The sequence below is a fragment of the Chelon labrosus genome (genome assembly GCF_963514085.1).
Source record: "Chelon labrosus genome assembly, chromosome: 4".
In the NCBI taxonomy this organism is placed as follows: domain Eukaryota; kingdom Metazoa; phylum Chordata; class Actinopteri; order Mugiliformes; family Mugilidae; genus Chelon; species Chelon labrosus.
This window is the reverse complement of record NC_140340.1, coordinates 14,952,573-15,075,906: the sequence shown is the minus strand read 5'-3', so window position 1 is coordinate 15,075,906 and position 123,334 is coordinate 14,952,573. Positions and strand designations below refer to the sequence as shown.

The 123,334-nt window shown below is 41.1% G+C and overlaps 2 protein-coding genes across 2 annotated transcripts; both read right to left on the bottom strand.

Moving 5' to 3' along the window:
• Positions 1 to 6,281: 6,281 nt before the first annotated feature.
• shmt2 (serine hydroxymethyltransferase 2 (mitochondrial)) lies at positions 6,282 to 30,493 on the bottom strand. The gene is made up of 12 exons (XM_084542426.1): positions 30,261 to 30,493; positions 23,140 to 23,331; positions 20,122 to 20,201; positions 17,739 to 17,939; positions 17,389 to 17,470; positions 13,752 to 13,874; positions 10,960 to 11,099; positions 10,684 to 10,846; positions 10,146 to 10,245; positions 8,952 to 9,107; positions 8,141 to 8,248; positions 6,282 to 7,939 (listed from the first exon to the last, which is right to left on the bottom strand). Exons 1-12 carry the CDS (start codon positions 30,291 to 30,293, stop codon positions 7,812 to 7,814), a joined length of 1,506 nt encoding a protein of 501 aa, XP_084398552.1. The 5' UTR covers positions 30,294 to 30,493; the 3' UTR covers positions 6,282 to 7,811.
• Positions 30,494 to 34,687: 4,194 nt separating this feature from the next.
• On the bottom strand, positions 34,688 to 81,141 carry nxph4 (neurexophilin 4). The gene is made up of 2 exons (XM_084543848.1): positions 81,069 to 81,141; positions 34,688 to 35,514 (listed from the first exon to the last, which is right to left on the bottom strand). The coding sequence occupies exons 1-2, from the start codon at positions 81,120 to 81,122 to the stop codon at positions 34,708 to 34,710; spliced, it is 861 nt and encodes a 286-aa protein (XP_084399974.1). The 5' UTR covers positions 81,123 to 81,141; the 3' UTR covers positions 34,688 to 34,707.
• Between the last annotated feature and the right edge of the window lie 42,193 nt (positions 81,142 to 123,334).

Below are 123,334 nucleotides of genomic sequence, written 5' to 3'. Positions count from 1 at the left end.
CGAGGAGAACAGAAGCTTCGTCATCACAACATAAGTGCATGAGTCCACCTCAGTTCTAAGGGACAAACAGTGAACTCAGATTCTTATACTAGTAAGCAAGGCCGAGGCAGCAAAGGGGAGATGTGTACATCCCATTGGCCATTGTACATAAACATGAAGATAAGGACTCACACCAACTAGGAAACACAAATTGTCAGACAGTGACGGAGGAGGATGTTATCATCTAACTCTACAGCTGTGCCTGTAGACAGCCAGACAGTGAGATTGGAGACGCCAAAAGGACCATGGCCTTGGCATGTTCCTCAAAGAGAAAACAGGGCAGATAACTGACCCCAACAGTAGTCTAACATTAACTACACATAGGCAAGAGAAATTATTCTCTAACACTCAGGAGGTTTGCACATTTGTATTTTGTCTTTTAATTAGAACTGACACAGGCTCTTTTTAAAACACCTTTATGAATACAGCACGACCATATTAGTTTTAATTATGTCTTGGACAGCCATAGTAAAATTACACAGGTGGTTTTTAAGTGTGGTTGGGTGCAGACAACTTTGACTTTTATCTCCAACAACACTCAGCAGTATTAAGTTTATTTGCTTATGGAGTTAATGTCAAAACTGAATAGCCAGAAAAATAAAACACTTGGATACGCAGGGTCTTTAATACGGATTATCTGCTTGTTAAACACTGAATTGCATCATGTTTTGTTCTGGCCAATAGCAGGAGTAGCAGGAACAGGTGCAGCGGTATGAAAGGATTAGAAGTGGGATTAGGATTATACTACACACACACACACACAACATCCGCACGCAATGAAGCGACGCCTCTTACACTACGGGGAGCTCTTATTTGTCATTATGTGATAATCACAACACATTAGTGAGGCTTGGGTGTATAAATATGACTTTGAACATGGTTAAAGTCAGAGAGACAGATCCCGGTCGGTGTCTATATTTAGATCTTTTTACCGTCATATGAACTCCTGCCAGGTAGTGAAGTGACATACTGCCTCTAACCACACACACACACACTCACACTGGTATGACAGGCTGAAGATACTTCCCTAATTAATTGCTGACACTGTCATTTATCCCCCCTCCTCATTAAACAGACATGATTTATTGTCAGATCGGCTACCGAGGGAATTGAATTTTATCATCTATTCACTTGTGTGTGTGCGCGTGTTTTTATAACGGCAGAGGGCAGATCCGAGGGAGTTTTAAGGCTTTGATATATGACCAACATTATGAGGAAATGTACCAGATGGGTAATACTGCATGCGATTATGACAATTACAACTGGAGAGTACTTTTTCATTGAACTTTTTCTTGCCCATGGACCTATTCATTTTACAGAGCGATTTTACGATCTGCTCTGCTGTTAAAAGATATCGCTCATCTGTGTCGCTTCTAAGGAATGGAGTAGTTATCCATTGTCTTGTGTTAAGTGTTCTCCGATATAAAACTGATGTTCATGTCGGACGCACAGGGACTGGTGTCAGAATGCGTGGTGGATAACAAACACGTCAGTCTTTGTGGGGCTGTATTTTGTCAGCACAGCAGGTAACTTCTTCTCAATCAGGCGGTTGGTTATAAGAAACTAACTGTGCAGCTAGTTCGGCACTTGCACTCAGCTATGACAACTATTACAAAACGGTGGAGACGACGAACATCAGATTCACAGACTACATAAACCCTGACCATGATCTGACTGTACAGTTAGGTCAAAATACACTAGCTTGCCAAAACATTCGGTACACTAGGGAAAACAAATGCATTCTAGTACAACAGTCCTTCACCAAATCTCTCTTCATGATAGGTATAATGCTCAGTTTATGTTGAAACGGCGCCAGAAAGTTGGTATTGGGCTGTACGATCATTTTGGACGTAGCCTGTGATGCTGTTAAACTAGACTGAATTAAACGCAAAAGTGTTTCTGTTATTTAGCCTGGCCCGCTGACTAAAGAATATTGTGTTGTCGGTACAATGGGGTTTAATAGCACTACAAACCGTGGCCTTCAAAATGAAAGCAGTTCGAACTGTTGCAACAGCTCTCTCAGTTATTTTAAACAAACGCTGAACACCACAAACTTCATGAAGGTAAGATTAGTGCAGGACTGTTATATCAGTGCAAGATAAGAGAGATAATATAAAATAATCCTTTAATTTGTGATTGCAGTTTGATGGACACATGTGTCCTTCATTATTTCTTCATCAACCAAGCATACAATGGATCTCTGAATGCAATTCACAGCACAGATGGAAAAATACTAAGAAAACAAGGGTTTCTGAGGATAAAAAAAAACTTAAATACTATGCAAGATCCAGTCACCTGATCTTAACCCAATCGAGCTGTATTGACAGGGGAACAAACAACAACTGAAGACAGCTACAGGAAAGGCACTGCAAAGCATCAGAGGAGAAAAGACATTTTTGTTGAGGTTCACAGTGAAGTCCAATCACTTCTGAGCAGTCGAAAATAGGGGACCGTGTAGAAAAATGGCTGTAATTCCCACCACCAATTTAGATGTGAATAACCTCAAATTAAAACTGAGAGTCTGCAAATAACGTCAGAAACAGCTAAAATAACCAACCTTCTGTCAGTGACCAAGCAGATATGGACCTAACTGTATTTATTTATACAGACTTTGAGGTTAACCTGTCCCATTATGCCTTGCATCACTATATGGTGAAACCCCTTCCACTCATGTGATGTGAACACACAACACACAGTGGAATTTGTTGGACTTAAAATGACCCCTATTGGACCATTACAGAGTATGGCTAGATTCTGATGAATGATCCAACAGTGTCCTCATTTTCCACAAAACAATAGGTCAATTTTTATAGCCTACCAGACTCTCCACTGATCCTCTTTTCTTTTTAAACTAAACCAAAGTTTGACGGATATATATATATAACCAATCATTCCCCAGGGATGCATTTACCACAGTCAGAAACAGTTACTTGAGTCACTTCAAATAAACTGGTTAAGCACAGACAGCACATATAGGGATGCTCCACCTAGTGCCCAAAGGTGTAAATGCACACAGCTATAAAATACTCCTGCACAGGCATGGCTGGAAACAAAGTATGGAAAGAGTTTATGTCTGGCATCGAGGCACAGATTTTGTGAATCCTGTAATAAAACGCCAAGCTCAGCACACGAGCATGCCAAAATGAACTCCCCAACAAGAAGGCCACTAATTATAGTCTGATGCCAGGTTTAATATACGACTATAAACCCTGCCAATGCCATGTGGCCATTCCCCTGCACAGCCCTTCACATGTGCCACAGTATATAGAGGATTTAGGCAGAAAAATGTACACACAGATAATCATTCATTCATGCATGCTAATTTTAACTATTTTAATTTTGTGCTTCGTGGAAAGTTTGACAATGAATGAGGCTGCATTAGAAAAGGGAGAAAAGTTCAAGTATGAGCAATCACAAGAATGCACTGCATTCAGCTGAACTATCTGTCCTTGAGCAAATACTGAAACCTATATTGCAGTGAAATAATGTATGCATTTAAATGTCTGTTCTGTTCTGAATTTAGACGCTGTGAGCCTGAAAAATAAAATAAAATAAAACCACAAAACAATAGCAGCCAAGAAAGTGTTCCTCTGCTCCAAACGTCCTGTTCACTTATTGTGTAAATGAGCTAACAGCCTCATGTGCAGATGTCAGACAACCAGCAATGGATGCATAACCTCATGAGAAATCAACTTAATTTGGAACAAATTTAACACATAGAGTATGCAGGGCTCACAACTTTAAGACTACAGCAACCAACAGATACCAATTAGGAAAGAAGCACATCAACACAGAATAAACGGCGCTAAGACTTGAGCTTCTGATATGAAGATTAGCACAAGCAAAAAAAAAGAAAAAAAAAAGAAAACTTACTTTTAGAAGTATGCAGTGTCCCTCAGGTATTGGCGGTTACATCCAATGGAAAGGGTGGCTGTGAGTTGTTGCAGCACTGCTCCATCCGGCCTGAAGGCAGTAGAGGTTGCTAATAGCAACAAGAGCTAGCGGAAGTAGCTTGAATTTCTCCCAGTTTAAGTTATCAAACAATTAGCAGGTTAGCTTCCTAATGAAACGATACGTCATAGTCTGTCTTTGTGATACATAAGCAGAATACGTCGTCAGCACTGTGTTCTCCTAGCAGCAGCGAAACAGGAAGCAGGTCTAGAGTATGTCATGTGAGAAAATGAAGAAAAAAAATAAAATTAAAAAAAAAGTCTCTGAAGCTTGTTACACTCATTACTGCGTTTTTACTAATAAATTATAGTAATTTAAAAGGACGATTTAGCTTCTTAGTTTTTCCTACCTGTAGCTAATTCTCCATAGCTACTTGTTTCCGGCAGGCAAACAACTAGCGGCTTCTGACTTTTGACAGCGCCACCTAACGACTGTCACTCAAAGCGACCACGCCCCTAATTATGCATCAATTTATGCCTTCATTAAGTTCAATTGATGAGTTATTAAAAAAATAAAAAATAAAAACACCACTATGCAATTGTCATGAATATCAAATTTAGCCATAGAGCGCATTTGTTTGGCTAATTGTAATTTTATATATTTAAATATATTTATAGTCTACAGTACTATACTGTAAACATGTTTATTTTTGTTATCTTTCCCGTAAAGTTGGACATTTTAAAATGAAGCTTTATGAAAATGTACCAATTTTTGTAGTCATCATCAAGTGGTGATTAGAGGAAATGCATTTTCTTTTTTTTTTTCCACTTCCTCAGTGGCTTCATTTTTCAGACCTGGAGGTCGCTGCTCGGTTTCCTCACATACTGGACAACATTTTAAAACACAAATCACACCAAATTCAGGGTACTTTCACTCCACCCTCCAGTTTGACGGCAAGCTACAGACCTTCCCGTCTCAGAGAGGACAAGCTTGTCCCCATCTGCTCAGTCTGTAAGATGTGGACACATCGCCTCCTGATGCTTTTCGACCCTGGGAGAGATGTGTGTGTTGATGATCAGCTTGTCCCTTTCAAAGGCCATTGCACATTTTGCCAGTACATGCCATCCTGGTGACAAAGTATGAATGTCAGCTCCGGAATCCAACCTCTGGCAACACGAACATAGTGGGTAATCTCTGCTTTAGTAGGAAACCACTTACCCACTTTTTGAAGTCCATTCTGTTGCCAGATACGCTGTGTCCTCTCCACTCACAGTGCAAAGGTCAGGGGAGGAAGCAGAATGATCTGACTCCACCGCAAAGTCCACATCAGACTCTCTGAGGATGTATCACTTTCCTGCTTCTACAGGCCACATGTTTCCATTCTGACAGGACTCCAGCCAGGTGCATAAACTCACTAACCATTGTTTTTGTTTCCTCCACAGTGAAGTGAGAAGGGGGCCCATGTTTTTTCTTGAAAGAGTGAATACAGTATATGTGCACACGCATGCACACACCTTAAAATAGTCTGCCAAGGCCAATAACACATGCACAAAAACTAATGAAATAAACTTTTTATGCATAGGTCCTATAATGGGGAAATCGCTGATTTTGGTGTTGAACACTAAAAATTACAAATTTGACTATTTTTCTCAAAAATTAAATATTGTGTCATGGCTGTGAGACTAATAAATGTAGTTATAATGGGAGTCAATGGGATATTTTTTTCCACTAAGGAAGATAGTAAATTTTAATAAATCTGATGCTACACAAAAACTAACAATGCATTCAAGTCAATATTTTAGATAATCTTGGTCATATCTAAGACTGATTTTTGTAAAAAACAACAGTGACTTTAGGTAATCAAACTGGTATTTAAAGGGTTAAAATCCTGATAATTATTGAATTTTTGGTAGTTTTATAAAGTGCTTTAGTGGAGATTTATGCAGAAAAAAGCAAAAAAATAAAAAAATAATCTGTTGAGTTTTTATAGCAGTTTTTTGGAAATGGACATTTTTGTCTCAAGAGGGTAGTAAATTAAACTGATGCCTGAGGGTTAGGTACAGCTGTCATTACCTGTAATGGTTTGTACTTTTTTTATTACCCTATTATAAGTCTGGGCCAATTTGTTAATCAAACCTTGCCAGATAAAACTAGTCCAATTTAAAACAAACAATCCTAAAATCAAAAGTGAATCTGGCAATACTGTATATTGGTTAAATATTGCTATGAAATATATGTTGGCCTAGTCATATTTTTTCTCTAACAAACTGTGCTTTCAAACAGTAAAAATAAAAACTGCCACAAAGCATGTTATTAGTAATGTATAATAACATAAATTACACACCACAGAATATGTTTGCATTATTGGATTTTATTAGGACTAACAAAAATATTCTGTCAAAGAAAGATCAAAATAGTGTTGGTGTACAATGGCTGGCAACGTATCAGAGATGATCACAAACACATTTATGATCACTGTAATAAAATACTTACTGGTATATTCTGGTAAAGAATTCTTTTTAATTGTAGACAGTTTGTATGCGTTGGTGCACTTTAAGAGATGTGTTTTGTGCAAAGGAAGAAAGTACCATGTAATTTCTAACACCCACTTCTCCACTGTGCTGTAGGACCATTTCACAAACAGATACCGTGCTTCCTCACTGATGCAGTGACAATGACACAGCGCCAATCTGTGAACCAGATTACATCAAAATGCTCTGAAATGGTTTTATCAAGTCAAGCTGCTTCACAGTTTTTATTAATGAGACAGAAAAGAAAAACATTACCTAAGTACTATGTACCTGCAGTATACCAAATGAGCATGGTAAGGTATACCGTGCAGTGTGTAAAATGATGGAAATGACAATGTTAATTATTATTTTTTTAAATATAATATAGAAAAGTATAAACTCTTTGTAAACACACTGAATGGAAATAGTAGAGGTTGGCATTTCTGTTATTATTCCATTTTGTTATTTATAAGGATTTTGTCATAAAATATAGCAATTAAAGTGTGACATCTATGATATGCTGGAAGAAAGACAAAAAAAAGACGCAATCACAAAAGCGTCAAAAGGTAATGATATCCTCTGTTAGATTTCTGACATATTGTAATTCAATCAGAAACAAAAACATATTATGCTGTACTTTTATAGCTTACGATTTTTTGTTCAACACTGTGTGAAAATTGTCTCAGATGATATCAGTCTGTAGTGTTTCCATATTAAACTATTAGATATTAAGTTTATTTAGTCTAATGGTATGATATAATTGGACCCAAGAAGTAGTAGCTCAACCCCCCCCCCCCAAAAAAAGACCAACACATAACTGCCTGACGGTACACGCCTTCACATCATGAAGATGACGACAGTACAAAGCTGTCATGCACACCCTCGTGAATATAATAAAACACATTAGTGACGTTAGTTAAGACTCTTTACAGAATTAAGACTCTCAGTTTTATCTTATTATAATAACCAATTATGTACTTATCAAGTCACAGAGACTGTGACGGCAAGTGTTGTATGTCCTTGATTAGATTTTTTTTTTTGTTCCTACACACTTGCATTAAAGAAATAGTGTGAAGACAGCTGAGCAAACTCTTCACACATCAGAAAATAGGTTCTTCTGCTCTACAAAATCTGTCACATTTTATTGTTCTTTATCACGGAGGCCATGTTTTTACAAGAACAGATTGATAGATGACTGCAAAGAAGTATAAAAAATGGTGTCCCAGTTCATATTGGAAAAGGATGAACTGAAATAATCCCAATTCACAAGCACCAACCACATTTCACCGCTATGACATTTTTCCATTTTCTCCATTTCTCACACTTCTGCTCAGCCAGCTTTCTGCCGCCTGGCCCTTACAGACCTGCAGCTTAATGGTCATGGAACCCGGGCATGGGAAAGGGCCTGGCAAAACCTTCAACACGGTGGCGCAGGGATGCGATGCGAGCCATCGTCTCCGGGTCCTGCAGAAGGAAGTTCTTGAAGTCCTGGAGCTTTGCTGCAGACGACAACAGGAAAAAGGCTTAGCTTTTTATTTTGAACTTCCTTTGTTTTATCACCACTGAACATATCCTCTCCTGTCATCCAGCAATTTAATATAACATACACTATAGACAAAAAACAACAAAAAAACACCAACATGTTTTTGGCAACCATTGAGCTAGGCATTAACCTGCTTCCCTTCTCACAGTAAGGTTACCTGTCTTTTTCTTGACATCTATAGCAATCTTGAAACCCTCATCCAAGAACTCGACAACTTGAACAAAGTCGGCCTCTTTGAACTGTCTGGAGGTCAAGGCTGGAGCACCTGGCACAGAGAACAACACACATCATACACCCATACAGTATCGACTGTAAATTTCCTTTTTTGCTGTTACAGTTTAAGTGTATGTACTTCTTGTTCTTGAGTTTTTTTCTTCCCAACAGCCATATGGTCTTATTAAAAAAAAATCTGGTGCTTCTTGAAATTTCAGTAATTAATCTGCACAGACTCGAGATGTGTCAAACTTCCACAGATGCTGACGAGTCACTAAGGTGTAGTCTAGAAGAGAAGGTGCGGCACATTGTACTACAAATCTTGCCTTAAGATAATGCTAATATGTGGCAGAGTGGTTATGGAGCTCTTGAACTTCCTGGAAGATTATTAAAGAGCCAAACAAGTTTAATTAATCATGAATTGCTCAGTGCTTGTGGCTTAATTGGAGGCTGACTCATTTCCATATGCAGCTACAGGATGAAAAAAGATTAAGTGGAGAAGATTTTAGGTGCAAAGAAAATTTGACAAAAGAAACTTCCCTTTGCATTAAATGTGGAACATCAAATGATGAACATGTGATCAACATATGAGGTGGAGCGACGGTTTCTTTTGTGATTTAAAAGTTTTCTAATAAACAAATCAGCACAATTTTGTAGTTTTTGTCACGTTGTTTCTGACCAAATTTTTACGACATATGACAACCCCTTGTGTGTGAGTCCAGCTGAACACGGTATAATGTGAAGCTGCTCCTTACCTAGCCGGAGGCCACCAGGAGTCAGGGCGCTCTTGTCCCCGGGGCAGGTATTCTTATTGGCAGTGATTGACGCCAGCTCCAGCACCCGTTCAGCCCGGGCACCGTCAATGCCCTTAGGCCTCAGGTCCACCAGGACCAGGTGGTTGTCGGTCCCGCCTGGAACATTCAGGATTGTTAGTAAAAACTTCTGAAGAAGAGAAAAGTCTAAGGCTTTGTAGACACACTTCACTTCTAAGCATATGAACTCTTCTCGTCCTCAATTGGGTGAGACACGATTTTGCAGCTTCGAAACGTAAAACAGCATCCAGCTGAGTCTTGCCAGTAACCCTCCACAATTCTCACCTCTGTCATGCATTTTTGATTTATATTCATCTGTTACAATATATGTTATTTTATTCTGCCATGAAATAAGCAAAAGATGATTTAGCTTTTTGTGCCAGTGAAGTGTGAAGGTGACAAATGGGCAGTTTGTTGGGCAATGGGCATTTTTTGAATCCCTATTAGCTTCCACTTCAGCAGCAGCTAGCCTTCAGTTCTCAAACTCAATCGCATATAATATAAATATCACCATTCTAGACCAAATAAACCAAATAATCTAAGATGTTTTAAGTGCAGTCATATAGTAGATGTATTTTGATGCATTTCTGAAAGGTTAATTCTCTAATTTGTATGAAAACGATTTCTCTCACAGTGCTCTGTAAATAAATGAATAGTATTGTAATTTGTATTCGTTTGGATGTACCTTTTGTACATATTCATTAACTTACACTCTTCAGTTCTTTTGCCACAGCATCTACAATGGGATTAAAAAAGCAGAGTATGTATACTCAGCAGTGTAAGCGCAAGGAAGGTTTGTATTTTTATTTGTTATGTATTAACTTAAGGCTATACATCAAAAAAAAAAAAGAAAAAAAAAAAGCTGAGACCAGCGTATTAAATGCACTACAAGATTCGAGAATTTGCTCACCACCACAAAGTGACCAGTTTCATCTGATTTTATTTCCTTGACTGACAAGGCAGCTACACTGACATTAGCCCTTTTGCACATCATGAATTTAAATCCATTTCATGTTTTTTTACCCGCTGCGCAATTTGCATTTTGCGACAGGACATTTCACATGAGTTTTCAGTGTTTGCTGAGTCAGTGTCTTCCTGGGAAGAAAAAGACAGAATGCTTAAATAAAGACAGATTACCTGATACAAGGGTGTAACCTTTGCTAAGAAGAGAGGAAGCCATAGCCTTGGAGTTCTTTAGTACCTGGGCGACGTACTCCTTGAACATGGGAGACTGTGCCTGGACACGTTTGCAAAAACAATAGACAAAGTGTTTAAAAAAAAAAGGATTGTGAGATATCAAGACAGACAGAAACGCTTTATAATATAAAGGCATCACATTTGAATTAAAGTTTTAAGGTAACTCAAACATCTATTTTGTATTAAATAATTTCCATTGTTAACTGATCAAATACTCTAACGTGGAAAAAACAGCTGTAATAATTTTTTGGTTTGGAATTTTTGGTCTGCAGAAATTTCCCTGTAATTGTGCAGGTGAGAGACATAACATTAAATTCCAAAAGCCGATAAACTCAGCATCAAGATCCATCAAGAGAAGGATCAGATGCCTACAGAAGCTGAATTCTTGAGTCAAGTTGCACCAAAGCATCTCAGCTTTAAGATCCTGTTGAAGTATAAACTTTTTATTAAGAAATAAGACACTGTGTGTTGTGCTGACCTGTCTGAGTGCCACAGCTACACCAGCAATGGCATGATTATGGGGTCCTCCCTGCAGGGAGGGAAAAACTGCAAAGTTGACCTTGTCCTCGAGGTCGTACATAATTTCCTTTCCCTTCTTGTCCACTGAGCGAACACCCTTTCTATAGAAGATGAGGCCAGCCCTGGACAGAACAGAATAATTTACTGACAAAGCATTTTTACTTTTATTTTTCTATAAAACCCAAACAAGATTTCAAGCTTGGTAATTGTGTTTGTGCCCACCGACTGTCCTTACCTGGCTCCTCGAAGGGACTTGTGTGTGGTAGAGGTGACCAGGTCAGCATGTTCGAAGGGGGAGGGGACAGCTTGGGCTGCCACCAGGCCGCTGATGTGAGCCATATCCGCTAGCATGTAGGCCTTAACGTCGGTGCAGAGCTGAGAGGAGAACGGGTTGAAAGACAGAACAATTGCAAAAGTTCAGATAGATGTTTATATACACTGAGCATATTTACAGCCGATCACCGATGGTAGGAAGCGCTACTCAATCAATATCAATCATTAATCACAGGGTCTCTGTCTGGAGCCGCTTCAAAAGAATTACTTATTTTGGCTAATTTATGTGCACAGAGTTTGGTTCCAATAAGGCGAGAAAATTTTAGTTTTTCTGAACCTAGATAGTTGACTGAAAGTAACACATAAAAGCAAAACAAATAGTGAAATAAATATATATATTCTTTATAAATTAAGAAAAAAGTAAAACATGCACAAAACAACATGTTTTAAAATAAATTTAATTATAGTGAAGCCGCAAAAATTCCAGTGGGCTATAGAAGGAACAAAAACTGTTGTATCTATTTACTCCTTTAAATACGAGTCAGCTGAAAAAGAACGAAAAGAGTCTTTATTAAAACGAAAAACAGTCTTTTCGTCTACAATGTGACCTTGCCACACTGAAAGTTGCTCGTGAGTGGAAAAGCGGCTTTTGTTGTCCTGCCCGAAAAATGAGCATCTGACCGCTTTGAGGGGCGGCCGTCTTCAATAGGAAGAGGTTCATCTGTAATAATGCTAAGCTGCTGACACCTGCATACAGAGCATGCAAGGAACCAGTTCGTGGTACTTCCCATAGGGCTGGAGGGCCACTACGTTCAGCTGCTACAATCCAGAGGCCTGGACATCACAAAGCAGACCACGTCTATTTTGGTTGTGCACCAGAAAATTCTCTCTCATTCCTCACTTCAGTATCAGTAAATTACCGTGAGGCAGTGAAAACATTTGTTCAGATGATGGTACGACGTTAAAATACAAAATCTGAACATAAGTTAAAATATTTTCCATACACCCCAGATTAATTTAGTAGAATTTCTAGCTCCACTTTTCAGTCATGAGTGTTGTGGCACTTCAGAAGACAAACGTTAAAAAGAGAGCAGATGTCATGGCGTCTCATCTGGACTCCCCTCTTTATCTCAGTTCACTCTTTCATGAAGTCTTGGGGTTTATCTTCTATATTCTAAGACAAATCAGCATTTAGCACTGCAGCTTTCTCAATGTAGTTTCATCAGATCCATGAAACTCATCCATCGCTTCATTTCCTACTAATCTCTGCTTTATAAAATCAGCACTCAGCAATCAGCACTCAGTCCCATATGTCCTGCTCTGCCCATCTCCTGGAATACATTGTGAAAATGTGCACTGCCCAACTATTTAGAAACTTGACTGTATTTATGTATGCATTACTGCTGATTTAGGCAGGGCTTCCAGAAAGTGTTTTAGTTAATGTAACTTTAAACTACACTCTGAAACTTGCCTCAGCCCATGTCATCAGTGACCCTACTGTGCATTTTATTTGACCATACTCGCTATATGTGGAAACTTTAAATAAGAAGTACAACGTCTTGGCACTGGTACAATTATAAATTCCCCCCCACGGTTAAGATTTGATAACTAACTCTACATCTGTTGGCAGTACCTATCTCCTCAAGGGGAAGATATTTCAAATGAGAGCGGTGTAATTACACTCTTCGGCAGTCTTCGGAGGCCTGAAACATTATAGCGCAATTCAATAAATCCTCGCTGTCTCTTGCCAGCATATATCGAAAAAGGCACAAACAATAAATAGCTCGCTAACATGCAAATGACTCACTGGCGAACGATCAGAGCAGTAAACAATCTTTTTAGTGCTCCAATTAATATGCATTATCATGACAATCTCCCTTCCTCTCATATCTAAGCTGGATCAGCACATGTTTATTAGATTAAAAGGCACAGGAAAGGGGGTAAAGAACACAAGAGGGTGATGTACTGCAGCTGATGAATGCCAATGGTGAAACAAATTTCAGATTAAAAAAAAAAAAAGAAGAAGAGGTTTGCTCCCATCAAGGTAGCAAACCACTGAAAATCTGGAGAGGAGCCTGCCCGGCAGATTCTGCCATAAAACAGTGAAGAGTTCCACAGAGACATGCCGGGGGAAAAATATGGCCCCTCTTCAGACCTAGTGGCAAAGTAGTAATGGTGCTTAATAAAAACACAGCTCTGTAATGGTGGGACACTCCATCTGATGGTTCTAGCTAAAGTGGAGCTCTGCAACAAAGGGGAGCAGTCATGGAGTGAATGAAGTGAATCAGCGGGTGGGTATAACAAAACAGATAAAGGGGCCTCTTGTGCACTGTCAAAGAGAGCAGTGAAGTGTGTGGTTAAAAGTTGCTACTGTGTACATGTGACTGAATACGAGTTGAGTAGGCATCAGAGGAAGAAAGCATCTGTGAGTAAAGTGTGTAATGACCCTAAAATTGGGTTTGTGGTTGGAAATGTTGAAAGCGAATTCTCTGCATTTAAAGCAGATGAGTATCTTATGTGGGGAATGGAAATTAGTAAAGATATTGATTGAAGAAATGTTGGCTAGGCCTGACCTATCAAGTAAAGGAAGCAGGTGTGTTTGGCATTTCAGTGAAAAAGGTGGACGGAGTTTTGAATAACCTTCCTAGAGCAGGATGAAAGGTGGAGAAAATGGGAGGAAAAACACAAAAAACTGAGTGAAAGATGAGGTGAACGTAGGTTAAGTTTTGAATACAAAGAGAGTTCTCCATGCACCTTCTTGATGCGGGCGTAGTCAATGAGGCGGGCGTAGGCGCTGGTGCCAGCTATGATGAGCTTGGGACGGAACAGCTTGGCCGTCAACTCCATCTGGTCATAGTCTATGAGTCCTGTTGCAGTCTGCAGAGAGGGAGACAGATTGAAGAGAGACAGAAGCAGCAGAGAGTGAGAAAAAAAAAGAATAATGAGGACGTGGAGGAGGAATATGAGAATATTAGAGTGAGAGGGTGAGGAGAAAAAAGAAACATAAGAGGATGAAAAAAAATGTCAGATATCTGAAAGATCAAGAGCAAACATTTCAACATGGAAGAGAAGACATTTTTTCCCCATTTGAAGTTCATTTGGAGTACTTTGGCTACCTTAAAAAGAGCAAGGAATTTATCTTAGGGAGACATTTAGATGTATCGCGTCATGGAGGAAGATGGAGCAATTGCAGTAATGCACCCCTACTTATCCTAATTCAACCTAATTCAACCTTTTAGGGATCTTCTCAACTGGTGCAATGAGGCTGAACAGACAGGTTGGTTTCAAGACTTTTCAGGATCTTTCACTGAACACGGTAATTTAAGAAATAAGTAAGACTCTCCGTTTTTCAGTGGATGTGGTGCAGGGTCACATGAGATGGAGTGAGGCTGGACCAGTCAAACGACTAGCGCGTCTGGTGCCTCAATCTACAGTTGTGCCCCTCTAGAATTTGCAGTCCACTTCAGCAGTAAAATACAGAGTATCAGATCAGATCTGCGTCAGTTCCAGCGTATGAATTTTAACTAGCCCAGAACCGTTGTTTCTACGTGAGGAAGCACTAGAGAAGTTTGTCCTGGTTGATGCCAAGATGAAGAAAAGTTATTTCCCAATTAAAACCAGCAACCTGCTTTTTCGATCCCATCACCACATCCTTTTTTAAATCAATTTGTGTTTTCTTTAGATGAAGATGTTTTTTTTGTTATTACTGTATTGATCCCACAAGGGGAAATTATCTCTCTGCATTTTGACCCATCCAGTCGTTCACAGTAGTGTGAACAGTCGGAGCAGTGGGCTGCAGCCTATCAGGACCGCGCCCGGGGAGCAATTTGGGGGTTAGATGCTTGCTCAGGTCGAACCTGGGACCCCCCGGTCCCAAGCTGCACCTCTAACCACTACTCCACAACTCCTTCTTAATATTGTAAACTATTCTTTTCAGACCGGTGTTTTCCTCACCACTTTTAAGACTGCTAGGGTTAAACCTCTTCTGAAGAGAAGCAATTTAGATCCTACACTTCCTAATGACTACAGACCAGTATCCAATCTGCCATTTTTAAGCAAAATTTTAGAGAAACTTCTTTTTAATGAGTTAAATGATTTTATGAATAGCCACAATATGTGTGAACGATATCAAATGGAATTTCGGGCAAACCACATCACTGAGACGGAATTGGTCAAGGTTTTAAATGACCTCAGGTCCAATATGGATATGTGACAACTATCTGTATTGGTCCTGCTTGATCTTACTGCTGCCTTTGATGCAGTGGATCACTCAATTCTTTTAGATAGACTTCACAATCTGATTGGCATATCTGGTAGTGTTTTTAATTTTAATCTTATCTTAGTGACAGAGACTTATGTAACCTTGGAAGAATGTTCTTCAAGAAGCTATAAAATAGACTGTGGTGTCCCTCAAGGTTTTATTTTAGGCCCAACACCTTTTAATCTTTACATGCTACCACTTGGTAACATTATCAGGAGGCATGGCATAAATTTCCATAGTTATGCAGACGATACACAGCTTTATATTGCCGTGTCTCTTGATGACTCTGGGCCAATTGATGCCCTTTTTAACTGTATTTTAGATATCAAGTCATGGATGGCAACAAACTTTTTACAGCTCAACCAGGACAAAACTGAAGTCTTAATTATTGGTTCTGAAAATCTTTATACAAAACTTCAAACACTGGTATTAAGATCCTGCCAGCAAGTGAACAACCTCTGTGTTACTGTATCTTCGATTCAGATCTTAGTTTTGAGCCACACAAACACATAACAAAAACTGAATTTTATCATCTTAAAAACATTGCCAGGATATGGCCATTTCTCTCTCAAGCCAATACAGAGACACTGATGCATGCTTTTATTACCTTCAGGATTGACAACTGCAATGCCCTACTTTCTGGTCTTTCCAAGAAAAATATTTTACACATGGTCTTAGTCCAAGCTATTTATCAGATTTGCTCTTATCATATGAACCTCCTAGAACCCTCAGGTCTTCTGGTAGTGGTCACCCAAAGTCAGAACAAAAACCCACGGTGAGGCAGCCTTTTATCACCACGGTCCCCATCTGTGGAACAGCCTACCTGAAGACCTAAGGGCTGCAGAAAATGTTGATATCTTTAAACGCAAACTCAAGTCCTACCTTTTCAGTCTGGCTTTTTCCAGGTGGGATTGCTGTATAACTACACTTTGTGCTACATTTTGTTTATGTGATAAGTGCTATACAAACAAAGTCTGATTGATTGATTGATAGTCCTCCTCTGAGTAACCGAAAAGAGAGACAGTGAAAGACAGCAGGAAGAGGAGGAAAAACAAAATGAGCGACAGAAAAGATGAGGAATAAGGGAGATGCAGACAAGAAAAAGAAGAGAGAAAAGGAGGAGGGAAAGCTTTATTTGGACAACCTGATAATCTCCCATCTCCAGAGCACATCTATGGATGCCCCCTCACTCCATCAACTTGCTCATTGTGGAGACAGAGCCAGTGGTGCTGGCCAGCCTGTCGATTTCCCATTATCTCTCTCGCGGAGGGGTCTTGCCTGCCCATACATCAGCAGGTCCGGACATGTACACTCTCATGGCCATCCATCAGCCACTACCAACACTACTGCACAGCTATGCCCCCAGAAATAAAATACTTTACACTAAATATATGGTGGACTGATCATATCTATAGGTTAACTTGATATATTACTTGTCAGATCAGAGGGAACCTAAATGTACAGATCTCCATGCAAGTGGAAAACAGCTCTTTGTTTATAGTAGTATACCAGTATGACTGAATACTTGCAGCCCAAGTTTAGTGACCATACATCAACTAAAACGCCTCTTTCAGAAAGCATCTTCCAACAAGACTGCAGGGTTTAAGCTTTCTTCCCTTCTACCTACACTGCATTGTGTTACCCTGTAGGGGCAGGGAAACAATCTGGATGTCCTAAAAGGAAATAAGAGCATTGCCACTACATTTTTCAGTTATTTTCTGTTATTTTATCAACTATCTATGTTTGAAATTAGTTGCTCGTGCTCATTGAATATTTCTTATAATTTCTTCTCTGTCTTACTTTGTCATTATTATTCAAATAATCAATGTGTCGTTATTGCAGGTCTTCACATTTGACAATAGTTTATGGAGTATTGTAAACAGAACTCAGACTTTGTGCCGTTTTCTCTGGCTATTGTTTATTCTAATTCAGTTTGCAGGGACAACTCTTAAAACCTCACGAGGAACATACTGTGACTTAACATGATGGTAAAAATACATGTGTATACATTAGTATTTTAAAATACTATATAACCTGCAACACATTTTTACCTTACACTTTGCCTTTAATGGGCATATTTGCATTGACTTTGAGGAATCTGCGCAAAAAGCTGTAGGTATCTGTACTTACATTTAGTTTGTAGGGCATGGACTCAAAATAGATCGAGGTTGAAGAGATCCTCTTCACATCAGACATGTAGCCATGAGTGAGACTGGGGTGACAAAAAGAAAGATACAAACATCAGTTTGCGCATTTTGCAAACAACTCTATTTATGAAGAAATATGTTTTCTCTGTAAACAAACATGTAGGGAAAGGAAAAAAAAAAAAAACGGAAATATGCATGACATTGATTTGTCAAGTCTTGCAAGCGACACTTGTTTTGACCAACAAAGAAACTGGGGCAGCTTTGAAAAGTGTGAGGATAAGAGGGAAAGGTGACAGGATGGAGAATAATAAGAAAGTAGCAGCGACTACTGACTGTCCTCCATCAGGAAGGTCCAGGCCCATGATACGGTCGTGGGGGTTGAGAACGGCGGTGTAGGCCGCAAAGTTAGCAGGAGAACCAGAGTACGGCTGGACATTGACGCCCCACAGGGCTGGGTCCAGGTCAAAGGCATCCAAGGCTCGCTTCTGACACAGCAGCTCAATTTGGTCAACCACTTCTGCTCCACCATAATACCTGAAGGAAGGGGTGGTATAAAAGGAATAACTGTCTTTATGAAGAAAAACAGATGCGTCATTCTGCATATAAGATAATTATTTAAATTAAGACCCAGAGTGAAGCAGCAATAACCCTGGAAGCAGTGGAATAAAGCTGTGCTATAAATAACAGTGGAATATGCTGGTATGGAGAAGTTATCATGTAACTGAACTTGCACGCCCAGACTTGTTCCGAGTTTCTCACCATAAAGGCCTGGTCGTTTTTTTAGACTGCTAAATGCTCCACTCTGTTTATCAGATAGTTGCTATTTGTATATGGGCGGTTTCTCTATTCAAACTATTGGTGAACACCCAGCAAAAAGGAAAAAGAAAGGGATGAGATCTTAAGGGTGCTTAGCCCCAGTCAAATGTATTCATGCCTTGCCATGAATACATTACTTAAATACAACAAGTAAAATATCTCCAACCCTGTTGCTTGGGCTTCATGATCAGCATGCTGCTGTTTTTAGCATATATGGTATACTAGGAACGTGTTGTTATAAATATGTTCCGTTCAGAATGTCCACTGAAAAAAGTTTTGAGAGTGCTTCTGGAAAGAAAGGACAGCATACATGAAATGCAAGTCATTATTTTGTGATTTTCTCTTTGGCTGCGCAGTTATTGTTTTTCCACTTAACTTCACTCTCTGCCCATTTCCTCACCTGCTTCTTCCTGCTCTTATACAAGTTCTCTATCCTCTTTCTCTCCATGCTCCTCACTCCCTCTTTGCACTGACAATCAGACACTGACATAATGAATTCAACTAGAAAATAACAAATGGTCTGATGACAAATAAGGCAAATAAAATATTCTTACTCATTATCCTCCTGCCTCACACTTTGAGCTGCTATCCACAGGGTAAACAAAACAACCAACCCAATCCAAAAAAAACAAAACACACTAAAACTGAGCTAAAATAAAGACAACTTCTCTTGTTGGTTTAGTTGCCCTAGTTTCAGCTTCTGATTTTTGATGACTGAGAACCTTCACAGAATTTACCACCCAATAAAAGCCATAAATTGATCCATATTAAGTGCAATGGCTGAAATTGAATTCATTGTCATTATCAATTATCATTATCAGTGCTACTGTGCTTTATTGTGGATTTGCGAGGAGTATATTGGAATTTATTTTTCCATCACTTAAGTAACTGCCTTTATATTTGAAGGTGCTGCACTGGTAAGTACTGGCCGTCTAGTAGTAACATGTTCAGTGCCTCGTTAGCTCACTGTAAATTTACCCATTTAATGCGTGACCTTAGACATCACTGCCCCCCTGAGAGACTTGGTAGGAGACACCATTGGTTCTTAAGGTTCTTTTCCTTAGAAAGTCGTACTATGAGAGCAGTGAACTAAAACAGCAACATCTGCATCCAACACTGAGACTTTCTACAGAGCTTTGTAAAGTCAAAAAGGCAATAGATTTAGGGGGAAAAAACGATCAGTACAAGCAATGCCATTAAATGAATGGTTTTAAAAGTACAGATTAGGCTTATGTCAGCAAAGCTTTATAACTTTTGTCACAATCTGCATTGTGGGTGATAAAAACTTGTGACACTCTAGATCAACGCTGACCCAAAAAATCCTCAGCAGATCTGGGTCATCTCAGGTGAAAAATGCTCATCAAACATTTTCAGTGAAATTACAAATGAAGGAGCAACAGATGGCTACTGCACAAACCACTCATTCGATTAGATCATCCTTTTGTTTCATTACATTAAAGTAAAAAAAAAAAAAAAAAAAAAAAAAAAAAAGCAGCAGATGAGTGGGACGTGGGAGGGAGATTTATGGTAGTTTGTATTCCAGGTATCAAAGGCACCAAATAAGGATCATTTCAAAACATGTCAGCTCTCTGTTTGCTCCTGATAAATGTGAATTGTTGAGAGGAAATAACAGACAATCTGAAAACTGAAAATAGAAAAACACACAACCATCAGCCTGGTAGTAAATTCTTCCAATGTATGCCCTCGGGAATCTTCTTTGGCAAGGCAGAGGCTGTGGATTATTTGCTATGCGGCTAGAGTATACTATTACAGGGCCAGCTAGAGAACATTGTATAAATTAATGTGTGTGTGTTTATTTGTGTATGTCTGTCACAAATATCTTAAAGGAAAGAATATCAACGGCGTTAATAAGCTGGGGTGTGGCTGAATAAACACTCACCTTCTCCCTGGGTAGCCTTCAGAGTATTTGTTGTTCAGACAGGAGCCTTGAGCTTCCAGAGCTGCTCGGCTGCAGAAATTCTGTGTAGAGAACACACACAAGCAAACACACAGTCAGATCAATGGCATGAGTGGACAGAAGGGACAAGGACGGCAAATTAAAGTCTGTTAAGTGATAGTGAGAAATCCCCCTCCAGCTAGAGGCAATCATTACAGTATTGAACCTCTGGACTTCCATAGACTAACACTCTGCACTTCACAATGCTTATCGCCTCACTGCTGGAGGATACAAGATAATGTAATAAACTTTTCTGCACATGTTGAGATTCATTGGTGTGGCCTTTTTTAATCATTTTGCAATTTACTTTCCAAGAAATACAATTTTTTTGTGAGTCCAGTATGGTGAAAAAGATGTGTAATTATGCATTGAAAGTGTTTTCCTCATATCTTTTGAGAGCGCAGGAAGATGAACTCATTGGATGAACTCAATCATCATGTGACACGTTTATGCGGATTTCTGTAGATGCCTTCCTTGGACTTCTTATTATGGATTTACTGCATACATTAGATTTACTATTAACAGAGTGTTCTTTTGTTTTTTTAGCTGCAATACAAACCGGTCCATTGTTCTAGCTTTTTGAATGTTGTATTAAAGTGATCATTTGAAGTTGAAGGGGTCATCTTGAGCTATGGGAGACTGTATGCACACTGCTGTGTCACAATTTTCTGTCATTTCAACGACCAAATGATCCAAAAAAATAATAGGCCACTGTAGAAACATGTATTAAAAGGGCATGTTAATACAGAGCCAATAACATTTTAGTGCAGTATCTCCGCCCTGTCCTACTCCATAGGTTACACTGTAAACTGACATGACCCTCCCCAGAAATTTCCGTAAAAGCAATAGTTCATCTTCTACAGAGTAAAACTTAATACAGATGTCTCCGTGTAGGCTAGGGCAAAGGCTCTGTGTAGATGTGTTGCAGAAGTATAAATCAAGCTTTACTCTTACTGCCCACTGTATGATATACAATAGGACAATACAAATAAACTTCTACTTAACTGTAACAGATAACTGGTCAGTAACCAGGTCTGACACAAACCACACACACACAAATACAGCCTCCACTCTCTCCCTCGGTGGGGTGGAGCTGGTGGTGTGTGGATATGCTAATGCTTCACCTGGGAGCCAAGAGGAGATCAAGGGAGATAACGGCTCCAGTAAAAGCTTTCTGCTGCGTCCGTCTGTCATGCCGATGACTGTGCATACATTAGAAAAGGAAATGAATTTGCTTCTCAGTGTCTCAAAGTGTGTGTGCGTGAAGGTGTGTACGTGTGGGCAGGGTGGACACATGCCGGAAAATGTATGTCTTTTCATTCAAGGGAAGTCTGCCTGAGCTGTACTGAGTTGTTCCATGCAGTGACTTGGGGAGGAGGCAGAATGAAGATATCAGCTTTATCTCACACTAGAGCGGTCAGGCTTTGTGTCGAGAGGGGGCTGACATACTCCACTGAGCAACTACTGTGGCGAAGGAGAAATGGGAGGAGAGAGAAAGAACAGCAGCAGATAAAACCTTGTCTTCACTTTAGAACAGCAACAATTTCCTTTACAAGTCAACCTAACCATGGAAGGAAAACAAATAATCACCCAAAAATAACTGAGCTACTCTCGATTACAATGAGTATAATTCACTATGAGCGTTGTAACTACTTAATAAGCCAAGTTTTCAGGATTTGCAATGGAATGTGCACAGTTGTGGGTGAATAATGAATGGACAGCAACGTTGATATGTGTTTGTTCTTCTCAGAGTTCATGACTTCAGTTTTATCATTTGTATGTTTGATACAGAAGGTCACAGTTTTGCAAGTCTAGCAGGCTACTGGATGCATTAAAACCCTTCATATTTACTGCTATGAAACATTAATTCTTTAAATTTGTAAAGATTTTGTAGTGTAGGAATTTTAAATGCAACACCCCTGTCATTAGATTCACTGGATATGCCATATATACTCTATTTATCTACAACAGCCTTAATAAACCACTAATGGAGGACTTTGGTCACTAATTACTACAAAGACACCCACAATGCTAGAAAGTCTGCACATTCATCAATTTTGCCAAAGCATTAATCAGAGGTTTTGACGTGTTCTCAACTACCTGCACTGCCAACATGCAGGGAAGGTGCTGCCAGCTCGTGCACTGAATAAGTGCTTACATTAACAGTCTTTTCTTAAAAATGAGCCAACTCAATCAATAGAAAAAAAATCACACCGGATGGGCTTTTATATTCTACTAAAGGCCGAATGAATGGTTTATTTCCACCTTCTAACTCCATTCCAACATTTTTCATGCACTGGGTAAATGACTGTGTCAGTCCTTAATGGCCAATCAAAATGCTTAAAGGACTGCATGCGTTAGTCTACCCAGGCTATATAGTAATCATTTGGCCTTTAATATTTCTACTTTTACAACAAAAGGCACTGAGTAAGCCGGCACTTTTATACATTTGCAAACGTGAGTGCCAAGTTGTAATGGCATCCAGTGTAGGTTTATAATCATGTATTATCTATAACCGCTAAAGGGTTACGGAGACTACAGTGCAATCCAGCTGGCACAGGGGCGAGAGGCAGGATACACCCTGGACAGTCCATCACAGGGTTATTATAGCTTACAAACACTCACATGTGTATTTACTGCCAGTTTAGAGCACTGGATGTCTTTGGATTGTGTGAGGAAGCCAGAGAAGTGCCTTAAAGCAGGAAGGCACTGGTTTTGAACATATTGGGGTCTTTCTGTGTGGAGTTTGCAAGTTTCTCCTTGTGCCTGTGTGGGTTTACTACAGGTGGTTCAGCTTCCTCCCACAGTCGTGTTAAGTTTGGTTTATTATCAGGCCTGAGAATTATTTATATCGTTCCCCTTCTGTTTAGATTATTCCTCCAATCTCTCTCCACAATAAAGTGCTCAGTGAAGTAAATATGCACAAGAAAGCATCAATTATAATTCTTAAAGGTGTAGTACCTCCGATGCGATGAGCTCCAAACCACGGCACTGCCTGTCCTTCTCCTTCTGCAGCAGATCCCACATCTCTGGGTCATCCTGAGCCAGGCTTTCCTGACCTGTCCATGGACGATCTTCATCCAGTGGACGAGTAGCGGCGTGGGACTGCTGGCCGCGTATGCTGAGACGAACGGGGGCCCGCTGGCACAGTGGCTAAGGGCAGAAACAGGGTTTGGGGTGTACGATGAGATATCGCAGTTATTGTAGACGTACTTTCTAAAAAATGGGTCATTGCAGTAAAATGGGCCATGGATCATGAGGACTGCCACAAGCTGCCAAAGTCTGGGGAGAAGAATCTTGGAGTTATATTATCTATGAGATGAAAGTAGTTGGGGGCATTTCAAGAAACCAGAACATACAGAGCATATTTGATCATGTTAAAGCGACACTCTGATTTGCCCTAAATAAATAAGGAGGTCCTTTCCACCACTCTGTTCCTCTTTCACTCTAATATGTAGCCTGGTATAATTAGAAGTTGGCGTGTTTGCATGATATCAATAATCTGTATGGTTGTTCAATTATGCCTCAATCAGCACTTCTACAAACTGAGGGACCGACTTTTACAGCCCCAGTGTACCAGAAGAAGGCATGTAGAGAACAGATTCAGCACTTCCTGCTTATCTAATCTGGACTGGGGCTGGAGAGTTCTTCTTATTCTGCTGCTGCAGCTGCAAAGCCTGATCATGTGAGTGCAGAGTCCATGCAGTTTCCACTGGCTCTTTTTAAACTTGAATCCTATTTACTATATTTACTAGTTCTGGAGCCACTTTCCCTGCTCGGTATTACATATGGTCGATAAAGTGCTTGGACAATCAGCGACTCTTTGTTGGAGAAGAAAAAAAAAAAAAAAAAAAAAAAAAAAAAAAAGATTGTATTGCATATAAGAAGTGCTCAACTTCCCATTATAATTCTCAATCAAAAGGAAGAACTCGTGCTGTGCTGGAGCAAACTCTGAGGTTAAATAAAATACTCTACACAGGCTGATTGCACTGAGAACAAATTGGCTCCTTCCTGTCATTTAATCAACAAAATGATGATGACTCTGCGCAGAGATCAATCGCCCCACTACTAACCTACAGTTATCATCTGTACAGGTGTGCTGGGGTGTGAGGGACAGCCTCTCTTTAATAGCACCATTAAAAAGCAATTAACACAATGCTCAGGACTGGTAGAGGACTCACATACAAAAAGAATGCAATTACGCTTATTCCATGTGGTGTAAAAAACATTTGTGTACTTCATCTTTTCAAGTGGCTTTATTCCATCTGAAATTTAGCAAAGAACCCGTGTGTCATGTCCACCAGTTTTAAGAAAAAAAATTACAGAATAAAAGCTACACTAAATCTTTTCTGCAGTGTCGAAATGATCGGTAAAGATTAACTATTTATCTCAGAAGAGGCCTGAAGATAGTTAAATACTTCATTGTTCTTCAGTCCATCCTCTTCCTCTGCTCCCGGCGGTGTTAAAGGGAACAACGGTGATACACCAGGGGAAGCCGTCGGCACATTAATGACCGATTTCTAAGAGTACCCCGGCCTTATGTCAGTGGTGGCGGTGGTGATTTTAGAAAAATGAGAGAGCCCCCCCCGCCCCCCTCAGGGTGCTGGAAGAGATGCAGGTCTGGGGAGACAGGCTGAGCTGCCTCTGTCAACACATTCCTGGCTGAGAAATCACACGGGTCATTAAATCTTGACGGGAACTGTCCTTTGCTGTCTGCGTTGGGGCATGCCGAAGCAGAAAAACCCAACACAGGCTTCTGATAACTGCAAAACAAAGCCGCCTCTCCTTCCTCCGTGCTATCCTTTTCCCATCCTTCTGTCCCTATCCTGTCACCCTGCACAGCTAACCACGCTCAGCCCAAGTAACACATGTGTGGCATTTTTTTTATTGGTCCCTCTTGTCACCAGTATCACGTCAATGGCGTCCAAACGGGACAGCTCCAGGCTCAAATAAATAACACTGAGGTCAGCCTCTCTGCTCTCCTGCTTCATTTCTCAGGTCTGATCATTACGAGAAATTAATTAACAAACACAAAACCGATCCAAGAAAAGTGAGAGCCAAGATACAGGGACCAAACGTGTTACAAAAGGACTATTTTTAGGCGACAGATTACGCTGTCGTATGAAGGTGAACTTGATGAAAACTCTGCTGTGAGAAAAGGGGTGGGACAGGGCCATATCAACCCGAGCACGAAATAATGGCACAGATGCACTACATCTGTGTGACAATGATAAGGTAATTGTTGCCATTTTGCCTTTCCTGTCAAACATCTGTGCCCAAAGAACAATGGCAGAAAAGAGGGGAAGAAAGAAAATCATTTCATTAATCCCAGTTCGGTTTTATTTTTGCCCATTTCCTGAAGAAGCTCCCGAGGCGGGTCAATTTTACAGATGACTGCTGTCCATCAGTGGCTATAACAAACAACAATCAACCCCGTAACACAAGGAAAAACAGACAGGACTAGAGTGGAGAAACAGAGAAGGAGAAAAAAAAAACAGATATGTAAGGTAGCAGAGAAGAAGTGTCAACAGGGCAGGAGTATCCGTCTGTCTGACACGTAGTTGCCTCTTTCCCTGTCGCTGACTAATAGCAGGGCTGTCCGTTACAAATTGCCCTGTGATTCACTCTAGATGACACGAGACTGAGAATGCTGGATGGGGTGAAGAGGCGTAAAAGGACGGAGGCACAGTCCAAGGCGACTCCACTCTATTCAGGTCAAGGGATTGTCAGGGTGACAATCAGAGACTTAAGCGATGCCAGCCACAAAGCCAATCTTCAGGAGGTGTAGGCGGCAGGGAGACATATTTATGCTGTAATCCTTCCACAACGCTTCTTATAGTGGAAGAAAAAAAAAAAAAAAAAAAGGTGACGAAAGAGCTCGATACTAGGCCCTGGTGCTTTAGATCCATGCTGTGGACGGTACTGCTGACATTGTTGGGATCAAGCCTGGTTCACAGTCTGTTATTGTTTGGGTTAACTTAAACTAATTTGGAACAGCTAAATAGGTCATAAAACTTATTTATTTCTGAGAATGAACAGGTAAGCGTTTATTGTCTGGAAAAACTCACTAATCTGCTCTACAAACATGCATGTGTTTTAGTTGGATATGAAAGACTGCAGTTAGGACTTGTGCGAGTTACACGCAGCACTAGTGTGAGGTCTTTTGTGATCTGCATTTAAGCAGACACGTCTAAACGTTTCCAGCTACACTGTCGGCGAGTAAGAGCTGACGTTAAGTTACCATTTGTTTTTATTTTTTAAATTAACTCGTCAAACATAGACATTGCTTGTTTGAAAAAAGCGTTATATGTGGCACTGAGGAAGTTGAATCCAGCTCAACTTTGATATGTAGTGCATCAAGCCTGTCCATAGTCAAGTGTTGGTTATCAGTTTGTCACTTGTTGCTTTCCAACACTAGTGTGAATACAGTGTCAGAGAAGCTCCAAGCAAGTTTTAATCACTGGTGTGCAAAATCAAAGTCATGAATCACTGCTGACAAGCTTGCATCTGCTCTCCTTGTTGTAAATAAATGTAACTAAATACAAAAATATAAAGAATGCCTCGGCTTATGTTGGTTTCTGCCAAAAACTATAAAAGTATAAAAGCAATACATTTGGATTTTAGCGTTCTGTGGGGGATGCGTAAAAGCCAGACAGCTACAAAACGAAAAACGTACGTACATGTTGGGTAATACTCAACACAACAATAACACTGTTATGGATGATGTTGGTATAAACGAAGACAAAAATGTTGCCTTTCTTGAGAACAACTTAAAGGGGAACTACTGTTTTTTTACAACCTGCACCTTATTTCTAGCATAAAATACAATCGTTTACTCACCCATAAAAGTTTTGTGTTATTTGAAGTCCTTCAGGAGATAATCAGATCAGCATATATCCATTTAGCGGGAGTGCCTGGGGCATCGATACGCAGCCTCTAAATAACGCATTATCCGCCGCAAAACTCGTTCATTTTGCCAATATTTTGTTATGATATGCTCGTGATATTGAGTCCAGAGTTACCTGTTATCATCATCCGGGGTCTGTAGATTGACCTACAGACCCCGGATGATGTCTTCTGACCTGGACGATGTCATCTCTGAGCGTCACGCGCACCCTTGACGGTCGGCTCGTTTACCTGTAATTTGCTATTTTTTTGCAACATGGCTGAATATTTTTCTGATTCCGAGGTTGTGGACGAACCATAGCAGTAGCAAATTACTAATTATTAATGAGTTATTTAGAGGCTGCGTCTCGATGCCCCAGGCACTCCCGCTAAATGGATGTATATACGCTGATCTAATTATCTCCTGAAGGACTTCAAATAACACAAAACTTTTATGGGTGAGTAAACGATTGTATTTTATGCTAGAAATAAGGTGCAGGTTGTAAAAAACAGTAGTTCCCCTTTAACCTCTGATGAATGTATTTATTTATGAGTGGAAACCGGAAAAGCGGTCTCCAGCGGATGTAGTTAGCGGACCAATCACAGCCAATGCCGCTGCGTTGCTGCTGCGTTGCTGCTGCGTTGCTGTTGCATCGCCTCGACGCGCGTCGAGGATTTTTGGGAGGTGCACGTCTGGCCCTTGCGTAGGACGTACGGGGGTCCGCAAGGACGTAATAGGTCCGTACGCCCCCTCGCGCTGTGTCAACGCGGAAGCATAACTTGGGCTTAAGACAATTATAAATCTAAACTCAAAGGTTCTTTAAAAGGCGATCTTCAACCCTACATAAACCAAATATAATCTGTGTAAGTCAAACATTATCTGAACTACAACCACGATATTAAATTACTAAGAAAACGTCTTACAGAAATTAGAAAAATAAATAAATTCTTCCATTAGTAAAATATAACTTTGGTCTCTCAAACAGGGTGGAAGGTTTTGATACTCAGATTAGAGACTATTTTGTATTCTCTAAGAACCCGAGTTCAACAGCGACAAGACACGAGACCACAGAGAGACTGAAATCTATCTGTCACATATACAGATCCTGTGAGGACACCACATGTCTTGGCTACTAGAAGATCTGTCTTGTGAGTACATTGGAAATGTGATGAAGATGCACGCTTAACCAATTAGCACCAATAGGAAAAGCATGCAAGCATGTGAATCTGTTTAATGGGAAAACTTTAAACACAGTGACAGCAGTGACTTCTAAAACTAGGTCTGAACACATGCCACAAGATTTTGGCTCAAAGTTGGCAAAGCCCAGTTGTCTCTGAGAAACTAAGCAAAATTGAAAGCAACTCAAAAATGGGTCACTCCAGTAAGTTGAAAATTAGGCTATTAATCAGGCAACGTTTTTACCAGCACCCCGACTCTTCAACCAATCAAACAGATAAAGAGACTGACTATAAATTGAAGTCAATGGACGTCAATTCTGACACGTAAAACAAATGCACTAAAGAGGTGCATAACCAGTTAATGAAATGTTTATTGGTTCCTTTGGGAAAAGTGTTGATTCAGCTTTGCTATGTGTTGCAAATATTAGAACAAAACGTTCATGACTGCGCCTGTTTTATTAAGATAATATCTCTCCAGTATGGAAAACTAGGATTAGATATTTATTGTAGTCACCCTATAGCAATAAATACTGGCCAAGATAATAAACAAGAAGCTGCTGACATAACTAAAACAATGGCAACTACTTCCCCAGTTGGACAATAATACACTCTTATCTGTGACATAAGTACAGTATCTCAAAGTCAGATCTTAGGAGGTGGTTAATATTTGCTTGGTGCTACTACAATACATTTCACCTGCACTTTGAACATTGTTGGGGGATAAAACCACTTATTTCTAGTTAATATATCATTGTCTGTTAACCTTCTTAGGGAATATCTGAGTAGAGTTATCAGGACTGAGGCTTTTAACTTGAGTTCACTCCTGTAAGTTCAAAAAAGCATGTACAATACTGATTAACTAAAATATTACAACACAAATGAATCAGCGGCAACATTAACAAAGTGTTTCATCAAGCTTCCACTGCTAAATTGTTAAAAACGGGTAGATACAGATAAAGTAAAACATGATAATTTAAGTTGTTTCGCTTTTTATTTTTCAAGCTTTACTGAAGATAGTGATTTGCAGCTGGGATACAAAGAAACAGGTTAAAAGCTATGTAATAAGTTAATACAGAGCTAAATTAAAAGACAAAATAGTGTTGGTCAGGAGTTCACCTCATACTGGAGACAGTTTTTGTACATGCAGATGTAGTTTTATGTCCTCAAAGTCCTCTCTCAAAAATGAGAGCAAAGACAATTAAACACCTATAATATGTTTAAAACTTTGGTACAACTTCACCTCCCAATTCATTTAACCTTAAGAGCGATTAAAGTTTAATTTGTCCCCATTTTCCTTGCCAGGTAGTAATTTATAATTTCATGAACCTTCTTGTGGAGAAACATGAGGTAGCACAAGGAAAGTAAAAGGAGACACACTTAACTGTACATTTATTATGCTTCTTCTTTGTTGAAAGTTATTTGTCATTTCAAACAGTATGTATGTGAAGATCCTGTCACAAAAGAGAAGATTGAATGTCTCTTCTCATGAGACACAAAAATCTCACAAAATGTATAATTTATATAAAGTACATTTTAACTGGGTAACATCCATGTATTATTTCACCTTGTTGGTTAATAATTACACTTTTGTTTTTGTTTTAAACCATGATCATTTCTACTATTTACTGGTGTAGTTTCTTGCTGTTTTCGTAACATGATGAAACCGAGCAGTCGCTGTTGCGTCAGTAACGTGGACACAGCTGTAGCTACCTATGGCACTGACACCTAGCCTGCTAGCTTATCCGCTAGCTAACAGGCGACTATATTTCAAAAACGCAATGTGAACACGACAGAGAAAACAGCTAGTCGTTTATTTCTGCAAACGTCCCCTCATTTCATGTCAACTGTACACCTTACACAAGCGAAGGTGGGTAACTGAAACCCTCGTGACTGCAAGTTAGTCCAGACCCACACTGACGTTAAGCTAGCTAACAGTTCAACCATGCACAAACGCCAGCCTATTACCCAACAAGAAAGCATGTCCATGACACAGAAGATGTTTTAAATGATAAAATTACCCGTGTGACTTGTCTCAAAGCGAAGGACAGCATGTTTCCAGCTGATGCAGGACAGGAGAAGAAGCAGCGCAGCAGGCGACACACCGCTGACAGACTCGAAAAGGCTGTTTGAAGTTGTTGGCAACTGCTGGTTACGCTGGTCCTGCCGAAGGGGTCGATGGGAATCGGAGTTCCTCTATGAGGAAATTACATAAACGTGTGCTGTGCCTACAAAAGCCATTGTGTCTATATTTGTCCTTCATTTATTTAGCATGTTCATTCACCTTCTTTAGCAATTTATTCCTGTTTTAATTTTTACAGATTCATTATTTTTCTTAAAAAAAACATGAATCACCTTTACATAAAGTATTAATCTAAATGTTAACCTTGCCTCTCGTCTTTTTATAGATGTAAATATTTCAAGAAAGCGTTTTGACGTCCTTGCTTGCTTGAAACATGCTGGAAGAACAAGTTTTAATTTAGGAGTGAAATAAATTGTTCATGGCCATGTATAAGTGGAAAATACTGTAGAGGATAAGGTGCATCTTTTTTGGCATGACCTCAGAGTCCTCTTAAGGCATGGAATTCAAGGAAGGACCAAAACTAAATAAATATTGGCTTTAATTGAGTTACAATACACACATTTCTGTTTTCATTTGCTTCTGTATTTACATTTTTATTAATTCACCTATTAAATTATTCCCAGTTTAATAATAATAATAAGCTGATACAGAGATCAGTATTCTCACAAAATGATCTGAGCTCAAGGTTTTAGTTGAGACTGTTTTGTTACAGTTAACATCTTGTATTAAAAAGATGCCCCACACTTTGTGCTGTTGTAAATTCAAACCTGCTGCTCCATTTCATTTATTCATTCATTCATTTTTAACCAAACCAAGTTATTTTTATTTAGAAAAAGCAACATGCCGAGCTGTCCACCACACAAAGATGATCCTCCATAATATGCTGGCTCTCTAATGGTGTCTATATTTAATAAATACAGAAATAAATGATTCAGTAAACGCCAAAAATTATGCCAAAAATATTTTTAGACATTAATAAATGTAATAAATGTCATGGTAGCCATTACTGTTGGCTTTGATGTTGATCAGTAGTTGACCCCATAACCATATCTGCATAACAGAGCAGAAATTGTAGCAAAAGGTAAAAACAAAAGACAAATATAAATACAGTAAATGCTTATGTTACGTTTTAAATTTAAACTATTACTAAATAAAATAGACCATCAAGGAGCTGTGGGGTAGTGGTTATAGGTGCAGCTTGGGACCAAGGGGTCCCAGGGTCGCCTCCCGCCGTGTCTATGAGCCCTGAGCAAGCATCTGACCTCCAATTTGCTGCCTGGGCAAATTATTCTCTAAATAAAAATAACTTGGTTTGGTTAAAAATGAATGAATGTATGAAATGGACCAGCAGGTTTGAATTTACAACAGCACAAAGTGCGGGACATCTTTTTAATACAAGATATTAACTGGAACAAAACAGTCTCAACTAAAGCCTTGAGCTCAGATCATTTTGTGAGAATACTGATCTCTGTATCAGCTCAAGAATTAACTCTAGAGATTAGTATTTCATCTCTAGGTGGTGCTGCCAAGTGATTATAATCAAGTGACTCCAGGTTTTATCAGCTTATGTATCAACTGATGTGTCAACTATGGTGTGCTGTCACTGTCCCTCAGAGAGATGCCAAATCAATACTTGTTTATTCAAATGTCAGAGTATAAAAGTGTCCGGACATCCAGGAGGAGGATCTGGATGGATCGATGGAAGACAGCATCAGCAGCACCGTTTTTTTAACCTTATCTAATTTTGTTTTTTACTAGTAAGGTCCAGTTTCTCCATAAGTCCTGGATATTATAGTCAACAAATCCTAATTTGTGAGTAGTAAATATGTTTTATATTTCATTTTTCATTCACATTTTACTGAATACCAGGACACACTAGGGGTTGTATCGACTAGTTGACTTCACTGCCATATATGTTCACTGCTGTACCGTGACGCTTTAAGCAGGAAGCCGACTAGTCGCCGATCACGTGACAATAACAACATGGCCACCTCCAAGAAGACAGGTGAGGAGCCCAGTGGATCACTGCAGCAAACTAGTGGCGGTTCATCTAGTGTGTGGAAACATTTAACTAAAGATGAAGCTCATTCTACCGTGACATGCAGAATATGTAAGTCAGTCCTGAAATACAACAAATGTAACACTGCGATGCACACTGATTTGAAAAGGTATCCGGTAACGCTAACAGAGGAACGGTCCAAATCCTCTCAGTGACAGTCAATTAACTTCACTTATGGTAACAGATAGAACGAGGCTGCGAAACAACAATATGTTGGCGAATGTCATTGTCTTAAGTTATTAGACCTTTAGCTGCTGTACAAGGAAAAGGCTTCGGAGATATACCGCATTTTTTATTTATTTTTTTATCCCAGGTACATTATCCTATGTTACAACACGCTGTGAAGTATTATTAAATGCTACTGACGGTTCCGATTTATATAGGCTAAACATATCTGCAGCGCACAGTATTGATAAGCTAAGTGGTGGTTTGTAGTTTTTTTTTGCGTGTTCAAGCTACTTGCAGAAAAGCATCTGTAGCTTCCTTTGTGTGAGATGCTACAACATCTATTCAAGAACATAGATCTCATTGCTGCAAATCATTACTTTCTACTGTGTTTTTATTTTTATGTGTGACGTCATTGACTCTCACCACATATTAATCAACTTTAAAAATTCCGAAGTCGTTCCAACCCCTGGGACACACGGCAGCGGTCACTCACAACCACCTCCACTCGCGCACAAACCAAGACACACAGAGAGGATCCATCCACAGCAACTTGTCTTCACTAAACCTCTGTAGAGATTCTGCGTAGCAAAGAGGGAAAGTCCATCAGTCTCTGTGTCCCATCTGTCCATGGCAGCTTGTGTAAGATACATAGACCTCCATCTCGCTACCATTGATCAAGGCCATAATGGGGTATTGAGTCAGAGTAAGATGAACATTCAATTAGCATCGAGTGTGTGTTTTCTAATGAAATTCAGAGCACCAGTATCGTCAGATCAAAGGTGTGGAGAGCAAAGACCTAATGACTCCGGCCTGAGAGAGAGAGAAAAAGTTCACACGAAGTCTGTGAACGAGGAAGAGATCGTCTTAAATAGTCTGAAAGGTGGCTGGTTTCTTATGAGTGCTTGCTCAATTTAATTAAGGAAGAGGTGGTTGAGTTTATGCTTGCTTTCAGTTTTAACCCTTTACATACAGGCTTTAACACAGTGTTTTTTTTGTTTCCTGCTTCATTTCTTATATTCTGAGCATAAAGAAAGTGAATATTATTAAGTATGTAAGATCATAACACCAGCAGCAGTAGTACAGCACTCAATTAAATGTGAGGAAGCCACCTGGAGCACAACTGAAAAATGTTTACTCAGGTGTGCAGTACTTTCTTTGCTTGCGCGATCAAACAAACAGAAATCTGTCAGTCAATTTACTTCTGCTACAATCGTTTTTTTTTTCTTTTTCAGTTTCAGGGTATATGTAATTAAAAGTCATCAGATACTTCTGCTGGATTCTATTACAGTACATATCAATCCCTCAAATTAAGTCAAACATTATCATCTCAAGAATGTTTCACGGCTATTTTTCTTAAAAAATTCAATCCATAAAATAAAAAAATTAAAAAAAATTAAAATTAAAATGACATATCTTCAATGAAAGCTTCAATTCCTAATCAGAGCAAAATGCAGCTTAATTCATTATAGTGTCCTTGCTCAGTTAGATAACATGAATATGCTGTATAGCTCATGCCCTGAAAGTATGCTGGCAGCTCTGAAATAAAAACATTCACTCAGTAAAAGACGGACGGTTTAAGGGATTTTAATGTGCTTTTTCATACAGTATATTGTATGCATATCCAGCATAGCATTTCTCATACATATAACTCTCTTAATATCCAGGGTTTGACATGTAGAGCTGAGAGTGTGATTAACAGTCAGTCTACCATAACATTATGTCTGCCATACAGGGATGGCAGAGCACAGCTGCCTCGGAGGCTCACTTTGTACTTGAAGGGCATAATACCGATTCCAGCTGTTTTTAACCAAATTCTCCAACAGAAAAAAGTAATAACACTGAGAAACAATAATCTAAAAACAATAGTTCTGCAGAGGATGAGTACATTATTTACAGGAATAAATGAATAAATAAAAACGGAAGTGAACAAATACAAAGTTGGAAAACAAGTCAGAGGAATCAGTCGTATCTTAACCATCCATAAATCTGATTATACATTATTTAAAATCCACAATTCACAGCAGTTTAGAGGCAGAGAAAACTGTCCCCTGCTTTTTCGTCGTAATCAATATGTCTGAGTTCCATCGTTATCATTATACTCATCACTGTTGTCTTTGACATTGTCTCTTTTTCCTCTATTCAGTTCAGTCTAATGTATTTAGCCAAAGTAAGGGTGCTCACTTTGGAAGTTGTAGTCCGGACACACCTTTTGAACGAGCTTGTAATCGATGCTAAAGTAAGAGATGAAGATGCAGATCACCTTGAAGGGTTTAGCACAGAGCCAGGCAGCTTGGGAGTCGGTGTGCTCTGTGAAGCACGTCTGAGACGGATCGTACAGGCAGGGTTTGGATTTCTTGGATCTGTTGGTTTTCTCATACTCGACTCGACAGTTAAAGGTCTTTGTCTCTTTGGGGTCGAAGGTGGACTGCTGCGTCTCATGGATCTGGACGTCCTGCTGGGTGTGGGGGTGCAGCTGTTGCTGCTGAAGGACCTCAAACTCCACTACTTTGGTTGGCGGCACGATACTGACCGACACATTCCCCAGGCTGGATGAGTTGTGGCGAAAGAAAACAGTGAAGGTCCCGTTGATGTGGTCCACGATCTTCCCCGTCACCAGCAGGCTGAACTTCATAGTCTTGACGTTGAAGTAGAAATCTCCCCAGCCGAATATCTTCTTGGTCTTCATGGCTGTCTTTAGTGTGGGCTTGCGCTTGGAGCGGTAGCCTGTCTGGTCCAGTAGCAGGGACTGGTTCCGAGCCGAGTCGTATGGGTTGAAGAAACTTGAGGTGGGTGGCTTGGATTTCATGGGTGTCTGGTCGATGGATGTGGAGAAGATGCGGGTGTGATATGGAGGTTTAACGACTCCTCCGACTGTGCCTCCACCAACTCCATATGGAAGAGTCTTCATCACCGAGCCCACTGGACCCAGATCTGAAAAGTCCACTTGCTTTTCCAACCCTTGGACCTGGAGAACAGACAGAAAGTAGAAGAAAACTTTACTGACCATGTTCCAACTGATATACAATTTGTCAGCGTCAGTCATTTAAACAAAAATGACATGTTGATGACAAAATACTGTAGCAAGGAAGACTCCACGCCGTCAAGAGTAGAAGGACATCAATGTTGATGGATGGGTCAACAAAACACCATAGTTGACCAGTTTTTAACATTCAGTGATTTTTTTTCTTAACTATGGTCATGACTAATCCCTTATTGTTGTAACCATGACAGTGAAGGTCTACACGTCTTATTCCACGTATTACTTTTGGTCTTTTCCTCAACATAACAATGCCAAGCCCGACACTTACTGCACAAACTGATCAGCTGTACATGTTATGTTAACTTGCACTGCCCATTTTGCAAAATAAATGCTTCGTCAAGACTCCTGTAGTAGAAAATAACTCCAACCATTTGCATGCACTCGTGTGCCAGATTGTTGATCGACTGGGAAATTGATCAGATGTCAGGACCGCACTAAACTGAACGTCGAATGACAATTGATCTGACAGGAGTTCGGCCAAGTCACACAAAGTTGCTACAGTACTGGTGCAGTTCAAAGGCATTTAATATTATGACTCACTGCCTAAAACCTGGAATACACAACTCTGAGAGCTGGGATAGAACAAGAAGAGTCTAACAAGTTGATTTTATCGCTTCACTTTCAAAGTAAAGGTCTGCTGAGGAGATCAGAGAAGCTACACTAAATTATGCACTTGTTCAATCTTGGTTCTCTCTGAACAAATCAAGATGTACATAATGCGAAATAATTCACATTATGTCCCATTTTATTTTTCACATATTATTCTAATCTCGAGGGCCGTGCAGGTCACTCCTCTGTAGATTTCCTTTCGCCTCACACAGTGTACTAGCTGTTAAATTTCACAATGTTTCATCTGCTGAGTTCAAGAAAACAAAACCATCTATTTTTGTTAACACACTTTAATTTTGTTGTCAGTGTTGCACAAGAGAGCAAAACAAGTCTGCATGTAAGGTAATGGATGTGAGCCTTTGTTTGTTCAGACAGCTTTCTGCCTTTAATCCACAGTCTAGGTGGTTATTCATGGGGCTGATTGACTGGAAATCTTGCTCTGCTCTCTTTCATGTCTCATCAATCACATCACTGCCATGCTCCTATCCATATGCATGTATGTACGCGCACTTCCAAGCGCACACACTTGAGCGCACAGACACATTTGCACACATGCAGACTCCAAGCATGAAGCTGTCATGAAGTGACAGTGAGAAGTATTACAACTATTCACAGGGGTTGCGAGCGCTTCCCCTGAGGATGCATTTGGATGGATATGAAAACTGTTTTCCTCGTGGATAAACAACCCCACCTCCCCACCCCAAAAATAAAAAAAACACGAAAAATCACAACAAGCACAGGATCACATCTTTGTGTCTACTCATGCAAGGACAGTTTCTGTCTTCCTTCATTCCTATCCAGAGCAGTGGAACCGACAGATTTGTGCCAAAGCTATCCTCATTTTTCATCCATCACTGCACCTAATAACAACTCCATATTGCCGCTAAAAGTGCAGCACTCAATACAGCTTCTAATGTATTCAGCCATTCAATTAATGTATCTATTTCTGCTGGCCATTCATTAACACGCCTGCAGAGCTGATTTCTAAGTAGATTGATTGAGGAGAAAATAACTGAAGGTTTATTGACCACTGGAGGAATTAATTACCAAAAAAGAAAGGTGTTGATGAATGGCCAGTGACTGGGATAATGTCTCACTGCAGATTTTTAACAGACCCCGATTCCCTTTGGTGCCATATCATTAGGCCAGTGGAGAGGTCCTGCAATCTTAAGCCGATGCATAGGTGATGTGAGCTGACGTCGACACTGACAGCTAGGAATAAGCTTGTTGGTGAGCAGTCGATGGCAGAAAAACATCAGAATATGTACAGCAACAAACAGTGTGTACAGCGAATGCAATGTGGGGACTTCCTGTGAATGCGCTGTCAGCAGTGCTGTCAGCTAGCTCCATGTGTTGCCATCTGTCAGGGCTAACGCTCTGCTGGTGCAGTCCTAATCATTTCTCTAGCTTATGGCACAGTGCTCGAAGTAGCACGATCATCATAATCCTTAACCATCTTCAGCAGCAACATCACACCATGAACCTCATCCTAACCTTCAGGGTCAACTGCGTGGAGCTAAAAAATGATTTCATGTTGGGGTCTGAGGTCGGCGTGAGTCTTTCCGAAGGGGGGCGAAAGCAACCGTACACAGTCAGCAACTTTAACAAACATCGATTGAGTGGAAAAAGATGAGTACGGAGAAAGGGCTTCTTCTTCAGTGGCACGAAAGTAATAAAATGCCAACAGAAACCAATAAATAGATGGACTTTCTATTAGCATAAATATGAAATTTTTTGTGCTTGGCAGCAAATCCATTTAAAGGGTGAGGATTTGTTAGAAGAAATATCAGATATTTTCTCTTGACATGAAATCCATAGGCTATGGACTTTTTGAAACAGCGGATGTTTGCTATAAGGTCATATCAGGCTGCCGCGTCAAGCCAAAGATGGACGGTTTGAAAAATAAAGCATCATGCTTTTCTTCATCCTCGAACTCTATTCGGTTACGTTGCAACGTGCGAAAATAGCCGGAGGGGTACTGTTCAGGTGAAGAGGAGGTGATGAAGCACACAGCTTTACACACACATTAAAAATGTGGACTTGATATTAATACACTGAGGTTACACAGTAGGTTACATTTGAAATAAATATACGGTTGTGTGCAAAAGTTTTACTTTGAAGTATAAGAAGTAATTACAACCGTTTTAGAGAACAGAAACTAATAAAAAGCTTTTCTTCAAATCTTATAATATTCTTTTCCATAAATATAAAAAACATGTTGGCCATTAACTGAGTAGGATTTCTAATGCTCAGTAACAGCAATACAACCTACAACAAGACAATGATCCAAATCAGGCCACAAAATCCACAATTAACAACCTTAAAAATACACAAGGTGAAGCTTTCGGAGAGGAAAACATAAAATCGTGGCTGCCAGTGTCACGCTGCGCTATGCAGGGACCACAGGGGTTATTTGTCATTCTGCAACAAAGGAACCACAACACCCCCCAAGGTCTTAGGGCTGAGACACAACGTCTGCGACACTCGTTTTGGCCGTGTGTCCCGCACCGCTTCCAATAGTCAGACTTCTGATGGCGGCTTTTCTGCCGATTCGGCACGTTGAATCACCAGCGGAGAGCATTTATGAGAAAGATCACGCTGACAGGTTGTCCAGCTGAGCGAAGTCGTGCACCAGGTGAGACGCAAGTCGACAAAGTTCAAGTTTTCATCTTCTCATCTGTAGACCAACTGGTCAGGATGTTTCATGAGGGCCCAGGTCTGCACAACAGTTTCCATCTACCTAGATTCCCAGCTAGTCCCACCGCTTCCCCTTTATTCTTTTGAATGAGAAATAAGGAATACTGCCACCTGCTGGTATGGAGGGTTTTATCCTCTCACACTAACGCAGAACGTACGTGCTAGCTAGCTGTTACTTGTTATCTTCGTGGTGTGTTCAAGTGCAACTTTTTCACCAAGACACAGGCGACATGAGGCCATGTCACAGACGGCCTTTGTTGCTGGTGGTTGCTTGACGTCGGTACCTCAACTTTAACACTGTCTCCTACATTAAATCCAACATCATAGGAAGAGTTCATTAATGCCTTTGTTTAGCCTTCGCTATACTTGACTTGAGGAGTCAGCTCTGACTGACTTCAGTATCGGCAAAGTTCCCCACAGAGTGAAGCTGTACACGTCTCAACATGGCATTAGTGTTTCCTCCATTTAAGACTGTGATTCCTATTTCGTTGGATGCTGGAGGAAATTGCAGCAGAAGGTGGAATAAGTATTGTGGTGGACTTATACATATGTATGATCCAGGCAACTCAATAACAGCACAATCATAGAAAGAACAATCAGATTACAGGGCTTGGGAGATAGAGGGAGATAGTGAAGAAAATGTTATTAGTGGAGAAGTGAGATGAGGAGAAGAGAGAGGAAGGAGATCTTGTACATTTTCTAGGAATGGGGAACATTAATCATCTTTAACTTCATTTGGAGGTTCATATGAGCAAAAAGCATTCTTAGTTGCTGCTTAGACGGACGGCCTATCACCCACCTAGAAGTACATGTGAGAATGAAATGTCGGGATTGTTCGATGAGGAGATTATGGGTGCAGCTAAGACAGACAAAAGTGACAGAGAAAATGACTCACCTACAGGCAGAGAAGGGTTCAGTGAGGGGAAGGAAGGCAGTGGAATGAGGGGCTCTGCTCTTATTAAATAAGGTCGGATGAGCTCTACAATTGACTGCTGAAACCTGATATATCACATGTCACCACAATTAAGATCTCTTTTTATCATTAAGGAACCGCTGGATCAATGGCACCGCCTCTGTCTCTCTGCGCTCCCTCTTTATTTCACACTCTCTCTGTCTATCGTCTATCTGATCCTCCGCCCGCCGTTCACTCACTCTCACATTCACTCATAACCTCCACACCTCCTTGATAGCCAGGGCATTCAGAGGAAATGAACCACGATCACCGGCCCAACCAGCCGACTCCCTCCCCTGCCTCCCGCCCTCCCGTTCTCCCCCCCAAGGACCGATGTGAAGATGAGAGCTGCTTGTCTCCGAGCTCTCTCTCCCGGGCTTGTTCCTTTGTTTAATTGGAGTTTTATTGGTGACAATCAATCCATTTCTATCTGAGCTCCAGGCTGCATTGATCTGCTGTCACACAGAAGAGTCAAATGTGCAGTTCCACTCCCACCGCACTAAAAACCACAGGCTCTGATGCCTGCTACTGATTGTTTCCTCTTTTTTTTCAAACTTTCTGTTTCTAGTTTTACTGCTTGTTGTGATTAGAGGCAGGTTTACCTCATATTTCCTCTTGAAGACAAAGAGAAGCTGCGGAACATCTGTAAGCAGTCAGAGGACACAAACTGAGGGATGCAGTTTTACTTTGAAGTTTCCTGCTCTCTTTAAACGCTCCTCCACTATTATAGAAAGAGGCGAGCATCGTAAATCTTCAAATGTGGCGAAAAGCGAACACCTTAAAGTAGAGAGAGTTCTCTTATTGTAGCTCAAAAACTTCAGAGATGAAATTTGCAAAAACCTCCGCCACATCTGCAGCTGCATTATGAAATATGCTGGAAAGCACTGAAAATTTAATGTCTTTCATTTTAACTATACAATTTTGGGTGTTTCGATGACCCTGAGATCGAATTTTACCGGCTTCATTATTTAATGCATGCTATGGCAGTATTTTATTTTTTTTGCAACTGCGTGAAAGTGACAAGGGGTCTGCGTATCAGAATCTGAGGCCATGCATCAATCCCTACAGGTTGGGAGAGGGTTGCTCCCAGCATTTTGGAGACTTGGGGTCCTATTTTGTTCTGTTATTCTATTTATTTTCTGCAGTGTAAAGAGGAAAGCAGCTGGGAGGATAAATTGCACGATGACAACGACGGCACAAAGTTTTTAAAAGTTTTAGAAAATCACATTTTTGTGTGGGCGGTGCCAAGTGGCGGCCGTGAAGATACAGCACAACAAAAAGGAAGATAATCTGTCTGTTTGTGTTTAAAATAAAGTTTGGTGAAGCTATTTCTATGAATGCATCTACAGTGTTATCGGTAATAATCTTTATATCTTGTCTTAACATGTGACACAACAGCATTTCCTTCATAAAACATTTCTAAGACTGATATTTGAAGAGTAACTCCGATAATCTGGTGATTTTTGCATGAACAGGCATAATACAGAGCCAATATATTCCAGTGATATATGATATTTAAGGTTGTGCATTATGGCTCTGCACTCTGATTTATCAACATATAGTATCTGTCCTGCAGGGACTTTACTTCATATGCTGTAGTACAAAGCATTTGTGAAGCACAGATGCAGTCAGACCATAATATAATCACATTAACTCATAGATAAATACAAACCAATTAGCTGCTTTAACCGTACTCAACGTTAGTTTTGATGCCAATTGAAAGGCAGAAATATCCTGTTCTGAGATTTCTATTCTAAAGCAAAGGTCCACCGACAAAGAAAGTGTTTCAGGCACGGTTTTAAATTGTCGAAGTGTCAGATGGAACCGATTCACTCCTGTTTTAATCAGCTGTCTATACAAGTGGCGCAATGGCTCGCACTGAGACATCTTCAAGATGGTGCGCTGAAATTGATTTCTGGATCACAGGCAGGAGGAACGATGGAGGAAAGAGGAGGCGAGGTGGCGCAAAACAGAGAAACGAGAAGAGCTTCTGGTGTGTCCGCATCAAAATATCAACTATTAGCAAATAAACAAAAAACAAAAAAAAAAACATATGGAAGGATAGAACGCATTTCAAGGTCGGGAAAATGTTCAGACCATTGCTTGTGCTCGTCTTTGTGCTGCCATAAAAAAAGGGTCCTTGGTCAAGGTTAAATATGAAATGAAAGGTGACCAAGATCCAAGATGAAACTCCAGCTGATTTCCATTCCTGCCCCAACCTGGTCATGAGTTATAACTGTTAACACGAACAGATGTTGTGGCTCTGGTAACAAGATGCAGTGCAGACATGTTAAAAAGCTCTTTACCGCGAGATCTGCGAGAAACAATCCAATTGACATGGGACAACGGGCTGCAAAGTCAAGGGAACAGGTAGGCAGAGAGACTAAAACAAACATATAAACCTCTGGCCAAAATGAGCAGTGTGTTCTCTCTTTATATGCTGGTACCCTGATTACCTCTTTGCTCCAAAATTAAAAAATCCCACTGCAGTGTATTCACTAGAGTATTTGTGTGTGTGTGTGTGTGTGTGTGTGTGTGTGTAAAGCAACACAAGGCAAGCACTCCACATTTAATGAGGATTAGTTATGTCTGACTCCCAATATACATAAAGATCTGTAAAGGCAGCGATATAGATTTGAAGGATTGGATCAGTGTATTCATATTGATTACTAATAATGAGATGCAGCAGAGCAGATGATGGGACATTCACTGAGGGTGACAGATGGCAGACTTCAGTTAGATGTCTGAAGTTATCAATAGTCGATAGACGATATGTATTTGGTAGGTTTAGCTTTAGTTTCATTGCTTTATTAAGTCATTTTAAGTTTCTACACTTCAGAGCTCCTAACCTTACTTGCCTGAGCTCCTACATTGCCACCCTCCAGCCAGAGCACTGAGGTCAACAGACAAATTGCTATTGGACTTCCCCAGATCAGAGGCGATAGAGCCTTTTCAGTAGTGGCCCCAAACTCAGGAACAGCCTACCCTCTCATGTTAAAGCTGCCCAGACCTTGGATTATTTTAAATCATTGCTGAAGACCCATTTCTTCTCACCGGCCTTTAGTCCAGGTTGAGGAAGACATCTTGGCTTTTATTTTTCAAACACAGTTTATTTTACTCTCATATTTATGGCTTTTATGCTAATGGGGATTGCTCATATATTTGTATTGCTTGTACAGCACTTTGGTCAAATTAGGTTTTTTTTTTGTTTTTTTTTTAAATATGCTATAGAAATAAACTTTGACTTGACTTATTATGTTGTCTCTCTTGGTTTATTTTTCATGCTTGTTTAACTATATTAAATACTAAGAACACTGGTTTAATTTGCTTCCAGTTATGAGTGAATTGATTAACTCTTTCTTCAAAGTAAAAAAAAAAAACATGGCTGACCGACCATCAACATCAAAACGCTCAGCTCCCCTATAAAGAGGAAGAAATGAGACCACAGTCCATTTCCATCAGAAATACTCCTTCAAACATCAATTTTTTTCCTTCTTTTCATCAGCTGGTACTACTGGTCTGCAGCGGCAACTGGATTTTTCCAGGGAACTTACTTTTATGCCCATACCGGCAACAAGAACCCCTCCTGTGCGACCTCCTTCGAGGCGGACTTTCGGGTGAGAATAAAGCACCTCCTTTGGAGAGGGTTCTTTTAAAGGTTCGAGCCACCTCACACCTGCCTCGACTTCTTGCAGTGGAAAAGGGTATGTCTTGAGTGTTACCAATGAAAAAATTCTGACAGTAGGTTGGCAATTTTTTTAGGCTTGAAGTTTATTTGTATTTTTATGTATTTATGTATATTGACCAATCTATACTGTATATAGTGAAAGGAGCGATATGAGGTATTTATAGTAGGGGAAACATCATAGAGGCCTCCCTGCAGCACATCAGGACAGACCCACAGGTCTCAGCTCAGGGATTAAAATCCCATCTGAACATGTTAGGAGCCCCCTGGAAATAGAGGACTGAAAAGAAGAATGTCTGGGCCAGTTTAGTTAGCATGCTGCTGACACAACCTGAAGCTGAGTAACCAGTGATAACAGATGGATGGATGTCTATGAACAGAGCTGTGAACAAACACAGTGGGTATTAAAGAAGGTGAGTATTTGTCCATTTGGTTAAAATACTCCTAACCATTTTTCCAATGAGCTAAATCCTGCAGTAATAATGAAACTGGACTAGCAAAAAATGTGCTACGATCAGTTTTTACAATAATCATATAATAAGGAAAGAAACTTTTTAACTTTTAACCCCCATATCCTAAGAAACGTGAGAGCTGAACATGACATTTAATTACAAAAAGCAAAATAAAGCCCAGAGGAAAAAAGATAAACCAGTAGGAGGAAAAATGAAGAGAGAGAGAGAGAAAAAGGGAGACACACAAGGAAGGAGAGAAGGGGGGTAAAAAAGAGAAAAAGAAAAGGCAGTAAAAGCGATTTCGCAGTCCAGTGGTGTCGCTGGATTATCATGAAAATGAAAGCTACTGAGTCAGGGAGTATCAGGGAGCAAGGAAATGGAGCCGAGACAGATAACACAGCAAGGGAGAAAAAGAAAACGAATAAGAGAACGAGTGTAGAGGAGGCAGAGAGGTCTGTAAGACAATATGAGGCGAAAGTGCAAAGAAAGAGAGAAAAGGTAAAAAGACAATATATATACGACACACTGTGAGATTATGAGTGCAATAAGACAAAAATGAGAATCACTTCACCCCATAGAGAATAATCAGAGGTTCCTTGAGAAGTAATATCTGTAATATTGTTTCAAGAAGACCAGCTCAGTCCTGAAATAGTCTTAGTTAAAGAAGGGATGAAGTCTTTATATATATATATATATATTTCTGATGAATTTTAATAAGTACTCCGGTTGTTGATGAATGAAAGTTTCACTGTAAAGACTCTCTATCTGCAACATGCTTCGAAATCAGCAAATAAAAACCATATTTATTTTAAAGAAAGAAAGAAAGTGAGCCAGCGCTCTGCCGTCTGATGTCTACATAAGAGGATTTATGAGGTATTGCGTGGTGGCTTAAGTGTAATATGCGGACAATATTGCAAAATATTGCAGATGCCACTAAGATTGGACTGAGGTGGAAACGTAGAAATCCCCAGTGGTGGTGTTTGAAGTAACACATAAGAGAAAAATATAAAAAAAAAAAGGACTACGGCATATTTTAGCACATCGAGTCAACTTTTGTTGAGTATTGTGTTTTAGTATCTTTCTTTGGTAAGTTCTGTCATTTTCAATGAATGTCTTAAGGCTCTTACTGAATACTGTGGGACCTAGATGCTGAAACCTACGCATGCAGGCTCCTTTTTATTGATCCAAAACACTCAATTTGAAAAATTGCAGAGATGGAGAACCAGTCAGAAATACGGAAACATGCTATTACCAAACGAATAGCAACGGGGAGGTGCATGTCAATTACGGCGCTAGGGTCTGCACAGGCTAAACGGCCTATTAGTTTAAAGGACCATGTATGTAAGAGTTATTGCCACCTAGTGGTGAGATTGCAAACTGCAACCAACTCAAATCTCCTGCCTAATTCCTCCTTTTCAAAGCATTTAGGAGACACAGGCCCCCTCGAGAGCCAGTGTTTGATTTCATTCTGGGATGGTGTAGAAACATGGCAATAAAATATGTCAGACTCCATGGAAGAGGACTGTAAATAAATTAACAAAAACACAACGATTTATAGTTACAGGTTGTTATTATACACTGATGATTCCCCTAAATCCAACACACTGGTCCTTTAACCAACTCAACCAAGTGCTCAGTTGCAGGTATTGTATGTTTCACCTACACTAGATAAGAGAAAAGAGTCTGCAATAGAGATCCAGTGGTGACAGACAGAGGTCAGCGGAGGTCAGACAAGTTGTTAGAGATTATACTACTTTTACTACGGCTGTCCCTTTTTTCACTTTCAAAAAGCAAATCGATCACCCTGCTAAAAGTTAAACACCATCACGTACAAGCATGTGCGTGTATTTAAAGAAACATGTCCACATTTTCGCAAATGCTGCTATGTGCTTCCTTGCCAAGAATGAGATAAAGAGGTCAATACCACTCTCAAATGTGTAAATAAGAGGCCATGCAGGCTGTGCACTCCTGAACAGCACCAAGATAAACCGCATTAAACAAACAATACTGCTCTTGCTAGCACCATCTTCTGTGAGGATTATGTGTTACAGGACTATGTGAGGTATTAACCCCGGAGTCTTGAAACAACACCCCTGCCAAATAAGCATACAACACTAGCACATCCTCAGAGCCAGCATTGTGTGTGGGAGTTTTCATTCATATAAGCTAGAACATTGCTGCCACAGCCGAATCAGTCGATGAAACAAAACCCGATGACTGCTACAGTCCTCGAAGACACTTAAGACACTGAACAACTGAGAAAAGCTCCAAGGCAACTTTATAATTTTTGACCATATCAGCAACATTAAAAAAAGGTCAATCAGGTTATGATGTGGTTAAAGATATATATATATATATACTGTATATGTATAGCAGCCAGTGTGAGGGATAATGATGGTGGCATATCTATGAGAAGCTAGGATCTGTTATTCTCACAGATAATAAGGTGTCAGTGGTTTTTACCACACTGACCTGAATGACAGAAGGTTTTGTACTAAAGCTACAGTCATGTAACAAGATATAAGATCTACAGTGAAGGCATCTAACAGGTGGAAATCTGCCAATAGTCTGGTACAAACACACTGAATAAAACAATCCAAACCAGCTGAGATGTTAACAAAAAGTCTTTGTGATGAGGAAACTGCCTGAAGGAAGAGCAGCCTTAATGTCACATCAACTTAGAGCTATTTTAAAGCAATACAGTGGTGTAATTATTAACCTTTGTCTGATTTAATTCAAAGAGGAATCCAAATTAGGATTTAACGTGTCCTTCATTTGAGACAGCAGTAAAATGTGATGAGATGGTGAGGCACAGGAGCCTGTTGTGTAAATCAGTATGAAAACAGGAAGGTGAAAGCACAGTACACATTCTGGACTGACCAGCTCCTTGTACCGTCTTTACTGTTTTCCTTTCCCTAGCTCATTTTCTACCTCAATTACAATACCTAGAATTACCGTAATTCCTTCTTTCTTTCTTTAATTTCTTCCATTTCTCATCTATCCATTTTTCCATATATTAATTTCTTTTTTTCACTCTTTTCCATTTCTCCATCCTTCATTTCATCATTGACCACAATTAGACCTTCCTTCCCCCACTACAACAGAACAATAAATTGTTACCACCTCCAGTTTCTTCTTCTTCTTCTGCCATTGTATCTCCCTTCATTTATTCATCTTCCCACCCACCCATCCATGACCAGAATGATGACGAGCTCCTGGCACTTCTTTTATTCTTTCTTTATTCCTCATCAAGACATTGCCTTCGTCCTCATTCCTTCTTTTCCTTCATACCATACATCCATTCATGACAAAATTGTTAATAATTTCTTTTTTCTCTCCTCCCTTACCTCTCCATTTCCCCCCACCCACCCTTTGCCTCATGAATTCCTTTATGTCCTACATCCTTTAACCCATCAGTCCATCAAGGATTGCACTATGAACAGACTTTTTCACTTCCTTCCTTTCTCAGTTCCATCCTCCAATCCTCCTTTTTGTTTCATTTTCTCATCTCTATTTGCTATTTCCTTCTTTTCTGTTCATCAGTTTTTCCTTCCCTAACTTTCTTTGCTGTAAAACATCTTTGATTCTATCTGCCCAGTCTTTTACTTGAGCCAGAAACACGTGATGAGAAAGAAAGGGGCTCTGAGTGTCCTTTCGAAAAAGAAATCTCCGAACATGAGGGTGAAATCACCGCTAATGTCCCACATGCTGCATTCATATTCTCTAATACCTCTCATTGCAGTTTGCCTGAAGGTAGAAAAGAGGTGAAAGTTAATACAAACCACGGTACGCTTTATCTGTAAAGCCATTAGAAGATTTTCCTCTCAGGAGCCAGACTTCAGTGGCCATAGATCAACTGTGTCCAGTAGTCGCTCCCTTGTTCCTCATATCTTTCTGATCGCAACACCTCAGCATGCCGGAGTGTCTTTGCCCGGGCTCGCTGGGTGGCCAGACTTCACACATGTCTCCAGTGATGCCACAGCAGCGCCTGATCAATCACCCAAGGCAAGTCTTTGGGGGACGCATCCGAGAGGAAGGGAGGGACCGGGCAGCGGCGCGGCGCGGCGTCGGTGGAGTGAGGGTGTCTTGTTTGCATGCAGGATGGCAGGCAATGTATCAAAAGATGACAGCTTGCCCATTCTTCCTTAAATAAGAATAGTGGGACTCTTGCTGGCCGTGCCTCAACTTTAATCATTCATCTAAATAAGTGTTGCAGGAGTCGGCTACAGGAAGGGGCCAGGCAGGCCGCCACGAGCGAGGAGAATATGAGAACTGACGTCGTGCTCCTGCATTTCTCATTTGTAAATAAGTAAACATATATTTGACTCAGACTGCACAAAAGTCCTTGTCCTCATCTAACTCTCCCCCCGCCTCTTGTCCCCCCCCCCCCCCCCCCCCCCCGATTTATGTATTGGACGAGTTTGAAATTCGCTGAGGTTAGACTAAGAAAGAAAGGTTTGGAAGAGGCATGAGCGACAAGTTGAGCAGCTAAGTGACAGTGATTGATGCCCTCTGTGTTTCGCAACTTATCAAGCACGTATATACACACACACACACACACACATTCTCTACAAACACATGAACAGCACAGACATTTGTGATAAATAAAGAATCAAATAAACACAAGGGACTGGCAAGGAAGAGAAATAAAAAAAAAAAAAAAACCTATCTGCATAATGAATAGACGAGATGGAGAGAAGCAGGGAAAAGAGAGGCAGAGATTCCCAGCGGGTGAAAGTGAGCCTGGAGACGTCAGTTATGTGTGTATATGGGGTGGGGGGGGACATGGGCTCGTGACGACTCCGACAAGTCACCCAGGCGGCAAAATAAAGCCCGGCTTCCTCAGATTCGTTTCCAGTGCTCATCAGTAGGAGAGCTGGATGACGGATGGACTGGCGCTGGGCGCAACGCGGGCGTGTCAAAGTTACTCACCATAATAAAGACCTGCTCTTTTTCTTTTCCCTTACATTTTTTTATTAATTTTTTTTTTTTCCAGCCACCTGCCGTCCTGTTGCCTACAACCAATTTCATTTCATCTCAACCTGCCTACATTTGTGCCTCCTTTTTTTTCTAACACACAGCAGTTGTTGATGCAAGGTTGGTTACTGAGGTCGGTTGCTTTAACCAATGTCCTACTCATTGCTTCCTTCCTTCTAGACCCGCGGATGGATTCAAACTTCTCTCATCCTCCGTCACTTTCTCTTCTGTTTCTCTGTTCTTCCCTCAATCCACGTCTGACATGACAACAATCAACACTGCAGTCAACCCTGATCCTCCATCACTGTCATGGAGAAATCTTTAAATCTAGATCTAGTTCCTTCTTTCTTTCCTGAATTTCATCCTTTCATCCATCCTTCAGTCTTTCTTCTGTTGTAGTCCCAGTTCTCCATCCTTCATTGCATCTTTGACTAGAATTAGACCTTGTTCCTGATGCCCTTTCCCTCAAACCTTGGTCCATTCTTCCTTGCCTTCTTCACTCTCTCATCCATCCATCGCCACAAGAGTTATGACCAACTCCTGTTACTTTGATCCTTTTTTTTTCATTCCTCATCCTTATGGACCAACCCTCCATGTCTGACCATGCAATCTCGTTATATGATACTTGTATAATATAATTACAAATAAAGGCTCTTTATCTTTATCTTTATACTGTTTTATCCATTCTCCTTCTATACACCAGTGACTAAATTTGTGAATTTTCTCAGGCTTCCTCTTTTTTCTCTGCACCCCACCATTGTTTTACTTCATCCTTGCTTATTTTATTTCCTACATCCTTTCATCTGTTAACCCATAAATTACTGTATTTAGACTTTTTTTTTTCTTTTTCTCATCTCTCTATTCATTTATTTCATCTCTTTCACTAATCCCCTATCAATCACTGCTTCTCCTCTAGAGCGTTGTGGGGGGCTTGAGCCTATCCCAACTATCACTAGGCGAGAGGTGTCGCTTTCTTCCGTTTATCTATTTTCCCTTCCTCCATAATCTCCGCATCCCTTCATCCTTTTTTAGTTTGTTTCCTCCATTCGAAACTTTGCTGTAAAACTTGATACAAGTATTTAATTGAACCACCTAATAACATTTAAGTAAAAGAAACCTAAGAATACATTTTATTTCATTTTTTATTTTCTGGCAACTTCAGAACTTGAAGAAGCGTCTTCTTCTGGCTTGAAATGAGCAAATGCACAGAGGCGCTGGCCACAATAATGAAAGCAGTGCTGACCAAAATAAAGGCTGGTGCTGAATTAATTTCCTTCCTCAGTATGTATCTACTAGCAACAAGGTCACTGGGAGAAGCTTTACGTTCTTCACTCTGAGAAAATGAGCTGAGACAAACTTTGCACAAGTTCAATGAACTACTAAAGGAGTTCGATGAATGAACAAATCTGAATCAGATAAACAAGACAAAGCGTTACACAACAGACTGTTTTTAATTAAGCTGGAATAGATTTGCAAGTTCCAGCAAGTACCGACGCGTTCAGACAACATGGACTATCTAATTCCAAGGCAACCAGATATTTTTAAGTAGAAACAACAAGTAAATTTCCTCTTCTTACTACTTCCCCCTCCCTTCTAGTCCACCATCCCTCATCCATCGCCCCTTCCTTCCCAGCCTTCTTTCATCTCGCTGCCAGAGCCCAAAGCCTCCCAGTCTCTCCTCCCTGGTTTGGGAGTCAGCTGACTTTTGGGATGTAATAGGATGATTAGACAGAGATGAAAAGACTAAGCACTTCCATGTGCAGTACTCTCCTGCTGTGGATGATGCTCTCCTTATGTTTTTTTTTTTTTTTGGGGGGGGGCTCTAAGCTGAGAGGGGCTGAGCGGGGGCAAAGCTCGAACCTGGGAGGGGATGCGTGGCTCTCCGGCTCGAGGCTCGCAGTCTTCACTGGGGCCGAGTTAATTGGAGAGAAAACAGTGGGAGGTGCCAGTGAATAAAACCCCTCAGAGAAGCTGGCAGCAGGGCACAGCGACATTCCCCTGTTCACGTCAAGGTTATGCACACACACAAAAACACACACACCTGCTACTGAGGATGAAGGATCTTGTAGCATTATTAGCACAAAAGAAAAAGAAAAAACAAGATTAGCTCCAGCGTGAGTCTTTTCTGTAATTAAAGAAAGCTAAATGAAGATACAACAATACACATATACAAGCACACAATGTATAGGAAGTTTCTCCTCAATTGCCTTTCCGATGCCTTTGCTGGTGTATAAATCACCCTGCTTCAAGGACACAGCACTGGGACCCCTAACTGGGATCTTTCACATCTACCATCTGGACGCAGAGTGCTGACCAGCGGCCCCGCTCTCATTCTGTTCCTCAGTATGAACCCAGATATGGGAGGGAGGGGGTGGGCGTACACTGTAGATAGAAACCTAATCAATCCAACAACTGCTTAGTATCTTCTAGGCTTCATATAAAATCCTGTCTGGAGACAGAGAGGAGTCGAATTGAGCAGTAATGATATTTTGAGAGGGACCGAGAGGGACAGAGGCCAGGACGGAGATAAAGAAAGAGAGAGGAGCTGTCAGCGTCTCTGCTCATCCAGAACTGTCCGAGGCGTTCGTTCACACGCTCCCTCCCCCCGTCCCTTTTCTTTTCCTCTTTGCTCGCCCTCCTCCAAAGAACCCCGTCTTCCATCATTCGGCTTGGTTTCACACTCCGAGGCCCAATATCAAAGTCGATATGAACAGAAAAGAGAAACACGGGATTGTCTTTCCACGGACAATTGTGTCCACTGCGGTTATTTGTGTCATGCTATCCAGTGGTGTAAGTAGGCCTCTATCTCTCTGGGACGCCTGGCTGCCGTCTTTCCATCAGGCTGAAAGTATTACCGAGCGGAACAGCATTTCTCTATTTCTGTGTCTCTCTGAGCCAGGACAGTCACTTTGGTTCAGCCCAGGTCATCTCACCTGCAGTGTGTAAATATTGTTGATGGCCACTTTACTTGTGCATCCAAAGGAGAACATAAGTGCCCCTTATAGACATACGTCCATTAAAGAACACATAAATATCTCATAAAAAGGCCAACCTGTTTTTGTGTGTGTGTCTGTGTCAGGCTGCATCCTGCTGGGGATGGCTGCTGCCATCAAGGAGTGTCATTGCTGTGGGGTGGGGGTGTCCGGTCTGGTCTAGGTGGGTGCTACATATCTAAGTAACATCCGCATGAATGCCAGGTCCAAATGTTTCCCAGCAGAACTGAACACTGTATTGTCCCAAGATGGTCAATGTTATTCACTTCTCCTGTCAGTGGTTTTAATGTTGTGGCTGATAGGTATATATGTGCACAGCTGACAAATGTAGCTGCAGTTCAGCTCACTGAAATGCAACACTGCCTGCAATGAAAAGACACAAGCTCGTTTAAAAGTCCTTTAACTCTTGTTACTGTAGGAGTTTAGATACAAAGCGTCTTACAGATGAATAATAAACTTGTCAAGGCTCTTTGGCAGACTATAATATGAACTGGAAAAGCTATCTAGCCTTAAACATATCTTTGGTATTTGGCATTTTAAATGCAAATTCTCCCTTTTCAGCCAACGCAGTATATTTGTAGTAAAAAGCTGTCTGCTCATATATATTGGCCAGTTCAGATTCAGTTGTCCAGCTCTACTACTTAGATGTAGGAACAAAAAGGCAACTCCATGACAAATAAACATGAGAATACAGATGATCAGACTCACCCAGTGGTTCTTAAAAATAATTTATTTGTTTGACGGTGAACCAAAAACTGTGATTTTATCATCAAATCCTTATTAAATTCATTATTATTCATTCATATCTGTAACTGAGTGTCCTCTAGAGGGTCACGGGGTCGAGAGGCCTGGTACACCCTGGACAGGTCACCAGTCTATCGCAGGGCTAACACAGAAAGAGAAGCAACCATACACATTCACATCCACACCTACGGCCAATTTAGAATCACCAAGTTGAGATGTAGGACCTGGGACAGAAGGGTCCGGGACTGAAATGTGTGTGGGAGGAGTGAATAAGCAGGGCTTTCCCTGTAAACATCCACAGCTGAAGTGCCCTTGACCAAACTGCTCCCTGGGTGCTGCACATGCGGCTGACCACTGCCCAGATTTCTTTATGCACACTGCAGCAACATTTCTCGTTGCAGAAGATTTGTTTAAAGGAAAATCCGTCACCGCTATCTGTGGACGCTACATTTGTATTACAGACGTGCTCTCATCCATGCGGCTCGCGTTGATTCAGCGCCGATAAACGGCTCCGGACAGACCAAGACTTGTGACTAATAGTGTAGTAGGATCTGTGGTTCAATTACCGTGTGGGACAGCTCTCCTCTGTCCCTGGGCTAGACGCTTTACTGGAATCACTAACACAAACACACACACACTCTCTGAAACACACACCCCAGAGCGTCCCAACACACAGCCTTTTATAAATGTGATGTCCCTGACCAAAGGAAAGCAACGCTGATACATTTCTCTCGTTTCTTCCTTAAAGATATGTCCAGAAGAAATGTATTGGAAGATTGGATATTGGCGCTATCTAAATGAATGTTTTCAGGCCCTGGGGAGGGGAAACACTCATTGCACCGTCTGGGTGTTTAAAAATCAGGGGACAGCTGATGAAACGCTCGGCTGAAGCAGTTTATCCGCGATGAGCGAGAAAACACAGGAAATGAACGGTGACCTATGAAGCCAATTCCAGCTCAGTTAGCGGGCGGGAATCTTAACTGCACTTTCAAGTGAACTCATCCGTCCTCTCGGCTGGTCTTTTGTAAGTGTGAATCCAAGGACTCGTACAATCTTTATGCAAACAAACTTGATTAACTGAGAGATAATAATGACACCATGTTCTGTGTAGTGCGGCCTCAGTTTGGACAATATATGATCAAAAGGCAAAGCAGCTATTAAAGCCAAGCCGGCCTTGGCTTTCACAGAAGCAGAAATGATGGATGCAACAAAAGCATGATGAGATTTTTCTTGCGCTCCCCCAGTGATACAACCAGTCAGACAGTGACAAAACTGCACCGACTGACACGCGCGCGCACACACGCGCCGTAAACACATAAGACAGGTCTGAAGATCTGGCGCCTTTCCAGAGCAGATGGGTGGGTTGGGTAGGGAAGTGGGGTGGGCCTGGTGGGTGAGGGGGTGCGGGAGAGCGTCAATCTGTCATTTCTAACAAGCCAGGAGACTCGGAGCCAGGGCAGGTCACAGACACACACACACACACACACACACACACACGTCGTCCTTACGCAGGCGTCACATTCCAACTGTGGCATTCCTGCTAATTAGAACACAAATTAATGATCCAAGCAAGTGAGACAGGCTGACTCTCCCTCCCTCTAGTCAACATTTAGCCTTCCTCCCAGTTGCATCTTCCTCTGCATCAGCTTACTCGTTATGTTGTTTTTTTTTCTCTCCCTCCTCTTCTTGTCTCTTGTGTGTGTATTTTTACATTGTTGGTACATACATGTAACACCACCACAGGTGAGAGAAATGGGTGAAAAAACATTTCTCATTTATCAATTAAGAAAAAACAAATATCATATGCATGTATAGATTAGACAGTGGAAGAGTCTAAGAGACCCTTTTAAATGTCAATATACACCATTATGACCACCTTCCTAATATTGTGTAGGTCTCCCTTGTGCCTCCAAAACATTTCTGACTCATCAGAGAATGGACATGGGTCTTCTGAGGGTGTCCTGTGGTGTCTGGCAACAGAAGGTTGTTAGTGGGGGCCTTTGGGTCTTATGAGTTGAGGGGAGGGGCCTCTGTGGATCATCCCACAGATACTTGATCAGTTTGTGATCTAGTGAATTTGGAGGCCAGGTCAACACCTTGTGCTGTTCTTCATGTTTTTTGAGTTGTTCCTAAATCGTTTCTGTGTGTGTGTCTGTGTCAGGCTGCGTCCTGCTGGGGATGGCTGCTGCCATCAAGGAGTGTCATTGCTATGGGGTAGGGGTGCCTGGTCTGGTCTAGGTGGGTGGTACATGTCTAAGAAACATCCACATGAATGCCAGTAGAACATTGTATTGTCACAAGATGGTCAGTGTTATTTACTTCTCCTGTCAGTGGTCATAATGTTGTGGTTGATCAGTGTATAATCTTTAAATGCACATTGCAGTTTATTATTATTATTATTATTATTATTATTACGTGTCCCAAATGATTCTGCCTTCAAATGGAACTTGTTTTGTTTAAAACACTGGTGGAGGTATATAATTTAGTTTCCTTCAAACCCACTCTTCAGGAGTCAATGTTTTTAACAAAAGAAGTTCCATTTGAAAGCTCAAGTTCAAATATATTCAAAAGATATGACACAGAAAGTCGAACTGGCATAACTGCTTCATAACATCGGCCATAAGCTGTGAGTAAACCACTGCAAGGAAGCTGCTGGCATCTAGGAGAGGCTAACAGTTTAACAAGCTAACGGGTGAGTAATGTAATGTAGTGCAGGAAATGCAAAGTAATAACGAAAATACGAGGCCGTATGCAATATTAACATTACATTCACCCCCTTTATTTCTAATAACGTCAGCGAATATGTCACTTGTGAACTCAGATGTTACCTCCACTTAGGAAGGAAGTTAGCCATATTATTTCTCCATTAGTTCCAGTTTTCGCTGGGCGTCCATGGAAACCAGCAGGAAAGGCATGGCCCCTTCTCAGAAAAAGGGCCAAATTATATAATTATATAATTATATATGGACAATGAAACACACCTTTTAAGAATAAGAAAACCTTTATTAGTCCCGCAACGGGGAAATTGCAATAGTCGGGGGAGGAAAAGGGGAAAAACAAGAGGAGAGGCTTGTGCTTTAGTGCCAATACCAGGAGTAAGTCTAAACCTGAACAGTGTCGTACTTTGAGCTAAAAGACGTATAAGGGACTCTGGTGCCATATGAGACTTGAATTAAAAATGTGTTTAATATGGGACCTTTAAAATTAAGGTTATATTCTGAACTGCTCCATTTAGGGCAGTTTAAACACAGATAGACTGTGTTTCTGTTCTGCTGCAGTTTTTATTGTCTAATGTCCAAATGTCTAAATGACGTTGCTTTCTTCAGTTGCTATGCAGAAAATAACTTAGATGAGTTAGCAGGTAAATCCAGCTGGGTTTAACTAGCATCACTTTGTGGCATAATGTATTTCAGATTAGAATGACTTCCACGTCTTTAACTTTAAGAGGCGGGGACCGTTGACCATTAACACCTCACACTGATCTCTTTTCAGTATATCTGAATATGTGTTCTGTTGAATCTTACTTTAGAAATGGATTTGTCCTTGCATGAACATTTTTGGAGAATTTCTCTCGATGCTTCCAGGTGAAAAGAAGCCGTCACTAAAGCTTGCCAGGTAGTTAAATCACAAACTTGCTCTGTCTCTTTGAAGATCCTGCATCCTTTTGTTTTTTTTACCTTGTATTAATTTTCCACTAGCATCAGCGCAGAGTAATCACTGCATAACTCGAAGAAACGGTGAAAAATCGTCTGCGTAACTTGCTGAACAAGTGCTGCTGGTTCCCTCAGAGGTGCGTCGCCGAATAAATTGCTTGTTCTGTGATTGTATCTGTTTGTATTCCTTCAGGAAGAGCAGTGATAAATTCTGGGGCAAAGTCATAGAAACCAACAGCAGCAGCAGCAGCAAACTCGATCCGGCAGCGCTCCTCAGCGTCCAGGACACCTTGCCCACGATGCATCAGTGGAGGGCTGACCTTGAGCGCTAGGTATTAAGGTCAGGAAGCATCATTAGTCCCGTTTCCCCGCCGCACGGCTAAGAATAGGCACACGAGCACAATCACTCACTCATCATCTCCATGTGTCTTTGCTTTTCGGGCTTTTTCCTCCCATGATCCACTGTTTTAGTCGAGGTTTATAGGAAAGGCTAAAATGAATATCTTACTGTATGCATGTGGGTTTAAGAGGCAATAAACCAGCAGCAGAACGGTCAACTCTCTTCTTTTGGTATTCAAAATAACTAAAATAAACTTTCCTCTTTTTCTCTTTCCCTCTAAAGCGGCCCGTTCTAGATCATTTTACACGAACAAGTGTATTTGTTGCCCGGTCATGTTGCCGCATGCAGCATACACCTGTTCTTACAGTTAGAGTGTGTCTACACGTCAAGTCTTGTTACTAAAATCCTCCCTGAGGTAGTTTTTCACAGACTGAAGCGCGGCTGCTTTGATATATTCAAATAAATAAATAAATGCACCTTCATCGAGTAACGTGCGCTGGAAAATAACACCCTACATGACAGAGAGAGAAAGCGTGTGCCGTGTTTTTTTTTTTGTTTTTTTTTTAAACAAATACAAATCACCTGCCGCTAACAGCCCACATCCTCCATCTCCGTTTCCTTCAGTCCCAGTCGGGGCTCCGGCTCACAATCGATACCTTTCACCGCTAAGCCAATCTGCAATAATAAAGGCATTACAGAAAGGGAAAAATAACATCCAATCTTATTAAATATGGGAGATGGTCTCTTCCCTCCTATGTCTTCCTGTCTCTTGTTGCCTAGGTGATCAGGAAACCGCTCCATTGGACCGATCGCAGGCGTCGGCTTCATCCCTAAATGTTCTGGGGTGATCAACAGGCTCAGGATCGGGGCAGGTATTGACGGTTACAGGTAGAGTTGGGAGCTTAGCATTCTGCTCCACTCTCCTGCCAGCCATGTATATTTCACAGGCCTGTCTTTTATATTCAGTCAGTGGCTCAGCGGAGCACTCATCTTTATTTCATTCCGTGGCATTTTTTAATTTTAGCTGAGTATTTTTTTTTTTTCCTTTGCACCACCCTCCTCCTCCTCCTCCTCCTCCTCCTCCGCCTCCATCCTTTCTGACAACCCCCTCTGCTGACTGAATCAGTAATGACATTATGCATCTTGCACTCTGAAGCTTTCAGCAAACACTAACTTCTGGCAATTCGATTTCTGCCCTTGCTGCACCAAGCCTGGAAAAGAAAGAGATTCACATTGTGGGTGTCCATGTGTTTTTTTATTTTTGTTTAGTTTTGTCCCAAACAATGAGGCAACGTTAAAGTACAGTTGCTATTTAGCTTCACTTTCGAGATGTCTCCATCTAACCTATATATACTCTATACTGCTTACTATTTCTTTGGTGTATTTTTAAGCCTTTATTACAGACAGTGGATCAGAAACGAGAACAGAATACGAAGACATGAAAAATACAACCAAGACTCAAATGGGGGCTTGTGAAAGTCTGGAGCATTAAGACCAGTGTTGGTAGTAATACTGTAATCCTCTACCTACGCAGAAATAGTAATGACATGCTTCGGTTTTGAAGCCACTGCCACTCTCCTTCTAACCTATAAAATGGAGCTGAATCAAATGCTGTTCAATATGTTGTTCAGAAACAATTAATATTCTTGTTGATATTTTCATTTTTTTTTTGGGCGGCAACAAAGTTTCCCAACTAGGCTCAAACGTGGGATTTGGGAAAGTGTGGAGTGGTAGAAGAGGCGATATAATAATTTACCTACGTAGAAATAGTGACAATATCTACCACAGATACGTCTCCATCTAGCCCTTGTAATGCAGATGAATGTGTTGACGCAAGTAGTGCTTTTTCCTTTTGGTCTATTTTGAAGCTCTTATTACAGACTGTGAATCAGTAACAATAACGTAAGATGAAGGAGAAAACGGTTTCCATCCCAACTAGGTTTTGTGAATGTCTGGTATTAAGACCAGCGTTGGTGGGAATATTACAATCTTTAACCAAAGTACAAATGATAGGACCCTGTAAATAATTCTGTGGAAAGTCCTGCATTTAAAGGAGCGAGTAATCATGCAATCATGCAAGCTAAAATCTAGTCATTTTGTCGGCAGGTGGTTAAATTTAACCGTACTTCACTGTAAATACAGTAAATTACCAAGTTTCTCTCTTTCGAAGAAGAACAAGTATGACAGAATTAATAGTTCAGTCAAGGTACCTTCTCACACAAAGGGACATTAAGAATATATTCTTTTCTCTCCTCCTCTAACTAATAAACTGTCTGACTCTAACACCTTTTTTTTTTTTTTTTGGTTTGTTGTTCTGTTAAGTCCTCTTGTCTTCTCCAAAGTGCAGACGTGGAACAACTCCAAAGACAGGTTTTCAAATCGTCTCATTACGCTTGGTTTGGTGTCAAGGGGGCAATTAACCCAATCTAACACACCCCGTTAGCCCTGCCAATACACCCTCAAGTCGATACAGCCGGCAGCCCCGCTCTTTATTTACGCATTTGTTTGTGGTCTCAGTAAAGCTGTTCACATCCCTGCCGGACCGTCCCAATTAGCCAGTAATTGAAAACTAAACTGAAAGTGAGTTGCCTTGTTAGTGCCGGAATTATTACCAATCAACATCGAGTCAATTTACTGTAAAAGTTCAGCCAATCTAAATTTAAACCACTGTGTGTGAACGAGTCGCTGCATCGAGCTTCCCAAAATAGTGCTTGTGAGAATTCTTCAAAATAAAACGCAGTGTGGATTTAAAAAACTATATACATATATCTCAGTGACCTCTGCTGCTGGAGCTTCACCTTGACTATTTGCTTGGATGTTTAGAAGAAACTGATAAATCTACAAGTCAACTAAATACGATCAAACTTCTAGCTGGCCTTTCTCCATTGATTTTGAGTAAAATATCTTTCTAAGATAAAAAAAAAAGGGCCCAGTGAACATATGAACATAATACATAATACTCCTTATAATAGTAGCTGTATTGCTGGGGTAGTTGAGAGCTGTTATTATTATTAATAATGGTTCCTCCTGCATGGCAACGATTACATTGTAAAAGTAAATCACAGCCTCTGGTGGCGAACCGAACAGTTCTTTTGCATGTGAGATCATAACAATATGCAGAAAAATAATATTATTCCTTATTGCTTAACACCTACTTCAGAGGGCACATATTAATAAAATTAACATGAGGGGAAGAAAGACAGGGAGGGCTGAATTTTTCTTAACGACAGACGTCACAGACAAAACTGTCAGCAACGCGAGTCACTGCATAATTGGGAACTTGTGATATTTTCTCTGAATGTAAAAAAAAAAAAGGCGTACAAAAAGCAGTGATAAGGGTTTGAGTTGTTAAATAATATTATTAAATATAGATATTTAACAGGAATTGTTTGAAAGATTCGCACGAAATCACACACGTTATTTGAAAGTTGAATAAGTTTATGAAACAGTAGGGGAGGAAACTGTAACACGCCAAATTCCTCCAATCAGAGCTCGGTAGGTCTCTCTCTCTCTGCCTGAGGAAAAAGAGCAGGATTGATTCCTCTTGGAATAAGTTTTCAAGAAAGTGTTTTTCTTCTAGGTGATTCTATTAGGTTACAGGTCATTGTTACGTGTTATGATATATTACATACATAATATGATATATATATACATTTAAAGTCATTTCATTGAAGTTTAGTTGTTTCTTGAGCCATTAGCTGATCAATGTATTTGAGAGTTTATCTGAGTAACAATGTGTTATGTATGTGTATGACTTATTTATTCAGTGAATCAGCTGCCCCAAAATGCCCTCTGTTGAGGGCACTTGCAACACTCTTATACTATACACTCCACTTAAATCTTATATTTTGTCATTGTAAATACACATATGTAAATCCTCGTATTATTTATGTGTTTCGCATGACAAAAGATGGTCATTGTAAAAACTCCTAAGGGCTGTACTCACAGGAAGAGATTAGCAATGATGTAGCGACAAGGGACGATGAAATGCTGATAAAATTCAGCGAGTTGTACCAATGATAGGCTTAAAACTCTTTCGTAATGTGAAGTGGGTGGATAGATACATTTTGGAGTAACCTATTTGTCTTCTCCAAACATTCTCAAAGAATACAAGTCCCCCAAATGTTTACTACAAGGAAAACAACGTCCATGACCGGATTCCTTCCTACATTTTCACCATGCTGACAGTAGCCTTGGCGTGTGATTGCAGTGTTGACGGTATTTTTATTTTTTTTTTTGTTTTCACAGAGAGTTGATGGCAAGATGAGCTGGTTGTTGGTGATCCATGATGGACAGCTTTGACCTAAAGATTGTACTAGATCTGTGAATTATCAGAAAAGTGGGTGACATATTTCTGGTATAGCTCTGAACATATACCACAAATATTTAATGTTCAACTTGTGTCACTTAGAAAAATTTGGGAAATATTTAAGAGGGTTAACTACACAACTGGATATTCAGATGTCCACCAGCAATGTCATATGATCTCTTAGCTTGGCAAGTTTAAAAACTAAATTACTGATGCTTTCATTGTTGAGACCTTTTTTTATTTTATTGTGTATCTAATGCTAAACTCCAACATCAAACCCACTTCAGTGAAGGTGTAAAATTACGTCATTCAGTTAACTGCATGCCAAATAATTTTCCAGCTTTTTGTAAAAATAAAAATATAAATATAAGGAAACAGAAAGGACACATTCATAGGCATGAACGCACAGAAAACAACAATTGAGACTTAAAAGACTGGCATCTCCTTATCTGACACGACATTCAGCCCGGTCTACAAAACTAGTATGAAATAATTTAGCAACAGAATGTAATCTCTACCACGGTGGAAATGTGAATTGAAAGGAAACAGTGGGGTCCGATATCTCAATGAAGAACAAGAATGAAATCATTAACTAAACCATTTGGCAACAGAATCTAATCTCTGCTACATCAGATGTAGCAAATGAAAATGGGAGGGTGGGTTGATATCTCAGCAAAGAACATTTGTTATCGCAGATGAAAATCAATTCTCGCCAAAATAGAAATCACTGCTGAACCAATGTGCATAAAGACACCAGAGGTGTTGAGGTGCAGCAGCACGATGTTAACGTGGCCAGCAACACACGCATTATTTAAAAACACACATTAAATGTTAAAGCTTTTTGTAATCTATGCCCTGTGAACGATAATAAGTGAACCAGGTAGTAGTGTATCTGATATATATATATATATATTAAAAAAAAGAAGAAGAAAAGGTGGGGGAGGAATGTGAATTACAGAATTGAGATGGGTGACACAATGGGGCTCACGGGGAGCACTGACCTGGATTAAACATCGGAGCAAATTACAAAAAACATTTATCAGCAACATTCATTTTTAAATCTCATTCTAATCTCTAGTTAGTGGATGTGGCAATCTCCAAATAACGTACATCCAGTTAAACAGAAATTGCTTTGCCTGATGAGATTCTGTGAGATGTGATAAACCTTGAGGGGCACGATTACGCCGGAGCAAAATTTGTGGACACGTCATTTTTGATATTACTTTAAGGTTAAGTCCTCAAGACGATCACGGGAAGGATGTTCGGCGAGTAAAGAGCGCCATAAATTGTGGGTGCCCGTTGCTCTCAAAGTCAGGGTTGACTCTTTCAAGGTCCCCACACACGGCCCTTCCTTACCAGACCACCGCACAGATACATATATACAGTTGTACCCTGTTTTTGGCCGTTGTGTTTTACAAGGCAACAGGGTAGTCAATCACTCACAGATATCTTTTTAATCTCTTTCTTTCTGTCCTTGTGTGCGCACATGTTTGATTTATGTGGCTCAGCAGGCCATCAGGACGCAACGCCGGCCTCTCAATACTCTGCTGTCTGATGCAGCAAGACACGAGATCACCCCCGACTCCTTATCTCGACTGCACGAAAACATCCAGCCACACAGTAAAAATATATAAAGGAAATGAACACCTAGAAAACCAGAAGAGTTGGGATAACACAGAATAGTAGAGGAGGTAGTGGTAGAAGTGTTGATGGACGAGGGAGAGAACTAAACGAGGAACTAGCAGCTCTCAAAGACGGTACTTTGGTACAGTGGTGCTAAGAGCTAAATGCTAACACTGACTAACATACTGTAAATGTTAGCAGTGACATTGCTAATGTTATTTGCAAGTATGACATTGACTAGCTTAGCATATTAACCACCGAACATTAGCTTAGCCACTCCAAAGCATGTTGCCCGTAATGGCGTTAGTTAAACACGTAGTTGGTCCCAAAACCAAAGTAGGCGACTATGTTGGCCAGATAGATAAAATTTAGCCAGAACGCCAACTTTATTACAGTTAGTCCTGAGATGAACGTGAATGAGTAGTGAAAACTCATAATCAGTGGTTTGGTGTACGTTCAACACGCTGCTACTGCTAAAGGGAGCCCCTTTAACCTTTTGCGGTTTTTGGTCGTTGTTGTAGCAATGTCATTGTCTAGCCTGGTCGAAGAGAAAAATGTTTACTTGCTGTTGCTACAGAAACTTGATGAGACATTTCACTAAAAAAACACAAACCTCCTGGTCGCGCCAAAGGAGAGATTAGGCGATCACTAAAGTCACAATGAAACAAGAGTGTGGCCTTTTTTTCTTTTCTTTTAAAATTATTATGCAACCGCTATATTATTATCCTTTTTTTCCAGAGTCAAAAGAAGACATGGGCCCACGTGAAGACTAAAAACCATGTGGGAGAAAGAATAAAGAATATTTAAAGGAAGGAGGAGAAATAAGTATGTGGGAGATGTATCAGAAATGCTTCTAAAGAGAGGTCATAAAATTCAAGGCACATTTTGGAGTGAACCAAAAAAAAAAAAAAAAGATTTGTCTCTTGCCATTGATTAGCGTACATATTTTTCTCATGGCCGACCACCAAAAGAGGAGGAACTTTCTCCTCTGTAGTCATCAGTCTTGTGGGTTTGCTGTTCAGCCTCTGCTGTTTAGACACCTCAACCAGCAGGGGAATAAAGAGACTATGTAAAGTATAGCCTGTAAGCTAAGGACAGACGGCGTTTTATTTGCAAATGACACTAAAAAGATAACAACGTTTAGCCCTTAAACTCACAGATGTTGGCATTTGTAGTTACCCCTCTATGCTGTTAAATGATTTATTTAGTCTGCACACTATCATTAAGGCTGCACCGTGGAACATTACTTGGCAGCTTGTTCATCAGACTAAGGTGTGGCACAAAGATTATTAGCTACACAGCTAATCTAGTTCAGAGTACAGCTCATTTCGTGATTGTCAGAATAAAAAACAGTGTTTCTGGTTTGTTAACATCATCCGTAGTTAATCTTCTCCACCGCCGTTTCTGATACAGTTCTAGTAAACAGTCCCTACTTACGCGTTATTTGTCACGTACAATAGTGACGACTGGTATATTTATATATATATATATTGCAAGCATGGTTGCACTTCTGTCTGGACACTAAATAGATGCCATTATGTCACAAAAATGTCCAAAATGCATATACAGTAGTATCCTGTAGCAAAAAACAAACCAACACACAATTTGATTGCAGTTGCTGACTTAATAAAAATAAACTGTTGTAGTATTACTGAAAAGTTTGTTTCAGAAAACAGAATGAGATTAAAACTTCCACAGTCCCATGGTGAAAGCAGGATGGGTCAACTGGATCAAAGAGCTTGCAAATAAATTCAGCTCACTCAAGCAATCCCTGTCTTTTCATCCCTAAACCGTAGTTAGTTCAACTTCATGCATTCGCTCATGCAACATATTTCTCTCCGGCAGACATGCACTGAGAGTTTAAGGTTATGTTGTTGGCAACTTCTCTGCCCAAAGTCATGAGGAGAGAAAGAAGAGTAAGATCAGCAATAACCTGCCTGGTCCTTCAGGGATCACACTGTTCTGCTGTTGCCCTCCTTGTTTATGCTGCATTACATTGTTCACGCTCTCTTCGGCTGAGCATACTGAAGCACAGCCCTCTGCAGAGAGATGGCCGGCTTCAGTCTCGCCGGCGATACATATGTGTCTGATTCTCCATTAGCCTGTCTATCACTTCCTACCCCTCACTCTCTAGGTGCCACATTATGTCACTGTCACTGACCGGTCATGTCGCTACATGCAGGTTGGGGTCTGGTCCAAGTGTTTGCCGAGAGGAGGGTGACATCTGCTGAGCGGAGTGAACTGAGGCTTTCAGGGAACTGATTCCATCTGCAGTTTTCTGACCAGGAAGCAAGAAAGTATTTTTTTCTCCTAGAAGTGTGTGCAACCCAACTCACAACGAGTGACAGGGTCTGCAGTTGTCTTTATTAAGGCCATAATCAGATTGCATTGCATCAGAACCTGAAGTTCCCTGGACTGGTTTTAAATCAAAAGTGCTGAGTTGTCGTTGGTCAGCTAGTTCTGGTGTTGAAGGTTTAAAAAGGGAAAGTAATTTTAAGCTACACTGAAATAACATCTCTCAATTACTCAAAAGTATTTTTTTATATATCTTTCTCAATCATCTTCAATCGGCATTCTGGATGTCTCGCTAATAAAGCAAGAAATATGTGTTTATGTGTGTCTCTGACTTTGCTTCTCTTGACAAGCATTTACTGGATCGACTTCACGATTGACGGATGTATTGCTGGGAAACTAAGTAAATATAGTGTCAGGTTTGAAGTTGTTTGGATGAGCGGTCGCATATTTTGCCCGTTTTTCAGTTGTTCAGATGCTTTCCAAACAGCCTGTCTTTATCCTTGGGGGCGGGCTTGACAGCACGTTAACGACAACTTTTAATAACCATATGTTGCCAATATAAAGCTGCCATCTCCTCCTTTAGAACAGGGATGGTGTGAACGTTCACAGTTTGTCTATAGAGTTTATCTAGCTGCTCTTGGTAGATGTTCTCATCCACCAAGTCAAGTTCAGATTAACAATGGATGTGTCACACAGAAAACAGTATCTGAACAAATAATCTCATTACCAGAAACAAGTAGTGATCACTGAGACAGACTCATGTCCAACCATCAACCCTGACCTCCTCCAACATTTAAACCTCTGACCAATGTTAACATTTGCACGTACAACTTCTAAGATGTTAAATTCATAGCAGCAAATGAGCTATTTAACCTGCTCACTAGCATTAGGGCAGCTAGTTCATCAAGGTAGTTTGGCATAAACCATGACTACAAGCTCAAATGCTAAGAAGAGTTAAATGCAGTCAATATATGGATTTTTTTTAAAAATATTATACACTTTTTCTGTTGTATTATATGTCCACCTCAGACAAATTACTACATTGGTTGTTTTCATTCATTCATTCATCTTCTATAACTGCTTATTCCTGTGAAGGGTCACGGAGTCTGCTGGAGCCTATCCCAGCTGTCATCGGGCAAGAGGCGGGGTACACCCTGGACAGGTCGCCAGTCTATCACAGGACTAACACAGAGAGTCAGACAACCATTCACACTCACATTCACACCTACGGCCAATTTAGAATCGCCAATTAACCTGATGAGCATGTCTTTGGACGGTGGGAGGAAGCCGGAGTACCCAAAGAGAATCCACGCAGACACAGGGAGAACATGCAAACTCGACACAGAAAGGCCCAGTCGGCCCGTGGATTCGAACCTGGGACCTCATTGGTTGTTTTATTAAACTTAAAAGAACACAGTCATTCAAATATAGAAGTTTTCTAACTATGTCAATAATGTTAGAGGTTTGATTTAATTTATGTATCAACTTAACGACTAAATTAGCTATTGTCAGATAAAGGCTTTGGGCATTGTTAAAGGATCTGGTTGTTGTCAACTGATAACAATCTCCAATCGCAAGCTTCAGTAGACTGGACATTGACCGGTAGATGTTTAAGTTCAAATGAAAAATTAATCACCTTGGAAACAGTAACTTAAACTTCACAAACAATGTCACTGTAAGAGAGGATCAGTGATCAATGAGACACACTCATGCCCAACCATCCACCCTGACCTCCTCCCATATTAGTTTCATGTTGCTGCAACAAAGCAACTCCACTTCTTCTATTCATTTGTGATGTTATTACCATGACCAGAAAAAGCTTATTTTTTTAAAAAAAAGTGCTTGAATAAAACAACCAATGCAGTAATTTATCTGAGACGGACAGCCTCGTATAGCATAACATTGTATACTATGTAAAAACTCTATATATTGACTGCATTTTCTATTAAAGATGTATACGATACAGTTACGGCTGGATAAAATTTCGAATTTGAGAGCTCTCTAATTGCCTTCAGGCTACTGAAAATGACAGAAGGTAGGCTGCATGATCAATCTATGCCCACAATGCCCACAATCTAAAAACTGAATTCCAGATACATCCAGTTAAATTATTTCTAGCTGAATCTTTAGTGAAGTTCTGACAAGTGAGACACCAGTAACAGCTCTTCAGACTATAATTTATCTGTCCGCTGTTTTAGATGGATCCATTCATTACAAAGGACATTTTTGTTTAAACCAGTTGATAATCTAAACAAAAGCCTTACTAAAATTTGTGGATTTCTTCAACGAGGTCTCTTGCGCATTAGTAACTTTCCCACTGGCAGCTAAGACCCCTAAACATCATATTCAGAATCTGTGATAACATCAAAAGACTGAAGTGGTAAAAATTCATGTCAAAGTCCTCTAATATACTGTCAGTTAAACTCTGCATGAGCAGCATAATAGAATTTGCCAATGTGAGGCCAATGGAGATGTGAGATGATTTTCTGATGTTCCCTTCTGCCCACACAGCCTCAAGTTCAGTTTGCTCTGCACTCTTCTCCTTCCTTAGCCCTGACCTAGACTCCCTCCCCAGCAGCCTCCTTTGGGCCAACTTGGACCAAGTTAAAGGAGGGAAAGTCTACCCTCACCGCCTCCACACACACACTCCATTTCTTCCCTCTTGCCATCACTCTCCCCGCCCCTTGCTTCTTCGCTTCTCGAGCTAATTAACTAAAAACCAAGCAGCGATTTTATATAATTCAGCAGCGAGAACTGCCATGTCTTGATCCAGAAACACCCAGAGAGGAACATGAAGCCAGAAACCACCAGGAGAGAAATAGGATAAAAATAAATAAAACGCAAATCTCGTCTCCACAGTACAAACTATCAGAGCACTAGGATCTAGAGGCTGAAACTATGAAATTTCCTTCTTAAATATATGATTTCTTGCATTTTAATCAGACACAGTAGCATCATAGTTGTGGGCTTGGCATGGCCAGCATGAAGGTGGTGAAGCAGAGCTTGCAAGAGGAGAAATGGGGCAATGGAGTGAAAGATAGAGGCTCGATTGTGATGGTTTTGACAGGCAGGTGGCAGGTGAGAGAGGTGTAAGATGAAAGCCAGCCAGACAGAAAGACGGGGAAGTAGACGGAGAGAAGTGCGAGGGATCTGTGACCAAATGGTTCTGCGGAGTGCTCGCTTCTCCACTGAAATCTCCTGACCACTCTCCATTAAGTCCAGGATACAATATATGTATACAAAAAAAAAGTTTGGACGCGGGGAAACAGATTTCAGGAAACAAATCCAAATAAATAACACATGCAAGCATATTGTCTTGCTTCCGTCTCAATAATTCATCCCATGTGTCGCCTGAAATCCTACAAGGACGATGAAATAAAACGAGAATGCAAACAAGACTCCGTTATTACACATCTTCTTAAAAAACACAACAACGTCAAATCCCTGAGATTCCACGCCGTGTGGATTTCCACAGGATCTTTTATTTATTGAGATGGCGTGATTGCAAGGCTTCAATGCATACTGAGGCTTACCAAAGACCCCCCTCCACCCCACTTCATCCTGCTCCGGTTGTCCAATAAATTCAGTGCTTGTCTGAATTAATGCATTACAAGCTGTGCTGGAGATATTAAAAAAATGATAAAACTAATCCCTCCCGCACAGTCCCGCGTGGGGCAGGGTCCTCACACCGAGCTGACCCTGAGCGTTCTCTGCCATCTGCACCATGAGTTATGATAGTTGGTGTCGCTCGGATAACACTTTAATATTTCATTACAAGCACAAAACACCATTCTATATATCTCCCCCAGGTGTGTCATTATTAATCATAAGATGTTGTGAAAACCCAAGGCTGTCTAATAGCTTCTAACTACTGTATGTGCGCTACACATATATATATACACTGATCAGGCATAACATTATGACCACCTTCCTAACACATTGTGTACGACAACTCACCTCTCTGTAACAGATAACTCTAGTTATTGATGAAAATGCACATTTTCCACCTTTTCCATCTGTATATCTGTTTAGTTCCGTCTCAAATTGCATTTGCTTCACATGCAACAGTCCTATATGGTCTAGCGGTTAGGATTCCTGGTTTTCACCCAGGCGGCCCGGGTTCGACTCCCGGTATGGGAACGAGTGTTTTTCTGGAGTAGTGGTTAGAGGTGCAGCTTCTCCATTGCGGGACAATTAAGGGTTAAATTATTATTATTATGCACATTGCGTAATTTTTTCGTTTTCACTATTTTATTATATTTTACTTCATTTTTACTTATACTTTATTTTATTTTTTATCTTTTGTTACTTATTATTATTTATTTTTTTTCAATAGCTTCACCTATTTTTATTGTTACATGTGGTTCTCAAGTGTGTTTTTTATGTGCGACTGAGCTACTGTGACCAAGTAATTTCCCTTGTGGATGAATAAAGTCTGTTTAAGTCTAAGTCTAAGTCTAGGTCTAAGTCTAAGTCTAAGCCTCCAAAACAGTTGTGACTCACCAGAGAATGGACATGGACCTTCTGAGGGTGTCCTGTGGGCCTTTGGGTCCTATAGGTTGATGGGTTGAGGGGAGGAGCCTCTGTGGATCATCCCACAGATACTTGATCAGTTTGGGATCGAGTGAATCTGGAGGCCAGGTCAACACCTTGTGCTGTTTTTCATGTTTTTTGTTGTTCCTAAATTGTTTTTGTGCGTGTTGCCTGTGTCAGGCTGCATCCTGCTGGGGATGGCTGATTCCATCAAGGAGTGTCATTGCTGTGGGGTGGGGGTGCCTGGTCTGGTCTAGGTGGGTGGTACATGTCTAAGTAACATCCACATGAATGAATGCCAGGTCCAAACGTTTCCCAGCAGAACACTGGATTGTCACAAGATGGTCAATGTTATTTACTTCACCTAGTTTTAATGTTGTGGCTGATCGGTGTATATAATGTGAGTTGAGAAGAAAATCACAGTTGCTTGTGCGATCTGAAGCAATCCAGTAGAGTACTGTTACATACAGAAAATTGTTCCTAATGTTTTGCCACAAGGACAGAAGAATATCAGGAACACATTTCATTATGATGCAGTCCGGCATACAACCAGTCATTAAGCTCTGTATCACAAAGCAAAGCTCCCATATTGGATTGCATTACACTACACAGGTGTTCTTAAGGTGAATGCATGTGTACAGAAACCACCACGCACGCTGTCTGTCATCATCTTAAGATTCAGTACAACGTTTCAGCGCTCTGCGTGAGCTCATGTTTAGTTCACACGCCTGTCTCACGCAACAGCAAACACACGTGAGCGCATCAGAAAAGACACTGCAACAGTGTGAAGCGCAGCATGTGTTTTCTCCCAGGGGGAGCGGAGACCAAGCAACACATTGACCGCGGCGACGTTAAGCCATAACTGGTGGCCCCCGCCGAGAGCTGAGCTGCTCATCATGCATGTATGAAACAAACACGCTGCCCATCATCGGGAGCCAAGCGTCCCTTCTGATGTGATCTATTTCCAAAGCTCGACTCTGCTCCTCGCAGCCAGGAAAAAGAAAGAGAGAGAGAGAGAGAGAGAGAGAGAGAGAGAGAGAGAGAGAGAGATTAACACTCTGCTCACATCACAAAGATGACTGGGGACCTCTCAAAGTGGAGCAACCGATCCAAAGTAGGCCTGACCACTTCACCCAGAATCTCCCTCTGTTGCTTTATTTCATTAAGTCATGCAAAAGAGGACATCAACAACAACAGAAGCCCAGTGGAGAAGCACGGTACTAAAAAGGCAAACTAAAACACCCCCACCCACAAAAAGCTGAGAAGTTAACTGGAACTTTAAAAATGTTCAACGCCAGTATCAAGGCCATTCATTCACCAAAAAAAATACCTTCTCTGATTCAATAAATAAAAGAATAAAAATGCTGATTTTAAACATGCTTGAAGTTCTATGAGGCTAAAATTACAGCAGGGCTTCTGTATGAGCAAAATTACTAACAATGTGATTACCATTTTTTGTTTTTACATATTAGCAATGCATGCTGATTAGTTCTAAACACAAGGTTGAGGTTGATGGGAATGTGTTTAGTTTTTGGAGGTGTTTTTGACCTGATGACTGCACTATATGAAAAGTTAAAGTGATAAGAATTCATCCAGAGTAGGGCATGCATGTGTCAAATTTCACAATAACCAATCCAACAGTTAGGACATTTCAATAAATAGAAAATGTGAAGCCTAAGAGAGATAGGCAACTTCTTTTAGGGTACCTATAGTCCTGATGTGGACCACAGGTCTGTACCATAGACATAAATAAAGACGGTTGATGGAACTGCTCCTCAAAAGTGAAACCAAAGCAAGTAGAGCTCCCCCTGGTGTCTGGTTGCAGTATAGGTCATAAGCTCAACCCCCTCCACATTTGTTGGTGGGACTTGGGCCATGCCATGCCAACAACTCCGTGAAGCAGATCCCATAGGACCGTAAGAGTTGGAAAGAATGGTTAGATAAGTAAGTACAGTTTATAATCCAGTGTATTAATCCTTATAACTGGTGGAGGTAGAGCAGAGCGCAGTATTAATTAAACGAAAATGAGAGTGAGTCTGGAGGAAAGGGTGGACAGGTCATTGAGACCGCAACTCAGCGTGGCTGCACTCCTGGACCATACTGAGCAGGCTCTGGCTCCAATGTCACAAGATGGCACCGCCCGTATGCCCGGAAAACCAGCGTCAGTTTGGCCAATGCTAGGAAGTGGGAATGCATTGTCCATATTTATATACAGTCTATGGTCTGTACCATTGAATAGTTTAATCTCTGACTAAAAAATGGGAATGAGGGCACAAATCTGTCCAGATATTCAATGTTTCTGCCAGAAACAGACATTTTTGTAGTTGAGAGTTGTTCGCTAGTGGATGTCCCAGACTCTGGTTGCCAAGGTAACCCTCTTGTATATTTTCTAAATGTTACAAATGGTTTTGGGTTCATCCAAAGCTCCAAGATCCCGCTACCAGCATCATCGATTTAGTTGTAGGAAGTCTCCCTTGGTTGCGTGCGCCTCTAAATTCCTGTGCAAAACACAGGAATATCTAAAAGAATGTACTCACACATCTCGGTCTCACCCTGAATTAAAGTCCCCATTAAAAAAAAACGGGAGGTGATGGATGAAGTGGCAGTCCCCCCCGCCGCCGCCCTTCTCCTCTGGTCACGACACCGCGCAGTGATGGATGTGTGCCCTCTTGTCTGAAACGTTACAGGGCCACAATACACCCAGATGTAGCGTCCCTTTATCGGCTCCAGCTAAGTGTTCATTTTCTCCTCCCCGCCATCAAAGCTGCAATACGTCAGAGGTAATTGCTGCGTGATAAATAAGCTCTTCGTCTATAGCTCTCCTCGGTCATGACAACGCAAAACAATCAGGAAGCCATATTCCCTGCATACCTTAATTTTATCTCTCGGCTGTTTGAGCGTGTGCTTGGGGATAATTCATTTTATGGCGAACGGAGTATATACGAGTATTCCTTTTCAGGTGTTATCGCCTCCTCAGACATTTCGCTTTTTAGCCCCCACCTCTCAGGGAGAAATTTTCCACAGTCACTCCATAAGACTTGGTGAGTCACACACAGCATTATTGTAATAATGGTGGCCGGTCCATCGAGGTAGGCGGGGGGGATGCATTAACATGCTGTGCGAGTTTGTGTTCTGCAGTGTGAGTAGAGTTCAGTTCAAGGCAGATCAGCTGCGGTTATCTTGACCTGGACCTCTGTATGTGCTTTGGTCAATCTGCCCTCACCCACCTTTCCTTCACTCGTGTACAGAGGGGACAGAAAAATAGAGAGAGAGAGGAAGCCAAACTTGAGTCAGAATGAGAAAAAAGAAAATGATAGAAAATAAAAGATTGAGTTTCACAAAGTTAGGCTTCCTTCGATCAGTCTACAGTCTACAAATCTCCATCACCGCCACTTCCTCCCTCCTCCACCACCCACGCTGGCAGTTGCGCAGAGATCTGCATCGGAGGCTGGAGGGTGGCTCGGGCCGGGAGATGTGAGACCCACTTGGGGCCGAAGCAGCAGCTGTCTGCAGTTCCTCTTTTCCAGATTATCCTGGCAGTGAAACCGAGGTCGCATGGTCTGATGTGGAGCCCAGAGTTCTGCTTCTCTCTGTCTGGCCGCGTTTCCACCGCAGCTCAAGAAGCCACTTTTCCAACAACAGGTCAGGGAGATTCTGCGCTAATTCCGAAGCTTGAGCCGTGTAGTGACTGGCAGAAAACTATTCACCTTAATGCACTGGCTTCCTTTTTTTTTTTTTATCCCGCTTCAAGTCATATTTATGTCGACTTTCTTTTGGGTATAGTTACAGTTAGGTAGTGGTAGCAAGTTTCTACTACACCTTATATACACTGCTTTATACTTTTCCTTCACTACAATTTAAGGGCAAATGACTACCAGATGTAATAACTTACATTACATTAAAAACCTCAAGATATGATGCACTACCATCATGTATAAATAATAAGTTCTCTGTGACCTACAGTAATCTAGTAATTTAATATAAGTAAAGCTAAAAACACTCTGAAACGCTGCGTAATCCTTTCATTGAAAGTTATAATGTAAGTTGTACCAGCTTAATACATTTAAATGCAAAATATGAGTGTTGTAATGTACAGGTACTAAATCACCACATCAAAAAACAGTGGAAATACATTTTGATGTATTTGAACGCTTTAAACTGTTACCACATTTAGTACATTCTGTTTATGATTTTATATCAACTCAAGCTTTTCTGGAACGCCACGAGAGCCCAGACGAGACAGAAACGGGGCGACTATTCAAGGAGTCTGCTTTTCTGATTTCCATGTTCTTCTTTCCAGCATGAAAGCCTCCACCAATTGCCAGTGTTATTTGCAGTTATGTGAAAGCCCACCATCTGGCATTCACAACCCAGTCAATCCACCAAACCAAAGCTAGACTTCTTCTGACAGCTGGAGGCTAGTTTGTTAAGTAACACAGAAGAATTGAGCTTTATTTTATGCAAAACCCGTTCTTTTCTTACTGCAAGTAGCTTAAAATGGATGCATTAAAAAAAAAAAACTAGGAAAAATGGCAGACATGGAATAAACTGAGAGCAAACACAACAAAAGATAAATAAACTAAGTAAAAATTTCAAGTAAACCTTTACGGGAAAATGCTTCTGTTGACAGCACTAGACGTTAATTTTAGTGTCTAGGTCATAGCCTTGGGCCACAGCACAACTAACTGGTCTTATGGCTCACACTTTGCTTAGTCTATGGTTATGCACATTTAAATGTGTGGCTGCTTTGAGTGACAGTATGGGCCTTCACAGGTCGCTAGCTATCTGTGTAGGTGTCACCCGCCCCGTCTCAGCTCTACTTCTTTGCCCATTTTTGGTGGTCAGGAGGAGTCAGGCTACAGCCAAGATGGTGACGTCCAGAGCCACCAAACTGAGCTTCAAAACTGCTCTTTTGGAAACCTAAAGATAATGTCACAGAGAGTACGTCCATACGTATATACAGTCCTTGATTCATCCAACTTTTTTGTCCCAGTTAATAAGTATGGGACAGATTACTTTTTTTTTTTTTAACAGAAATGACTCAATAACTGTTAAGACTCAAACAGTTAATAAATGTACGTTGGTGGTGCAACCTCTAAAAATGCATAAGAGACCACAACTCTATTTTCAGCAATTATCCAATTATGAAAATTAACTTTGCTTAACTAACAAACATCAAAGATAATTTGCTGAAATGCAATCACAATCACTGCATCTACTCGACAGCTTCAGATCTAAACTTTAGCCTGTACTACATCCAACTGTATAAGTGTAAATTATTTTCCTTTTAATACTAATATTACCTTACCTAACCTTGACCAACGATTCTGTATTCAACACGACTGAGCAACTGAAGTGATCTTTTCATATTATCTACTCTTTTATACCTGATATGCTAACAAAATGGTTTTTATTTTGTTGTGACACCTTGTGGGCCTCAAGGCCTACTTCCTGTTTAGGGTGGCTGCTAGGATCTGGGGAGAGGCTTGTTTTCCCTTATTGCTGACACCTGTGACCGCCCACCTATATATACTGTACTATATACACAATCTCTCTCTCCTTTCTGGGTTGTGGTTTGAAGGAACATAACAGTATGCATGTTCTCGCTCTTTGTGCGGTGTTGTTCAAGTTTGGTTAATAAATTTGAGTTTTACTTTAAAAGAAACGTGTGTGGTCTCCACATTTTGTCTCTCCTCTGAGCCAGGTCGTGACATTCTCCATTTTATTTTTGTTGTTTATTCTTTTCTTCTTACAATATCTGTCAGTCCAGCAAGCCTAAACCTTCGCAATGTCGTCTAAAGTAATAAGATGCAATGGAGAAAATGCGTATTTCAGTGCAAGGAAGGTAGCAACAGAAACACATTTAACTCAACTAATACACAAAATGAATCATAGTCTTCTCCTTTATGACTAAACTGAAGCTAGTCACCTTGTTCCTGCAGCTATTGTAGAACAGTTTTACAACCAGAGTGATTTCATAATCAGAGCTGGTCTACATGGTATTAACTAAATAAGTGAAAAAACACCTCTCATAGCAAAAAGAAAAATGCTCTAAAAGATTCGATTAAGTTGAATATACATTTCACAATGAATCTTAAAGATTTTACTGTTTTGCGTCTGTAATATAAAGGATTATACTGCATCATTAACTCAGTGTTAAACGTTAACTCTGACTTGAATAAACATGTCCATGTCCAAAATTGCAGCATAAACAGACAGACCTGGTTTTGATGGGTCAGTAGGCCTGATATCACACATCGGGACAAACTTCTAATTTGGGTCTTGATTTTAAGACGTTCAGGGACCCGACCCTGAAATTATCTTCAAAGCCAGCTGCACATGTGACAGTTAAAACGCCACAGCCCCTGTTTTCCAGCTGTTTCATCTCCGTTCAAAGACGTGTGATCTGCATCTGCATTTAAACCTGAGACACATCTGCTCTGCCTCAGACTGGCTGGAATGAAGCCAGCTAAAGTGATGAAGTAAATCATTGAACGTGGGTGATACATTTATGGTTTTAGGCTGTATGTTAAAAAAAAAAAAGAGTCCACTCCTTTCTTATCCTCACATGCTTGTTGTTCTCACATTTACATGAAACCTGTGCTTTTTAAAGCGCTTTGAGACACGTGATTTTAGAAATAAACGTGAACTTAAACCTCCTGATTCAGTCTTCTCTTGTTTTTCTCCCTGAAACAACCTCAGGTTATTTACAGAGAGGCTCCACAGGACCGGAGTGAGGAGAGGGGTGGGCTCTAGATGATAAGATGCAGCTACCTTCAGCTACCCTACACATGCATGACCAGATTGTTTCCTCTGCGCTAAACGCGACAGAAAACAGAAAACCCTTGAAATTAATTAAGCCTGAGAAATGTTGTGGTACACAGTCTGAATGCAAATTCACTTGCTGTAAGGACAGTACAAGGCCATCACTTGAAACTAAACGGGAAAAAAAAAAAAATAGGACTCGTAATGTGTCAGGTGAAAAAAACATCAGCTGTGGCTGCAACCTCAGAGAGGAACTAAGTATTTTTACTCTAGTACAGATTAAATGTATTTCCATTTCATGATATTTTACGCTTCAGGGGAAAAGGGAAATACTCTGTTTCTTTGTCCTTTACATTTATTTTACAGTTATAAACACTAGTTGCTTTACAGTTAGAGGCTACCCATGACCAGCTAATAAAATATGACATAATACACAATGGAATTACACTCAAAAGGATTTGAGTTTTACATATTTTACATGTGGTATTGCAAAGCCTCAGATATTTCCTCCACTGTTTATGGGGACTCAATTCTTATCAGACTATGAGTTTGGCAACACCCCATTTTGATGTCATTTTGGGGAGTGTTTCAACCCTAGACTGCATAAATTGGACAACGTGTCCCCACTTCTTCGCGTTGGCCAAACTGACGCTATTTTCCTGGGGATACGGGCGACGCCATCCTGCGACTTTGGAGTCAGAGTCTGCTTAGTACGGTCCAAAAGTGGAACCACGCGGAGGCGCGATATCTATGATTTGACCACACTTCCGCCAGACTCACTACTACGCCCTGCTCTTTCTCCACCAAAGAAATGTTGGATTATACACTGTACTTATTTTTAAATTTTTAGGTCCTAGGGGACCTAGCTGGTATGGCAAACGGTAGTCACCATTATGTCACATCCTGTTTCTATAGTGTCAACTAACTAACTAAAACAAAACTTATCCAAAAAATAATTTACACTTGAACATGCATCAGCATTATATTAACTACCTAAAATGACAGAAACCATCTTTGAAAAAAAATGATTTGACCTATATTTTAGTGTTTTAGTTTGGCCCAAACTCCACTAACATGGAGGAGGTGGAGCTTATGACCTATACTGCAGCCAGTCACCAGGGGGAGCTCTACTTGCTTTGGCTTCACTTTTGAGGAGCAGTTCCACCGTCCATCTTTATACAGTCTATGGTTTTTACCCATACAGAGGAAATAAAAAATATCTCTGCACGCAATTGAATAGTCCTACAACCAATCAGCGTCATTGCTGTAAACAAATTCTACTCCATGGTGCTCAGATGACGTTCCCACAGATCTTTGCAGGAGTACAATCAGTTTCCAACGGAGTGACTCCAGATTAACATTACGCCACAAAAAGGTTTGTGGGTGGGGGAAGTCGGGCTGGCTTCCAGGCTATGATGATCACATTTTAGACTTAAATAATAAGAAGAAGAAGAATAAAAAAAAACTTGATAAAAAACATGTACAACGTCTGAATAGGAGCTGAAGCGGTGACCTAGGTACTCCTCCGACATCTGAAACATAAACTGGTGATGTGACTCTAACAGGAAAAGAAGCAACCACCTGCTGCAGCTCTTTCCAGACTCCTCAGTATGTCCTGGGTGTCGCTTCCTACTTGTCTCGTATCAATAATTTCAGGTGCAGCCGAGCTGTCAGTCAAACAGAGGGTGCCCACCCTGTTTGTAACTGAATTTTGGGCAATGTTATAATATACTTTTCAGAATACTAGTGGGTTTTTGAGAGACTGTTTACACAACATTTGTTAAATGTAATATTTTATGTAATTACCAAAAAAAAGTTATACATATATATATATATATATGAGTGTTTGTCTACACTCTACAGTCTGTTAACGAAACAGAGAAGACAGATGGTTTGCAAAACAGAATATATATACACTCTCTATATATTCTATATTTTACATTAATCTAAAACATATAACATTGTCACATATTACAATTAAAGGTCCCTTCTCCTTAAGGCTAATACAAAGCCTGAGGAACAACTACTCACTGCATCAAGCAAGTGATGACTCATTTCACAAGTAATGGTTTGTCAAAAATGGGGCACAGGGCTGTTCAAAGGGGAGGAAACAAATTAAATAAAATGGATCGTTGCTTAACCTTAAGCAAACCACGTCAGAATTCATTAATGCACCGTATAAATCTGTGCCCTTTTTTTTTTTTTTTTGGGTTAAATAATTCTTTGATCTCTGGGAACAATTTCAGAGGAACATATATAGCAGTAATGTGATTGCTTCTGTCATCATGATTCAACAGATTACACGTCTAATCCCTTTGTGAATAGAGAATATACAGTAATTCACACAGATTACAGGCCGGTGGTGCCTCCTGCTTGGGGAAAACTGGGCTGTTCGATGGCGTCCGGTGACGGGCAGATGGATGGACGAGAAGACAGGCGAGTGGGAGGGAAAACCACCAACCACCTGGTTTAATCCACGGTGGAAAAAAAACCCAACAAAAAAACAACAAAAAACATCTGATCCTGCTCAGATTTTTGCATAACATGTGGGCACGGACGTGGAGCTATCTAAACAAGCTCGGCTGTATTTCTCTCACACACACACAGAGAAATACACAAAGAGAAATGCAAAGCTATGCAGAATATACGAGACATGACTGGAAAGAAAGAAGGACTATATATAATGAAATTAAAGTGACTCAGTTGCTGTAATATCCTCGGGGCGTATAGCTAGTTGTTTTATGGGGGGAGATAAGAGGATTTTGTCAGGTTGAGATGCTGGCTAATGCTATTGTTTCTACTGGGAACATAAAACAGCAAAGAAGCTTTTCACACATCTTTTCTTATTTTATAGTGCTGCTACTGTAGATGTAATTTCAAAGCATAAATTACAATATTGCAGCACAGGACATCATATTTCCCAATTTCGCAATTATTTTATTATTATGTTTTTCATGCAGGCACATTAAAACATTTTCACATTTAAGAGTCGTTTGGAAAATATAAAATGAATGAAGAAATCCTACGAGGATGCGCTCTCCCCATGCCAAAAACACTCACTTACGCCCTTACACGTGTACTTCAACAGGCCTCTAAGTTACTCTTAATGACCACTAAGGGTGCGTTTGGTTCAAAGAGACGGTCAAATTAAGTTAGAGGGGCGGTTAATGTAGCCTTCTCCTCTCCTCCCTTCTGCTGCCTTCTCTTCTCCCTCCCTCCTGCCTCCTCTCTGTTTACCCAATTCTTCACCTGCCTTCACTTCCTCGCCGCCTCCTCTGCCTCTTCACTTCTTAATCCCTCAAGCTAATAGCGCTCCCATGGATGCAGCTTGTCATATTATGTCAGCCAGAATCACTGTGTCATGTACACGGCGGAGTGTGAAAACAAACAAGATTCTATCTCCCCTTAAAATATAAAGTAAGAAGCAGTATCACAATTTCCACTGGCACACAGCTGAAAAGAACGGCTGATATAATCTAATACTGAGTCAATCCTGGTTGAACCCGAGTTGCACTCTCATACAGAAGAGGCCCGGCGGTCTCACTTTGCAGGGGGAACGATTTGCATTCAATCTTGAAAAGAAGCATATGGCTGTCACAGTGTAGCCTAACCCCAATCTGCCATCAGTCAACATTGTGTTTTTCGAAGAAACACACTCAAAACACCCAAGCCACCATTTTCTTATTTGGGTTTGGAGAGAACGTAGACGACCGTGGACCACCAAGCAAATCTATTGGCGGGGAAGGTTCCCTTCTCGGCACCCTCCTCAGCTCTGTGCAGTCCACAGAGCAACATTTTACCTCTTAAATCAAGTGGTTTGTCTCTTAATAAGACTTGCTTTACACTTTTTTTTAAACCTTTAAAAAAGTCAAGATTTGCCAGTGTCTCACGTCTTTACATTGCGATAAGTGGCTTATGAAAATAAAATAAAAAATCAGTGGTGTTAAAATGATCCAAAATGTAAGAGAAGGAAGGAAATAGGAAGGAAGAGGAGGAGGAGGAAGGTGAAGGGTAATGTTTTGATTCCCTTTAATTTAGCTGAGGCCAAAGATACAGAGTACAGATGGTGTTTATCTGCTGGGACAGCAAGCCTCCCATTGTATTCCGCTGCAACTGTGCTCTGTCATGTGCGGGGCTCTAGACATAACACTGGCATTATTACTGTCAGTGTAAAGAATTGAAGCAAACTCTGAGCACAATGCGCAAACAGCCGGGCGAGGCGCACGCGCGCACGCACGCACACATTATATATATATATATATATATATATTTTTTTTTTTTTTAACCCACACATATCAGCTGCAGAAGCCAAACCGGGCGCACAAACTCATCGCCACGGCGATGACGAGATAATAAAACAAGCCGCGGGCGTGTTTAACTTCTGAAGAAAAATCAGAGGAAGTTGCTGGGAGCGCAGAGAGATTAATAGATAAGGAGGGCTGCTTAACTGCGAGAAAAAGAGGAAACGCTCAGACAGCAGAAATCTGCGCGCCTGGAACCGGGGCAAAAGTCGCACACGCGTTAAATAAAACAAGGCTGAGCTTAAAATGTGCATGTGGTGGATAGATTCAGTTCTAAACAGCTGGTGTGAAGATGGAACAACTTTAACTTTAGTTAAAGGTTTTATAAGCAGTCGAAATACGGCTCCATCAGAGGATACTACACCTGCTGGATGTGACTTCGATAAAATAAAACAAAAATAATCGTATATTATTACTTGTCCTTTTTTTTTTTTTTTTTTTAGAAAACCATGACCTCTTAAAGGAGAAGACAGGTGTTTCTATCCAAACGAAGGACCTTGAAAACGTGTTTTTAAGTTTTGTTTTTTTTTTCTTTATGAGAATAAACTCACCTTCTGCAGGATCCACTGGCAGAGGAGAACTATGGTCCAACCGAGAACCTGCATGTCACCTTCCTTGTAAGCGGACCACCCCGAAAAGCTACACGTCTCCCCGGCTGAACATATAAAGGCACGCCGCGGAATCCAAGCAATCCCAAGTGGCGAGGCGACGAAGGAAAAGTGCTGGAAAAGCTCAAATGAAAGTTGCGCGCTGGCTCAGTCGCTGTCACGCTGGTTTCTGGTGGGGGGGAACTTTGAGCGGCCGGTTCAGTTTCGCGGGTCCGCCTCATGTGGCACATCCATGGTGTTTGCCTCCGCTCGTGCCGGGCGTCTGCTGGAAGTTTGCGCGGAAGTCAGTTTTGGGAGGGGGGAGGCAAAGAGCGTGGTCTCATTGAGGATCACCAGCGCTTCTCGTGTTTTGGGATACCGACTGGTTGATTTTGAGAGATGATATCTGTCGCGCACACACACCCCTCTCTCTCTCTCTCTCTCTCTCTCTCTCCCTCTCTTTCTTTCTCCCTCTCCTTCTTTCTCTCGCTCTCTGTCCCTGCGCGCGTCACGGCGCACAGCTGCTCTCCGTTTATTGGAAACCACGCTGACCACAACTGATGCGTTGTCCAGTCGGTGTTCAGATGACGAGGTGACCATTTACGCTTTTTGAAACCGCTACTTGATCAGAAATTATGACTGAAGATTTATTGGAAACTACTGTGATACTTGAATGTTAATTACTTAAGAGCAAAGCCTCCGAGCTAAACAAAATGTGGGGTTTTGCAGCTTTTCTTCATCAGATATGGCGTTTTTGACTCGTGGTATGACAAAACAGATAAAATGGACATGTTTCCTTTGGCCCAGTGAAAGACTGATCCCTGTTGTTGACCGTTCATACAATAATCCAGATAGATAAACAGATTTAAACACCCAAGCAAACAGTCACAATCATTACTTCATGCAATAAGCAATAAACAGAAACCTTGACTGCTACATTTGCGTGACTGTGCGTGATGGAGGCCAACAGCCCAAGCTAGCCAGACTATAAATTCCCAGAAAAACAATTTTGAAATATTAATGTTGCATGGATATATTGGGGCAGCGTGGCCCCACATCTCTCCCTGATGGCCAGTCCCAGCTGCTGCCTGCCTGATTGTGCCACCTTTAAAATGAACCGATCTGGGCGGGCGACGCGCACTGCTTGCTGTCCCCCAAGTTTGTGTGTGTGCGTCAGTGTGTCTGTCTGCCTGGATTGCTAGTGTGTCCGTCTGCGTAGCATTGTGCAGTGTTGTCTGAGTAAGTGGCTCTTCTGTGTAAGCATTATGTCCTTCTCGACTGTCTGTACGAGGAAGTATGTCCCTTCTGTTTAACTGTCAGCCTGATTGACTGACTGGCCAACTGTTTATTGTTTTCCAATGCCCCCCTTGTGTATTTGTGCCTTTCCAAATATTGCTAGCATGTACCCAGTGCAGCCCACGTTCAGAAAACTTTCTTTTCTCTTCTCCTGTCTCTCCCCTGACAAATAAACCCTCCGATCTATCCTGTGAACAGAAAGGTTTTGGTAATGAATTCAGGGATATCAGTCTGCAGATCAAACACTGGCATTGCTACAGTTTTTTTGTTCAGATACAGGACCTCTCAGCTCACATGCGGCGTGCCCTCATACTTGACAAGGCCCGTTTGTGGGACTGCCTGCCAAAGTGCACATCACGTCGATGGGCTCGGAGGCGGGGAAGTTCTGCTGCTCAGTCACAGACGAAGAGGAGCGTGTCTGTAAAACGAGCAGCTTTGTTATTACGTGCGACTCTATATGTCGCACATTAGCAATCTGTTTCAGCCTTTCGCAGTCTGTCTGTGGCTCTCATCAGTGTGTAACTGACACAGCACTGCCTCCCTGCGAGACAGAGAGTCACTGCACACGGGGGGCAAACATCAGCAGTGAGAAGACTCAAACGCCGAGATCTGTGTTTGAACAAGAGGAGGGAATGGAGTGGCAGAGAGATTAACGTGGGTAATTTCGGTACGACAAGTCAGCAAATAGCCGAATGATTGAAAAGAGATTGTTACTGCTAAAAGGAGACATGGCCAACTGCAATTATCAACATAATTTGACAAGATACCAAAAGAGAGTAAAAACTTCAGGTAACAACAGAGATCAACTCTGCATGAAGCTGAAATGTACTACATTTCCACTCTTCAAAGCAGTACTGAACATGGAACAAATAAATCACCACAATGAGAAAAAGGTTTTCATAGGCTCTGAAATGTTCATACTGGAAAAAGCTGCACATATTCATTGTCAACATATATTATTTCTTCTCTCTAAAATGTCTGTTTCTAACAATGACAGCACGAGTCAACCTAGGAACTTGCAGCATTTTAGGCGGAAACACCGGTGCTTACCGTGTGTTCACTGTGGCCAGTATTGACATGAAATACTGACCCTGTTATTTAAACTTTAGTTTGACTCACTAGATGTAGACAGTTGGGATATAGCCAGCTGCTAGGTGTGCATGACCCTCTCCTTGTGCTGTCTTCGTGTTATCATTTTCAAAATCCCCTTCACGATGGGAAACAACCACCGTGACCTCAGAGCCGAACTATATGCTGAGAACGGAAGTTTTTTTTACAAACCTTTGGCAATAAGACAGGCCTGTTAAGTTATTTCTGCAACTTTTTGTGAAGATCTAGAAAGAATATGTCTAACAGGAAGATCCACACGCAGTCTGTTTTCTGACACGGTCATCAGGCAGCATGGACCAGCGAGACTGACTTGATCAACGCACCGATACATACCAGTTCATACGAGCTTCGGATGAATTTATGAAAGAACTACACAGCTAGCAAATCATCAGCAAATCAAAAGTCCAGAGAGCTCTCCCAGAGCTAAAGTACAGCAGGCTGGCTGCACCTCTAGAGCACTAACTAGCAAATGTTGTTTGTCTTTTTTATCAGTAAATGTTTAACCACACAGTTGATGCGTTGATCCACCACAACAGGTTCCCACCCAACACCATCACCGCATCCTTAGCGTTCCCAGGAGGACTGGTTTAAATTAATACAAATTATTTATGACCCTAATACCAGAACGATAATGAGTGTAGGCTGATAACTGATGGGTGGGGATATGTGAAGTCTACACAGGACTGAGGGTGCAAACATCACCTAAAGTTGGCGTCAACATCCACCATCAACACAGACAAACTGTCTGCATATTGAAATTGTTGTTTTTGGACATGACAGCGGCAGAAACTAGAACCTTTCCAAGAAAACGTATCTGGCAAAACAAATAAATAGTAAATGAATGAGTAAAGTTATTATGTTCTGTTAAACATTCTGAGACACAAAATGATTCGACCGTGACCGAACAACTACTACGACTTAATGTTTCCTTGATTATGAAGAATAAAATACTTCACTGTGGCCATCAGAGGAAGTTACGCTTTCAGCTTCTGTCAATCTCACTGCTGCTGTAAATCAGTGTGTTACACCCATTGCTTCATCTTCAGTAGACCATGAAACCTTGTCTATCAAACACAGCGGGTCTCAAAGAATGTGACCATTTCCCATTTCCATCACTTCCCTCCATTCAATCTACTGTCTGTGATTTGTATGGCCACAGCACGCTCCGTCCTCCTGTTTCCCCTAATTTTTTTCCCCCACCGCTGGAGAGGGGTTGCCGGTGTGAGTGCAATTTCTGATCCACATTGGAAGTGGCAGGTGAATTTCGCCCAGCTGCTCCCCTTCTCTGTTCCACTTAGCAGCGACACTCCTATTCCGAGTCACTCAGTCGCCGCATGGTTATGGTAAATGAATGAACATGCTCTGAGCAAGAGCCCAGTGCATCTACTTTCACAAATATCATCCTCGCATCATTATTTCTCTTTTGGCTCCCAAAATGTCAGGAGAAAGTTTCATCATTTCCAAATCGGCACACTTAAAGGCTGCTCGTGTTTATCATCCCTGCATTTGCAAACAAATTAACAAGTATGAGTCATTAAAGACAATAAATGACAGCGATGACAAAGTGTATGAAAGAGTATTTCACTATTAATGCTTTCTGATGGATCGCGCTAAAAGGGAGGATGAGGAGGAGAAGGTGGTAAAGAGGAGTAAGTGAGGACAACAAACGTGTCTGACTGAAGATGGAGGCAGGTAGTGAAAACTAAATTAGAAGAAAAAGGAGTAAAAGTAGAAAGGTTCATATGCAGGGTAAAGATGGAGGTACAGATGGTGGGATAGGAGGAATAGAAGGAGGAGGTACCTCAAAAAGAAGAAAGGAATGAAGATAAGGAACAAGAAAAATGAGTTTACATTTAAGGTAGGTTCTTCATTTTCTAATCCCGTGCTGGATTTTACCCATTGATGGTCTCTTTGCAACACCAGATTTATGTCTTGCACATCAGTGATTAAGCCATTCTACTTGAATACCATTCCTTTTCATTATTTCATTTCGTGATAAAGAGGGATGGCGGACTAGCGCGCACGACATTAGCGTACAAGTAAAAACGATTGAGATCTCACCGAGGAAAATCCTGCTTTCCAGAAATTACACTTGCACTGTATTAATTTGTTTTCCTGAATCGGACTGTTCTTGTGTCGTGTATCTCTGTGAAGCTGGACATTTTAACATGGAGGTCTGTGGGGACTGTCTCACCTTTGGACCGAGGGTCAAGCAACAGAAACTGCAGTTTAGGCTCTTCCGCGTTTGGCGTTTACTTCCCAGCCCTGAAGGTTGCTGCTGGATTTGCAGCGAATCATGCAAGAGACAATCTTGGGGCATCTTGCAAGATGTTTATCATTCAATTCTGAAATGAGGTTCACGCATAAGGCGGCTTTGCACAGTCTTAGAGATAGGGGTAAGGGGCTTGGACGCCCGGAGGAAGCTCAGAGTAAAACCACCTTCTTATTGATGGTTCAGGCGTGTGAGGCAGCTGAGGATGCCTCCTGGGCGTCCCCTTGCAGGTTTACTGTGTAGCCCAGCTGGGAGGAGACACTGGTTTACACCCAGACTTTGTTTTTATATACCTCAACCAGCCTGGAAAGACATGGGATACTCTAAGAGGAACTGGAATATGTTGCTGGGAAGAAGGACGTCTGGAACTCCATGCTTAGGCCATGACCCAACCTCAGACAAGAGGATGAAAATGGATGGACACAAGAAGCCCAACGTGTCCAATCCCAGTTCTCGCAGCACTAATGTGTAGACTCTATAGCCATGCTGTACACCTTAATGCACTATATAAATCCACAACAGGGAACAGGGATGATGGAGGCAAAGCAAAGGAAGTAGATGATTAAGAGGAAAAGAAAAACGATCCACAAAATCTACCTGATTTTGATTGACTAGAAACACTTGTTATTACTCACTAGTGATCAACAATGTCTCTGTGCCCACTAAAACATACTCACACGTGCCAAAGAACAAGCTGTCTCTGAGAATACACGCTTGCTCATGTATTAACAATACACACATTTAAACAGTAGATATACACAAATGATTATCAAGTGAATATTAAAAGGTCTACAGAAATAAAATCCCTTATCTGCCAATAAGGAGGAAAAAAACACACATTAATTAGGGATAATTATATGCAATTGAAAGTCTGCCTAAGTGGACAAAGGGAAATATAATTAGCTATGCCTTTTGATTATTATTTTTTTTAAGCTGAAAGTTTTGCCGCTAAAAATAGAAGGCCGTGCACTGGATGACAGCACGAAGAGTGTAGGGGAAAAATGTGGATGAATGACAGGATGAATTTCTTGCCAGTGCACGAGGAGCTCTGGTGTAGACACAATTACACTGCTCAGTCACGCATACGCACACAGAGACACACACCTGCTAACGCGAACATTGAAGCACCAATCCTGGGGTGTCTAACTCAGAGGTTAAGGAACACAATGATGACAGGTCACCTGGCAGTAATGGAGCCTTTTGTGTGTGGAAATAGTCATTTCCCTGTGTAGTCTCGGTATCGCAGCAGTGATATGAAACCCTGTCATTTTGTTTTCCTTTCTATCGATTTCAGAAAGGAGAATGTGCGGAAAGGAGAGCGAGTGGAGAAGAGCATGGGCGGCGTGCCTGTTGCGGGTGGACTATGCCATTGTCATTCAAATGTTTTGTTGCAGGAAGGGGATTTGAGAGGAGAATGGGAGATGAGCACTAATGGGGCGCAAAGGGAGAAGTGGAATAATTGGATTTGATTACGTCTGTCTGTCAGAACAGGACAGGACATAATATGCGTCTGGAATTATTTTGACAGTGTCACAATGTGCATGACTCTTTGTGAAGTTGGTCCAATGTGAAGAACTTCTGGAGGAAGAGAAAGATTTTTATTCCAACTGGCAGCTTGTTCAGTCCACCACTTTCTTTCTTTCGACAAATATCTCAACAACAACTGGTAGGATTACCATGGAAATGTGTACAGAGGATGATTCTTTGATTCTTTCTCCCCAAGGATATTTGTTTTATCCTCATATTTGTTGAGGCTGTGTTAACAATTATAAATTAAAATTTGGAAAGAATTTGGTTCCAAACTCAGGTGGCTCATGCCACAGCAAACAAAATCATCTGCTACGATTTGATGTCTCAACGCTATATATATTTATATATAAAATATAACATATGCAGGGATACTATCAACAAAATTTTATTTTTATTCATTTTGAAGCTCAATAATGTGTCTCGGGCTGTCACCATCTTGGCAGAGACTTACTCCACCTAACTCCCGGCTAATTCAAAAATAGAAAAAGAGGTAGAGTGTGAGTGTAGATGAGGCGGGCGAGTGACGCTTAGGTAGACAGCTAGCAACCTGTGATGATACCCACTGTCACTCAAAGCAAACATATTCTTAAATGTGCATGACTTAGAGCCTTGTTATAATTCAAATAAGTAGGTTTTATTTTTAAAAAAACAACCTCTGTACAGTTGTCATGAATAAACCAAAACAGAAATTTTGCCAGATGAGTCATAGATGAAGACGATTCATGTATCTCCGAACCTCCTCCGTTAAACTTTTCTCTATGTGTTCCATCTTTATTGATGCAAAACAATCAATTTGAAAACTGCGAAGATGGAGAAGCAGCCGGAAATACTAAAGCGGAAACACACTACTACCAAGTGGCTCAATTACAGCTGTTGCACTCTGCATCGCCGCAGTGTGTGGCTACATTTCTGGGGAGGTGCACGTCAGGCTACGGCGCTAGGGTCTGCATAGGGATCTGCATTGTTGCCATAACCTCTGCATCAACTTAACACAGAAGTATAAACCGCCTATAATCCTTTAGCCAGCCTCAAGAGGCCATTCAAGGAACTGCTGTTTGTGGCACTTAATGTTTTAGTCCTGGAAGTTGCTGCTTGGTTTGCAGGGGAATAGACTTTTCACATGAACTATTAAGAAGACAATCACAAAGTCTTTCATCAGCTCCATGATTTCCACTGCAATCAGAAAAACACAACTTGCCCTAGCTGACCACTGTTGCTGGTTTCATTTTGGTTGCGTGGTGTCACTGTAGCCACTGCAGCAAAACGGAGTAAAACACAAGATTTTACACTACAGTGCAAACAAGGATTTCCTGTTTCTTTGTCACCTCAGAGAGCATCCTGAGTAACAGCAGGATTTAATGATTTTCAATTATAGACTGTTTGTCTGACTGTGGACTGATTAGTGTCTAAACTCTGAGATATCACTTGTAACCCTTTATACAAAACAACTAATCAACTCTTAAAGTCTCAAAGTATTCCGAGGTCACGTTTCAGACGCTTCTTGTGAGTAACAGACTCAAAGTGTTTGTTTTTCTACAAGTCAAGTAACTGTCACCGTCTGTCTAGTTTCATTTGACTATTATACTCATTATGGACAAGAACAATAGAATTATTCATGTGGTGATGGTTGAAATTGATTGTGTTTGTTAATAAATGGAAGACCTGACCACAAATTAAGACTAATTTGCCCATAAATACAGACAGCTCCTTGCTTTTTCTTGGCACTTTTGAATTTAACTTATTTACATCTGACATAATAAGAGGATAGAAACGGCCGCAGGATGGCCATGCATAATAAAGGCTACTGATATGACTTGGATCAGGCTGCAAACTGATCAATTCTAGCCTGAAGGCATGGGCAAGTGGGTCTAACGCTGAAAGACCCTAAGTACTCTCAGTGACCTCAGGTTTCATCGCCGATGTGTCCACATGCATCAGATGGTGTACTCCATCAAACTCACTGTCAATATGCTCGTAATCCTTCACTATAGCTGCAGTGAGGCTGCAGACAAAACAGCTTATGTGTGTAAATAAATCGAAAAAGCACAATTTGATTTTTCTGTCCGACTTTACCACAAACCACAGCTAACATTTGATTGTAGCTGTTTTACATCTACATGGAAATAAAGCACAGAGATTCCCCTAAAATGGAATCTCTTTGCGTTTTAAATCCTTCAAACAGCATCATTAATAGGGCCTAGTTCATCAGATTTTACAGGATTCAAGCTGTGCAACACGAGCTCATCTCCTCTCACTCACTCTGACACATTTCACAAATCAAAACAAAGGCCACGTTTGTGAAATACTTGTCAGTATGTGACAGCCCTCGCAAATTTGTCTGCTGCTTCAGAGCAACACCGCCATAATTTGTGGTCTAACTATTAGGCGTGCTCGCAAATTGCTTTCGGGAAACAGGCATCGGCCGGCCAACTTGAGGCATGACAGTCCTAAAAGGGGGAACATGTTTGCGTATACCCCTCATGTTCACATCATCATCATGACTCAAGAGAGCTATTATCTACCGGTATGTTAACCAGACTATTAAAGACGTCTGGCAAACAGCTATTTGCTGTGTGCAATTTCAAGATAATGTTAAGCAGAACTATAAAATGGATGGACTGTGCCCAAAGCGGCGGAATAACACGAGGAAGGGAATAAAACACCTAACATGGCCCTATGGGACTGCTTCACGGAGCGGTTGGCATTGCAACTTGTCGTCTTCACAATGTCACATCCTGTTTCTATAGCGTCAAATAACTAAAACGAAACTTCTCAGAAAAACGGACACTTGAATATGCACCAGTATCATATTAACTACCTAAAATGACTGAAACCATCCTTCAAAAAAATGTATTCGACTCCTACTTTGGTGTTTTAATCTGGGCCAAGTCCCACCCACTAACATGAAGGGGGTGGAGCTTATGACCTATACTGCAGCCAGACACCAGGGGGAGCTCTACTTGCTTTGGTTTCACTTTTGAGGACCAGTTCCGCCGTCCGTCTTTATACAGTCTATGGTTCATACACAAGTATGAAGTAAGCCAAGTCTGGTCCTGTCCTTCTGCAAAACTTAAGTTAAGGTAACTCTTGGTGTATACTGTATAGCCTATAGGTCTGATAAGTCATCCGCACTGTTATTTTTCCCAGACATAAAATTGGTCATTCATAAAATAACACTGCTCCAACTGTAGGGAAAAGACAATGAGCCAGGATGAGCTTTTTCTGCTTGCTGCTAGCTGACCTGACGAAACACACTGAGAGTCAAGTCACAGAGGTTGAGAGGTCACAGATGCTCCGGGAACTGAGATGAGATGAGATAAGATGTGACATAAAGGATATCTAAACACAAGTTACTGCACATGATATAAAGGTTTGTGTTGAGATTGCCCATGGATTAGTCCAGTATGTGCGTGTTTGCGTGCGTGAATATATGTGTGGTCTACTATGAGACGGCTTGGTCGTACAGTCTCACAGCAGCAGGAAGAAAGGACCTGCGGTAACTCTCCTTCACACAGCGTGAGTGAAGCAGCCGCCCACTGAAGCCGCTGCACAATGATGTTATGTGTTTTATCTATTTAATTTAACATATGCAAAAAAAAATCTGAGCAGAGATGGAGGATGAGTGGGAGAGAACAAAATGACACGACATGTAGTATACCTAATAACATAATAAATTCTTAGTTGAATCAATATTAACATCTCAGTGAGGGAGCCAGTGATCCTGATGCATAAATGAAGCGGCTGATGCCAATCAAGAGTGAGTTCAGTGCTCTGAGTTAACGCTGCGCTGCATACAATGAACATCAGTGATCCCAAATGAACAAGTCATTTTTCATAAACTCCAGAGGTTATATTATTTGCCCTCTGTGTTCTGTTCTCACGTACGGCACACTACATTTCCAGCTCCTGTTTATCTGCACCTTCTCACAAAGACTCATTTCTATGAGTGAGAGTATTCCTACCCTCGGTGTGGTTCACACATATAAATACGACGAAGTGCACAAAACACACGCACGAAGCATAAACCACACAAATAAGCGGAGACGCAGTCTGCTGGAGCCGGCTCCATTGCTGCCGTTGTTGTATCAGTAACCGTTGGAAATAAAAAGCCCCTTTAAGCAACAATGGTTATAAATTACCAAAAATAATCTGGCAGCCAGGAAGCATAGAGGGCCTGTCAGCACTCCACAACTCCCCATCTGTCACACACACCAACACATACACAAACACACACACATACTGTAACAGCAGCAGCATGCCTATGCTCCCACCTCCTCTGCCCCCCCCCCCCCCGCCTTCCACTTCACCCCCACCTTATTAAGATTCATATCCCCGAAAGGTGACTTCTTAGTCGGGCACAGTGACAACCTCCTCCACCCCTCACCACCCTGCCCCACAAGCTGCCTGGAGGTATAGACACAGTGACAGGTAACTCTTCACTCCCCTGGGCCCTGGGCAGGGGTGCAGAGGTGGAGGTGTGCGTGTGGGAGGAGGGGGTGTTCAGGGTGGTATAGGTGACGAAGAGCAGGATGATCAAGTCAAAGATGCCCCCTGTAGATATGAAGTCTCTGGGGATGAGTGCCTGTCAGAGAGCTCCAGGAACTGAAGCCTCTCTTTCCCTCTCATTTGTCCTCTTACTACCTGTGTTGTTCCCCGTCTGTCTGTCTTTCCTTTCTCTCTCTCCAGACTTATCTACCTCCCACCTCCTACAGCTTGTCATTCTCTTCATCCTGTGACACTCATTCCCTCTCCTCCTCTCTTTTTGGCACTCCTAACTCTGAGCACTCCAACAAATGAATCCAGCCACTTGACTCCTGATCCGCCGGGCTGTTAAAGCAAATACACAGCTCCCCACAGTCGCCATATGGGGGGCAAAGATTGCACTTATTCTTGTTCCCTTTAGATCGTACTGTTTTGCAAGGGGTCGAAAGTTGACTCTGTTTGTCTCCCAGAGGAGCATGGCTGTTGTGTTTGCTCTCTGCTGTCCTGCAATATTTACTGTGAAGCATTCAATCATGCAAAGTTACTAACTTTTCATATTGCTCAGGCATATCATTATGACCACCTTCCTAATATTGTGCAGGTCTCCCTTGTGCCTCCAAAACAGTTCTGACTCATGGGCATGGGCCTACTGAGGGTGTCCTGTGGTGTCTGGCAACAGGATCCTTTGGGCCTTTGAGTCCTACGGGTTGAGGGGAGGGGCCTCTGTGGATCATCCCACAGATACTTGATCAGTTTGGGATCTAGTGAATTTGGAGGCCAGGTCAACATCTTGTGCTGTTCTTCATGTTTTTTTTAGTTGTTCCTAAACCATTTTTGTGTGTGCTTGTGTCAGGCTGCATCCTGCTGTGGATGGCTGCTGCCATCAAGGAGTGTCATTGATATGGGGTGGGTTGTCTGGTCTAGGTGGGTGGTACATGTCCAAAAATTTCCCAGCAGAACACTGTACTGTTACAAGATGATCAATGTTATTTACTTCTTTTGTCAGTGGTCATTATGTTATGCCTGATCGGTGTATGTACTAATAATAACTAACAACTAATAATAGGAATAGCAACCCAGTCAGAATAAAAACATCTCATGTAACCACCTCAGTTGAAACATTCAGGTTCAGAGAGGTGCTGTAATTCCTTTATAATCCAATCAACAGGAAAAAAATATAAACAATACCATCGTTTCTCTCTGGGTTGAATTCATAAAATTCTTTCTGCTCACTATTTGGTGCATCTTCCCTTTCTTCTGTTATATTTCTGGAAGAGTTGATGCTCCACGGCATTCAATAAATATCTTATTTTATTTAAATTGAGGAAATATTGTTCAGATAGCCGCTCAGACCTGGTTATTTGAGTTATCTGATTAAAACTGGCCGCCTTAAAATACAGACGTGAACACACCCGGACAGCACTGAGGATGTTTTTAATTTAACTGAACCCAGACCACATTTAGAGGTAGTCTGTGGTCTAAATAAACCTATTTATTTGTAGGTAATTCTTCTGTAATTCTTCTTTCCACAAGACACCAAATAAAAGTTAAACCAGGATGTTTTTTTAAACTGTCATGAATGTTAAAAATGGTTTGGTAACATTTTTTTTCCAGGTTTATTTTCATTTGTTCAACCTGACTTCTTTTTTTTTTTTCTCCCCCCCCCCCCCCCCCTCTTTTGACTAATGTCATTTGCTTTCTCAAGTTGCACAGTTATCTTGGTGAGTATAATGTGTGAAAACACGATAATGACAGACAATGATGGGTATAACCACGACAACAAGAATCAGGTTGTATGAAGTAAGGATCTCGGTTTAACATAAAATGTAAGAAATGATCATATTTATTAGCTGGTTTATCATTCCTTCCATTACTGCCTGGAGTCCACATCACAAATACAGCAGCAGACTTCTGGCTTGAGGGTTTCGATCAGGACGACGGGGGGGCGTCCAGGTGCTGCTGCTGACACCTCGATTTAATTAAACCTTTTCACCAGACGAGATGGCTTCATCAGGGCGTCTAAGGACAGTGCATTTACAATCAGCGAATCCCAGTCTGTGAATTTTACTCTGTCATTTGCAGCTATTCCACCAAAGAAGTAGGATTATTTTCTTTATATAATGTGTAAGTATACGTATAGTAAGGAAACAAGCTTTACTGTACGCCTGAACTAGTTACAGAATAAAAACTTACGTAAAACTAGGCTGCATCTGAAAACAGTTATCTATAAACTGAGGACACTTGGGAAGACTCCACCCTTCCACTTCAGACACTAGTTCCTAGAGAGAGTAGATTAGAGAGCTTCTGAACAGTGAGCAACGTCACGCTCAAGAAAGAGGACGACCAAGCTGGAAAGACTTAAGGTAAGGTTCTGGTTGGTGGTACCCATCAGGTGAGGTGTTTAATGAGGCAGTCCAAGCTCACAGGCAAAGCTAATATCTTCACACCAGGCTGATTAGTGTGAACCTCCCCTAGGCTGCCAGCTAGGAACCGGTCTAGGTGCCATACTGGCCCTCATTATTACTCTTCAGGGGGATAAAAGAGACGGTGCTAAAAAAAAAAAAAAAAAAAAATTCCTCACAATCTAAATGTGGAACTTATACACTATAGGTCCATTTGTTAATAGGGGTAGGAAGCAACCTTAAAAATGTGTGCATATTTCAGTCAGGCATAACATTATGACCACTGATATGAGATATAAATAAAATTGTGGCAATTCAGTGTTCTGCTGGACTTGGCATTCATTTGTGTGGATGTTGCTTAGACATGTACCACCCTCCTAGGCCAGACCAGGTACCTCCACCCCATAGCAATGACACTCCTTGATGCAGCCTGACACAGACACACACACACATAAGAACACTTTAGGAACAACTCAAAAAACATGAAGAACAGCGCAAGGTGTTGACCTGGCCTCCAAATTCACTACATCCCAAACTGATCAAGTATCTGTGGGATGATCCACAGAGGCCCCTCCCCTCAACCCATAGGACCCAAAGGCCCCCACTAACAACATTCTGCTGCCAGACACCACAGGACACCCTCAGAAGGCCCAACTCCATTCTCTGATGAATCACAACTCCTTTGGAGGCACGAGGGAGACCTACACAATATTAGGAGGGTGGTCATAATGAATGTTATGCCTGATTATTCATCTTGATACCCAAGTCGCTTTAAATCTGATGCCACAATGTTTTCTTTATTGTTGGAAAAATTGATACTGTGGCATAACATCAACTGAAGCAATAAAGTTAACGCAGCAATGCATATAATCACACTTTCCTATGTAAAGTTTAAGAAGTGTTTCACATTAGAGCACATTTTAAGCAACAAAAAACAAGGCCCTTTTTTCTATAACAGGATGCAGACACATGCAGACGCAAGCAACGCCTCAAGGCCCAAGCAAAATCTGCAATGGCCTGTACATGTTTATAATTTTTGTGATCACACATGAATGGACAATACCAGGCACAACCCGGGACACCTCTATGGAAGAGAGGTTGCGTGAAGCTAGTTGCGTGGTGGATATTCAGTCATTGCCAACCGTGCGAGCTCCTCTCACTCCCCTTTAAAAGCAGCAACATAAAAAAATAAATTAATACACAACGCTCCAGATGTTAATATCCATCACCCCCAAATGTGCTGACAACGGTAGAATGAACAAGCAGCTGACGTCAATAGCTGCAGGAATGTCAGCCCTGCCAGTTACACTGTAGAAACTATTTCAATAAGCAAGTTTATATTTCAAATATCAGTCCTCTATTTGAAAACCCTTGCAGAGTATCCAGGTCTTTTAGAGAGTATTTAGAAAAACACATCACTTAAAGTATCTAAAAATGTATGAACGTATGCATGTGTGCAAGATTTTGGAGAATCAAAGGAACCCAATGCACTGAAAAAAGAAAAGGATTCATCTATGACTGCAGTCTGCATTATTAAAATCTCCATTGTACACTTCCACAGTTTATGGAGCCCTGAGCTACTGACGTCACCAAGCATCGGAGCATCTCCGAGCTTATATTTAATTATGAGTCCAAAATCAGTTTAAAAGGCAAGTAACAGATGGGGTTGTCTTTGCCGAGCAACAACAACAACCGAAAGAAAAAACAATCACACATTTTTTAAATTCGTTTGGCACACATGTCTTATTTGTCATGTAGCACGGATCATTTCGTGGTGCTTCTTGTTTCTTTGAAGCATTTCCACGAACAGAACTGCGAAGGAAGCGAAAATACGACAATGCAAATACGGAAATAATTCGCCTTTTGTCGACATATTCGGATGATTTTATTGGTAAACTTGGAATATGCAAAGAACACGGAGCATTAATTACCTTTAGGTCTTGGCCGATCCTGTCGCAGCCTTGGGAAAAGTTACCGCAAGTAACTCCCTCATGAATATCTCTGGGTCACTGGTTCATGGGAGTACGCTCCAGTGGATGAAATTATAACCTTAGTCACATTAAACCAGAGACAGTAGAGGCGGAAAACATAACACTAAAGAAGGAGAGAGGAGCAACCCTTCCAAATAACACTCTAAAAACTCTCCTGGACAACAAAAAATTGCTCGCCTAATGAGCAGAAACACCGCCTCAGCTGCAACTCTCCAACAAACATATGGTGGCAAAAAAAAAAAAGTACGTGCAGTTATAGGTAAGACTGTGTTTGCCCCATCACTGGATTTATGCCTGCAGAAAATACAGCCTGCATTTTAAGGCCTTGTTTGGTTTTCATAAATAATTTTGAAGCTACAATTAGAAGAAGCTGTACAGTACAAATAGCAATGCATTTTGCCAATTATAAAAAAATAGGTATTTGGAGCCAACCATGGCTAAAGTTGAGAGTTTATGTAACAACAGTTGGTCACGTTATCATGTGGTAGAAGCCAGCTTCAGCACCTTAACTTCAGAGCAGCAGCTTTGACCTCTGTGTGCGACAGCGTAATGGCTGAAAGGTCCTCGCGATAACAACTCCTGTATAAAGGGCTCCTGGTTGCCTGATGTATTGTGATAGAAAAAGGGTGAAAAAAACACCCACTGCACATTTACAGCAGAAAATGCAGCTAATGACGATCCAGTATTTTTCCTCTTCACAATTTACAACAAAGGCTCCGAGCCCTCAACATTGTATGGCACATGCAATTAAATGTGTTTGCAAGCCACAAGTGGAAAGAAGCCTTTGAGTGGAAAAGATTATTATTATTATTTTTAACACCCTGAACTGTACATGACACAGAAAGACTGAAGACAGAAAGAAACTAAAAGTTTGAAGAAAAACTCTTTGTTTTTTTGGGATTTATCTGCAATTATTAATAAAATGTAGTTTTTGTTTTTGTTTCCTCTCTGAAATCTGTAGCTACAGTTCCACTTGAAAGACTTCAGCCAATGCAGTGTCCATGTTATCGTCAGAGCGTTGCGCTGCAAGGACCATGAATTTATCATGATCCACCTGAGAAAGAAACTCGCTCAAAATATCAAAACGCCTGGCGCTTCCACAACAGCCCAGCTTTCACCGACGACCGCTCGGCCAAACACACGGTTCATTAGCATGCACTGTCCAAAGAGGGGTGCAGCGCTTGCATACTGTCCTTCATTTTGAGATGTGGATGGAGCAGGGCAGGAGATGGCAGGTTAGCGGGGATGGGTTGTGGCTCTTAATGAGCTCCTTGGTGCCTTCTGTTCAGCGCAGGAATGAATTCCCTTACATCCAGGGAGCTCGTTAGGAGGCATTTCCTTTAAAACAATCATCTGCCAGCAATCATCCCCTCCCTCTTTCCGTGTCTATATTTACAAAGTTAGTATATGTCACACCTCCTGCTTCTCCCTGCCTCAGCCTCTCTGTTGTTCCTCTCACCCCTCTCACACAAGCCTCTTCCCTTAAACGCCTCGGTATGTCATTCCTACAACCACATCACCTGTTATTCAGGCATTTTTGCTCAGTATTCAGATTCCCCTGCAGCAGAGTCAGACGGAGGCAGCAGTGGCTTCCCCCGGGGAGCCGATCCAGAGTGTGACATGTTTAAGAGGGATCAGAATGACAGGAAGTAGGGGAAGGAGGGGAGCAGACTGAAATGCAGCAATACGGTACTTCTTTTGAGAGAGATGGTGATAGTGGAGGAGGAAGTAAAGTAGGTAGTCGTAATATATTTGCGAATGAGAATAAAGCAGAGCATAAGGAAAAGGTAAGTCTCTAGCTACCAAATTTGTATTGTCTTCCATTCATATGCACTCATTATTGTGAGTTAAGGATTTACATTCAAAACAGGAAGTATGTAATGTGATTGCATCGCAGCAATGGAGAAACACGCAGTGTGTGTTTGTCATCCTTACAGGAAATCTAGATTTTTCTCTTTCTCTTTTTTATTTAAACAAGTTTTTAAAGATGGAAAAACATGCATGGCTACATGTAGCCCAAGAACAAAGCCCCGCACCACATCCAAGAATAAATTTCCAGAGCAAAATCCAATCCAAAGACTTTGAGTTCTGTGGCACCGAACTAAGATGCTCTTCTTGTTCCCCACTCAGTTGCATTCAGTCCAAACTGAACACATAGCAATGACACTCCTTGATGGCAGCAGCCATCCCCAGCAGCCTGACACAGAAACACACAAAAATGGTTTAGGAACAACTAAAAAAAAACATGAAGAACAGCACAAGGTGTTGACCTCCAAATTCCCTAGATCCCAAACTGATCAAGTATCAGGAATGCACTGGAACAAGCCTGATCCACAGAGGCCCAAAGAGGCCCTTCCCCTCAATCCATAGTACCCAAAGACCCCCACGTGTGTTGCCAGACACCACAGGACACCACAGGAAGACCCATCTCCATTCTCTGATGAGTCACAACTGTTTTGGAGGCACAAGGGAGACCTACCCAATATTAGGAAGGTGGTCATAATGTTATGCCTGACCAGTGTATATACAATACAAAGTTTTCACAGAATCTATTGAATTTGTTTCCAGTCTGAGGGAGAAAGTATTTTTTATTACTTCAACCCACCCTCCACTTTGAGTACCTGTCTTTAGCCATTGTCTGGCAACAGTGTTTTCTCTTGCAACTGATATTATCCCAAACATGTGTTTGTCTCCAGAGCTTGTAAGCGTGATGTTCCTTTCCCCAAAGTATAACACCTCCACTGAAGGGGACTTCCACTTCAATTTTCTCCATGCATTCTTTTATCTCCTGTCAATAAAGGGTGATAAAGCAGGACATCCACAGAACACACACAAGATTGATCTATCTACTCCACATTTTCTCCAGCATCTTTAAATGTTTTTTCCTGCCAGTATTATAAAATAAAATAGCTTGTGTTTTTCCATCCATATTTTCTCCAAGCTTGGACACAAGGTGTCTTTATTGGGACATATTAGCTCAGTGTCTACTGATAAAACAACAATTTAAAGACTAATGCAACTCTTAACTTGGACGTCGGTCCTATTTTTGGATTTGTTGCAGTGGTTTCCATTGCTCTGAATTAATGTCTTAACTGACAATCCTGGCAGGAGAACATTTACAGATGTATTTATTAATGAGTAGAAAGAGAACTATAAGGTGGCATCAAGTAGAAAGCCACAAGTAGAAAGAAATCAAGGAGAAAGTTCAGGGAGTAGAAGTGTAAAAGAGAGAGAAAAGACAAAGAGGTGAGATAAGTGAGGGGAGAGGCAGAAGAGGACTTGAGAGAATAGAAATACATTGTTAAATTAAATGTAAGTAAAAATCTGTGAAAACAGTGAAGCACAGGTGTCACCTCAAACACACAACTGTGTCCTGTGTGCTCATCACACCTTCTCAAACACACATTCAGAAATAGCATGCTCACCAAAAAGGCAGGTACAAGGTTTAATTCTCTCTCATTTCTGCTTTGTCTCAAAATATTTAAGTCTAATGCTACGGAAACGAAGTACGGCAGTAGGAAAAGTTGAATCATTTCTGCCACAAAACTTTTTTTTTTACACAGGGGTAGGCTATTAGAGCTGCGACATGAGTTCAATGAGAGGATGTTTCGCAGAAGAGCATAAACACTTTTCGGGATGAGAAGTGTTGATGGAGCTCTGCTTTTGTGTTAGTCATTAAAGAGCATCCAACTGCTATCAGTGTAAAACTGCTAGTGAGGGTAACAGACAATAAGCTCAAGTGCTTCGAGAGCACAAATCTATTCCATCCAAACCCACAACATGCATGTTTTCAGTATCATGAATTAAAACACACCAATCAGGCATATGACCTAATAATACTGTGTAGGTCCCAAAACAGCTGTGACTCATTGGAGAATGGACATGGACCTTCTGAGGGTGTCCTGTGGTGTCTGGCAACAGAATATTGTTGGTGGGGGTCTTTGGGTCCTATGGGTTGAGGGGAGGGACCTCTGTGGATCATTCCACACATACTTGATCAGTTTGGGATCTAGTGAATTTGGAGTCCAGGCCAGGTGTTTTTTTTAGTTGTTCCTAAACCGTTTTTGTGTGTGTGCCTGCTGGGGATGGCTGCTGCCATCAAGGAGTGTCATTGTGGGGTGGGGGTGCCTGGTCTGGTCTAGATGAGTGGTATAAGTAACATCCACATGAATGCCAGATCCAAAAGTTTCCCTGCAGAACACTGAATTGTCACAAGATGGTCAATGTTATTTACTTCTCCTGTCAGTGGTTTTAATGTTGTGGCTGATGTGGCTGTGTCATGTATAATTAGTGAAGTAAAACTTTTATGGTGGAAGCCATAAAACTCAGGATGATTCAGGACGATTGTGCCTGATCGGTGTATAGACAGATAAATAGTTCTTTGAAAAACAACAAATCAGCTGAAAAACATCCTCTCTGGTCCTCCACAGCCTAAAAATTAACCTGAAATTCAGCATAAATGTACAGTTTTCAGATGTAAAGAGCAGATAGCTCAGCTAACACTAAGAGTGATTAGGCTACATTTACATGACCGAGGCACATTTTACACAAGCCATATGGAAACTATGGAAACAATCAGTAATATTGTCCTTCAATGTGCATTGATTTTCTTAAATGTCATAGAAAATCCTAATTTATTCCATCAGACCTTTTCATTGGACCCATCTGACTTATTTTATTGGATTTATCACATAATATATTAGTATTGGATTTATGACAATGACGTTGTTGAATTGTAAATCCCATGAGCGTTGAAATTGTATTAACTGTTAAAAATAAACCATCTACAGCTTCAAGTGCACACTGAGTCGTCAGAGGAGGGAGGATTTCTCTTGGCGTCTCACATTTTCTACCTTCTATTTTTACCTTATGTGGTGAGATACAGTATTTTTATGTGGAGTGTTTCCTTGTTTCTGAGAGAACTTGGGTGGAAGCTGCTGATGTTGCTGAGACACTGTATGTAGGACTGCTTCAGATGACTATTTTTTTGAGAAGTCTATTCATTTTTTGGTTACCTTATCTCTAAAAAGAACATTTACCATTAATATTTCAACCTTTCATTCAAACGTTCTCATAATAACACATTTTATCATGAAATTTATGAATGGCGAAACCATTTCAAGACCTAAATAATGAAAAGTGTTCTTTACTATATTTGTTCAATCATCAATTGGCGTGCATACATATAGTGTTGAGTTTAATTTCAATTCATTAGCTTTGCTGATTGTAATTGGACATGAACTCAAATTTAGAACCTTATTTAGCGTGCACTGACCACCCACGCTGTAAGATACACCGGAAAGCCGGCAAATCTTTACCTTTTGGATGCATTCCAAAATCAAGTCAAAATCTTTGAGGTAAAATGGCCAGAAAATGTCTACTATATAATAGGCTGATTCCTTTGTATAATCTCAGTATTCAAAGTCATATTGCATTTGATGTGAATATTGGAGAGCATTTTTATAGTACGTTGGTCATAATTTGTTTCTGTTGAACCTTCGTAGCCAAATAAAAATTCTGGCTCCTGCTTTTAAAGTGTCTTGTGAACTTGGATGTTCTTAGAGTAAGAGACAAAGGATGAACAAAAATGAGATGGAGGAAGAAGCAGAAGCAGAGAGAGGGCAGAGGGGGACTCTACTGATCTGGTTGTATATATTGTGACACTTCCAAGTGGTCTCTAATGTAGGGATAGCACACCTGTTTAATGAGCCACTAATGGTGGCACTAATTGAAGTGGGCTAATTTTATGTCATCATGAACTCGTCACATACGGCTCCAAAGGAATTGGATCCATGAAGCAGGAAATATAAATATGCTGTGATAGCCCCTGGCATAGACAGAGCCTGGCCCGATCCCCTATCACCTCACTGAATAACACAAGCCTGCGTCAGTGCTCAGAGTTTAAATGCAGAATTATTTCGATTACCACCAAAACTATTTGTCATTTTATTTAAATTCACCTTCAGCATGAGAAGACATTGCTTAACATGATCACAGCCATAGCTGACTGAGCAGCCACCCTTTAGATACAAGACAGATTAAATAAATGGGCTTTTTCACAATGTGTTTTTCTTTTTCTTTTTTTTGCAGTAAAACTGCTGTAATGAGCTTTTGAAGCTTGGCTGAAGGTTTCACTGGAGTGATGTGAAGGATTGTAAGGCAGCGGACAGTGGAGAGTTGTAGCTAGGGAGAAGACACAATCCTCTCACACCCTCAGGCTTTTCCATTATCCCACTCTTTCTGGATCATATAACACAGGGCTGCACATGTGTGTGTGCACAGTGTTTTGGCTGGGATTGCATGTATGTGTGTGCTGTATACCACTGTGTCTCACCAAGTGCCTCTTCTGTCGTTCTAAACCTTTCTTTTTATAACTGTTAATATCTGGTTTGTTCTACTAACAGGCGCGTTTGATATTAATTTAATGAGTGCCCCGGGTCCTGGGAACCTTCTGGGAGGAGAGTAGGTAAAAGGAGCAAGAAAGGAACACAGAGGTAAAGAGAAAGATCATCTTTACACTGACGGCACTGTTGTGCTTCTTTTTACTCTGCACACATGAACGCACACACTGTGTGTCAGAGACGTACAATGAAAGGTAGGCACAAACAGATTGGCCGACAGATGTGCATGAAAACGCACTTAAACCATATGTTCACATTCATATTCACAATTTAGAGACACTCTTTTGCTCATTTTAATGCAAAATTTGAAGTTCTGAGGAACTGCCACAGGTCTCGGCTCCGTGTGTTAATGTCTAATGTAGATCCCTGGATGCCTCACAGCGAGAAGGTCCCGGGTTTGAATCCATGGGCAGAGTTTGCATGTTCTCCCTGTGTCTGCGTGGGTTCTCTCCGGGTACTCCGGCTTCCTCCCACCGTCCAGAGACATGCTAGTTAGGTTAATTGGTGATTCTAAATTGGCCGTAGGTGTGAATGATCGTCTGTCTCTCTGTGTTAGCCCTACGATAGACTGGTGACCTGTCCAGGGTGTACCTCGCGTTTCGCAGGACAAGCGGTTACAGAAGATGAATGAATGAATGAACATCAAGGAAAGGTTAACTGAGGAGGTTCGGAGATACAAATGTTTGTATGACTCGTCTTTGGTGAAATTTTGGCGAAAGTTACAGTCGCCATTGTTGAAAGTGAAGCAAGAAGTGGAAAGTGATGTTTGTATTTTTTCTATCTAACTATTTGAACAAATCATTTTTGGAATCAGTACTATGACCTCTTTCAGATATTGTTATTATACTGTTCAAACATTAATTCATTCACTGGGTTTGGACCTGTTCCAACATTTAGGACGTCTAACCCCTACTAATTCAGATTTATGAAGCCAAGCTTTAATCACTCTGTGTCATGTACTTGTTTTTATCACTTGCATATATTCTGCATGTATGCTTTATCCTGTCCCGGGTTCTAAGGTACCTTCTGTTAAAAGGGATTTTTTTTTTTTTTCTTGCCAGTGTCACCTTTAGGGTGGTTTACCCTCTGAGCCCTGTAAAGCATTTAGAGACTATTTTGAATCTTATTTAACAAAGCTATATAAATAAAACACAGACAAGCATGAACAGTGGGAAGGATCACACAATGTGCTGGGCACAACAGAATTAAAATATAGTTGAAAATATATGATCTCTATTCTCTAATGTTGTCTATCTCCTTGTGTTAATGAGAGAAGCCCTTGCTTTTCCTCTCGTCAGTGTCACCCACATAGCATTACATCATCTCCAAATGCATTCAGCTTGCACGATCTCCTCTGAACAGTTGGTGTTCGCACCACAGTTTTACCTCTAAACCTCCCTCAGTGCAGTCAAACTCTGTGTACTCCACGTGTGTGTGTGTGTCTGTGTGTGTGTGTGTGTGTGTGTGTGTTGATAGACACTCCAAGTCAGCGCCTGTGCCCTGGGTCAGCGTACGCCTTCTCTCTCTTACCCACCGCACAGCCGCGCGACTGTCTGCAGCCTCACAAAGCGATGGAGTAATGAGTCCCATGACAGTCCGGTGGAATAGGCTCTGAATAGGTAATGATGGAGTCTGAAGGTGTTGGAAACAGCGTCTGATCGGGTGTTATAATGTAGTCTTGGTGCATTCTTCCCTCTGCTTGTCAGTGAGACTTGTGCTGGCATGATGTCTGCTATCTAAAATTTATTGTTAAACACTGCATGTCTGTGTTGGATTTGTGTTCTCCACACACTGCCCATCAAATCATATTCTGATCCCTCTCCCTGATTAATGGGCCACACATACAATACTCCCCACATACATATATATATATGTATGCTGTACATGCAGCTGAGTTCATAAAAAGAGAGGTTTATGGTAAGGCAGACTCTCACTGTGGTGCTTTATATTCAGAGGCGGTGGAGCTCAGACAACAACTGACTGACTAGCTGGACTGAGGAACCTTGGGACATCAGCTGACAGTTTCCGTGTTACATTTAAATGACTTGTGTTAATGTGCAATTCTTTGCAGCTGCAATAATGCATCCTATTGTGTTTATGTGAGCGTGTGCCGCATGACTTTGTGTGCCGTTCTGCCCACCTGCCTGTATGTTTTTCTTTCTGTTGTCATGTATTTATGTATTTATGCTCTGGGAGAGGCTGCCTCATGCTGCCTAAGGCATAATTAAAGCCCGAGAGTCAAAGCGGAGGAAAAGTTCTAGGAGGTGAATGAGAAACAGCAGATTCTGATAGACAGGAGTGGACAGTCATCTCTGTACCGTGCAGCTCCGGGGGTACTGGACCTATAATGCTCTATTCCCCCATCTCATCTGTGGTACCAGACAGAAAGATAGGCTACATATTCCAATTTATGGCTTATCTCATCATCATCGTTCTTACGGTCTCATTTTACTGCCCTTGAGATTCCACCCTTGTCATCCAACTGGTAATCAGAGTTTGGAGAGTTACATTTATTACTAGACGATCACAATATCTGTGATTAGCTGCTCGGTGTAACCACAGTTAACACACTTCAGGTATTCTGTTCCATTTAGATTACTTTGCTTTCACAATCTATAAGCAATTTATATACCTAATGATTAAGTGAAAGATTGTAGTTCATTATTACATGAACACCTGAGCAAAACGTCACCTTGGTGACACATTCAGAGAAGTGGACTGGAAAGAAAACACAATTATGTGATACACAACTCAGAATTTCTCACTCAAACTGACTCAAAGCCTTTTCCAAAGTGAACTAAAGTGGGAAATCTGTGCTTGCATATGTATAATACATGTAAATGCAACTTTAGGCTTTTTAACTGAGTCATGTTTCTTATAGAAACCTGTTCCTCTTTAATGCTCATCACATCCATGAGCACCTGATGTAGACTGAAATGAACAGGTGATTAAAAATGACTATTCGGCATCAAGAAATATCTTTAACTACAGGCCTCCTCCTCAAACTACTATATCTCATCGATACTTCCAAAAGGATTAAATTCATTCATTCATTCATTCATTCATCTTCTGTAACCGCTTGTTCCTGTTAAGGGTCGCAGGGGGGCTGGAGCCTATCCCAGCTGTCATCGGGCGAGAGGCGGGGTACACCCTGGACAGGTCGCCAGTCTATCGCAGGGCTAACACAGAGAAACAGACAAACATTCACACTCACACCTACAGCCAATTTAGAATCACCAATGAACCTAACGAGCATGTCTTTGGAAAGTGGGAGGAAGTCGGAGTACCCGGAGAGAGCCCACGCAGACACAGGGAGAACGTGCAGGATTTAATGTATTTTTAAAACATTTCCTAAACGCACCTCGCTTCTTTCCACATTAGTTTCAGTGGAGGTCACAAGCTCCATGTGAGTGGCGTTTAATCACGACATAATGCAGCCATGAACCTGAACACCACAATCAAGTTTTTCAGCTTATGTCAGCATGATCAGAAAAAGGCATGGCGAGAGGGCGGAAGAAGAAGAGGAGTAAGATGGTAAAGGAATGCATAAAAAGACCTACTGAGAGCCTGTCTGCCATAAATCTTTGACTTCTTCCCCGATCGAGTGGCTGCTGAGCAGCTGCAGGGGGCATTACCCCTTCCTCCCAATCCGTTAAAAGTCTGTCTGTGGGTGGCAGTGTGTGTGAGTGCACAAAGGTGAGCACATGCATGCGTAGAGTTTATATCTGCCCGATATTTGCAACGGCCAGCTGGTAAGGGGAAAAATACACAGTGCAGGGACCCGCCACCTCATAACTACCGATTAAGGATAAAAGAAGCAGTAAGTACGCCACAGTAAGCAACTGTACACAATTTATGCAACTTGCTTATAGACTCATGCATACACAGTGATGATTTTTATTTACTGCAACCACTCTCTCTGTAGCTGTCTCCATTTTTCTCCCCCATACATATATAAATATATATCTATGCTGTATATACATATATATTTATATATATATGTATACACACACTCTTTCACACTCACTCCCTCAGCCTGAACTTGAGAATACAGACATTTTTCATTGTCAGGAACCTGCTTGAGGAAAAACACTGATGGTATGGTCTGCTGATTTCAGCAGGATAGGGATTTAAACATCATACCTGCGTGGCATTGTTAGTGAGAGAGCCTCTTTACTCTTCTAGATAAAGTCATCCATAAAAATGTAATTATTCTTTTTCTGGGTTCTGGCAGCTGATGCTGGGCTCTAGTGGTGAAGACATCAGTGGGCAGCGAAGCCGAAATCCCCACAGTGTTTTAAGTGACGGGGGAAAAAGCGCATTGACCCCGTTGCATTTGTAGATAGGTCTCGGGTCAAATACAAGCAGCTATCATCACAGCTGAATGGGTAAGTCAGTGTGAACAGGCAATGTGAAGATGCACCGCCGATGTGTCTGCTTAATGCAAAGCAAAAAGAGGTGCTTTTTATAAAGCACCTCTTTTTGGGGTTGTCTGATGTTAATATAGTCATGATAAAGTGCATTCAACATACCAGTATCAAAATGGTGACTGAGCCTATAGCCCACTGCTGAAGTATTGCAGTATTTATATATTTTCATTATGGATGTCTGTGGTGACTTCTGTGGAAAAATATGCAACTGCTACTTCAGTCTGTACAAACGGACGGCTGATGGGTTTAGATATTTCATAAACTATTGATGCAGCTTCACACTAAAACCATTTCACAGTCTGATTTGTTAGTGACCTCATAACATACAGCCTGCCATCATCCAAAACATGCCTACAAAACAGGACAACAGATTTTTATTTTATTTTATTTTTTTGTCATTTGTGGCAGCCAATCAATTTAAAATATTGCAGAGAGCAACAGAACAAGAAGGGGCAGCCAGAGTGATCGGTTAGATGAAGAGCTGCAGACGTTAAGCAGCCACTGTTGAGCATTAAATTCAAATCACAGAACGGTGGAAAAGGGACAATTATTACTTATTTACTAGAGGGATGTCAGAGTCTGGAGTGCCCACAAGCGATCTACTGTCAGCCAGAAAGTGATTAGTGATGGGAAGTTCGCCTCTTTTCAAAGATCCGGCTCATTTGGCCCAGCTCCTTAAGAATTGAATTATTACTTTATTATATAGTTTTGCTGACCCCATCATTATATGACCTATTACACCACGTTTGTTATGGCCACCAGTAACTAGTGTCAATCTCAAATATTTCGGTCCTGGTCGATTTGGCGACACCTGTAGTATCAAAGTCTGCACAGTCAAGGTGAAACATCCAGGTGAAATAACATTAAGCACACACGTTAGGGAGGAGGAGGACTAATGATGAAATGAATACATGAACCGAGTACTGGTTATCAGTTTGTATCATTCATTTAGCAGCATTTTGAAACGCTCAATAAGTTATTAGCACTCTCTATCCTCCTCTGCTCCTCTCTGCAGTGATCCCTCATCAGAACCCGTGTTTTGCATGAGTGCCGGTCTCCCTACGGAGGCTTGAGGAAAGATGGGCCAGAGGAATTATCTCAGTGTCTCCTCTGGATTTTCACAGCCACAATGTGTCTTAATCAACCTGTTTATCTCGCAGTAAAAGTACTAGCGCAAGCTGTCGTCCCTCTGTGAGTTATGCTCCTCCGCAAAGTTTCAATCCTTGATTTTACCCTCTTCATTGTGAGGGAAGAAAGAAAACTCTGCACAATAACTTACACATGCCCTTTCCTGGGCCCATTGTCTGAGGAGAGTTCTGTTCCTTAACCTTTATCCAGTGATGTATGAGCTTAGAGGAATGGCTGCAGGCCTGTGCATCCATAATGTCAGAGAGAAGTCGAGTATGGCACAGGAGGGGTGAGGAAGCCATAAACAGGACTGTTATCTTTTTAATTGGCTTTAAATAATTAAAAACAAATTTTAGATGTGCAGTATCTAACTCTCCTCCCGACTTATCAGGTTAAAGCTTCTATAATGTGAACATTAATTTTTTTTTTTTTCAGTTTTATATTCTTTGGAGTTTATACTGTTGGCAAGACAAAAGTGGCAATTTGAAAATTTCACATAGCCTCTGGCCAAATGTGGCAGGACTTTTACAATACTTTCTGGTTTTTAGACTAATGTTGTGCTCGGATTACAGGAGTACTGGGAGGAATCTTCTCTGACCTTGCTGGGTAGCAATGTTCGGTCCAGATTATCTGGTAATGAGACGGTTTACAAGTCTGCTGTTAAACCTCCCAGGCTGCACGCAGATACATCAGGGCTGCCCCAGCTATTCTCAAATATTTTTGATCTTTAGGGTTTAAAATCTAGAGGATCCCGTCGGTACTTTCACAACAGCTAATGAGAGAAACTAGCCTACATGGACACAGAGGAGCAGTAAACATTCAAGCCCTCTAGGCTCACGTTAGCTACCACTCTACTGTTGACAGATATTAAAACTGACAGTCAAAATAATGTAAGTCATAGTAATGTAAGCAGATCACTTTGACTTGGCCATGGCAAAAGAAGCCTGGAAGCCAGAAAGTGTGTGCACCTCGGGTCTGAAGGCTGCAGTTTGTTTTTAATTTTAGTTTGTTCATAGTATGTGGATTCGATAACGCTGGGCTAAAAATCAGAATGTACAGTATTTACAGAAACTGAACATCATGAATGTGTCATTTATTACAGGTCTGTTGCACTAGTATTTTACCTGGGTGAATGTCGTAGTTTTCGCAAAAAACAGAGATAGTGTGTGTGCCTCCATTCATGATTAATCCTTCGGCCTAAAGAGGACTGAGCTCTTCATCCTAATGAAATTATATCTCACCAAATTCCCTGACTATGCAGAATTTCCAATAGCTATGTTTGTCAGAAAGATGCGTTCACAGATATCGTTTATGTGAGATGCATTAATACTCACCTACCAGACAAGTAGCTATAATAGAAGCTTATCATTTGGAGGCAATTTCACACCATTCTGCCCCTAATTGAACAGTCTGTTTGTTACACTTCCATTTTCCCCTCTCTGCCCTCTCGGCGAGCCTGCGGGACAGGCCTGAGAAATGACACTCTCTGCGTCTCATTGAGCATCCTGGAGCTCAAACAAAGCCCACAGAGCTGCACACAAGAGCCATGCATGGCCGCCTGGGCTCATCGCTTCAACCCTGTGTGCTTGTAAAGGAAAGCAGCTGACGGGATTTGGCTGGAGCTGGTTTGGAGAGAATCTTTGTATTGTTTGAAATATTAGGTGTTAAAAAAAAAAAAAACAGAGCAACTATTACAATGGATGTACCACCAGTCTCTATCTGCCTTTTTGTGTGTCTCACTAAAGGTGAATAGTTCTATTTCATGAGAAAGACGATCCCAGATGTATCAAGGCAAAGACTGAGTGAGATGATAAGCCTGCGGTCAGTGACCTCCTGTTTGTTAATCCTAATTAATCTCCCTCTAATTGGGAGATGTTTGAGTGTTCATCAGCCTGCAAGGAGGGAGGCAGGAAGTCACAAAAATACTTAATTGGGCTACTGATTGGCCAGTGCTAATTGAAGGCGAGCAAAGAGAGAGTGAAGAAGTGGGAAAAAGCAGAGCACAGGGAGGCATGAAGGGAACCAGAGGGGCTGCAGCTGACGGGAACGGTACGACACTTCTGTATAGTGTGAGATGTTGTTCCAATTAAAGCCACTGAGGATCTGTCTTTCTGTTTGCCTCTCGCTCTCCCTGTGTCTCTCTGCTTGTTAATTACTGGTGGAGTTTTGAACAATCTGCTTCTGAAAAACAAAGTGGCTGCTAGTTTCTTTTTCTTTTTCTTTTTTTTTTTTAATACTAGAAATTTACTGAAGAAATGCTCGCGGTGGCTGTGGACAGAGGAGGGAGGGAGTTGTGGAAGGAAGATAAAAATGGACAAATGTTTGTTAAAACTGCTACTGAAAGGTGATGATGGTGATTATGATGATGATGACGCTGGGAGAGAGAAGGCCGCTGCTGATGAAAGGAACTTGTCAGATGGCCCCGCATCTTCGATCACGACTGTACTAACTTTTCTCTCTACAGATTACTCACAGCAGAAAGTCTCATATTGTTTTTGAAGAAAAATAGAGTAACAAAAGATACCTTGACTTGTAACAGTACTCTAAACTGGACGTGTACCTGAACAGAAAACCCTGCAACTGAAGCACTGAAGTTTTAAACTATAAGCCTGAATCAGAGTTGTCATTTGCAGACAACAGATTACTCCGGGAACTTTCAGTATAATAACAGAGAAAGCTGTGAAGCTGTGAAGACAAAGGCGGTGTCCAAATGTCGTCCACCAAATGTCTCATTGGTTACTGTTCGGTGAAAGCCGCGTGTCTCAAAACCTGGTAGTTTTAAACCTGTCGAATAAACTTGAAGATCAGTTGTTTCAGCTGTTGATGAATTAGGAAACACCATGAATTTGTCACCCTTTAAGTTTATACTGAGTGCAGTGATGGATTTAATTCCAGTATTCTCTTGTTTTACCTCTGTTTTTAATTTTTCTTTGTCTGTACAGTTGTTTTTAAAGAGTTTTGCTGAAACTGGAAATCATTTGAGACCAATGAGAGTGAATAAAACCAAAACAAGGAGCTGAAAGATGCCACGAAGCGCCGCAGAGCTCGTAGGAACTACGCGGGTAAAGATTATTCTTTGCTCACTTTTAGTGATGTGACGAGCCAGCTCCAAGAGCCGCTTCTTTGTCGCGAACGAGAAGAGCCGAATCCCGTTGGGGAGAGGCGAATCTTCAGCCGCTCCTGTTGATCCATGCAGGCAGGGGTGGGCAGAGAAAAGAAAAAGAAGTGAGCGAAACCTGGACATCCAAGCTGAGGCATCTGGTATTTCTGAATGCCAATCTGTGCTAAAGGTCTTTATCCAAAGTGTCATAATGTTAAGACTTTGGCCTTTATTTAATTTGTTTGCTGTGGTTGCTGTGGTTCTGTGCTCAGTTGTTCATATAAAGGTTGGATTAAAATGTTAAACAATACTAACACTGCATTTTTTTGCTAACAAATACGAAAAAAAAATGCATAAAAATAAAGCTTTTATAAAAACAGTGGATGAAACATTGCTAACCAACAAACAAGCCAAACAATCGCTAAATTAGGCTAAAATAGAAGGTTCAGAGTGATATTAAATGAAGAGCCATTTGGGAGCTGTTTGGCTCTTCAGTAGGAGCCGAGCAAAATGAACCAGATCTTTGAAAAGAGACAATCTTCCCATCACTAATCACTTTGTAGCTGACAGTGGGTCACTCGTGGTTGCTCCAGACTCTGACAACCCTCTAGTAAATTTCCCACCCCAAATGTTTTAGAGTGAAATAAGCAGAACATAAAAATACTGTTTATGCTTGAATAAGCTAGGTCTTCTGACTGTCACTGCTCTCTATTTGACAGAAAACTCCATCTGGCTTCACCTGATGCCCCAAGCCTTATATGGTGAATTCGGAGGTAGAATCCAAAGTATTGATGGCGTTTCCTGTGTGTTTCCATCATCTGTCGATCAACTTAATCGGTCGCTCCCATTGGTCATCACCACAAATCAAGTTGTCTCAAAGTTGAGATTAGTTCAACTTGGTGCCGTCTCAATAAAGATTTTCTGCCCATCATGACTACAACTATCTGGATTTCACATTCTATGGTCTTTTGTTGCTATATCACTGCAAGTATAATGATTATAAAACCAATTTAATTAAGCATTAATTAAGCTTTCTGTGTGAAAAGATGCACGGTTTCACAGGACAGGAAGCTACATGACAGACAATCCTTAAAATGTTACCATATAAACTGAACCCTGCTCGGATAGGATGCAAGCACACCGCCAACGATATTCTTTAGCTTTGTGAGAGTGAATGGCTGCGTAGATATAAAACACAGTTGGAACAAATGTACCACTCATGTCACTACAAGGTAAGAGAAAAAGCAGTGGCGCCAGTCTATTTTAGGTCCGTTAGCAGCACACCATCATTAATCTTTACCACCATCTGTTGACAGCGCGGAGACGGTGCCAATTATCCAGAAGTCACTATGGCTAATGTCACGATAAGATGATGAAGATAAAAATTAGACCTCGAGATTTGCTGATTAAAAAACACAGCTTTGATGGAAAGGTACAAGCAGAGACGCGTGTGTTCTGTATCCCTGTCCTTCTTATTTTTAATTCTAATATTTTTTTCTGTCTGTACGTTCGCTGGTGACCTTCATAAACTTGCCAACTTCCATTGGTTCTTTTCCAACTGCTCTGGATATTATGAAAGACCGTTTATCTTTTCAGCTTCTTTACTCCAACCCGTCCCATTCCTCACATCCTCCTCTCCACCACAAGCCAAGCCACACGCATTTTGACCTCACCCATTTCCCTTTCATTTCCCACCGTCTCTCAGTCTCTCCATCTCCTTCAACACCTCCCTCCAAGGCTTTGGCATCCCCTTCCCCTTGTTTCAGAGGCTGTCTGGTATATGATGAAGTGCACATATTGAGAGACTCTGGTTCCCATCTTCATTTCCCTTTATCTCCTCTGTTTGGAGTGTCAGCGTTATTAATGCAGGCCCAGAGTCCACAAATGGAAGAGAGGCACACCAGCACAGCAAGAGAGAAAGGAGAAGAAGAACTGGGGAGCAACAGAGAGGTGGCACATGAACTTCCAGCATCAGTAAATACACAGGTAGGAGGAGTGAAGGAAGAGGTGTGTCACGTTGTGATTTATTACATAGTTTTCATTAGGCACCAAACAAAAGGTCAGGGCACCTTAAGGTAAGCCTTGGGGAATGATGGAAAATGCAAACAGTCCTAAGTATTCTTAGATACAATTAACCTTTTCCTTCCCAGATGACTTCTCTTTTTCCTTCTCACAGTCTGCAGTCTAGGTGCTGCAGTTTTCACTGACTTGGGTTGTCAGCAGCTGCCGGTCTCTGACACTTATTGGACCGTAATCTTGCAGTTTTTGATATCTCTCATTTTTTCATTCCCGCTCTCTCCTTCTCTCAACCTCTGGGCTCGGCAGTGTGAAGTGACCTGTGCTTTGGCGTGGATTATTTTTCCTCATGCTAATTTTCACTCACATCAGAAACGGTCCATTCTTTCAGGACATCGAGACCAATTTCAAAACTCCAGGAAGGTGTCTTGTGTAGCTTGTTCATGTGCCACGTTCAAGAAATATTATGAATGTTCTGCTGTAGGCTTCCACTTCGATGTCGAAGACTTCTGATTGAAACATATTAAATTCAGCTCAGTTGCATGCTGCTGCACAGATTACAACCTGTTGTTTTTGGGATGACATGACATGAATGTGTTCTTTGGAAAAGCAATGCAATAAAATTGCATAGGTGGAACAGTAATTTCTTTGAAAACTATTTTTGTGCGTTTCAATTTATGTCCCTCTAAGACTCGTGGGTGGATTTTGTTTCTATACAAACGCTGAATGAACCAAGTGAACCAAATACTTTTTTTCTCTTTTACACCTGCAAAAGAAATGTAATTTATTTGGTGTTTAATTTAAGGCGTGATTCATGTCCACTTAACAAGCTTGAGCTCACTGACAGAGGATCTACAGAGTGCATGGGTAATCTATGGAGACCTTGAAAACTCCAAGATGGAGTCACCCACACAAACGACTCACGTACTGTGCTTCTAATACATTGTTATTTAAGATGATCAATAGTCGTTTCCATATACCTGCATAAAAACAGCTGGATGAAATGAACAGAAATGTCATATTTTAATCTCAACACTGCTTTTTTCCCCCACAGTTTGTGGTTTGGTTTTGTGCTCCTTTAACAGCGTCATCTCATTGCTTCCCTTTCGTCTTCTTCTATGGTTTAATGGCACGTACACGTACGTATCCTCTAATATAGTCACAATATATAAAAACAAATGCAGTCGTTCCTTACGACATAAAAACAAACATCATTAATCACAATTATCTGTAATAATATTAACCGATTGGCTCAACTAAACTTTCATGATCCTGACATGATCCCAAAAACAACATCAAAGAATGAAGCGTGACATTCTGGAGTGCTTCAAATTCCTGTATGCACCTCAGAGACTACACCTTACGCCAACTGGCACATACGTTCTGTGTCTGCGTGAGTGGAAAACAATTTGTCATGTGTCACAGCAACCTCTGTGGCCAAAAGTGGTATTAAAAGATTCAGGTGAAACTTTTACTTGGAACCTGCACCTTGCATTTTGGATGGAGGAATGGGAAAGAAAGAGGCGAAATTCATCTGTTATAAGTCAGAGTAGCAGAATGATTTTGAAGCTATTAAGATAAAATAGTTGCTTTGACAACAACAACAACAACAACATTGTACACTACGGTGAAATTGCCTTAAACCAATTTAAAGCTGACACTGTTCCCTGCACATAGAAAACATAACTACTTCATGTTTTATATGCCTTCCATACAAATTTATACCCAAGCACCTACGCCGGTCTGCAGCAATTTATAGTTGTTATGGCAACTGTTCTTTTAATCAGGCAGATTATCAGAGGTGTAGTATCTATATTCAGTTTCCTGGTAGAAAAAGTGAAGTTGTAACTGACTAAAAGCTAGAATACCCTTGGCAGCATTTACTGTTATTGTGGATAATTAATGAGGCTGATGGAAATGGCACTTCAGACCTATTGATGACTGTCTGAAGGACATTATGAACTGCTGATGCTAGTTGCCATAGAGCTATGATATGAATCAGAGCAGAGACAAGAGATATCTGTGACGTAAAGCGGCACGACAGTGGTGACATTGAGGATTGTGTTTTTGATGCTTAAAGTCAAACCCGAATCATAACTTGTAAATCTGGCATCATTCAAGATGGACATTATAGCAAATCCCAAAGTTGAGTTATTGCTGTATTTTATCAAATATAATTCATGATTGCATGAATTGATATGAGCCACAAAAGCCACTGAAATCATCCCAATGCACAGCCCAACAGACATACATTTGAGCCTTAAATTAGTAAGTAACAGGTGTACAAACAGATAATATACAGTGAAAAAAACAACCAGTCTATTGAACTGTCCATTATTCATGTAGGTTTCCCTTCTATCTAGGCACAGCCACCCTTAAAATGCAGTCTGTTGAACTCCATCCTGCAGAAAGGCTGCAGGTTTGCTGGTTTATTGATAGTCCTAAATGTCCTGCTGTGAGGCTCTTCTCTGCAAGCAGATGCTGAGGTAACCGCTAACTGGACGCTTAGATGAACATTTGTGCGAGGCAGCCTCTGAAGCGCTGTGCTGATATCATAACACCACCTGTTCTCTCCAGATCCTAAGGAAGCACACTGAGTCTGTCTGTCATGTTCTCTCTCACCTCTCTGACTCACACACACACACACACACACCGTTAGTCCTTCTTCTCCAACCTCTGCAGCCCCCCCACTTCACTGTCTGTACTTTGATCTCTAATGTTCTTCTCTCTGTCTTATTGGGTGTGATGCTCTATTCAACAGAGTAGGAAGCAAATAAATAATGATGTTGGCTAGAGTGGAAGAGAGGCGCTGGAAATAATTTCCCTCCAATTGTTGAATCCAAGTTTCCAACAAATGACCGCCGTGGTCTTTAATCTGAAATGACAGTTTGCTGTCTGCATCGGTTCTCTGATTGGCAGCTTCCACTATGACACTCAGAAAAGAAAGAAAGGAACAATGGCTTTGTTTACACGGACACTAGTATTCTCCTAGTAGTCAGAAAAAAATCTGAACAAAAATGCCTCCTGTAACCACCTCAATAGACTGACCGGATCAGATGGTATTTTTTAACCGGATGGACGGGGGTGATGTAAAAATCTTAGTTGGATAGGGAAATATTACTGCCTGACAACCATGTAATTGCTTAATCTGATCGTTTTTCATGGGATGGAATGTGTCACTTTAATGAAATATTACAGTGCTGTTGAAAAGCAGGGTATTCAAAAACACAAATCCAAAAACAGGTGAAATGCAAAAACCAAAAGCTAAATGAAAACAAAGAAACACAAGAAACTCCCCAAGGGTAATCCACAGGGGTGACAGTACAGCACAGCACAGAGGAAAAGCCATAGAAGACTTGACAAAGAACAAAGGGAAAGGAAGGACTGCGTAAGTGGGCAAAGGAGTGAAGCGACACAGGTGAAACCAATGAGGGCGGAGCACAGAAGGAGAAACCAATCAAACAGTAGAGGGGGGAAGCGGGAAAACACAGGAAGTAAAGCAGGACAGGAAACGCCAAGGAACAATCTTATAAAATAAAAACAGGAAATTCATTCGTTCATTCATTTTCTGTAACTGCTTGTCCTCTGGAGGGTCGGGGAGCCTATCCCAGCTGTCACTGGCCAAGAGGCAGGGTACACCCTGGACAGGTCGCCAGTCTATCGCAGGGCTAACACAGAGGGACAGACAACCACAGTCACACCTATGGCCAATTTAGAATCACCAGCTAACTTAACAAGCATGTCTTTGGTTGGTGGGAGGAAGCCGGAGTACCAGGCCCCAGTCGGCTGATGGATTTAAACCCAGAACCGTCTTGCTGTGAGGCACCAGTGCAAACCAGGACGTGAACATGGAGGTAGCAAAACAACAAACAGTCTGAAAAGAACAAAGGTGGGGTAGGTGGCCAGTGCCTTGTGTCTGTCTTGGTCTTTCCGAGTTCAGTGCTAAATAAAAAAATCTTCTTTTGTTATATTTCCAGCAACTTTATGCTCCACAGCTGGCAAAAAAAGAAACACTATGGAATGCCAGACTGTATATTTTATGTGCCATGCAATAGTTTTATGTATTATCCATGTTGGAAACTCAGAATGATAGCTAACCGTCCGAAGAAATATTGTATTTTATATTATAAAATATATAAAATATTCAATGCCAGTGACAGGATGCCAGTCTCAAAATCCCAAACCTAAATTTTGACAATGTTTGGATATCAAAAGAAAATTGTGATGCATTCCAGCTACCAGGTTATCATATTGTTTATCCATCCCACAATCAGCACAAAAACAGTGCCATCCTTTGTCTCATTAGAAGTTCCTAAATATGATTTGTCCATGTGCTTATGAATATCCAGCAAATTTCATTTTTAGAGTGAACAAACAACTACCACCGCCCTCTGCACCGGAGTGGATCCAACCTGGATTTGAATACAGCTTTTCAAAGCCAATATGGAAAACGAGTTGTTTTGCCATCATGAGTGTGTCCAAGAAAAAATTGCACTATATATCATCTGTATTTTGCACAGATTGGAGACTCTTCAAAATGTCAAGACAGTGCTAATGGGGCCATAGCACTTGTTTCTGCCAGACGAGATTTAATAGAGTGTACAGTACACACAAACACACGCGTGATAAAATGGCCCGTGTTGCACTGTACATATGGTACGAACACATGTATGCACACATATTGTAAAAGCTTAACAGGAAGAAATAGCACGAATAAACTCACTTCGTTTGCACCTTCTAAGCACTGCAAAGCCTGACGTTTTGTTGACTCGCATTATAAAGGTAAATGTGTTATCTCATAACATCTGATACAAGTGAGAATTAACAAGCAAAAAATAAAATAAACTGTTGTTTTAGCAGTGATACCGAAGTTACAAACAGTTGTCTCCACTCAATTAGGAAGAAGCACGCATATTGTTACCTCAAAGAGACACAGTTATCACGTTCATTAACACTATTGCCTATCGCTTTTGACGCAACATTGGATGTACACCAATCAGGCATAACATTATGACCACCTTCCTAATACTGTGTAGGTCTCCCTTTTGCCTCTATGACAGTTGTGACTCATCAGAGAATGGACATGTGCCTTCTGAGGGTGTCCTGTGGTGTCTGGCAACAGAGTGTTGTTAGTGGGGGCATTTGGGTCCTATGGGTTGAGGGGAGGGGCCTCTGTGGATCAGGCTTGTTCCAGTGCATCCCACAGATACTTGATCATTTTGGGATCTAGTGAATTTGGAGGCCAGGTCAACATGTCTAAGTAATATCCACATGAATGCAAGGTCCAAAAGTTTCCCAGCTTAACACTGTATTGTCACAAGATGGTCGGTGTTATTCACTTCACCTGTCAGTGGTTTTAGCCTGACTGCAGTTGCTGATCAACACAGATTCTTGATCAGTTTGGGATCTAGTGAATTTGGAGGCCAAGTCAATGCCTTGTGATGTTCTTTATGTCAGGCTGCATCCTGCTGGGAATTGCTGCGGCCATCAAGGAGCGTCATTGGGGTGGGGGTGCCTGTTCTGGTTTCCCAGCAGAACATTGCATTGTCACAAGATGGTCAATGTTATTCACTTCTCCTGTCAGTTTTTTTAATGTTGTGGCTGATCTGGTGTAGTTTAAGGGCTTATTTAGGAAAGTGGATATGCCTTAACCATAAAAACATTTCAGTTATTTAATTGTCAAAACAAATGAGAGATTATGTTGTCTTCCTTCGTGATCAGTTTAGTTAACGGATGGTTGCTTAAACAAAAGCCTCAGACATTTTTCTGTGTGAAATAAAAGTAAAAGTTTAACATTTCTGCTCTCCAGCCGCAGTTCCAGACGTCCTTATTGAAAGCCGGTTATTGTCTTGTGACGTCTGTCAGGTCTCTTCCATATATTCAGTATGCACAAAGGATGCAAACGTTTTACTGAAATGATAAATATTGTGGTGACAGGTTGGTGCTAATTTGCCCAGTCCCATTGCTTTCTTTGTTGTTTACCCAAATATGAAAAGATACTGAAGGTCACTGTGTAAAACCTGGCACAATGTGGAATCACACAAAAACCCTGTCCTTTATTCAGTGTGATTTGAAATGTGGAAGTATCATTATACGTACTCATTGCAGACCTCTTACACTATAAATAACGGGAGAGGGCTGAGTGCAGGCACCTTTGAAAATTAGATTTGATTGAATTAAATATTATAGAGGGGTTAGGTAAGGTGTGTGTGTGTGCTAGAGGCATTTTATGTGTTTTTGTTCAAAACTGACTGGTGTAACGCTGTCTTCCTCTCACAGATTACAGTAGATGTATGCATATCTGTGCTTATTTGTGTCTGTGCGGCTGCAGCAGTGACTTCTCAGCGATAAGGCGACAGATGGGAGTGTGTCCGTCTGTGTTTTTGTAAATGCACAAATGGAGTGTGTGTGCGTGCTCGTGTTTGAAGCAGTGCAGCGAAGTGCTAGGTGACCTTTCGGGTGGTGTAGAGGTGGCATCACTGTGACAGTGTGACAGAGCGGGCCTCAGCCTTCCTGTAATGGATGAGCACTCTCAAGGTGAACACCTCTCCTTCCTCTCTTTTTCTCTGCCCCCCCCCTTCATCCCACGTGTCCCCTTTTCCACTGAGACTTGCAGCGCGTGGCCCATCTCCTTTGGTTGTTTTTGACCCATGTGTGTGAGCGATGTTTTACTGTTTCCCAGCACTCACTGCTACAGTGTGTTTTGCACTTTCACACTGTTTTCATAGAGCTGTTGTACATATAATAAAAATGTTATCAACAGATCAACATATATACTATAAAAAATACCCAAAAACATTTGCATTTAGCTCATAAAACAGTCTAATTGTTTTATTATCAGTTATCCTATTACGTCCCATAGAGCTTACTCTGTCAATTGAATTTCTGTAGTGTTCAGTCCCGCTGACACTGCCCTTTCAAAGAGGGGATATATGATAATGATGTTGAAAAGGCACACACTAATCCCTCAGAGGGTGGAGGTGAGGATGCGTGTTTGGAGGGTGGGGCGTACAATCTGTTCATGTTATTGATCTAAGCTGAGGGGACACGCATGGCAGGTCATGGCAACACACTTGCATGATATTGATGGGAGGGGCAAGCAGCTGGCCACCTACGTCTCTGAGAAATGGACCCTGCTGTTCGTCCTTTAGACTGAGAAGACTGTGGGAGACGGTATGCTTCAGGTCTGGAGTGTTTTTTTTTTTTTTAACGTATTAGCTGGAAACGGCTCTGTCTGGAGAATGATTGGATAGTGGATCCTATTTTTGTAGGGCACATTATTAGGCAGTGACTACACTACTGCACTGACTGCAGAGTTCCTGCAAGAGACTAACAATAAATATTACAAAATCCCTAGATAGTGTAGAGTCAGTGGTGTATTTGATAACTATCTTACACATTTTACAAAGAGCACAAAGAGTTTTGTAGTTTGCACCTTGACTCTTACAAACTTCTTTAAAACTTCTGAACTGCCCAAAAGCTCTGCCACTGACACATCATCCCTTCCCTTCCCTTCTGGTGGCTGCAAAATGCGTCCTCACGTCGTGCACTTGTCAAGTGGCTGCAAAAAAACAGCCACCAGCCACAAGAGCCGGAGAGAATTAAAAAGAATAAAAAAAAGGCAACAGTACGACTAGCATTTTTGTCCATGAATTTGCATATGAAAACCAGCAAACTGCTATTATGATTCTTGTCTTGCCCGCTCGCGTTGACCGTCCCAGTCACACAATGAATAGAGAGACCGACTCCCACCCTAGATTCATTTTGCAGGAATCCCGGGATGCACAGTATTCCCCAAATAAATATCTTGTTTTTATATACATTCCTTTTGTATTTTGTATTGAAATATGTTGTAGAGGAAGCAGTTAAAGTAGTGACAATAGTGCAGCTAATGTCTTTGTTTTGTCAGCATATGTAGCACAGTGGGACTAGGACAGGGATGTCAGGGAAACATACAGCCAAAACTGGCCCACCAGAGGGTGTAATCTGGCCCGCAACATGAATTTGCAAAGAGGCAGAATTACACGGAAGACATTAACTGCAATTTTCCAATAAAAATAACTGCTATTCCTCATGTGTCCACTGTCAGTTGTCGTTATTTATAGGTTACTATGCTATTATGTTACTGGTCCGGCCCGCTTGAGATCAAATTGGGCTGCATGTGGCCCCTAAACTAAACTGAGTTTGACACCGTGTGTCAAATGTCAGCCTCTAGTTTGGAGACACAGGCTGTGTTTTGATTAAACATAATGATGACCAGTAGTACCACTTGACACCAACTCAATCAAAATCTGAGCAGAGTTAACCAGTTTTCAAGATTTACTCATTCAGATGACCTGAATGTTCACACTTGCGGCAACAAACAACCGAGTCCAAGGTGCTTAATCAACAGATATCGACAACAGATATTGACATATCATACAGATATCGTATGATATGTCAAAGTTGGGCATTTTTCCAGAAATTTAGCATAAAAGTTAATTTCATGTATTGGAAATATATAAAAGACAGACGCAACCAGTGAGTCCTGTAGTGGCAGTCCATACTCTAAGTAAAGAAGAAAAAAATAAACAGATGTAGATGAGATAAAGAAACAACTATTCGTAAAAAAAAGACTGAAGAACTATATACTTAAAGGGGAATTACCGTTTTTTACAACCTGGACCTTATTTCTGGCATAAAATACGATCGTCTACTCAACCATATAACTTTGGTGTCATTTGGAGTCGTTCGGAAGATATTTAGATCCACGTATATCCATATAATGGGAGTGAATGGGGCACCGAAACGCAGCCTCTAAATAACGCATTATCTTCCGTGAAACTCGTTCATTTCACCAATATTGTGTTGTTATGATACGCTAGTGCTATTCCCCGTTGAGTTTGGAGTTACCTGTTATCTATTTGTGGAAGTGCAGTGGTTTGTTGTTCTTTGGCCAGCTGTTCCTCTCTCTGCCTCCGCATCCTCCTTTCAACGAGCTCCTCCAGCCGTATATACTCTGAATCAAAACGGTAAGGACGTCCATCATAAACAAAGTTGTCGTCCACAACCTCAGAATCGGAAAAACATTCAGCCATGTTGCAAAAAACTAGCAGTAGCAAATAACAGGTAAACAAGCCGACCGCCGTGGACGTGTGGCGCTCAGAGATGACATCATCCAGGTCAGACCCCAGATGATGATAACAGGTAACTCCGGACTTAGAGGGAAAGGTGTTTTTCTGTCTCCCATCAGCCATCAGGGGATTTTTGTCTGAAGTGACGTGGTCACTACGGAGCCCTGCTGTGTTGGTCCAGCACAATATGACCAACGCATAAACTTCTTGTCATTTAAGCTCCACCGCCACAACACATCACTCAAAGGTAATTGAATATGGAGCGGCTCTGCCTTAATTGTCCAATGTGTTACTGTAAACAAGTCTAACGAGATTAACATTTACACACGCTAATATGAGAAATTTGTTACACATACGTGCTCCGCAGTCATTGAGTTAATTGTCAGATCATTAAACGTTAATGACACGATTAGGGCAACGCTCTAGCTGGTTCAGCACAGCACACAAGCACTTTCCCTGAACTGGGAAACAGCAGAGCGATTCAAAGAAGATTGCATTTGTGACAAACACTATTCCCGACTCATCCATCATGCTTGCCAAACTTAGACATTCATTATAAAGTTTGCCGATGGATGCAGCCTGTTCTGCTCGGCCATTCATTTTTTAGACCCCCTCTCCCTTTCTCTCTCCCTGCATTCCCTCTTTTCATCTCCATCATTTTACCTCTCACTCTCTCTTTTGCGTTTTCTGTGTGCGCAGTTTCCCTTGCTCCTTCTCTCCTACTGTGGACTGAAAGATGCTGAGCAGTAGTGCAACAAAGGAGGCAGTGCATTAATTAAATACAGCAATTTGCTTTCCTCTCCTCTTTGTTGTGGGGACAGTGCTGCTAAGATTGATGAGGCACTGTCTGATACACAAGAAGACCACTACATCTATATCTTAGGCTGATTGTGATGGAACACCCATTAACTGGCCAGTATGTATTAAGATGTCAAGTTTTATATTATAAACTGTGTCGG

What these genes read in the sequence shown, in the direction of transcription:
- shmt2 (XM_084542426.1), bottom strand. Translation starts at nt 30,293, where the DNA reads ATGCTGTCCTTCGCTTTGAGACAAGTCACACGG. An exon ending in ACTACGCCCGCATCAAGAAG is followed by an intron (nt 11,100 to 13,751) that starts GTGCATGGAGAA and finishes TTCTCCTCTCAG; the next exon opens with CTCTGCACCGACGTTAAGGC. An exon ending in TCCTGGTGGCCTCCGGCTAG is followed by an intron (nt 8,249 to 8,951) that starts GTAAGGAGCAGC and finishes TCTCTGTGCCAG; the next exon opens with GTGCTCCAGCCTTGACCTCC.
- nxph4 (XM_084543848.1), bottom strand. Translation starts at nt 81,122, where the DNA reads ATGCAGGTTCTCGGTTGGACCATAGTTCTCCTCTGCCAGTGGATCCTG. An exon ending in GCCAGTGGATCCTGCAGAAG is followed by an intron (nt 35,515 to 81,068) that starts GTGAGTTTATTC and finishes TCTGTTCTCCAG; the next exon opens with GTCCAAGGGTTGGAAAAGCA.